The 142,933-nt window shown below is 35.7% G+C and overlaps 18 protein-coding genes and 1 long non-coding RNA gene across 26 annotated transcripts in view; 13 read left to right on the top strand and 6 right to left on the bottom strand.

Moving 5' to 3' along the window:
• The window catches only part of Duox (dual oxidase), a 12,464-nt gene extending 7,532 nt beyond the window's left edge, over positions 1-4,932 (top strand). The window contains exons 11-20 of the mRNA XM_018549277.1: positions 309-533; positions 1,127-1,345; positions 1,456-1,659; positions 1,762-2,074; positions 2,252-2,626; positions 2,710-2,927; positions 3,237-3,698; positions 4,149-4,304; positions 4,422-4,550; positions 4,743-4,932. Of these exons, the coding sequence (XP_018404779.1) occupies positions 309-533; positions 1,127-1,345; positions 1,456-1,659; positions 1,762-2,074; positions 2,252-2,626; positions 2,710-2,927; positions 3,237-3,698; positions 4,149-4,304; positions 4,422-4,550; positions 4,743-4,871 (2,430 nt within the window). The 3' untranslated portion in view covers positions 4,872-4,932. The remainder of the gene's footprint in view (positions 1-308; positions 534-1,126; positions 1,346-1,455; positions 1,660-1,761; positions 2,075-2,251; positions 2,627-2,709; positions 2,928-3,236; positions 3,699-4,148; positions 4,305-4,421; positions 4,551-4,742) is intronic.
• Positions 4,933-5,396: 464 nt separating this feature from the next.
• On the bottom strand, positions 5,397-8,761 carry mol (dual oxidase maturation factor 1 mol). Its single transcript, XM_018550197.1, has 7 exons — positions 8,559-8,761; positions 8,391-8,448; positions 7,758-7,892; positions 7,215-7,434; positions 6,411-6,622; positions 6,129-6,324; positions 5,397-5,593 (listed from the first exon to the last, which is right to left on the bottom strand). The coding sequence occupies exons 1-7, from the start codon at positions 8,721-8,723 to the stop codon at positions 5,413-5,415; spliced, it is 1,167 nt and encodes a 388-aa protein (XP_018405699.1). The 5' UTR covers positions 8,724-8,761; the 3' UTR covers positions 5,397-5,412.
• A 2,710-nt stretch (positions 8,762-11,471) lies between these two features.
• LOC108782290 (smoothelin-like protein 1) lies at positions 11,472-29,998 on the top strand. Of its 3 annotated transcripts, none has more exons than XM_018550517.1 (8): positions 11,472-11,605; positions 14,551-14,592; positions 15,827-16,144; positions 21,460-21,627; positions 28,819-28,894; positions 29,116-29,239; positions 29,387-29,538; positions 29,697-29,998. In XM_018550517.1, exons 2-8 carry the CDS (start codon positions 14,577-14,579, stop codon positions 29,818-29,820), a joined length of 978 nt encoding a protein of 325 aa, XP_018406019.1. In that variant the 5' UTR covers positions 11,472-11,605; positions 14,551-14,576; the 3' UTR covers positions 29,821-29,998. The 3 variants fall into 3 exon arrangements, with proteins under 3 accessions (XP_018406019.1, XP_018406021.1, XP_018406020.1); XM_018550519.1 differs by having other exon boundaries at positions 21,463-21,627; XM_018550518.1 differs by lacking the exon at positions 11,472-11,605 and adding an exon at positions 13,692-13,835.
• LOC108782289 (uncharacterized) lies at positions 21,634-26,719 on the top strand. Its single transcript, XM_018550516.1, has 2 exons — positions 21,634-22,952; positions 23,041-26,719. The coding sequence occupies exons 1-2, from the start codon at positions 21,792-21,794 to the stop codon at positions 25,825-25,827; spliced, it is 3,948 nt and encodes a 1,315-aa protein (XP_018406018.1). The 5' UTR covers positions 21,634-21,791; the 3' UTR covers positions 25,828-26,719.
• A 1,283-nt stretch (positions 29,999-31,281) lies between the features above and the next one.
• On the top strand, positions 31,282-32,798 carry spt4 (Transcription elongation factor subunit spt4). Its single transcript, XM_018550451.1, has 4 exons — positions 31,282-31,395; positions 31,523-31,629; positions 31,964-32,019; positions 32,609-32,798. Exons 1-4 carry the CDS (start codon positions 31,333-31,335, stop codon positions 32,725-32,727), a joined length of 345 nt encoding a protein of 114 aa, XP_018405953.1. The 5' UTR covers positions 31,282-31,332; the 3' UTR covers positions 32,728-32,798.
• Positions 32,799-33,044: 246 nt separating this feature from the next.
• Positions 33,045-36,282, bottom strand: LOC108781646 (synergin gamma). Its single transcript, XM_018549687.1, has 6 exons — positions 34,716-36,282; positions 34,236-34,614; positions 33,989-34,152; positions 33,761-33,902; positions 33,490-33,632; positions 33,045-33,328 (listed from the first exon to the last, which is right to left on the bottom strand). The coding sequence occupies exons 1-6, from the start codon at positions 35,853-35,855 to the stop codon at positions 33,110-33,112; spliced, it is 2,187 nt and encodes a 728-aa protein (XP_018405189.1). The 5' UTR covers positions 35,856-36,282; the 3' UTR covers positions 33,045-33,109.
• A 1,035-nt stretch (positions 36,283-37,317) lies between these two features.
• mago (mago, exon junction complex subunit) lies at positions 37,318-37,909 on the top strand. Its single transcript, XM_018550174.1, has one exon. It carries the CDS (start codon positions 37,430-37,432, stop codon positions 37,868-37,870), a length of 441 nt encoding a protein of 146 aa, XP_018405676.1. The 5' UTR covers positions 37,318-37,429; the 3' UTR covers positions 37,871-37,909.
• A 667-nt stretch (positions 37,910-38,576) lies between these two features.
• LOC108782199 (uncharacterized) lies at positions 38,577-39,919 on the top strand. The gene is made up of 3 exons (XR_001940979.1): positions 38,577-39,162; positions 39,298-39,467; positions 39,861-39,919. It is a non-coding gene; the product is annotated as an uncharacterized LOC108782199 (long non-coding RNA).
• A 13-nt stretch (positions 39,920-39,932) lies between these two features.
• LOC108782204 (uncharacterized) lies at positions 39,933-40,345 on the top strand. Its single transcript, XM_018550417.1, has one exon. It carries the CDS (start codon positions 39,943-39,945, stop codon positions 40,291-40,293), a length of 351 nt encoding a protein of 116 aa, XP_018405919.1. The 5' UTR covers positions 39,933-39,942; the 3' UTR covers positions 40,294-40,345.
• A 4,327-nt stretch (positions 40,346-44,672) lies between these two features.
• LOC108782119 (glycerophosphodiester phosphodiesterase domain-containing protein 1) lies at positions 44,673-47,221 on the bottom strand. The gene is made up of 7 exons (XM_018550293.1): positions 46,751-47,221; positions 46,610-46,652; positions 45,992-46,173; positions 45,699-45,919; positions 45,069-45,202; positions 44,872-44,986; positions 44,673-44,798 (listed from the first exon to the last, which is right to left on the bottom strand). Exons 1-7 carry the CDS (start codon positions 46,872-46,874, stop codon positions 44,673-44,675), a joined length of 945 nt encoding a protein of 314 aa, XP_018405795.1. The 5' UTR covers positions 46,875-47,221.
• Positions 47,222-48,179: 958 nt separating this feature from the next.
• On the top strand, positions 48,180-54,930 carry Etl1 (SWI/SNF-related, matrix-associated actin-dependent regulator of chromatin, subfamily a, containing DEAD/H box 1). Its single transcript, XM_018549315.1, has 12 exons — positions 48,180-48,441; positions 48,798-48,979; positions 51,295-51,485; positions 51,562-51,790; positions 51,961-52,294; positions 52,368-52,642; positions 53,252-53,389; positions 53,478-53,801; positions 53,871-54,172; positions 54,252-54,464; positions 54,564-54,670; positions 54,731-54,930. The coding sequence occupies exons 1-12, from the start codon at positions 48,345-48,347 to the stop codon at positions 54,868-54,870; spliced, it is 2,532 nt and encodes an 843-aa protein (XP_018404817.1). The 5' UTR covers positions 48,180-48,344; the 3' UTR covers positions 54,871-54,930.
• Positions 54,931-55,615: 685 nt separating this feature from the next.
• Positions 55,616-59,922, bottom strand: Nup54 (nuclear pore complex protein Nup54). Of its 2 annotated transcripts, none has more exons than XM_018549256.1 (5): positions 59,353-59,922; positions 57,352-57,861; positions 56,360-57,258; positions 55,810-56,037; positions 55,616-55,738 (listed from the first exon to the last, which is right to left on the bottom strand). In XM_018549256.1, exons 1-5 carry the CDS (start codon positions 59,450-59,452, stop codon positions 55,616-55,618), a joined length of 1,860 nt encoding a protein of 619 aa, XP_018404758.1. In that variant the 5' UTR covers positions 59,453-59,922. The 2 variants fall into 2 exon arrangements, with proteins under 2 accessions (XP_018404758.1, XP_018404749.1); XM_018549247.1 differs by having other exon boundaries at positions 57,352-57,864.
• Positions 58,103-59,435, top strand: LOC108781325 (uncharacterized). The gene is made up of 4 exons (XM_018549266.1): positions 58,103-58,119; positions 58,236-58,363; positions 58,500-58,604; positions 58,707-59,435. Exons 2-4 carry the CDS (start codon positions 58,331-58,333, stop codon positions 59,100-59,102), a joined length of 534 nt encoding a protein of 177 aa, XP_018404768.1. The 5' UTR covers positions 58,103-58,119; positions 58,236-58,330; the 3' UTR covers positions 59,103-59,435.
• Positions 59,923-60,581: 659 nt separating the features above from the next.
• Positions 60,582-71,262, bottom strand: GABA-B-R1 (gamma-aminobutyric acid type B receptor subunit 1). 5 transcript variants are annotated; one of them, XM_018550561.1, is made up of 13 exons: positions 71,174-71,262; positions 70,887-70,993; positions 67,826-67,924; positions 67,574-67,708; positions 67,276-67,446; positions 66,476-66,974; positions 66,258-66,385; positions 65,889-66,181; positions 65,500-65,743; positions 64,925-65,132; positions 64,415-64,809; positions 63,774-63,927; positions 60,582-61,469 (listed from the first exon to the last, which is right to left on the bottom strand). In XM_018550561.1, exons 1-13 carry the CDS (start codon positions 71,241-71,243, stop codon positions 61,426-61,428), a joined length of 2,547 nt encoding a protein of 848 aa, XP_018406063.1. In that variant the 5' UTR covers positions 71,244-71,262; the 3' UTR covers positions 60,582-61,425. The 5 variants fall into 5 exon arrangements, with proteins under 5 accessions (XP_018406063.1, XP_018406066.1, XP_018406062.1 ...); XM_018550564.1 differs by having other exon boundaries at positions 64,925-65,168; XM_018550560.1 differs by lacking the exon at positions 60,582-61,469 and having other exon boundaries at positions 63,255-63,927.
• Positions 71,263-71,412: 150 nt separating this feature from the next.
• Positions 71,413-73,670, top strand: LOC108782311 (uncharacterized). The gene is made up of 2 exons (XM_018550566.1): positions 71,413-71,928; positions 73,656-73,670. The coding sequence occupies exons 1-2, from the start codon at positions 71,436-71,438 to the stop codon at positions 73,658-73,660; spliced, it is 498 nt and encodes a 165-aa protein (XP_018406068.1). The 5' UTR covers positions 71,413-71,435; the 3' UTR covers positions 73,661-73,670.
• Positions 73,574-75,228, top strand: LOC108782310 (Mediator complex subunit 22). Its single transcript, XM_018550565.1, has 2 exons — positions 73,574-73,767; positions 74,842-75,228. The coding sequence occupies exons 1-2, from the start codon at positions 73,665-73,667 to the stop codon at positions 75,159-75,161; spliced, it is 423 nt and encodes a 140-aa protein (XP_018406067.1). The 5' UTR covers positions 73,574-73,664; the 3' UTR covers positions 75,162-75,228.
• A 480-nt stretch (positions 75,229-75,708) lies between these two features.
• On the bottom strand, positions 75,709-116,651 carry bif (protein phosphatase 1-binding protein bifocal). Its single transcript, XM_018548589.1, has 5 exons — positions 115,588-116,651; positions 113,445-115,437; positions 92,641-92,814; positions 77,917-78,106; positions 75,709-77,685 (listed from the first exon to the last, which is right to left on the bottom strand). The coding sequence occupies exons 1-5, from the start codon at positions 116,649-116,651 to the stop codon at positions 77,471-77,473; spliced, it is 3,636 nt and encodes a 1,211-aa protein (XP_018404091.1). The 3' UTR covers positions 75,709-77,470.
• Positions 116,652-123,500: 6,849 nt separating this feature from the next.
• LOC108780781 (uncharacterized) lies at positions 123,501-125,465 on the top strand. The gene is made up of 2 exons (XM_018548597.1): positions 123,501-123,563; positions 124,639-125,465. The coding sequence occupies exons 1-2, from the start codon at positions 123,527-123,529 to the stop codon at positions 125,463-125,465; spliced, it is 864 nt and encodes a 287-aa protein (XP_018404099.1). The 5' UTR covers positions 123,501-123,526.
• Positions 125,466-133,041: 7,576 nt separating this feature from the next.
• Positions 133,042-142,933, top strand: part of LOC108782320 (uncharacterized) — a 149,524-nt gene continuing 139,632 nt past the window's right edge. The window contains exon 1 of the mRNA XM_018550576.1: positions 133,042-133,790. Within this exon, the coding sequence (XP_018406078.1) occupies positions 133,765-133,790 (26 nt within the window). The 5' untranslated portion in view covers positions 133,042-133,764. The remainder of the gene's footprint in view (positions 133,791-142,933) is intronic.

Raw genomic sequence — 142,933 nt, forward strand, 5'->3', positions numbered from 1 at the left:
TTTTAATTATTAAGATTTATTATTTATTAGAGAAAAATTTTTTATTTCTTTCCTTTCCAAGAAACGCATATTATTGAAAAATGTGCGTAATAACAACTGCGCTCTATGTGAAACAATCCAAATTGCGTCTCCAAAATCCAAAATTATATTACAACTAAAATTCAAGAAATTATAGTAATTGCATTTTCCGATAACTACATTTTATTAAATACTCGAAATTACGTCGCAAATTAATTCTACACTTTATTAAGTAATAGCTGACTCTTTAACGTCACGTCGCGTTCGATAAGTATTAATCGCTGTTTCAGGAGAGCGAAACCGGACATCGTAAGGCCCTTGTGCTGTTACGTATACCGCGTGATTACGACCTTGTCCTTGAACTCGATTCGTTGGCTTCGCGTAGAAAGTTCATTGCGAAATTGGAGGCGTTTCTGGCGTCACAAAAAAAGCATTTCACACTCACGCCAGTCGCACGGGATATTATGCTGGCAAAAGCGGAAACCAAGGAGCGCCGGCAAAAGAAGCTTGAACAGGTTTGTCTTTCCTTCTCACGTATATATATTTATGAATGCATACTGAGCTCCCCGTTCACCATTAAAACGCGAATTGATACCTCATGAAGGAATAACTCTTTAATTGATAAAGAAAAAGGGAAACGTGAACGTATAATTATATATGAAAATATATATATGTAGTTCCTATATAATTTATTTTGCTCCCTTACTTTAAGACTGATACAAGAAACGTGATTTTTGTGGCTTATTCCATGAGCGAGATAAGCAAACATTACTCACATTTTATTAAAAATGAAAAAACTGACTTAACTTTATAATAAAATCACCAAAATTGTTACTCAAATGGAGTTTTTTTTTAAAGGTTTATTAAACAAAAATGACATACGTTTATATGTCGTGAATATATTATTTTTATCTATAATATTTGGTCAATAATTTTCTGTCAAGTTGAAAAATAGTCTTTCCCATTTTCTGGGAGACTTAATTTTTTGTGTTATTTTCAAAATAAGGGAGCGATTTTGTTTATTATTACACTACACGCAAACTTAGAGTATTAATTATACAAATGAAACAGTTATGTCATTCTCGATGACACTGTGAAATGTTTTTAGTTCTTTAGAGAAGCGTACGCGTTGACTTTCGGTTTACGGCCCGGTGAACGAAGACGACGATCTGAAGATAGTGACACCGGGGAGGTCGTCACAGTGATGCGCACATCGCTTTCCAAGAGCGAGTTCGCGAGTGCCCTCGGTATGCGGCCCGATGCAGTCTTCGTGAAGAAAATGTTCAACATTGTCGACAAAGATGGCGACGGCCGGATTTCTTTCCAGGTATAATTGTCGCTCGCTTCATCGAAGCTGCGCTTTTACCATTTCATTTGATCAATACAACTTTCTTCTCTTGCCTGACAATCATCACCGAAGAGCGATTCAAATTCCAGGAATTCTTGGACACGGTCTTGCTGTTTTCACGGGGCAAAACCGAGGACAAGTTGCGTATCATCTTCGATATGTGCGACAAAGATAGCAACGGCGTGATCGACAAGGAAGAGCTGTCGGAGATGCTAAGGTCATTAGTGGAAATAGCTCGTACCACAAGTCTCTCGGATGATCACGTCACCGAACTGATCGACGGCATGTTCCAGGTACGTTTTTATTATCTTCACTTCATCACGGTATCCTATAATATTTCTTTCAAAGTGCCTTTCGTCATTGTCACGATAACTGCTACGTTCCTTATTGATCAGGACGCTGGACTCGAGAGAAAGGACTACCTCACTTATAACGATTTCAAATTGATGATGAAAGAGTACAAGGGCGATTTTGTCGCGATCGGTCTCGATTGCAAAGGTGCCAAGCAGAATTTCCTCGACACATCGACGAATGTTGCTCGCATGACCAGCTTTCACATCGATCAACTACCCCCGGAAGATTCGAAGAGCTGGACGCGCAAGCAATGGGATGCCATATCGACCTTTCTCGAAGAGAACAGGCAGAATATATTCTACCTCTTTGTGTTTTACGTGGTCACCATAGCTCTCTTTGTCGAGAGATTTATTCGTGAGTATTTAATCGGTTTCAAGAACAAAAATTCAAAAGATGTGTAACTTTAATTTTTCAAGTTCTTTGAATGATTATATATATTTTATTTTATTATATAATATTGAATATATGATTTGTATTCGGAAAGCATTCTGTTCGCGTTTGCTTAAAAAATCTCTTACTTTTTTTTCGCAGATTACTCTTTCATGGCAGAACATACGGATCTCAGACATATAATGGGCGTAGGAATTGCTATAACCAGAGGATCGGCAGCCGCACTATCCTTCTGCTACAGTCTCCTGCTATTAACAATGTCGCGTAATCTGTTAACGAAGTTGAAAGAATTCTCGATTCAGCAGTACATCCCGCTAGACTCGCACATACAATTCCATAAGATCGCAGCATGTACGGCACTTTTTTTTTCTGTGCTGCATACGGTTGGTCACATAGTCAACTTTTATCACGTTTCTACGCAGCCAATAGCTCATCTTCGCTGCCTCACCAGTGAAATCAGCTTTCCCAGCGATGCGCGGCCTACTATCTCCTTTTGGCTGTTCAGGACAGTAACCGGTAGGTGTTCTTGTCAAAGACTTAGCAATTTCATTAGACATCTGGAACGTTGACATGATTCCCTTATTTCGCTCTTGTTGCAGGTTTAACCGGTATTCTTCTTTTTGTCATCATGACGATCATTTTCGTCTTCGCACATCCGACCATACGACAGAAGGCCTACAAATTCTTTTGGTCGACGCATAGTCTCTATGTAGTTCTATATGCATTATGCCTCATCCATGGTTTAGCTCGTTTGACAGGCGCACCGCGATTTTGGATATTCTTTGTCGGCCCGGCAATCATTTACGCGTTAGACAAAGTAATTTTATATCCGCTTTTTTCTGAAAGGAGAACAGTGACAAAGAAAGGGAATAATTTCTTTTTTTTTACACTTGCATGTATATCACCCTGGTAGTCACATATATAATTACAAAACTTTATTAATTATGTATGGATATCATGCATGATGTAATATATCTTGTATGTTACGTAGCGATTATCTCACATTCGTTTAATGCAAATTGCCTTTTGTCAGATCTTAAATGATCTGATTTGAATTATTAACGCAATATATAAAAACAAAGCCAAGTATCGAATATCAAGAGTGCTATTAGAGTACTGATTTCAGGTCGTCAGCCTGAGAACTAAATACATGGCCTTGGACATCATCGAGACCGAATTACTACCCTCCGATGTAATAAAGATCAAATTCTACAGACCTCCGAATTTGAAATACCTATCGGGTCAGTGGGTGCGTCTCGCTTGTACTGCCTTCAGGTCCAATGAATTTCATTCTTTCACGCTGACCTCGGCACCGCACGAGAATTTTCTGTCATGTCACATAAAAGCTCAAGGACCGTGGACGTGGAAGCTCCGTAATTACTTTGATCCTTGCAACTATAACCCAGAGGATGATCATCCGAAGATTCGTATAGAGGGACCATTCGGTGGAGGAAATCAGGATTGGTACAAATTCGAGGTCGCGGTGATGGTCGGAGGTGGCATCGGGGTGACTCCTTATGCTTCGATGCTTAATGACCTCGTATTTGGTACCTCCACCAATAGATATTCAGGCGTTGCTTGTAAGAAGGTAGATGCAAATCATAAAAATTAAGTGAAAAAAATAATTAAGTGAGAAATGTTTAAAAGATAATTCAAAATATAAATTATATTTTGAAAATTAGAAATAGAAAATTTTCTAATCAAAATAAGTAGATAAAAATTTAATTTTATTCTATAAAGGAATTTATAATTTAACTGTTTTAGATTGTTTGAGAAGTATTTCTAAAAATGTATATTCATATTAGAAATTAAAAATATATGTTCATAAAAATGTTGTTACAGTAAAATTGATGTAAAAGTGCATGGCGATTGCTTCATTACTAGAAAGTATGTTTTACTGTCGAAAGAGAAACGTGAATATGGAATATTATTGGGGTATATAATCCATTGCGTTGAATTTAACGGCTCATTAAAGTAAGAAAACGCTTCTATTTCTTTATTCGATAATATCATGTCACTTTCTTTTTATCTTGTGTAGGTCTATTTTTTATGGATCTGCCCATCGCACAAACATTTCGAATGGTTCATTGACGTTCTCAGAGACGTTGAGAGAAAAGACGTCACGGATGTGCTTGAAATCCACATATTTATTACGCAATTCTTTCACAAATTCGATTTGCGTACTACTATGCTGGTAGGTGAATTTATATTGGAATTTTTTGCAATAAAAAAGTATTCAAAGTTTCTCCTTATATCTAATTAATTCAATCGTATTTAATTATCAATAACATTTCGTTTCTCACATATGTAGTACATATGTGAGAATCACTTTCAGAGGCTATCGAAGAAGAGTATATTCACCGGACTGAAGGCCATCAATCACTTTGGTCGACCAGACATGACGTCGTTTTTGAAATTTGTTCAAAAGAAACACAGCTATGTGCGTTTCATAATATTAGTTTTTATTAAAATGCACTCGCTCGACGCTCAGAAGCTGAAAGGACGTTTGAAGAAGATAAAGAGTTAATAAACGTCTTTCATGCTTTTGCGCGGCTCGCTATAATATTGCGCATATTGAAATTATTTTTTTAAATATGCTTATCGCATGCTGAATGATATTATTCATCTACAGGTTAGCAAAATAGGAGTATTTAGCTGTGGACCGCGTCCTTTGACGAAAAGCGTTATGTCTGCTTGCGATGAAGTCAATAAAACGCGGCGGCTGCCGTACTTCATTCATCACTTCGAGAACTTCGGCTAGTCTAATATACCTACTGCTCCCTGTTTGCATGAGACAATGGACTGTCAATGTGTTTGACAATCTCCACAATTTACATATTTAGCAGAATGTACATATTTATGCGCTAAAGCGTTGCTTTTTATTATTTATTAATTATTATGAGTATTACATTTCTTATTTATGAATTTAAAAAAAATCTCTCTTTTTTCCCTATTTTTTTATCTTCCCATTCAAAAAAACTTAGTTGTAATTTTGTTGTAATTTATTATAAAATTTCATTATAATTTATTAATTATAAAATTATTTATTATAATGTGTTAAGTATAATAAATTATAATGAAGTTTTGTTATTATATATATATATTTATTTATTTTGACTTTATGTCGTTTACATTTGTAATTATAATACAAATGCTCTTAAAATGGAATTTCCATAAATAATTCAAGTCAAAGACTTCTTGGAGATTCTCTTTTTTTATTAAATAATATTAAATAGTATTTATAAAATAAAATATATGTCTATATAAATATTTTTAATAGCATTTGGGAAAATTGATGAATATTAGCCATTAATGGTTCTGCGTGAGGTTGGCGGGAATGGATACGACCAATTACTCTTACTGGAGTCATCACCAATTTCTTGCGGGAATTCGGACAACTCGTGCGACGTATAGCCTCGATTAATGACACCTTCGGTATCCTCTCTAACGGCATGTCTACTTTGAAGTTTAGATGACAGTTGACTGAAACAATTTTTAAAACTATTGAACGCAAGAATTGGTAAAATAATTAAATTATAAAGGAAAACAGAAGGTTTTAAATTTTGAAGAAAAATTTGCGACTTTATTTTAGAGAAAAAATAAAACAAACACATTTCTTTGTTAAGTGTTATTCAATCTACTATATTTGAGATGTAGAAAATCGATTTATAATACAAAACTTTGCTATTAAAAATATAATAGTTTTTTGTCAAATGATAATACTAAGACAAAAAAAATAAAAAAAATAGCAAATTGTTTTCTTAAAAACCACAGAATCGTAACAAAACTTGAAATTTTTAGGTCTGTCTTTGTGTGTGGTGACAAAAAATTTTTATAATTTTAATAAATTTTGTATTATAAACTGAATTTTTACGTCTTAAAAAATGTGTAATAAATACGCTTAAACGGCACTGTGGTAATTTATTCCTTTTTCTGAAATAAGTTTGCAAATTTTACCTCTAATTTAATTCTACAAATCTCCCGTTTTCTCTTAAATTCGACTAATTTTAATGCAAACCTCATTATTCGATCACCGAACGAATCTTCAATCTTAGGAACTTTCCGTCTAACGTTACGCGTATCGAAACTTTCCTCTATAATGACGTGTCTATCGTACGGCGTGTCGTAGTCAACTTCGAGTATGGTTGAAAATTGATGAGGGAAAATCATGTCTATAGCTGTTATTACGAGTCCCGCAAAGAGACACGCGGCACCTATGAAGAAAAGAAATCGCAATTACGTACGTATGTCTGCACATTGATCGATCTTAATAAAATCATTTCAACGCAAGGACACGAACCAGCTGATAACACCAACCAGTAATTCCAACCAAGGTTGAAAGAAAGGATCGAGCCCTCGATGTGAGCTATCAGAGGCTCACATGGTAAGAGTGCCGTGTAGATCACGTTTGTTAACAGCATACATAAACCCGTAAAGATCATACCATATGCTCCATATCGCGGTACCACCATAAGTAACAAATTCATCATTAGCCATGAGGCAAAAGAGGTCCTGCACGAAAAAGATTCCTTATTTAAAATACGCGTATTAAATGGAAAAAGTGTTTATAATCGCGAGTTTTATATTTAAAATCATTTTAAATAATATCTTGAAATTTTAATATGGCTCTTTGATTGATAATAATAGATTATACTTAGCACAATTTTAAATTAGAATCGACTATTGGTGCTTTTCAATAAAAGGCATAGATCATCATTTCATCTCGGTTTAACATTAGCGAACAACAAAGATGTACTGATTTCGCTTTGTTAAACTGTGTCTTTTGTTGGAAAGTACAATATAAATATCGATCACAAAGCTATAGATATTAGGTAATATATATCTTAAAAAAAAAGGTCATTATTTAAGATAGTCTTGAAATAAGAATGGATTATGGCCTGTATTTCTAATCAATTTTTATATTTAAAACCGTTTTAAATACAGTTTCGAAATATTATAAATCGCAGAGCCATATTAGCGTTTTAAGGCATTACTTAAAATAGTCTTGAAATAAAAATGGACTGTGAATATACTAGCTGGCTGTATGACTTTCAAAATGATTTCTATGAAAATATAATATTTCATGACAGAAATAATAATATACCACAACATTATCGAAGCATAATATCCAGCTTCACGATATCGCGAACCCCAGGAGAATCCCTCTTGATGTAGACTGAAGTACTCCGCCAACGAGACAATGGGAAACGGCGCGCCCTGATGAAGGGCCTGCTTGAAGGCGCTGGACATCTCGCCAGAACTCCGCCACCAAAACCGTTCATTATACTCGACGTCACCGCTCGTCTGCTCGCTACTTGGCAATACTGCAACGATAAAATCTATTTGACGTAAGTGGATGAATCGTTGCATAAACGTTTGTTCAAAAATTGCAAGTTGCGACGTGCAATCACAAGTAGCGACACAAGTCATCTTGATATTAAAATGGCTTTAAAATGATCATTAAAAGTAATTTTTTAATCACTATTTATCTGAACGTTATTTTGACTCGTTTTACTTGGAATATAGCTCAAAAATTTCAATTTTAATTTTCAAACTTATTTTATTACATTCGATCAGCCCCAGCTCGAAAGCTTCAATTGTTGAAGCGCGTGTAAAAAAATTTAGATATCTAGCTTTCTTTACTTACGCCTGTATGTTATATTGATGTGCATTAAACCGATGTAACCGCCTATGTCGGCCGTTGCCTTATGCTTGGAGAAAGCGCTGTAAGAGCTGACAATGGTAGCGGAGCTCGTATGCCAGGATGAGCCGTATTGCGCCACTACGTGCGCATATAGAGAGCATAGCAATTATTCTTCCGCACGTTCGCGGCGTTACATTTGTGATTATCTCGATTAATCATTCCACAAATGGATTTCGCAATATTCGCTTTATTTGTCAGACGAAAAAAAATGTCTTTAGAATTAAAACACGCGATTTACTGCGAATACTACAGGCGGACAGTGACGTAACTAATATATTATCTCTACATATTTTCTATTCCGACTTTTTATTTGTTCTTTACCTTGTCGAACTCTCGCATTTAAAACAATATGTTGAGGAAAATAAAATATAGATAACACAATTCAGTGCAGCAAAAGTACAGATGAATTTCACTCATTATTTTTTGTCTGCTTTCGATTAATCTTTTTCTTTTCAATTTTTTTTCTCGCCTCTTCTTGTTTATCGGTCTCTTCGAACTTCGCGAAGCCAATCAGTTAGTTACGCCACTGGCAGCCAAGGCCCCTTTTGACTTGGAAAGTAGATAAAGTGCACGAACCTTGAATCGTCGCACCCACGAAGAGGCTCAGGGTAACCGTGAGAAATGTGGTTAACCGCTGCGACGAGAGAAACACTAGGTTTACACGACCAGAACACGCCAGAACTTGTAATTAATTTAAATTGTCGGTCACGATCAGACACGACGGAGGAATGGAAAACTGCTCACCTCTTTCCTGACGCCCGGGAATATGACTAGAAATGCTGTGAACAGGGTGCCGAATACCACGAATACGATAACCAAGGGAACATCACCGGTGACGGGAGTGCGGTTGTTGTAACTGTAGAGCGTCGGACCGCCGTCGTTGCGAAAGGCGTCGAACCATCCCTTCATCTTTTCCTGGATCAGCTAAGTTCCGGCTAACTCCGGAATCTGGGCCACTCGAATGAAAAACTATACATTACCGTCTTCGCTTCCCGCAGAGTAAATTGTATGCTACGCTATCAATATTTTCTTCGCCAATATACTGTACATTACTTTCGTACGCTATTTTGAAACAATTTTTATTTGAAAAAAAAAAAAAAAAAAAACTGCATAGGGTTTAACGACGGGAAGCGCAGACAACGCAGACTTTGAGAAGATATCTTCTGTTGCTAGGCACTTTATTCAGACGTTCTCTTGACTTTTTGTCATTTGGAGAACACTGACGGATCTTTATTTACGGGTGACATCACCGCGGATAAAAATGAAGATTCAAATTGACAGCAGTTGTTGCGATACAATTTTACAGAAATGCAATCTCGCAGCCATTGGCGCGATTCAAAAAGGATGGATGTCTTTCCCGGCTGGCCTTGACACACGGATGAATCCCGAAGGATTTTCCATTCCTTTGGGGGGGGAATTTACCTACGACCAGGCTGATTTGTCTCAAGGTCGGAGTTGCCAAAACGCTTGAGAAATCCTCGGCATGCGTTGAAAGCGCACTCGCGCACTGTGCGACATGTGGGACCGAAGGCGGCGAGTGTACTGGGGCCCCGTGCCCCGAGTGGGTTAACAGGCTCCGCTTGGAAAGCGGCTTCCACCAACGGACAGACGACCTCGTGCATTACCTGGGAGAGAGAGGAAGAGGTAGGGATGAAGAGAGAAAGAGAAGGTAATACCGCGGGTGGGGCTATGTCACCACGATGGTCATCGGCAGGAGAGAACGAGAGAGAAAGGCAAGAGGAACGGAGAACGTTTCAACGAGAAAGGTCTACGTTGGATCAGCTGATCTAATTCCCCCGTTCGCTCCGAGTTGACTTCTGTTAATCTCCTTTTAAATTTGATACCTCTTATCAATGCCGCTCATTAAGGAACATAAAGGTACTGGATAATCCAATTTTTTATATCAACATATCGATGCTTAACAACAACTACTTTTCAGACCATTATTTTAACTTTTTTTGTTAAACAAAAAAAACATTGAAGAAGTTCTACGTCTATTGCTTTTCAACATCCTATGTACTGAGAGAAAAATTTTTGGTAATTGTGATTATAATTGCGTATAAAATAATTATGATTAGAAGCTCTATTTTTATAGTTTTTATTTTGTTAATAAAACTTCATTAGAATAAACAATATAAATTAATTAGACAATGACTTTGCGGATGTTTGTATTCTTGAAATTAAATTAAATGATATTCGCTTCTCTTTACTCGTATTTATGGTATAGCTGTGTGTATATTTTACAAATTAATGATTGATTTAAAATTAAACGAGATGTATGTCAATATCCTTGCTATAATATGCTCTTTAAGCTCTTCTTTTTTATTATTCAATGATTCAATAAATCAACAAAATTAATAGGTAGCGATGTCGATGACACTTAATGTCAACGTGCGCGAGCTCACGGATTGCACGGCACGCGGGATGGCATGCGAGTGACATCGATGCCGGCAAACGAGACCACTTTCGTGGCAAACGAACGAGAGCTTCCAAAGTTCCCGAAATATTCCCGAATAGCATCTAGGACGATTTGGACTGCCATTTAAATACTCCACGAGGTGATGACTCGGTTTACAACCATGAAAATAGAACTACGGGTCTACTTAAAAAATCTTAACCGATTTACGCAAAAGGTTATAATTATAAGAGAAAAAGTTGTCACTACAAACTTTACCTTAATACATAAATAAGCAAATGTTATTTTATTTTTATTTTGTTTAACAAAGTTGCTATGTAATTTAGAGAAATATATTCTAAAGAAGAAATGACTGAATTTACAACAAATGAAAAGAATTTTTTCATGATTGCGATCATAAAATTATTTAGTGGTTTATTTTCATCTTATTGGCTTATTTTTAATTTTAAATAATAATGTAGAAAATAAATTAATTAAAATAGTATTTGAGAAAATGATTTATACATATACATATATTAATATATATGTGTATATTAATTACACTATAATAATATATTCGGAAGATAATGTATTGCAATCTCGTCATAATAATTTTGAAAATAATCCAGAGTTTTATAATTTGTTATTGTATACAAAATAAAAAACTAAATAACTGAAGATTTCAGAAATTAAAACTTTGCTTTATAATCCTCTGTGAAATAAATATATAATTATATAATCTTCTATTTATTCAAAATCATGCACTATAACTACTTCTACTACAAAGAGTCCTGGTTCAATTTATTATAATTAATTCAGAATTTATTATGTCAATATACAATCAATCAACATTTAATACACAGCGAATCGCTCTTGCAACCAAAAGTAACAATTACGATTTCTTCATTCCGCCTAAAACGTTTCAATCTGGCACAAGGTCTTTTTTCTCTTAAATAACATCATATGTCACATCCACTTTCTTCGGTGCACAAGAGAACGTTTAACACATCACGATGTCCTTCGATTTGTCGATGTCAGATGAACGATCGAGTCGCACTGAGTCGCATTATTCCGGTAACGGAAACGTATCGGACCGTATTCCGCTTGTTCTCCGAGGTCGAGTACCGCGGTATGCCGTGTCCAAGCCGGCTATGTTATACCGCCGCCAATAATTCCGCTATTTCGGGCCGTCTAATTTCGGGCCCGGTGACGCTTTGCTTTTAACGGCGGCGTTGATAGCGGAGCATCATCCAGCGTCGACGGTCACCACCACCACCGACAGCAATAACCACCGGAACGGCGAGAGTTCGGTGGTAGCGAAACCGCTGCTCGCTGCAGTCTCCTGAAGGCTTGGGCCTCCAACTGCCACCCGACGCTGGTCCTCCGATTCGTAAAGGTAAAATCAGCCCTTTCCTCTTCTTTGAAAATTTCGACATTTTCCATCAATTCGTAACACTTTCAAAATAGTGACTATAAGTCTATTTTGGATTCATTCAAACAATTGGTCAGGTGCGACATTTGGGCTGTATTTTGTAGTTGTTAAGAGTTCTCATCGACCGGTAGTTAATTTTGAATTTCTTAATATAATTACCGATACATTTTTTCGGGATACGGTATTTGATGTCTTTATGACGATTGAAACAAAAAAATCTATTATCTTTGACCTTCTTTAAGATTAATGTTACATAAAATTAGAATGTTGATGCGTCTGTTATAATAAAGATAAAAATTATTATTGAATCTTTTTTTAGGATGTCGAACAAAAATATAACATTAGATTATGTGGTAGCAATATGTTTATAGAGAAACTTTTATTTGATTCAAGTACATATTTATATCTACGATGCAAATTAATTTTAATATATATTATATTATAATTAATAATTTTCGGTGTCAATCTTTCAGAAAAATTTAGTAGTACGGGTTTATATTCGTGGATCTTGAAAGAGTTAACTATGAAATCATGTGAGTTACGAAGAAGAAATGACTTGGTGAAATAGCTACTAAAATACTATCAATTGATAAGAACTAATTATGAGAAACAATCTTTTAGAGGTAATTTAATTTTTGTTCACAAGCAAACAGGATATTGTCCACAAAAGTTATTTTTGCAAATGCGTCATCGCTTCTGGCATACACACAAATATTTTTATACATTTTTTTCATAAAAAGATATATTTGTCATAAAATTTAGATTAGTTTAAATTATTGTTTTTTATTTTTAATATAAAAGAAAAAGAGAGCAATTAAAGATTCAATTTAATTAAAATGCACGCGCAATTAAAATGGATTTTGTTAATTGTGTTATTTTAAAACATTACGTTCTCTTATAAGGATTTCGATTTTTTTGCGGTTTTCACAAAGTGGCAATTTTACCAAAAGTCTGAAAACGGGAACGCGGCGGTCTACGGAAATTGCATTCTTGTATCCGAAAATACGTGACCGTCGACGAAGCGAAAATTCGACGAGGCCGTCATCGTGAGTCGGTGAGCTTTAAGTAACAGGATGGTAAAGTGATCGTTGGCATGCTGCCACAGAATCATTTACTAAAAGTCATGGCTGCGCGATCGAAACGTACAGTAACGACAAACAGGATCAGAAGGATGAAATTGGATTAAATACGCGTAATTCGTATATAATAAATAATTATATAAAAAAAGCTATAAGTTAAGGAATCAAATCGAATAACAAGTTACTTATTTGTCTATTAAAAAAATAATAGGCAAAGATAAGGAAACACATTGCTATTTAATTTGGTTTCCCAAGTAAGAAGAAAATTTAAAAGACATCTATAAATAAATACAACTTAATTTGTATAGTGTTTTTTGAATATTCGTGTATTCGTATTTCTATCAGTTTCGTGAAATCTTTGTTGCTATAAAACCAAGTGAATAAAAGTTTTGGTGCCATCAGTAATCTATTCCCACAACCTCTGTGTATTCCTTTTATCAAAAATTTAAGAAAATTAAACTAATGGAGAGAAAAAAAGAGTGTTTACTATTAAATTCATAATGTAAAATTACAATCAATTTGAATTACTTTTAATTATTACTATAGGTTGCCACTGTTCCTACTGAAAAATTGATAAAGTGAACCGCGATGTGAAGAGAATCAAATCGATGAATGAAATTCTTTTTGTCAAAATCGATCTATTCATTGGCGATCCCATTCATTCGTTGTTAAATGGAGAGTTCGCGCGAAATCGCTTGGTAATCTCGTTGAGGAATCTCTGTGACGAACGAAACGCAAGCACTTCCTCGCGGTAGCGATTCGAAGACGTCTTATACCTACACGCTGCAACTCGCCTATTTATAAAGTGCGACCTCGTGGCATACACCGCGTTCGCCACTACCGCCTACCTATCATGGTCGTCCCGCGTGCAAATCAGCGCGCTGTCTAGCCCGCTTCTTCCTAATTTCCGAACGTACGAAAAACAGGTCAGAGCTATTTTCGCGCGAAACGGCCCACAAAGCCTCGAAAGTGCGGACGACGACGTCTCGTTAGAACGAACGGTGTACTACATGCGTGCACTACCGTCTCTACTTCACTGTTCCTCCTCTGTTACCCTTGATAACCGAGCGAGCCTTTCGATCTAGAATAAATCTGGGAACGTCGCGAAGAAGAAGGTAGGAGTTTGATTCGCGTGCTACGCGAAACTATAGTTAATCCCCTTGCGATTCCTGTCGTATCGCGTATCTGACATGACATCGGATTAATTGTAACATGAATCAGATTTGTGAGTTAAATCTCATAAAATCACTTAATGCTTTTATCGTAAATTTATCAGTCGAAAAAAGAATACAAACGTATTTATCGAAATAATTTACACAAAGATGCGCCCAACTCAAAAATTTAAAAAATGATAAAACTTTGACGGTATAAACTATATAAGAACATTAAGAACGTATTCCTCCTGGTTAAGTTTACACATTCTTTTATAATTTTTTAAATAATAGATAAATTTTCTAATCGATAAATTTTAGAAAAAATATGTTTTTCCTCGTTCAATTTTGTTCTATTATTTCTTTCCTTGGTGAGTAATAAAGCAAACACGAAAAATAAGTCAAAAAATTTCAGGGATTTTATCTTTTTAAAGTAAATTTGTGGACAGTAAAAAAATATTATTATACATATATATTAAAACATCTTTCTGTGTACCAAAATTTTTTGGAAATCCTGAGCTCCTTTTGTTAGTTAAATTGAAAATTAGAAAGATCTTATTGCTGCAATGTGTTCTTAAATAAGAGCGACTTGTGATAATCTTTTCACTTTGATATTAGTAGGGAAAAATAAAATTGCAAATATATTATTGTTTCCTAATAGCTGTGTTTACTTTTCTAGGCGTCCAGTTGGTGCAGTGTGCTGAAATGTCGGAAATAGAAGGTGAGGGCCTCTTTACGAGCTCTGTCACGACCATGTTGCTTGAGTATCATCGTAGATAGATAAACAAGTGTCAGTGGAGGAAGTCACGGGAACGAGAGTAATTCAGCGTATGCGTGCAAAAATGTAATGTTCAATATGATCAACGTAATCTGTAACGGAATGCAGAGCGTATTAACCAAAAATTCTGGATTCCGCATTCGCTCGCACAATCAAAACGTACCTCTGTCTACTGCCTCTGGGGCGCAAACAGTTTACATCCTGTCGCATTTCCGTGATGTATAATGCCGCTGTGTTCGCCACTGCACTGATGTTTATTAACAAGAAGCGTTCACCGAGCTACGTCATCGATCTTTATAAAACTCTGCCTCTCTTATACAAAGCTGGCTAGAAATAATAAGAATCATATATTTATTCTTTTCTTGTCGAGATTAAAAAACATCTAAGTTCAGTATACTTTTCTGTCAAAGAAATTATTTTCAAACACGATGCTTTAAAGATTAAGTTAGAAGAATATTTATAAAAAAAAACTTAATGAGAGATCATTGCATTTTATTTTGTGTAACTTTCAGTAATGCACACAGAAATTGGATGCGAATTTTTCAAAGGTATGCTCTCTAAATTTGAATTACAATAAATAATTAGTAAAGTTCAACTAAAAAAGGAAAAAAGTTGGAGCATTATATACTCAAAGTACTCATATTTGTATGTTAATTTCAATCTAATTCTAATATTATATTCATGGAATTTGTGTACTAAACAAAGTCAAGTTAGATCACGTAATAAAGATTAACTAGATTAAGGGGATGCTGGAGTGACCAAATTATTGACATACATTCATATAAAAATCTCCTATAATTGATTAAACGGAATCAAAAATCCTTTTACAGAATTAAAGTAGACGCAAAATTAGAAGGTACTGCAGTGGATTTTATACTAAATCGAAAAAGTTAAGTAAACTTCTAACTTTTTTCGATCACTAATATCAGTGTGATACCACTGATTCAGATTTAGAGAGTGAACATATTGAGTTGAACATTGAAACATTCTTTGCCATGACATGTAAAATTTCATTAAAAATTTCGACTAACGCATCGAGAACTTTAATCTTTTAAGCCCCGTTGCATTTGCTCATCAAAAGAAACATCTATTCATTGCGGATGATCGCTTCTCTTTTCGATTAACGTACATGCGCTGGTATTGCTAGACGTTTATTATTTTTAATTCGCTTTTGCAGATTCGCAGGACGCTTCGGAGCAAGATGATACACAAGATGAGACCACGGAAGCAACAGAAATTAACCATGAGGTAGCAAGTACGACAGAAGAATCGGAAAACTCAGAATTGTCAGAAAAGTCGTTTACTAAGGAAACAGAGGAGGAACAAGGAGAAGTTGAGGACAAGAAACAAGAGGAAATTAAAGAGAAGGAACGAGAAGAAATCAAAGAAACGGAACGAGAAGAAATAAAGGAAAAAGAAGTAGAAAAAATCGAAGAAACAGAAACGAGGGAGACACCAAGTCACGAAGAGACGCAAAAAGAAACGTCGGCCTCAGGTTGGTAACGTTGGTGACTCGTACTTTGATCTACTTATCTAGTAACATTAGAAGTAATTTTATAGTCATCTTGAAATCGAGAAAATTTTACGCGAGGAAATTATTTAACGTCAAATGTTACGAGATGCAACATATTTTTATATCAAACTTAAATCTGATATAAAAATATTAAGTGATTAAATAGTAATTCAAGAATTATGCAAACAGCAATATCACTATAATGTTGATCTAAGAAGAGCTATTTATGTATTTAAAGTATGATATATGCATCATACACTTTTAATACACACATATGAAATTCATAAAACTAGAGAATCGCTCTAAATGTTTATAATTCATTTTTTACGAACGAGATACATTGTAGCAAAATGTATCGTTAAAAGAGTGCTAAAATTTGAAGCTTATTCTTTGGTTTCTGAGAATTCGAAAATTTGATCCCGTGCCATCTTGTTTTTGTTAGCTCCTTCCAACATTAAATATCTTGATATAGTTAAACTTGCAAGAGGGCCCGCGAGCTAAATCTAGATAAAAAGAATAATTTTAAACTTAGTTAATTTAGTTAAGGATGACAACTAGAAAATGAAAGCCTTAAACAGTCATACTAGTGTCATTAGTGTATTAAACAATTCGATATGAATTTACATATTCATATGTCCAGTCCAGCGCGTCGAATTTAAGAAAGAAAATTTGCGAACAAGATCGCGTTCATAAAATGATCTTAAATATAAAAATAAACTGTGAATACGATCCTAGTTTCTGCTGACTTCAGACTTCACTCTTCAGTTAAAAAAAATTTATTTAAACAATAAGAATCTTATTGGACCGTTCGCGTTCATGTGAATACACAATCAATAGGAAATAAAGCTCATAATCGAAACTGGATCTTTGATGTTTAAATAATTCGGTGTAAATTTATATTCTGTCGTATCAAATTCTGTCAAACTGCGCACCGATTTGATTTTTCGGTCTTAAAACTCATAGACCTACAGTAGTACTATCCTAAATTAAATTGCCTAGCAATTTAATAATTTAACGCTCATAGAGGCTTCTTAGAAAGATCTTAATAATACTGATAAATTAAAATCTGTAAACAATTTAATACGAAAATGTTACCTCAACCGGAGATCACTCTGACGAAAATACAAATCGGAGAATGAATAAAATATAAAGAGGGAGTAACAAAAATGTAAGCAAACGTTTTAAAGGAACATAGATTGGAACAATGAAGTGTAAATGGAGTATACAAAGCGTTTTAACGTTTTCCATTGTTCCGATCTATGCTCCTTAAAATGTTTGATTACGCTTCTGTCGCTCTCCCTTTACATTCAACTTGCATTCCTTCTTACCTTACGTCTTTTATTTTTGCAAGAGCAAACTCACAGCTCTTGCATTCCGTGCAAGCGTTCTAAGCCTCTAAACATCTAAACTACCGAAGCTTTGATGATTAATATTCTTTGCAATAATTAGTATATGTATAAAAACAAAAATTGATTTACATTTACTATTTAGGTAATGGTCATACAATTTTTTCTTAGGGCTTGAAAAACAAAATATGTCTTCATTACATTCGTTGATCATGACTTTTTACCTTTTCGCTTTAAGGGAAAAATTATATAATCGCTATATTACTGGATTCAAAGTTGGGAAATCTTTTATTTGAAATTAAATTGAGGGTTTCTAGGACATCTCATGCCGGTTAAAATAGAAATTCTATTAATTTTAAAGAAACTGCGCACAAACTCACGCACTGCGTACATGGCGTGTTTACATCGCGCTTGTCGGAACCAATCGGCGTTGCCCGCTAAGTCGTCGACGTGTTTGCGTTAGCACTGCCATTATTCGCATAGACGTTCAAGCGTTTATTTGAATAGCGACGTCAGCGGATAGTTCAGCACGGATATTCGGCGATCTGCGTTTCGCGGTATGTTTCAAGGAAATCTAAACTTTTCTTACGCGCGCGAACTATTTCGGTCGCGCTACAGGTTCCCGCGTTATTTACAAATCTTACGTTCTCGCAGCGATATACAAGTACACAGTTACCTGATACTACAATGGAAACGTCTGATATAAATTCTCAGAATATGAAATACCGTTACTACAAAGATTAAAATAGAATTATTGACGGCAACGACAGAGAGAGAGAGATCTATTTAGTGTTCTGGAACTATAAGGTCCCCTTAATCGTTGCGATCTTTTACAAAATAATTACAATGATATATAGAAAAATTTACTAGAATGCAATAAAGCAAAATGTATAAAGTGTAAGCAGAGAGGAAGAAAGAAAGAGGGCAGAGAGGGAGGGAGGGGGACACAAGGATATAGAAATAGCTAGACAATGCTCTTATACAATCGGAACAATGAACGGAACGAAAGAAGATCAAATAGCGTGTAAAGAAAGAGAGCAGAAAAATTGGCACAAAGACGATCCAGTGGAAGAGAAATACCACAAGCTAGACGTTAGCGTGCATAAAAGGGAAAATTTCTATTGTCTTTATAGTTTTCGAAGTTTTCGGTTTCGTCTGGTAAATTAGAATGTGTCTCGTTTTCGGACGGGTTTGCAATCCGTAAAAAAAAGAAAAGAAGACTGCGAAAGCTTGTCCGTCCGGAAAGAGAAACGAAATGGGCGGTGAAGTTAAAGTGGAACGCAACAACTGGGGTGCAACCAATGTTATGTATCTGTGCGTGCACATTCGTCTACTACCTTCTCTCATTCTTAAATAGAACAACGAGAGTTAAATAAGGAATACATTTCTGGATAACTTTTTTACAATCAATTTTTGATTGACAGCAGTAAACGTAAAAGGGGGTTGTTTTAGTAAAACGCAGTAAGCGAAAAGAAAGAAACGAGAACAGCTTTATTGTCATAGCTAGCGTCACTTTTGTCAAATCATACAACGTCAGGCAGCCTCAATTCCGACGTTATTTCGCAACCGTCGTCATTATTTACGCCTTGATTTCCAAAAATAAAAATATACGAAACTACATGCGGTTGCATTAATGGTACAATATAACAACGCAATAACATGATTAATGGGACAGGCGAGGCGCGGTAGTAAGCCGTTATTAGACGATCCCCACTGTGCAAAATCACGCGATAAAGAAAACGCGCGCGAGCGTTTTCAGCTTTGTGAAACGCGTCTTGGTACCACACGCGGGTAGTTTCGCGCGGCTTCACCATGGCTCGCCTCGTCTCGCGCCGCCCTCGTCCCGCTTCCGTTACGCTTCGCGCAGCAGCTGCACAGGCGTCGAACGAGCGACCGAAAATAAATCCCCGCGGAGAGAGAATCCCCGTACGTTGTTTTAAATAAAGCGAGCACGCGCGCGATAGCCGAAGAAGCCGGAGCCGGTCAGCGCGCGCGTTTCGTCGCGATCTCCACTCGCGTGCGCCGCGCTCGATCTCTTTCACTCTCTCTCTCTGTCACTCTTTCTTCCTTCTCTTCGCGAGGCGCGAAGAAATCGCGCGTCCGCGCGCAGCAACAGTAGCGGCAGCGCGGCAGACGATCGCAATCGGGTAAAAATACGGTGTTCCAATAGCGCGCGTTAAAACTCACTGTGCGTGTTGCTTTTCCTTCTCTCGCATTCTGTTTCTAGCGCGTATCATTCGCTATCGCGCGTCCCTTGAGAAAGGAAGATTTGACGGTGCGCGGCGTATATACGATCGAACGACGTCTCACTGAGATATATCGAAGCTCGCGCCCGCGAATCGCGACAGATGCGACGCGCGGGACGGATTGTCGCGCGCGAAAACCGGTTGTTTTACAATGCTTCTAACAAACTGCCCCGCGACCCGCTCTCAGCTCGCGCGATGCTCTTAAAACGCGCGACGCGTTGACGTGCCAAAGGGAGACTCGCCGAAGCTGTTGGACGTGCGAGGTCTTGACAACGCGTGTCTCTCTCGTGAAGCGATAAGAGTGCGAAGCGAGTTATGTTGGAAAGCGCGGCGATGACATGTGGAAATAACCCGGTTTCTTCTTTTCCTTCTGTTTCGATTTAGCCCGTTCGGTGGATACCATTTGTTAAAATTTACCGTCAGATTTCTCTCGTGAGCTGCAGATATCGTTTCGGTAGGAAAATAGTGTTTTCTTCAATTTATATGCGATATCTTGCCAATGGTTTATTTATTATTATCACAGTTGGAGAATTTGTGTTAAAATTAATCAATTTTATATGTTTCAAACGGTCCACTTAAGTTTTGTGTCAGTTTAATGTAAGATGAATGTCTTATAAAGTAACACAAATATATTATATTAAAAATGTTTGCACAGAAAACGTGTTACTGACATAATTTGTAAGCAATCATATTTTTTTATTAATATTTCTTATATAATATATTAAATTTACATTTTATTTCTTTACGCGTTCAAAGAAATATTATTTTTTCATTTATTTATACATTATGTTAATTTAAAAAAGGTTGAACATCTCAATTTCATACAAAATATTCAAATAATCATATTTTATTGTAAATTAACATTCGGATATATAAAAAATTCAACACAAAACTACAAAGATTTAAGTGGACCGTTCTTAAGAGAAATACAAAATATTTCTTACTAGATGGTAGGTCCGAATGTGATTGGCTATTGTTATTTATTATTATTAAAACGATTCACACTATATAGATTCGCGTTTTTTTTTAATCGCACGATGCATATACGCGAAATTGTAATCCGATTGTAAAGCGTGACATGGACGGTGCTTTTCGGAAACGAATGTCGAAAGCTCGGAGAACCTTGACGAGAGTTTCTGTTAAAATATTAAATCGTTATAAAGAGTATTTTCAGGAAGCACACACACACACACACACAAGACGCGTAAACCATCGACGCGAGTAATCGAATATACATAATTCAGTCTTCGAGAAGCACCACTTGTCAAGATTTATGCTCGGACTCTTCAATCGCGCGGATTAAAAATAGCGATCGTTCTGGCAGAAAAGCAGTGAGTTTTCTTTCGCTATTCAACTAGCAAAGCAGTAACTTGCCGCTGGCAACATTTTATCCACGTAATCTAAGAAACATAGGTATGAATCTTCACACTTGCGTGAAAGTGTAATTTTATTTTGCTACGTTATTGCAGAGTTTAGTTAATTTCTTATATAATACTTTGATATAATTTTCTATACAGCCTTACCGTTCTGCATAGAATTCAGTCATTAATTTTTTCCAATAATTTTTCAAATAATTTTAATTCAATATACATATAAGTTGTAACTATCTAGTAAAGCCAACATATAAATTACATCTTCCTACATAATCTAATTAAATAGACTCAATGCGATTATGCGAATAATTATTCGATTTATTCCTCTCCAGCAGAGCTGGCGACCGTCACGAGAAGCGCGTCGTCGGACGACGGCGTGCCGGTGTCGGGAGTAGTTGCGAGGCAGGTGGAACCAGGTATAGGAGCACCATTGGCAACCACCGTCGACGACGGAGACGGACAGCAGCGTCGCACCAGCAGCGGTACAAGCGCGGCAGTCGGTGAGTGGAATTCATTGCCGGTACTGGTAGAACGTCTACGCGAGGCGCTCGAGTTGTCCCTGGCAGCGGGTTGCCGGCGAGGCAGCGACGAGCCGACGGCGACGTCGCACGGTGTCCCCGGTGTCAACGTCGGCATCGGCGACCGATCCTGCGCGCGCCGTTCTATGGAACAGGTGCTACTTGGCAGCGACCACGACGTGCTGCCCGTGTCGAGGAAGGACGAGCTCAAGTTCCTGGAGGATTTGCTGCTGTCGGACATCCAGACCGCGCTCTCTCGTTTGCGCGAGACGCTCGAACGCACGGATATCGCGACGCTCACCAAGTACGGCGGAGTATCGGATCCCACGAGTAAGCTACATCTCTTGCGATTGGTATCGAGCCTGTTGTCGCGGCTACAGGTGCCGGCGGAAGAGAAGGAATCGAGTAGCAGCGAGAGCGACAGCAAGACGATCGTGAGACAGGGTGGCAACGGCGGTGCGCTACCCGGACGAAGACGACGACCTGCCAGACACACTATCGGCGTCTCCACCGAAGAGATCGCACACGCGAGGAGGCAGCTGGAGGAGAATAGTACGAACCTAGCAAGATTGAACGACCAGGTGTTTCAGATTGAACGACCTGAACCATTGTTGTCCGCGTCGCGTAACGTGACGAGCGGCGAAAGACCACACGTGGAAGAGATCCACGACAAATACACGAAGGACGTGATTAATCAGCGTCAATCGTTGCGTGACAGGAATAAGGATACGTGTGAATATCGACCATCGATCCCGCCACCGGGTGGTTACGTGGATCGGCCGGCAGTTGCGCTTAGAACGACGGATGAATCGAATACACGGCAGATTCAACATCGGGACAACGTCAACGATTACCAGGAGAAGGTGAGCGACAACGAGGAGACCGCGATCAAGAAGGCCCTCGAGGAGCAGAGTCAAGTGACGAAACTCGCGGCGGCGCTTCGGCAACGCGCAGAACTGATTAGCGCCAGCAAATGCAATAACAGCAGCAACAAGTTTGCAGCGAAAAAGTCGAAGATCAAGCGCGCCAATACCATCGACATCCCGAGCTATCTGAAGTTACAGGCCGACAGTCTCGGTTACGACAATCCCGGCTGCGTAGTGCTGCGACGTCCCATCAACGTTGGCGACAAAATTACTACGAACGCATCCAATCTTGGCGTGCCATCGTTCCACCCGAAAACGGAGAATGACAAGAAGTTCCTGGCGTTGATCAGCCGAAACAACGAGGCGCAGACAACGTACAACACTGCACCTGCCTTTGTCAAATCCTTCGGTTGTATCAAGGCGACAGACATGTCAGCGCAGGCGAAATCAGGCGCAGACAACGTACAACGCTGCACCTGCCTTTGTCAAATCCTTCGGTTGTATCAAGGCGACAGACATGTCAGCGCAGGCGAACAAGAACTGGAACAGCCGATTTTCGAACATCAAGACCGCTTTCGATAAGCCTTCGTCTACGAACGACGTCGACAAGTTATCACCAAGACTGCAAAACATCACAAAACGCTTCGCAAATACTCCTCAAACGTCTCCTCAGAATCCGATGAACAAAACGATGCCGAGCATTGGCGGCACGACAAATAACAGCTTGTCGTTCGCGAAAGTAAACGTGCCGCAGTCAGACGCGGGCTTCAGACACGCGCCTTCATCGCTGTTTCGGAAGATTGAGAAGCCGTGTGTACCAAAGTCTCCGCTCGGCCATCACTGGCAAAGAGACAACGCACTACCGCCCGGAAGCTCCTTGCGCGAGAAAGCCAAGATGTTCGACCGAAACGGTAATCAATTCCAACCGCCGCCGTTCAACGTGAACGAGAATACCCAGAAATCCGCTTTTCCTCGACCACCATGGATCGAACATGACAGAAACGAGAACAAATCGAATAAGATGGTCACCGAGAACGGACGGCTCGATTATCGATTGTTCTGCAAGCAGTTCGCGCCCTTTGTCGGCAAGAACACTGTCCCGGAAGCCAAATGCATCGAAGATTCTCGCAGACGCAACGAACACTCGAACGCCCATCGCAAGGACTTGGCGCTATTGAACGAGAAGTTTGGCGTGGTGGATGGGAAAATTTCCTTCAGGATGTTTCCAGAGAAAGGATCGCAACTCCAGTATCGCCCAAACCAGCCACATCATATGATTGAGGAATCGATTCGGGACAAATCTGATTCTCATAGTGAGAAGAATGTCTTTGAACCACTAGTCACAGTGCGCAATGATAAGAACTCAGCCGGAACCACATTCGCGGGCAACGCACCGATTGATGCGATGTTCAGAGGTAGCGCGTCTGTGGCCATACAGACCGGTCTTGACGATAACAGTCATCCTGAGGAGGCACGAGTGTTTCGAGTGACTCCTAAAGTCGCAAAGGGACCACCGTCTACATACAGTAACGTGTCTGTTCAAACTTACAACGAACCGGAAGTAGAAGCCAAACAACATTGGACGACTCCTCAATATAATGACGCTGTTCCGGCATCAGACTTGAGTTATCATTCTACCGGGGATTCGAGTCACTTTGTCTTGGATCACAATCGAAATTATGCCGTGACGACTAACATCGCTTCGAGCAACGAGACGCTACCTTCAACAAACAAGAATACTTGTGAACTTGTCAAGAAAGACACCGTTTGCGCGCCGTATTCGACGGAGAAGGTCCCCTTTTCAGCAACTTCCGATCATCAAGAACAGCAAGAATTAAACTTCCGAACGAGTCCGCGATGTGAAAATTATTTCTCGCCTAAATCAGCGATTGATAATCAATCGCCAATATATCCGACTTATATCCCGTACGTTAAATCTAATAAGGATCTGTTTGAGGATCAGATCCCAAACGTGTCGCATGAGATCGACAAGGAAAATTTCCTGTGTACGAGTGACAGCGCTTTGCCAGAGGAACAGAATATCCAAAATCAGGATATCAGTGCGGATACCGGCGTCGTTACACGGTACACTTGCGCGATCGCGACTGTTGCATCTAAGGACGTTCCAAAGACACGCGTCGACGAAACTAGACCGGAATCTGGAATGTCATCATCTGGAATATCCTTCTCCTCGTCACCTTCACAGCTCTGGCCGTATCCCAAATTAACCAATAGCGAGACCACCACTACCGAAGACGAAATACGTCGACACAACTTGCTACAACAGAGCCTGGTCCGACAGTTGCAAAACGAGCGAGTGATGTTGAACGATTATCATGCGCCTGTCATCAACCAATCTGGCAATTTTAATCAGTCTAGTTTTCAATCTAACAGTTTTAATCAGTCTCTAAGGTTCCAACCGGTCGAAGTACCGAAAAGCCCGGAACCGCCGAAGAGACCGGAACTGCCGAAAAAACCGGAACCACCGAAAAGGTCGGAACTGCCGAGGAGGTTGGAACCTTCGAGGAAATTGGAACCGTCAAGGAAGTTGGAACTGCCAAAGAAATTGGAGACACCAAGAAGGGTGGAATCGTCAAGAAAATTACAGCCTCCAGCGGTTGTCACTGGTTTACTGTCAGTAGCACCATCCTCCGGATTCAGCGCGAAGAATCGGATTACCGCTCTCAGAGAACAGTATGAACAACCAGACGGTCAATCAAGATCCATACAAAAGGAACACTCGCCAATCCCGAACGGCACGAGCAGCGCAATGGATTCCAGCGACAAGTATCTCGTGTCCTGCACCAACAGACCGTCTAGATCCATTGTCTTGTCGAAGTCTGAATCATGGCATCAACTGGCACTCTCGAAGAGTCATCAAGCTCCGTCACGTCCAGTACAGAATAACTTACCACCGCAATATCTCGCTAGCACCGGGTCATACCTTCCCAAACCACCCAAGCCAAAGTCACCATCGTCCTTTAAGATGAGAAAGCAATACGAGGCATCCTCGTCCTTGGATAGCGTGAAAAAGATGGAGGACAAAATACGCAGGTATTTCGATAATCCGGCAAACGACGGTGCCACGGAGACGAAGGATTCCAAGGGTAGACGTTTCTCGTCCCGCGACTCGGTAAAAAAAGGTCTTGTTGGTCTATCCAGAAGTCGCACTATGCCAGGAATATGCGAGGAGAATCTGCGTCTAACGATCCCTGTAGTGCCACAGATTTCCGTAGCGAGCCTCAATAGTGCCGACGTGGACAAAGTGTTCGATGACATCTTTGAAGAGGCCACCAGGACTGATGACCATTTCTGATCAACTGATTCTCATCGTCATAAGACGTCGGCGTGAAGTTCACTTGGGAGACTTGGTGACGGTAAAAGTGGTGTCCGTTCGGGATTTTTACGAGTAATTTTTCCAGAGCCGACGATATTTCGCGCTGTATTTGAACATCGTGATAAGAATAACGATTCTTATACGATCACCATTAATTTCATCACAAATATGCAACATAATTGATTGATAACATGGATCGTTAAACTGTGATCTTGTCTATTTTAATTCGCATAGCCTGCCGTTGACGGTTGTAATTATTCAGAACGCGTCGTTACATAGACGGTTAATTCTAATCAGATTATTTATGTTAGAAATTTGCAATTATTGTTGGTCACTTATTTCCACAACATTATTTCTGTAAACATTAACTAAGATTCGGGATTAACTGAGATTTAACGGTTCCTTTACTTCCCTGCAAGTTGACTACAGTGTTATGAGAATAGTCTACAGTATCTTCTTTTTAATAAAAAAATCTAGTATCATTTATCTAACTGCATTTTGTACAAAACGCTACGTGTTTCAATCTACAAATTATACGTTAATTATTACAAATTATTACGTTAATGAGTTTGAAATCTAATCTAATTTGCTGCGCCTAATTCCCGCGGTCGCTTAGATTGCTCTAGATTTGAAATTTGTATCGAGATCGAAGTTCTGTTCGTACTAGATAGCTTGCAATATTAGAATAGATCTAACAGATCTGATTAGAAACCACAACTTCGAGGGACGAAAGCATTTCACGATGTCCGTCTCGACACGAAGCTCTTTGCGAAAGCAGCACGTTTCTTGCAATCACGGCGGAATCGACGTCGATACCTGGTCCTCGTCCATTATGAGAGACGGTAGTGCAGATCGATTCAACGATTATCGCCATCGCCAGTATCCACACCTCATCTCACTCTTCGTTCTTCTCACTCAAGATCATCATGAGCGCGAAAAGCGGCTCAAGCAACCTGGAGCTACTAAATGCGAAATCTGCTGTAACCAGCAAGAAATAAAGAACATCGTGCAGCGCATCAGTTACATCGCCGTTATTTCGCTCGATGCACGTAATCTAACTGCAAGCCGTAAAATCTACGTATAAAACAGTCACACGCTTTACACGCGCGATGCTCGTGGCCCGCGTGCTCTTCCCCTTTCTCTCAACTTTTTCTCTCTCAATATTTTTTCTTCTCTCTTTTTTTTTTTTTTTTTTATTTAAACCCTCAAGTCGCGAGCGCACATTCTCGCGGACGGAGTCGCTAAGACGCTAAGAGGACCATGCCAATCCCCGAATAAAGCAGTGAGTCACAGCCCTTATTTTTGTTGAACCTTTTGTTACGCAGTGGCGTATAGAGCTTGCACTGCTGCGAGTGTGTCTAAGAGTGTAATCATAATGTACGCGCGCTGGTACAATTGCAGAGCATAGCGATGCTGTGGTGGCCTGACTCAGCTCAGATCTCTCAGAAACATCCCCCGAAAATACGGGCGCTGATAAAAATCCAAGGCGATATTTTTCCGCCACTTAAGATGTAACTCCACGACACGTAATTGTAACTGTATAATATTTTGCAGTATTCGCAAAATGTATTACATCCAAGTAACCAATTTTTCCGAAAATTTGAAAGAATTTTTTCATATTCGTGAAATGTATCGTAGTGCGCAATAATGAAAAATTAATAATTACAATTATATACGCATGTAATGTTTTTTAAATAATATATATTACATTTATTATCTTTTTTCTTTATACAAAGAAAATGTGAAAATTAAGCAGCTTTTTGCCGGAGGACTTATATGATAATTGAGCTGGCATGGAAACAATCTTACATAAACATTGTAAACAAAATCAACAATTTTGACGCGTAATTTTGCTTTGAAACAGTCATTCTGCAAAATGTGAAAAACACAAATGATCCTCAAAAACAAACTAAAATAACAGACAGTAAAAGTTCTTTATCGACGACAAAAGATTTACATTGACTTGTACACCCAACAAATTAAAAAAATTTCTGAGATTGACATAAACATTTTTAATTCTTCTTTTTTCATTGTCTTTATAAATTACGGAAAGAGAACAGCAAATGAATTTGGATTCCTTTTACCCTCTGGAGCTGACAAACTCTGTAATACAGTTATAGTGACGCTGGATTTGTAAGACTCATATATTTAATTCGTCAATTCATGTTAATTAAAAGGCATTGATTAATTTTCAGAAATCAAAATAACGTAATTTGTACAAAAAAGAATGAATACTAACAATAAGTACATTTTAATAAGAATAATCCAAATTTGTAAATACAACATAAAGATAAATTTGAATTGTTTGCATTTTTTGATAAAGAGATTTATAATTGTGTGGGTCCAATAGACACCCTTCATCAGCTCTAGAGGACTAAACGCGTCGCCTGATTGACAAATATACCCTTATTTGCCGCCACATCCTCGTGGAAGTACAAGTGCGTGTGTAATATGTACACGCGTACGGACATACTTTTTCAATGCTCGTGCATGGCGATGATGTCGAGCGATGTCGATCGATCGACAAATTTAGCCTGTCCACTTTACAGTCAAACTCGATCCTTTTTTTTTACCAGGTTTGTCACTTCCTCGTTACTAGTAAAAAAAAACTAAAGAGATACTTGAACAATTAATATCTGTACAGACACATGTACGTTCTCCGTGATCGTCATATCCTGTTCTTTTTCATACTAAACTGTTATTGAATTTGTTTGTAAGACAACTAATGCATGTCACGGGCACGCGACGAGAGTGATAGATGAACGATTCTGCTAGATCCAGACTTTCTAATAATTCGCATCTCTCTGACGCCTTTGTGACCAAGATTCAGTTATAAACAATTAAAATAGATATAGAGAGAGACATTAACACTTCTCAGTTAGATTTAGTATGCATCTCGATACGAGTCTAACATATATATTGTGCTTTTTTAAACATTCGTAGCCTTACAACGATCTGTTCGTTTTTCAGCTCCAAAAAAGCCGCTGTCGCCGTTCGCCAAATTTCGTCAACTCGATAGACAAAATAGCGCCAATTTGTCGCCAAGGTGAGAATAGAAATTAAAACTACACAAACAATTTGTGTTTAATTCCAGTTATTAACTCAATTTTAACACATCTAAATAATTAATTTTAAAACACGTAACTTTCTATCCTCTTGAACAATTTCATATTTTTAACTCGTGTAACTTTTCTTCTGGGAGGGGAATGAAATATGCTAATTTACTTGTTGCATGTTCATTTTTTTGTTTCTAAATTGTTTATTTAGCCCTGTAAAATCGCCGGCAACGGAATTTCGATTCAAATTTACCGAACCAACTGTACGAGATAATGCTGCGCAAATTAAGGAGCGATTACTGGCATGGTGCCGATCGAAAACCAAAGAGTATGAGGTAAGTGCATCGCGTGTTGTGTAAAATAATATTGATCCGTTATTCGCGAATTCTTAAGACATCCTTGTTGTCAAGGGAAAGCGCGTTGCAGTTAATGATAGCTATTGAATTACATAATATAAAAACTTCATTCTTTCTGTTTCACAGAATATACAGCTTGACAACTTCTCGACAAGCTGGAACAATGGTTTAGCATTCTGCGCATTGATCCATCATTTTAAGCCGGATGCTTTCGACTACAATTCTTTACGTCCAGAGAATCGCAGGAAAAACTTCGAACTTGCTTTTACGAAGGCTGAGTAAGAATTCCAAATTTTTTTAATTTCACATTGTTTTTAATTTCATGGGATTATTAATTGATTACTTCTTTCTTTTCCGAATGTATAGCCTTTTGTGCTTAATTGTGTCGAACACTTTTTTGTTATTCATAAACTAAAAAAAATCCTCTTTCTTGCAGCGAAGTCGCTGGAATCGCGCCGTTACTTGATGTCGAGGACATGGTGATGATGCAACGACCAGACTGGAAGTGCGTCTTCACATACGTTCAGTCCATCTATCGTCGCTTCAAGGATGAAGACTAGTGGCTATAGTTTATAAATCGCAACAGCAGTAACATAATTCCATTTCATGCCAAGGCATAACAATGATTGCTACTCGTAGAACAAAGTCTTCTTTTTACTTCATATGTGGTGGTGAAGAACAATAGCTATTTCTTTTTTTTTATATGCGTACATTCAGATTGGTGTTTATGTAGCCACATATGAAACAAATCTGATAGTAAGCGTAGAATTTCGGATAATGTTATTATTTCAGACAATTTTATTACAACAATGATGATGATGGTGATGACGACAATAATGACAATTATGATAATAATTAAGTCATTGAAATCAGTCTCACAATCGTGTGAGAAGCTAATGCATTCGTACACATATATGTCTTATATTTTCATATCTCGTATATTTTCTTGGCACACAGCCTTACTAACTACTTTTTACCGATGATGATACAGCTAATAATTTCTATGAAAATACGTGAATAGTGTTCACGTGTAAGCGAAGCGCAAAGTGGCTACCAAGTGACATTAGCGTCGATGTTATAAAACTAATTAAGATAATCTTGAGAGTACCAAAGAGATTTCTCAAATAAATATGTGATATGAGAACATTTTTTCAGTTATTTTCCTAATACCTTATTAATTTTTAAGTTTGAATTTTTGCGATTCGGAATTATAAAAATTGCAACTTTTAACATTTTAATATATTATATTTTATATATAGTTATTAAAAATATGTAGAGGCCGGAACTCTGCTTATAAATGATATCATTGCATAGAACTCTGTGAGAACTAACGAGAACTGCCGTTGTAACTGATAGGAATAGTCAGCACGTCAATTTTTCTAGAAGTTTTATGCCATTTTCTATATATAGGATGTATAAAAATTGTTAAATGTTGTTATTTTATTTTGAAAATGCACAACTTAGTTGGTTTTTAATAGAACTATCGGGAACTGTTGCTAAAAGTGCAAATATTAATTTTTTTTCTCGTACTTTAGAGGAAATCTGACGTGCCAGATTCGCGTAGTTAGCACGCCATATTTTCAATTTTAGTTTTTTCATATTAAAACTGCCGAACTATTTTTTATTTCTAGGTAGAACTGTAGAACTATGAAAAGTGCTACTGGAACTGTTGTAATTTTTCTGATATCGACAGAATGTCGTGCCAGCTTCACAGATCCAGTGCCTTAAGGATTGCAGCGCAAAAATCGAAAATGCTTGGAAATAGTAGCGCATAAATCAGAAAATATTTTTGCATAGTTACAGTATTTAATTTCGCCATTTTTAACGACTTAGATAAATATATGGCCGATCGATACAAGAGGTGTTTCTCTGGGTATATATTCACATGTATATGCGCGTATATTTAAATATCCCCACTACTGATCACGTGACCCTTTTAATTCTATATTGCGGTGCCATGGACCCAGGCGGCGCCAAGGAGCCTGTCTCCCTTCTCTGCTTCTCTCCCTTCTTCCAAAATCCAAGATGGAAGTTTGTTTCCCCTGTGTGAGGTGAGGTATCATACAATATCAATGGAGACCGTGCCAAAAGATTTACGTGGCTTAAGAGCGTGTTTGGTATGCTCTTTAATCAAGGTGCGTATTTCATAAATATTATGTTGCACTATAATAAGATCAGCCCTTCAACCGGGCTATTATTGTAACATCTACAGAACTAATTTATATGTTAGAATGAACGCGCAATCATATTTTTACTCCACAGACCTTTGATCAATTCGAATTTGATGGTTGTGATAATTGTGATGATTTTCTTCGTATGAAGAACAATAAGGATAATGTTTTTGACTGCACGAGTTCCAACTTTGATGGGTAATACGCAGCAATACATATACAGACTTCTAAGAATGACTTATTATCGTGTATATTAGCAGCTTTCTAAATATTTAATGTTAGCTTTTTTTGTATCTACAAGCAAAAGTTATTGAAAATTTGTTTTACTGTGTAATAAGTTAATGATATCTTAGATACATTCTTTACTTATTCTTTTAATTTTAATTGCTAACAGTTTATTAAAACAATTTTTTTTTTAATAACAATGTCTCGTTTTAATAAGTAATTCTATTATAAAGAAATAAAACAGTATAATTTCTTGACATGTATTTATTTTCTCTACTTATGTTTTACTACTTTTTCTATATTTTAGAGTGATCGCATTAATGAGTCCAGAAGATAGTTGGGTGTCCAAGTGGCAAAGAATAAGTAAGTATTACAATAAATACACTAATATAACTCTAGTAATTAACATTCTTTTATAAATTCTTATTATAATTTTTATAATAAGACTTTATAATAAGATAATATAATTATCTTATTATAAATTCTTATATAATTGTAATTTTCTTATTTTATTTCAAGAATTTTTTAAAATAGTTTTATTTCAGAGTTATATATCTGTATATAGTAAATTGATAAAAAAAGAATACAATTTCTAAAAATTAAAATTAATTAATTAGATTAGTGTATAGAAGATTTTAAATCCTAAAATTATTTACAATATATATTTAGATATTTTAATAAATATATTTATTTCTGAGATTTTTTCATTTTAAACATATGATACATTTATACAGACATATTATTCTTACAAATGCCAATATGTATTCATCTAGGAACATACTTATGTGCGTATATATTATAAAGATTTAAGAATGCTATTTTTGCGCAAACACTTTCAGAATTAAAATTGTATCTCAGTCTATACACACACACACATATATATATATATATATATATGTATATAATTACGTCGAAATTGCCAACGTTAATGCTGAGATTCCATTTTCTTCAGATCGTTTTTGTAAGGGCGTCTACGCCATATCAGTATCAGGACGATTACCAGCTGGTGTCATCAGAGAGATGAAGAGCAGAGGAATAGTATATAGGCCGCGCGACACAAGTCAACGTTAATGATATAGAAATTTCTATTTAAGATGTAAATATTGAACTTTTTTTAATACTGCATTAGATCAATTGAAATATAATCATATTGTTCTTTTTGTTAAGCTAAATATATAAATATTTTTGCTAACTTAATACAATATCTTATGACTATGTTATATTAAAAATTTTTGTAAAGTACAAGTCCCTATAATAAATACGATTTTAACGAACATTGAATCTGCACTTTACTTTGTTTATATGGTACATATATGTATGATACATTAGATTAAATGCAAATTGTATCAGAACTCTATTTTTATAGATCATTTTTATGTCAAGTTCTCTTATTATAAAATCTCAATAGCATATTTTTATTTTGAGTTTGGAAACCTTTCAACTTGATTAGCATTTAAATGTGGCTTCCTGAACATATAGTTGATTGACAAAGTAAAGAAAATCGCATTACCGGTAACTGATTGCTTACACAATTAAGCCATAAATTTGCGCACGTTACATGATAATTATTATCGTTATACACGACTCGACCACTCGTGATAACTGTTAAACAAAGAGAACAAGATATACATTCTCCTTGATGTAATGGCCAAGCTGGTAGTTCAGTAACGATCTAAAATATAAATGTATTATAAAAGATTAAAGATAGATACACATTAGAGAAAAAAAGGGAATTTCTTTTATATTGTATCTTTACATTTGTACATGTAAAAACATTAACAAAATTAAGAAATATATGTAAAAATATTATAAATTCATTGAGGCATTACTTACTGGTATGTTTGCATAAAAAGGTTCCATTTCAGCCCAGATCCGATCAATGTCCATTAAAAGATCATCAAATCCAATAATATTTATATCCAATTCTTTGTATGAAAAATTAACACGTCTACAAACAGCTGCAACTTCAGCTAATTCTAATGACAAAATATATTATATATATTTTTATGATTTTATTATTCGCGCGCGCGTTTTGAATAAATAGTATAGATAATACATGCATGCCTAATATTGTGCAAAATGTATTACTAAAATAAACACTTACGGCAAAGAAAGTTATATCCTTGGGCTGAATTTAAAACTTCTTGCAGAACTAATTCTGATGTAATATTGGTAAATATATTAGTTGCAACTTGCAATAATAAAACACAGCTTTCCATATATTGCTTCCATTCCCAATACACGGTCTGCAACAGAGAAACACTTGATAGTAAATATCATACAATTATTCGCTCTATACCTCAACTTCCTGACAATTCAATTATGAGATTACCTGCTGTGGAGTTTCTATAACTTGTTCTTCCTCTACATTAGAAGGCAAAAATGATTTAAGATCTAAGCTAGGCACAGATCCAGAACGTGGCAGTGCTTCAGATGGACCACTAATCAATTCTATACTATTTATGGAAATAGCATCTTCTTTCTGAACATTCTTTCCTAAGAATAATATATACTACTAGATTCAAGCAAAATGACACATAAGCGAAAATAAAACTGTCGCAAGTAATGAGAGCACTAACCTGTCTCTACAAATTGTGCTTCAATTCCATCATCAAGTTTTAAATTATTGAACGACTCAGATACTTCAGATGCAAAGTTCAGATCTGCTAAATTATTGTTATCAGCATTAGCGTGCGTCTTAAACTCAAAATCCGCAAACGTACTAAAGCTTTCAATATCCAAAGCATCTGATATCGTGGGATTATTAGGTGGTTGATCTGCCGACATAAAGTCCCCGAATTCATCAACTGATTGATTATTAAAAGTTAAATCTAAGCTCGTATCATTTACAACGGACGTTTCTTGAACTAGTTCACGCAATGCACTGTATTTATCTTCGACTTGTTGTAAACTCATTAAATCTTGTTGAACAGAATTAGACATTTCTAATGTAACGGCCTACAGATAAATTTATATACATCAGCAAAAATCATATTGACATTATACTTGTACAGACATAAAAGCACACTTGCTACATAATTGACAAGCTTGTTATTTACCTTAGGTGCTAATTCCAATTTAGGTAATACCTCTTTATTGCTGCTGACAGACTCTGCCGTACTTGCCAGACTGTTAAAACTGTCGCTATAATCTTTAGGCATGTCGTTATTTCTAATAATAGTGTCCTTAAGTATTACTGTTTTGGACTGACTCTTTATTCCACATTTAGGAAACAGATCAGATGTGGATTCTACTATGGGCTGATCTTTACTTTGATATGATAAACTTGCAGGTGCAGGCGTACGAATTTGTGAATTAATATGTACAGCTTTTGTTCCAACAGTAGTTTTCTTGACTTTATCAACTGTTTTCTTTACTCCTAGATTGTGATTAGCGAGTCTGCTACCAATCGCAGAACCTTGCTTGCTATCCCAGATTGGCATAGTAGAAACACTGGGAATCGGGGCGCTTTGAAACTCTGTAAATTCATCACAGGACTCATCGTAGGACGATGTAGACGGAACATCAGCTTGAACACGCAGATTTTGTTTTACATCTTTGAACAGACTATTGACATTACTCCCAGTTATACCAGACACCTGAATCTTGCTATCCAAGTAAGACAATTTTCCAGACGTACTCCCAGAAGATATACTTGCATCAGGCACTGTGTTTACTTGAGTTCTAGCTTTAGTTTTTCCCTCAGTTTTTCCCTTAGTATCAGGAATGTATTTTCCTTCCGTACCCGTATTACTGGATTCCTTGTAGTGCTGAAGCTTTTGTGCATTCGTCTGTGAAGCAGGCTGCAATTTCATCAGGCATTCTATGTTTAAGTAGGGCGTTGGTGGAAAAGGGAGTAAATGCAGTATATCAAGACTGTTGAAGGTATAGGACGTCTGAGCAGCCGCCACGAGAGCCAGGACAATGTATAGCTCTTGCTCAGTCAACTGTCCAGCATACTTTTGGTTGGCCAGGCTCCATATGTGGCCGAGCACCTCCGTAGGCAGCTGGCTGGTAAGCAACAGCGGGAACACCTTGTTGGTGTCGACAAGCAGCTCGGTCTGCACGCCGTTCGACCTGACCCGATCCTCCCGCACTGCTTCCCAGACCATCTTGTAAACTGGTGGCAAAGTGGTCGAGTTGGTCCACAGCCAACTCGGCAGCTGGTTCAGCTTCTTATTCGCGTGATTCTTATTCATGTTCCCGTGCGACGAAGTTCGAACGGCGAATCTCACCCTGTTACGAACGTCGCCAGTGGATTACGTGAACTCGTCGAGCAACATGAGCCCATCGTTCAGACTGCTAGCTTGATACATACATCGACATTGGCATTACGAAGAGGAGGTCGAACGTCTTTTCAACATCGGTCGCACGAATGCCCGAGACTCGTCGTACGAACGTTACCCTTCTTCCACATGGTTGGTGCTTATCGTACGACAAACACGCGTTTATAACTCGCCCTTACGTCAACTGACGAGAGTGACGTCGATCTCGTTATCAGTCCCTTCACCCCTTCAGTCCCTTGACACCTGCCACTCCACACTCCAGTGTGACTCCGACATAATGTACTTTAACTTTTTCCCGTTCGTTTTACGTACACTTTCTGCACTTTAGATTGCTTTCTTTCTCCTCCAGCGCCTGAATATACATTCTCACTTTGTAAAATAGATAAGAAATATTAAAGAGGAAGAGAGGACAAAAAGTTCAGCTACAAATTTAAGGAACAAGCCTGCGGTAATCGGTTTATTTTACGGTGTTTTACTTTCTGTCTTTCCGAATAATCGAATATACTATACGTACTACATTTTGTGTCAGAAAATGTTATGAAACATAAATAAAATAAACAAATTTATTAAGACTTTCACTTATTATTTTTAGCATTTTTGCTAATTATGACCAAACTCCGAAATTTATCGCAATTAACTTGTCAGTACTATTTTTGTTAACGTGGATAGAATTCATAATTAATTTTTTATTGTTTGATACATTAAAATAATTAGATCAACAATTTTTAACTGAAAATTTGATTATGAGCAATTTTGTTTAATCTAGATTAGCAGAAATAAACAAAAGTCTTGAATTAATCGGCAATTAAAGATGTATCGGAGATCTCTGTAAAAAGAATCTGCAGGAATTCGAAATTTGTTTTCATATAAAATATATGCAATAATTTAATAAAGTTAATATATTTATATTTATATACATTTATATTTAGCAATACAATTTTAGTTTAAATAAATTAAAGTTCTCTCATGTTTTATATTTTAATTATTTTTAAAAATATGTTTACTTCTTACATTAAAATATTTTTCGATTCAAATTCTAAATCGTAAACTTTTTGTATTACTTTCACACACATAAATATATTTATAAAAAAATGTGTAACTATTTCATCTTATCATTTTGTTAAAAAATACTGGTGTAGTTCACCTTGAATTCCGAATTTTCAAACTTATATATGTAATAATTTTTATATAAATAAATATAATTTATATAACATATACAATTTTATATGACGTCATTATGTTAGTCCTATAATAACCAATGGCGAGTCAATCGATATATCGAAATTAATTCCAATAATATCGAATAGCTTAGACAGTTCGCCACATGAAAAGTCGGCTTAATGTTCGCTTAAGTTTGCCAATGGCGGATGTTGATTACTAGAGAAGCCATTGTTAAAACGTTGTAGACAGTTGTAGAACGTCTCGTGTCATATAAACAGTTGACCGTTACTGATTATAATTATACTGAACGATAACCAGCAGTGAGAATGTCGACCGACTTTTACATACGCTATTACGTCGGCCACAAGGGCAAGTTTGGGCACGAATTCCTGGAATTCGAGTTCCGGCCGGACGGCAAGTTGCGCTATGCCAACAATTCCAACTACAAGAACGACACGATGATTCGGAAGGAGGCATATGTGCACCAGTGCGTGATGGAGGAACTTAAACGCATTATCCAGGACTCGGAGATCATGCAGGAAGACGACTCGCTCTGGCCACAGCCCGACCGTGTAGGTCGCCAGGAACTGGAGATCGTCATCGGCGACGAGCACATATCGTTCACCACCTCCAAGACTGGCTCCCTCCTGGACGTGAATCAGTCGCGGGACCCGGAGGGTTTACGGTGTTTCTACTATCTCGTGCAGGATCTCAAATGCTTGGTGTTTTCTTTGATAGGACTACACTTCAAGATTAAGCCCATATAAATGACGCTCATGTTTTATCCAAAGACTTCTGTATAACCCCCTTGCTTCTCTATTTTAATAAAATATATGTAATTATTTGTGTACTTGTTTGTGCTTACTTCACTCATTCACAAAAGTTGATGAACAGGTGATCTTGGAAGAGAAATTAAATTACATTCATCTTTTTGTGAATTATAACCTTTAAAGAATATATCAGGTGTATGTACAAGGATTATTTGTGTATTGTAGAACGAAGTAAAAATTACAAAAGTGAATAAATTCACTAACTGTTGACCAATGAATAATATAAATGTTTTAGTGAATGTATTCTCTTTTGTAATTTTCAAAGTATTTGATCCAGGTCTAAAGTGCCTTTACTTTTTCCAATTTTTAAATATAGTTTTATTATAGAAATACAGAATTACACATACCGTTAAAAGCTTAAAATTAAAATTTTTTGTTATTTTGTCCAGTAATTTAATTATGTACATTCACTTAAGTACATTTACCTTACTAGGCATTATCTATTTGATAAATTGACAAAAGTGTTGTTCTATCTTTGTTACTCTCTGAATGTTAAGACAGATAGAATGATGTTTGTATCGATTTGTGTTAAATAAATGAAAAAAATTTCATAAACTCCAGAGACGTGTTCACATTTCCACCCGAATGTTATGTCATCCTTATTTAACATTCGGTAAACAGTAAGGATAGAATGATATCTGGGTTGGCACTCGGGTGGGAATCTGAATACAGCCGACGTAGCCCATATCGAGCTCGAGACCTAACCTGATGTGACAATTGAGGGAAAGCGACTGACATATAGGTGACGCTTTGAAATATTGTGGCGACCCTAATTAGGATATTAATTTTTTACTGTTCCATAACTTCTTACAAAGCTAATCACCTAATTACTTTCTGTAATAACCACTCCTCTAAATTTATCTTTCACTCCGAATGACATTTTTTCTCTCCTTAAAAAACAACCTCCCAAGCTTTGTCGTTTACTTCTTGCCTTGAGTCCAATGACTTAAGAATTTAAAACTTCCTTGACTGGACTCGTTTTTCGCGTGCCCACTGCCCTTCTTTATTGATCTACCTCTGGCTTTATCCCCCCCACTTTACTTTCGATACTCCAGACGTCATTTACGAGACTCGCCGACCGTCATTACACAGTGGCCATTTTCGATACTGGCCAATACTGGCCGTATCGATGATGTACGTATTTTTCTCCATAACCTGGGTCATTTTTTAATAAGAAGAAGAATAAGACGCTGTATGTACGTGTTTAAGGCCACTCACTTCAAGAATTGGTTCGTAGGGGGGGGGGGACAATTGTAGAATTAACAAAATTTGTCTATATTATATATGTATATATCTATATATGTATGTACACATATATAAAATAATTATGCAATATAATTAGAACAAAAGAATGACGGTTGCAGATATTGGAACGAAATACATCACATAAGAATACATCACTTGCTATTATTTGGATACAATCTGGCATGCGGTACCTAAGCTTAATGTAATAATTCGTCACGCTTCGAGTGAAAGTGGACAGAAGAAAGAAAATTTGAGACCCTTAGAATTGTATCTTTATCGAGGAAAACTGGTAATTAAAATTATTTATTTGTATTGAAAAAGCTTAAAAGTCTTGTGTCAACAGCTGAATCCTTAGTACACACAACTGAATCATTCGTGTTCTTGCATTTCTTTTCTTTGAAATCCAAGGAGCACTTAGATAAATAATGGATTCTATTCTTTCCTTTTTTTTAAATACACAACTATAAATATTTTTTGTGAAAAGAGTTTAAAGTAAATATAGAAATCACCTTATAATTTTATACTTGTAAAAGTGATGATTAATCCAATTGTATATACCAAAAAATTATTGTATGTACTAAGAGTTAAATTTAAAACAATTTTTGTTGGGAATATTTTTCTTGACAAAGTTTATTGTCCCAAATTTTTCATTGAGTAATGTAATAAATTTTGAACATTACAGATAGAATTCTTTTATACTAGACATTTTATTAACTGAATGATTTGGATCATTCAAGATATCAGTTAATGATCGTAAATACACGATGTCAGTTACTGATTTGGATCATAGATTCAAGATGTCAGTCAATATGCAAGATTTGAAAGAAGGTGAGGATCGTTTTGTCACGGACTCGGTTCATCAAAGATTTCAGCAAATGCATCTTCGTTGTGAAGAATGCAATCAAGATATCTTGGGAAACTGGAATGCCATAAGAAAGCACTATGACGATTCACATCCTCCCTCTGATAAACGATGCCGCTACTGCTTTGGCAACGTTTTTAAATATCGAACGATCCCAGCAGATAGTACAGAATTTTCAGAGAGTTTTTTATATCATAAGTGCAAATGTACAGAGGAGCAACCCAAAACAGGTGCACTTAAAGAATCCATGTAAATACCGATATATCTGTGATATTTCTAAACACAAGATCTGTAAATTTGATATTTTAAATAGAAGTGTACCCCTATTGTACACAGAAATCTATGACATCTACGTAAAGTGTAATTTCTCATTAATGAAAAATGAGTTAATTAAAAAAAAAACGAACAAACATTTTATTGGAATATGTTACAAAAATCTTGCCTAAAATCTAACAAATGCTTGCCTAATTGACTCATAAATATCAAGAGATTATTTTATACATACAATCAGTTCTTATCTATCAACTGATATTCAGTAATAAGAAGCGTTTAATCTTACATCACATACAATATTGCTCATCCCCATACAATATAGCACACCCTCAAATTTATTAATGTCTCTATAAACAATAAACGTGGGACATGTGTTTTGCATAGAAACGAGTCCACTCGCTGTTATAGATATAAGCACTTTCTATGGCAAATCGCTTTTCGACTGATAACTTTTTTTCTAGAATTTTATAAGGACACTTTACATATTTTCGTAAATTTCCACAGTATTACAATACAGGGCGAAGCATATTTTGCTTTTGAAAATAATCGAAAACTATAGTTTTCGAGGATTTTTATATAAATAATGTACAAATATGATGCATGGAAGTGCTGAAAGTGTTTACAACAGTAGACTCATTTCTATGCAAAATATGTGCATTATATATTCATTTTTACATAAATTGACAAATCTGGGAGTGTATTGAAATTAATAAGCAGTAATATACAAATGTTTCTTGCATTATATTAATAAATATCTTTAAGCAATTACGTCTCTCTACGACTTTAGAATAATGAGTTTTAGATATATTTTATAATTTATATGATATAAAAAAAATATTGACAAAAATAATTATATATATGTGAACGTAAATATATATATTGCATAAGTATATGTATTATATATATATATATATATGTATATACTATATTATAGTATTGTTGCGTCCACACTGTGTTCGCTTGAAGCATTGCCTTCGTGCCACAGAATTTTGTCGAGCTCGCGAACGAGAACATTGAGAAAAGAAGCGCGGTTGTTTTTTGTTTTTGATGTTTAGACTTCGAATTGAACATGAATTCTTTTCGTAGTGTTACTTTGTGTTACAATTATACTGTCAGTTCACTAATTAATAAATTTTTGTGTTCTAAACATCCTAAGACTCATGAGCAATTAGTTCGAACGTTACGTGCTCGTGCGTAACATATATATATATATATATTTATTTACATATAAAAATATCAAATATATATTATATGTATATTATTTGTATAATTATATACTTTCATTTATAAATAGTCAATATATAATGCATTTTATATAAATGTATCAAATAATATTTCATATATATATATAAAATAGATTCGAATATTTTTTTTATATTTTCTCATGTAGCATTTATTAGAGTTAATTAATTACAAGTACAAAAAGATACTGTAACATAAAATACAAATGTTGAAGATATTTTCATATATATTTTAGATCTGATTGTAATTTAACTGTTCATCTTTCGTTATAAAGGAACAAATTTTAGAAACTCGAAAAATGAAACAAATAAAAATTAGAAATGAATAGATATAATTAAGTTCCCTACCACACACGCGAGATTTGTAATTTATTTTTATGTGGGTAAAGGAACAATTATTTATTATAGAATGAAAACTTATATTATATAAACTTTGTGCTTTACAAATACACAAAAGTTAATTTCAAATACAAAGGTACATTGAATTTGTACATAGTTGCATTTATTTTTCTATACTTAATATTCATTGTAAAACATGTTCAATATTAATTATACATTATAAGACTTTGATTATTTAATATAGGAGCAGCAAGTAATCTTAACAAAACTTGGTATGTTATTTATTTAATCCTTCCTTCCTGAAGTACACTTATAGTCAAATAGACAATCTATTCAAACATACAGAACATAATTTTTCTTTTTAAAACATACATATGTGTATAAATTTTGTAAATTCAATAATCCTTAAAGTATATATTTAGTCTATATAAGTTACTTTATTTCTTATTCTTCTTCATCAGTAACATTTAAATGGAACAAGAAAAGTTTTATAATAAATAATTATGTTTCTTAATAATATATCTAAATAAAAGGATACTTATACTATTATAATATGTCAAAATGCTAAAATTCTTTGGTAAATTAAGATTATAATTATGTATCATTAAAAGTAGCTTTCATAAATTGAGATTATATAAACATGTTCAATAAAAACAATGTACATCACATAAATTCTATAACCGTCCCATAAGACAGCATATATAATCTTTCTTATTTTTTATAACCATAAATATTGATATTTTCCATGTTTCTTTGGTAATCTTACATTGTTATACTTTTATCTGAATATGTATATTGTATACATATACAATGGCACATATACACATAGATCTTTTATATATAAAACCACCTAAATATAAATTATATATAATATACGTATAATAAGTTAGAAAAGATTTTATATTGTTACATTTTTTATAAACGTGTGAGCTGCAGTTAAATATATCATTAACATAATATTTGTTTAGTTACTTGGTATATTGTTTCTACGTTCAAAAGATTAAAAAAGTACATATATTTAACATATAGATATTCATAGACAATTGAGTTATATTAATTGTAAAATACTCTGTATGCAAATACATGATGTAATTTAATATGTAGGATATGCTTCAGGGATGGATGTAATGTTGAAGAATGATGACTCCTGTGAAGTATGTCCCACATATATTAAGTTGTTATAAGATATTAATACTGGTTATCATGCCGTAACTATCTCGTAATACCGTATAAATATCATACGCCAAATACAATATTTGCACACAAATTTATTTCTTTATTCAATTCTAGAGTTTTCAGTCTAGCCCTGATAGTTTATCGATTTCACACTTTCTCAATATTATGAGACTGACACAGACTTTTATCACATTCATTTTTCACGATAAGGAAATTCCTTATATCACACCAATGTATACTAAGGACATATCACGATCTGCGTAGATCGAGTTTTCTCTTTTCACAATAATAAAATGTCTTCTCTCCACAAATCTATGAAGATTAAAACTTATTCAACAAATGCATCATATATAGATCAGACTATATGTATTATTCGAAGCGTTTGAATGTTGGACTAAGTTAACGCTGGCCCCAGAGAGATATAGTAATCAATAGATATTTTGTACCAAAAACTGGGATATGCATGCAGGCTTTATTAAAATGTGCAAATTTCTTACAATAAATCTACGTGTAGAAGAATATTATAAATAAAAAGTTGCAATAAGAGAAATGAATATTGTTGAAGAATATTCGTTTTTAGGTATTATATAAAGGTAAAGTATGCTTATCCCGTAATTAAAAATAATATATAAAATCTGAGACCGCGAATAGATTCTAACAGCAAATTAGAGAAATACACATTACAATTATATATTATATAAAAATTGCTATATTAGAATAAATCGCTAACTGCACAGATATTATTTATCAGCCCAGTTTCACGAAGAATCATCGAATACTGATGTGATAATTAGAATATTAGTGAATCAATAATTGATTCACGAATTTTGAAACACCATATATATCCGATAGGCTTTTTTACTTTTAATCTGATTGCAATTAAATTAAAAGCAAAAAAGCTTCTTGGATATATATGGTGTTCCAAAATTCGTGAATCAAAATATTACAGCAAGAAAATTTTTGAAAAAAGGAAACAATCATTTTTTTAAAAACATTTGTTCCAAATAGTAGTTTTTGAGATATAAATTAAAAAATGGCCAATTACAATCAAACTGTTTAACTATAATCTGTAATTGTTTCAAACCATTATATCTCAAAAACTATTAGAACGAAAAGTGATAAAATTTTTTTAATTTACTTTTTTCGAAATTTTTCTTACTATATTGTATTTTGATTCCTTAACTCGAGACATTCTATATTTTTCGATGAAGCAAAAAATGAAGATTAATAAATGGAAGATTTACGAGGCCAGAGCAATCTTATTCCGTGAATGGATACCCGCATTAATGTAATAATAATATAATAAACTATTGTATACAACACACACATATACAGTGCATACTGTATATGCAATTTCGCTAATGAATTAATTTGTACGAACTGTCAAAATTGTGGCAAAATTGGCATTTATACACAGAACGTAAGCAAATAGTTTTGCTTTGCTTATAAAAAATATACTACTTTGTTTATTCTTATATATCTTCTGGCTTATCATGGCAGATATCTCTTCTCAGACATAAATAACTCCGCGAATTTTTTCAATAATTTGTTACCTGATGTGAATCTCTTTAAAAATGATCTCTTTAGAAATCTACCTAGTATTTCATTCTATTGTACGTTTCTTTAAAAATAATTTTAATCTTGTTGGATAATCTGTCATTACACCAGTTGCTCCCAAATTAAATGCTTTTTCGAATTCTTCATCTTTATTCAAGACCCAAAAATAGACCTACAAAAAGATATAAGCCAACGATAGTAAAAATCAATCAGATAATCAAATGTAATATATTATATATACTTACATGTATACCTCGTGCTCTTAAATGATTAAATAAACACGGCCTCACTAACAGCACATTAATTGTACGTACTACCAACTTTTCCAGTGGTAAAAATGTCGGACTCGGACCTCCTTTTCTTCTAAAATCAAATGAACATTTTTACAAGAAATGTTTTTTTTCGTAAATCCATTGTAATTACAAAGACATAATTATATTACCGTAAATAAATTGAAGGCAAGAAAATTTCAAGGTGCGTTTCCTTTAGTGGTACGAATGGTAACAAGCCAGTATACATGAGAAGTATCAACATTGCTACACGTTGCATTGAAAATAGTAAATTTACATTTGGATTCTGCAATAAAAATCAAAATTATTAAAATTAACAATACTAATATATATTATAAAAGAGGCCACATAATTCTCTTCTTCACACAAATTCAAGACGAGAATTTCGTAAAATTCATATAATCTTACATCTGAAATGGCGTAATTTCAAAAAATCAGGATGTCAAAGTTGAAGAAAAATTTCATTTTTTCTTTCAAAATTATTTTAATTATTTAAGGCATTTTGATAAAATTTTCAACATGTACAAAATTTCATCAAAATAACTCGAGTAATTTTCGAAATTTTTGGACATATGGTCATATAAATGTGAGGAATCATGCTTTATAATCTTTTAGAATACTTAGTATCCATTCTATATATAGCCATTTAAATAATATTAACATTCAATAGAACAAAAATTTTAACAATTCAATTTCAAAATTACTACCATTTTTACGAAGTTCCAGTTCTTTCAAAATGTATTAATTTGATTCTTATAGAAACTTAATACATATTAACGTACCATTCTATAACATTTCTGTGTGACTTCATCACTGAAATTCCCCCAAACTGTATATTCTTCTCTATTAAATTCTTTTATAAGATCAGAAACTTTCGATATAAGCCGATCATTATTGATCTTAATATCAATATTAATGGGGATATTGGGGAATGCTTCAAAGACTTCTCGTAACAATGCAAATCGTCGATCCTCTTCTTTCGCCGAACCGACATATTCCACATCTGTTCAACTATAGTTCTTAAATAATTTTGTTCGTAAGTGGTGTCATTTCTTAAAATAATAAATAGCGATACCTGGATCAAAATCAATTGGTAAACGTTGTTTTAAGAGTGGTAAATCCTTATAATCCAATTCGGAGATATTTTTATCTATACCAGTACTGCGTAAAAGATTCTGATCATGAGAGACTACTACTTCGTCATCTCTTGTAAGATGACAATCTAATTCCAACATTTGTGTTCCAATAGCCACCGCTCTGCAATTGTAAAGATATTAATGTCACTTAAGTACACAATTGATAAAACATGATAATGGTAATATAATTTTAGCTAACTCTACTTGCAATCATAAATATTAATCAGCAGATATAATAGTCAAATAAATATCAAGATAGTCAAAAAAATATTTTACTTCAATGAATGATTCATAATGTATATATTAACATACTTAAATTCAAATATATCAAATATTATATTTGATGTTATTAGACACATTTGTTCTGTTTTTCTATGAGTTATATATAAATTAATATGAACATTTTAATGTTCGTTTCTTACTTCAAATAAATAAAATAATATTAACTTAAAATAAATAAATAAATTGCATAACATTAGAAATTAATAATTTATATATTTTCTGAATTATTCTGAATTATTATTAGACAAAGGGGAGTAAACAATATTTGCACTAACCGTTTGAACGCGCACATTGTATTTTCGTAACTCTCGCCGGCACCTAAAACGAGATTCACACGTCGAAGTAAATTAATTAAGATTTGCGCCCGCGAATCCGCGGATGGTAAACAAAGGGAGAAAAGCGCAAGGGTAACTCACCGCCCCGATGGCTGATGTGCTGACACAAAAACTTCACCTTCTTCTTTTTGTGCAGCAGGGTGGGGTACTTGAACAGTATCACCGAAGTCAGCATGTAGCCACCGATCAACGTGTACAGCAACATCCTTGCTTCCCTTGATACCCGTGCTACGCGATACACTTTATCCGTCGTTCAACATAACGGTGCCCCTCGGCGTCTCGTGTGATAAAACGACTGTTCACGGTAAATAGATGAGATTGATGCAAATAAACGGTGGAAGCGAAAACAGACGATGACGGCGCAGGTGTGTGATCGCCCGGCCCTGAATCACGCGCACTCGAGAGCGGCGTGCCACGGAAGCCGCGAGTGCACCGTTTCATTTTCCCGCGTCTGCCAATCAGCTGACGTTGCTATCAATCGCCGCGAGAGATTGCGAGAAACGTCACCGATGACAGGAACGGCTTCTTTCCAGGCGATTTCGATTAATTAAGGGACCCTACGCACGAGAGAAGGATAAAACCGAGCAAAGTAATTAAAAAGAGAAAGAGATTAATACATACTATATATAAATAAATGTGTCTTATCTATCTTTGTGTGCTCTCCTTTTAAAGAACACTCGACACAAACATCGTTCCGTATATCTTTGTCATTCGTTAAATGTCAACAAGAACGGCGTTAGTGTCGAGGTGTGTTCTCTAAAAGGAAAGCATACTTCGTCTACATTGTATATTATATTTCTTCCAGGGCTTAAAACTCCGATTAACTTAAGAGCGACTTCGACGAAACTGATTAATCAGCGATTAGTTCAACCGGAAGAATTGCTTAAAATAGAATTATTATCTATAATCTATTTATGTTCAGTTTTAAGTGTTAACAACAAATTAAGCATTTTGGTTAACAATCAAATATTATTTTATAAATAATTAATTAATTACTAAAGTTGCGTCTAAAAATACTATACCCGAGAGTACCTAGGTACTCGAAGCTTCGAATATCATTTTATCTTTGTTTAATATGCAAAATAAAGAAAAAATGATATTCGGAGACACTCGAATAGTGCTTTCAAATGCAGCTTAAATAATTCGAAACGCCTTTCTATTTTATACTGCGTGCTATTATATCTCACATCGAGAAGTTATTTGCACAGCTGTTTAAAATATTATTATTGTATTATCTACAATTTATCTCTATACTTTGTATATGTATGATGTTAATTTATATCTGAATAATTTTCTTTGTATGCGCCAATTACGAATTGTAAATTAAATTAAAACACAAATCTTTTTAGCTATAATTTTCAATCCTGCTTTTCTGTCGTACAATAACATGAACTTCTCCTATTTGTCATTTTAAGCGCATGACTATTTCTCCTCTTATTAGATTTTCAGTACCGTTATAATTCCTCAGATCAGGAACATTACGGTTTAAAGTATCTCGCGTGGAAATCAGGCATAATTTTATTCGCGTTGCCTGCCGGCACCGCACTCTACAGTCCGATTTCTACGTTCTACCCCGTCGCGCTCGGCGAGCCGCACCGAATGCACCTGGCAGACGATTCTGAAAGTTATTCTGGAAAAATGCATTCCTGTCAGCGTCCTTTGCACGGTTGACGCGATGTCCGAATCGAACTCGCCCAAAACAGACACGAGTTGCTCCAGCATCTTACGACAATTCCGCTTTCAAAAAAAACAAACGAAGGCCATGAACTTGTGTAAGAACTCTCGCATCTTTTTACTATTGTCTCGTCAATCGATGCACGCGCGTAATTGGCGTGCATATCCTTGACAGTTGTATTCGCTTTTTTTGTTTTCGCGAACAGTACTTGGGTAGCGTTTATGCGAATGTGTTCGTTTAGTTATTAGCGATTTGACGTATCAATTGATACAAATTTTGATTTTGAAACAATTCCATTTGCGAATTTGCATTCTATTGATACAAATTTTTTAATTCATTATGCATAAATTCTTAATATCGTAAGGGATATATAATTTGTGATTATTCTAATCTTATTTAAGTATTGTCTCAAATGAAAGAGAATTATGTATCTTATTTTATTTTTAATTTTAGCGGACGAGGACAGTAATTTGGTCGCTCCTGATACACATATGCGTCGTAAACCTGTAAATCGCATTGAAGATAGTGATAGCGATGTTGGTAGTTCAGTTAAGCTAAGTTCAGACTGTAATGCCAAAGGTAAAGAGAATAAGTTAAAGTACCTGACAACTTTGTATCCACATAACGATGCAATAGTAAGTATCCTCAGATTTTCTAAGTATTTTTTTCTTATAGACCTCTAACATTTTAATTAATATAATTACTACCTGAATTTTTATATCTCTTTTACTAAATATGGATGTAATCTTTGCAAAACTTCAATTTAATACTGAAAATTATTTGATTTAAGTGTTAAAAATACTGAAAAACAGTATTTTAATACTCACAAAATAAATAATTAATTTTTAAATATTATGTATTCTTACAAGAATGTTTTTTATTGTCTTACTAATACTCAAGATAAAGTTTCCAAAGTAACAAGCTGACATTATGGGTCTGTTTTTTGTTCCTCCACTGTCTAAACTAGTGCACACGGTGCAGGAACAAAAAACAGACCCTATATTAAGTCTATAACTTGAAACACGCTTTTTAAAAAATTAAGTTTTTATTTTAAAAACAAATGAAAAATTATTAATCAAAGTATTGGCCATCGTTAGATATGACTTTTTCCTATCTTTCTGGTTATAAGCGGATCCCACGGTGAAAGAACGACTCATCTTTAGAGACTATCCAGTTAGAGACCCATTTTTCAACGTTTTCATAAGAGTTGAAGTGTTCCTCTGCAAGTGCGTTTGCCATCGACTGAAACAAGTGGTAGTCGGAAAAAAGGCACAGTCTGGTGAATAATCCGCATGGGGTAGCACTTCCTAGCGAAGTGCTCCTAACGTTTCCTTAACGATCGTTTTGTGATGTAAGGTCGAGCGTTGTCATGAAGCAAGATCACTTTATGCTGTCTCGTTTCATATTCTGGTCGTTTTTCGTGCAATGCTCGGCTCAAACGGATAATTTGTTCTCGGTAAAGATCTCCTGTGACTGTTTGACCAGATTTCAACAATCCATGGTACACTACACTCTTTTGATCTCACCAAATACAGAGCATGGCCTTCTCATAAATATTGCGTCTTGGCGTCGATGTCGATGGTTGGCCTGGATCGCAAATGGTTTTTCGGCGTTTGGGATTATCAAAATAAATCCACTTTTCACTGCAAGTCACAATTCGATGTAAAAACTTCTTTCTTTTTCGCCTGACAAGCAACATTTCAAAGATGGTTTTTCGACTTTCGATGTTCTCTTTCTCTCTCTTTCAATTCATATGGTATCCATCTTCTTTCCTTGTATACCTTTCCTATGGCTTTTATAAACGCTTGGAAATGACTGTTTGAGTAACATTCAATGTTTCTGCAAATTGATTTTGTGTTTGACATGGATCTTCATCCATCAATGCTTGCAGTTCTGTATCTTCGAATTTTTTTTGCTGGCCTGGACGTTCTTAATCATTCATGTCAAAATTACCAAGTTTAAATCGTCGAAACCATTCCTTGCAAGTTGTTTCCGATAAAGCGAGTTCCCCATAAACTTCAATAAGTATTCGATGAGATTCAGCAGCAGTTTTTTTCAAATTAAAACTTATTTGGTTGAAAGATATTTTCTTCGTAGTAAACAACTATATTGTCACAAACACAAATGGCTCCTGCAAACAAAATACGGAAACGTTTGCCGTGCGGCGGAAGTTGCCGCGATAGCCAATCAACGTCTCGCCGGTAAGATGTTGATTGGTTATCGTGCCAACTTCCATCGCGCGTCAAACGTTGCCGCGTTCTGTCTGCAGGAGCCAAACTTGTACATACTGAATATTATCGACAGAGGCCAAAACTATATATATTGTATATATATATATATATATATATAGTTTTGAGATATATATATATAGATATGTATAGATCTCAGAACACACGCTTAGCCCGATATTTCATGTGTCGTACGACAAGGCTTTTCAAGCACGTTGATTGGCTATAGGACAGAGAGATCGGAGAATCTCTCTGTTTTACAGCCAATAAACAGGCTTGAAAAGCCTTGTCGTACGACACATGAAATATCAGCCTCACAATGGGCGCGTTCAGCAGATTCGACTGTTGAGTCCGCTGAACGCACCCAATGATGTTAGTGTTCTAATATGCTATAGTTTACGTATACTATAGAATTTCAGAAATAAAAGCGCGCTTTTATCAGTAAAAATGCATTCTGAATACAGACCGATGCGATGCTTTATTCAGCCGTTACGGGTGTCAAAGCTGCAACTATTTATCGCTAGAGTGTATAAATTTAATATATCCTTATTTTCGTTATAAATCTAATATGTCGTTATTTTATCGTCATTTTTTTCATAAAAATATTTAATATTATCAAAATATAATGTCCACTTGTTACTTGAATGTTCGACTCGGTTCGACTAAACATATTGTGATTATGTATTTAATAAAATTAAAAAAATGATGTAACCATTTTTTAGCATATACAGGAAGTACTTAAAAGTACCAATTGGAATGTCGAGGAGGCAGAGGAGACACTAAAAAAAAATAGGAAAAGAGGTTTAAAGGCATCTGCAAAAACTATTAAAATGAAAAGAAGAAAATTAAATGAAGAAGAGGATATAGATATTGATTCAGATGAGGAAGATTATAAACACAAAGTATTTAACAGGTATGTTATTTTGCAACGATTTGTTCTTACAATTAAATATATAATCGCCATATAAACATGTGTAATTATTTTATAGTGATGATGATTCGGATGTAGAGATATCTAATGAGCTCACAAGTGATAAAAAAGCAGTTTTAGAATTTATGCAGAATGCTCTACTTATGGAACTACTTCTAATGTCCCAATGTTCTCTAAAGAGAGCCCAAGCTATTATAGATGCAAGGCCATTTAAAGATTGGAGAGACATAGTGAATAAATTTCAAAATACAAAATATTTAGATACAGAATTATTGAATGCAGCTCAGGTAAATTTGAAAAAATTAACGTATGTAATTAATAATATTTATATCTTCTATAAAATTATTAGAATTTGAGGGAAAGGATTAGTTTTCATTAAATTTAAAATATATTTCATAATTTTTATAACAAGGTATATATACATATATATAATTATTAATCCTATTTTAATAAAAAGGTATTACTATCTACACGTCATACGGTAGAACTTCTTATGAAAAAATGCCTTCGTTTGTCAACTAACATGGAAAAAGCTGTAGCTGCTGGTGCATCATCCATAACACAACAGCCAAAAACATTATCACCGAATCTAACATTAGCTCCGTATCAAATAGTTGGTCTAAATTGGCTTGCTGTTTTACATGCACAGAATGTAAATGGTATATTAGCTGACGAAATGGGTTTAGGGAAAACGGTACAAGTGATAGCATTTTTGACATATCTGAAAGAAGTTGATCTTCTCAATGAAAAGGACGGGCCTCATTTAATTGTCGTTCCCAGTTCAACTATGGGTAAATATATTGTGTTATTAGATGTTTGCTTCACAGAGTTTTTATAATATGCAAACATTTTTACCTGGTATAGAAAATTGGATGGATGAGCTAGAAAGATGGTCACCTAACTTAAAAGTAGTACAGTATTACGGTTCTCAAGATGAAAGGAAAGAAATGCGAATTGGTTGGCGAAATGGTGATCTTGATGACGTTGATATTTTATTAACTACATACAATTTAATATGTAGTACTCCAGAAGAGCGTAGATTGTTTCGCGTTATGCCGTTGAACTATGTAGTCTTTGATGAGGCACATATGCTCAAGAATATGAGTAGTGTTAGATACGAAAATCTTGTTAGAATTAATGTATGTATTAATAATCATGTATTTATATACATTATATGAGGTCTGCCCTAAGTCTTTGACTTCTACGTATATCTTTGTCCTTGCGTGATGTAGAAAATAGGCATTCAGTATTTAAGGAATAGCGTGAGGAATATCCTCACCAAGCACAATCTAATACTAGCTGTTTGTTTAGTAAACAATGGTATGCAGTTGTACAAGTATCGAGAACTCCGAGCATCGCATTTCAACTTAGGAAATAATCAGAAGTCGCATATGGGGCTATATCTGGACAGTACGGGAGTTGGCGAAGTTAAACAATGCCATGTTTAGTCAAAAAATCCTGAATAAGGTGAGATGAATGAGCAGATGCGTTATCATGAAATGCGAAGCTTGGAGTTTTTAATGTTCACACAACTGCGTATCATTGCCGACTGAATAATTATCGGATCGTGTCGCTTGATGAGAGTACTTCTCAAAGTCCTTTTTAAATATTGAATGCTTATTTAATAGAGAGGATGCCAAGGACAAAATATACACAGTGATCGGATACTTTTAAGACAGACCTAGTTTGTATAAAAATGTAAGAAATTTTCTTGTAATAAATTCTCGAAATCTGTTTTTTTTTTTTAGGCTAATCGTCGAATTCTATTGACTGGTACACCTCTACAAAATAATTTATTGGAATTAATGTCTTTATTAATATTTGTAATGCCTTCATTGTTTGCTGGGAAACAAGCCGATTTAAAAAGCTTATTCTCTAAAAATCCTGTAAGTCATTAAAATATTGTTATTAAGAATGTATTAATCATTTTATATATATAAGTAATTTATTCATAATTCTGAATAAATTTTGCAGAAAGCACTGAGTGATAAGAAGAATGGAGAACAACCGTTTTTTGAAAGAGAACAAGTTAAAAATGCAAAGGAAATTATGCGGCCGTTTGTTCTTCGACGACTTAAAGTTGAAGTTTTATGCGATTTACCCCAGAAGACAAACGAAATAATACGATGTACATTAATTGAAAAACAGCAAAGTATGTATAACAAGTTACTCGCTCAATTCTCAGCAGAGGCCAGTGAAATTACAGATTTAAATGGTGTTGGCATGATGATGCAGTTGAGGAAACTCGCTAATCATCCCCTTCTTGTACGTGATCATTACGATGAAGATAAACTAAAGGTATGCAATCTATGAAATGTCTTTCTATTGGTATTTTCTTTAATCGGTATTCAATTTATCAATCATTAGGTTATAGCAAGTAGATTGGCGAAAGAACCAAGTTACAAACAAAAGAATCCAGAATACGTTTTTGAAGACCTGATTTGGACATCTGATTATCAAATAAATCAATTAACCCGTATATACAAAAGTGTAGCCGGATTCGGTTTGCCCCAGGAACTTATTCCTGAAGCTGGTAAATTAAAGGAATTGGACAAGTTACTACCACAATTAAAAATTGATGGTCACAGGGTGCTTATATTTAGCCAATTTACTATGGTATTAGATATACTCGCAGAATATTTAGCTATTAGGGGACATACATTTTTAAGGTTTGCTATAATCAATTATTGTTACGGTTGTATGCTACCTCAGGTTAATTTTAACTAATGAATTTAATATTGAAATTAGACTAGATGGCAGTACACCTGTGACTGAGAGACAGACTCTTATAAATAAATACACAGAAGATCCAAGTATATTCATATTTTTATTATCAACAAAAGCCGGAGGTTTAGGGATCAATTTAACTGCTGCCGATACAGTTATATTACACGATATAGATTTTAATCCATACAATGACAAACAAGCAGAAGACCGATGCCATCGTGTGGGACAAACAAGGTATGCATAAACATTAAGCGTATTTTTAAATCGAGATAAAACTTTACTTAAACTCATTCATTAAAATGAATATATTCAAGATATGGAATTCTCTTGCAGATCTGTTTCTATCATAAGATTATTAAGCGAAGGCACAATAGAGGAAGGCATGTATGAGATAACGCAAGAAAAATTGCATCTTGAACAACAAATTACTGGGGGTGAAGGTAAATATACGACATTTTATCTTATAATTGTACAAAAATTCAAATGCATTTCGCTTACAGAAAATGAAAATGCGGATAAAAAGTCCATTCTAAAATTATTAAAGATGACCATTGGCCAGGATGGTTACAATAAATCTCTATCATCGATTAAAAATACTAATAAAGGAACTGACGCTATGGAAAATGATGAAATAGTATGAATAAGGGAAATTTAATTCCCATTTGTAATAATTATAATTTTGATATATACTCCAATTTAATTCACGATAATTATATCAAATCATTATGAATAACATATTTTGTAAAGGATCACATTTTTCGACGAACAATATTCGATCAGAAATATATCACTTTGTAGATTCTATATTTATAATGTGCGCTGTGGAATTTCCTTTTTGTTATTTTATACGTCTATTAAATCATTCCTTTATTTATCTATGCAATATGCATTTTGTTTTATTTTATATAGCACACTTTTAAATATATTTTCAAGATATTAAAATATACCTCAAAATACAACGTCAAATAAGCGAAAAAAATAATGCATACTTAAAAAATATTTTTTACAATAAAAATCATTGATTGCATTTTTAAATTTTAATATAAAATTGAAAATAATGTATATAATAACCATCTTTAACACTTAAGGCTGTCTGTAGTAAGTAGTAAGTTGTAACAAATTGATTAATCAATTAAATGGAAGAACAGACTATGATTGATTTCTTACAGCTTATACATTTCATTATGGACAGCCTTTTAATCATTAATTGACACGTCAATGTTAAATCACAAAAAAAGTAGAAATTGTGTAAATAAAATAAATATGGCTCAGCTCTTTGTGAAAAATAGAAATAAATTTACACAATCACGATCATTTACATAAACATTAATAAACATGTTACCATTTAGAAGACATATGAAAAAATTTTATTTATATTACAATTTTCATGATATACTTTGACTCATCAAGAGATCTGACATTCCATCTTTAATGACTTTTAAACTTTCTAAATCAGCATTTATTGTCGAAATAAGCTGCGCCATGCCTTGCTGTTCCATACTTAGGTACTAAAATAAGAAAATATTACACATACTATTCGATAATAATTTTTAACTAAAGTAAATAAACATTTTCTCACCGCTTTAATATCATCCTGTGCTATGGGATCCATTGTATACCTCTCTTGGTTTTGAATATCGATGTGTCGCCTCATTCTGAGCTGAGAAAGCATTTCACTAATTCTTCCTTTATATTGCGTTGGAGCACTGATTTGCGAATGCATTGCTTCAAATCTGCGTGTTAAAACTTCTTCTTCTGGTTGTAAGGATAATCCCACTTTTCGTGTAATCTCCTGCCGTACTAGAACCTTTAAAGGGAATTTATATTGTTAACAGAAAAAATATCACGACTAAAATCAATATGGTCCGTGGACTAGCAATGGATCCAGATTCGATCCCATTCGTGCACAGGATTTTTCCTGCATTAAATTACATAAAGCCCTGATCATGGTGGAAGAAACCCAGGTGTGCTCGGGTTTTCTTCCACCATGCCTCTGATTAAAAACAAATTTGGTCAAATATATGTAAGGCTTAAAAGTTGACGACTTGTTACTGGCTAATATAATTCTACTTACGAAACTAAAGATCAATTAAAGAACAAAAAAAAAAAAGAATCGATTGCTGTAATACCTGTAGAACTCTGTGTTGAAGTTCCAACAATGTACGCCGATGTTCCTTAAGTCGGGCCTGTGTAGCCGTATGCTGCCTTTGCAAGCCTTGTATTTTTTCAGCCGCCATGTCCAAAAACGCTCTATGTCTAGCAGTTTCCTCTTCTTGACATTTCAGTCTGTGTTTAACTTGCTGAAAGCCAATCATAGGAACTGGAATATACAGCTCTGGGTTAGGATTGTCCAATTGCGCTTGCTTCCATAATCTAGCATCAATCGCGCAAGGTGGATTATCCAAGTATTCTTTTAGCTGCGATGGATCAAGTTTTACTAGCGGGAATATATCTTCCACTCCATTCTGTACCAACTGTTGTTTTTGCATGACTTGTGACAAATATGCTACCAATTCATTGGCAGGAATTTTTCTGTAAGAACCAGTGATTCCTTTTTCCGATACATATACTGTCACTTGACTTTTGTTCTCTCCCGTTGATTTAATATTATCAACGGTTATTGTCAGATTGGGCTTATTTCCCAACAAACCATTGAGAAATGCTATTAATTGCTGTTTTCCATCCTGTACATCTTTCTCTTTCTTATTAAAGCATAATACTACTAAACCATCATTGTTGTCAGCGTCAGGTATGCGACTGTATCCAATGGCTTTAAATCTGCATAACGAATTTTCTTGAGTAAGATCTACAGGTGGAGCATTTACGGAGTAATAAGCTTTTCCTGTACCCCACAATGCTTGAATAAGATTCCACCTAGCAATGGTATTATCTCGCTCGTCATTATATAACTGACAATTGAACACAGCATTGTAGAGAGCTTCTGATGCAGTATTTGTAGGTTGCTGCTGTTGTTGCTGTTGTTGCTGAGGCTGTGTCAATCCAGTACCAAATCCAGTAAATCCTGTTCCTATAGATATATATGTAATATGTTAATAAAAAGTAAAGAAAAAAATATTATAATATCAGAAGCCTTAATCTATGTAAAAAGATTTTGCATTACCTGTTCCAAATCCACCAAATGTAGTACCAATGGTAGTAGCTGGTTTGCTCCCAAATGCACCAAAACCTGATGTGCCGAAACCTGTTGAAGCAGTGTTTGCAGTGCCAAATCCGCTAAACAAGCTAGGGGCAGATGTAGTGGTCGTAGTTCCAAATCCACCAAAGCCTCCAAAACTTAAGGTCGATGTTGTCGCTGTCCCAAAACCACCGAAACCGGTGGTGGAAGCAGGAGTGCTACCAAATGTCGAAGTTGTACCAAATCCAGTGGTTGTGGAGGAAACGGGAGTACTACCGAAAGTTAATGCCGAACCAAAGGCACTGGTTGACGGGGTACCAAACGTAGGTGCGGATCCAAAACCTGTGCTCGGTGCGCTACCAAAACCAGTGGCTGCTGGGGTACCAAATCCGGTGCCAGTACCAAATCCGGTAGTCTGCGTCGACGGCGAGCCAAACAAGCTTGGCGTTGAAGTAGTCGGTGTACTAAACCCGAACGAAGGTGTCCCAAATCCTGCTACTTTAAAATTTGTAACTAGTTAGCACTTTCAGCAAAAACTACTATAAATACTTTGTTTTGATATATATATATCTCTCTCAAAGAAATATATATATACATATACACGCTCTACCACACAACCAGTACTGAAAATCTGTAATATACATAACATGTGTGCTACAGATTTTCAGTACTGTGTGGTATATATCAAACACTGCTTATATCAAATCATCTTTCTTTTGTTTAACGTGAAGTTAGATAAATATCAATTAAAAGGTATGTGCTATTATTTTTGTTGCTTGTTTTACAAAAATAATTTTAATTGTAACATTTATATTTTTGATTGTGATATTGAAAGATACTGCATGAATACTATATTTAACTATTTGCAGAGATTACTGTTTAGATTTCCATATTTAAAAATTCAAAAGTCAATTATAAATAAATATAAATTTATAATATATGGTTATATAAAATATATAAAATAATGACACTCCTGAGTGAACAAAATAATCTCCAGGTAATAACAACATAAATAAAAATAGACTATTTTAATGTTAGACAAACTTAGAACTGATAAGTATTTTTTGGTGTTATTAAAACATAGCAATTTAATAAAAAATTAGAACACATATTAAAAATGTTTTCTTTAACAGGCCAACTTCTACACACAATTGATACATAATTCACTGCAGACAGCCACTACATCTGATACAGATCTTCATCATGTTAAGTCAGTACACGATCTTTCCACTCAAATTGTAAGTGAACTTGGTACTACAAGTATAACAATTGGGTTAATAATTGTTATAACAATTCATTTCCTAACAGACAATAATTTTGATATAATTATTTTTACACAGGATGCAACCGCGGAAATCATGATAACGACGCTTGGTAAAATTCCAAATGAAATGTATTACTTGGAAGATACAACTGCCGGTAAAAAAATTGCAGCTTACAGTACCGAATCGCGCACAATACTGGACCACAGTCATACCACCTTGGCTTCGATCGAAACCGCCAAATCTGACGAATACTCTGAACGTTCGACGTTGCTAATCATTTTGCTGACCACACTCCTAATTATATTATTCATGTGTTGCGTCACAGCGTGTATTATTGCAAGATCCAGGAGCAGACACGCTTTCCTCGCGAAGAGCGACGTCGAGTGCAGCCCGGATTGTGGGGGTATAAACCAGCCTCTGCTAGACAAGGCTTCCGATACAACCAGCAAAACTAACTCGATGCGAAACTGAAGAGGGGCCCGTTTCGTGGAGCGTCTCGACCATGATATTATTCCTCAACTTCACTGAGGAACGCGACAAAAAATATCTCCCTGGAGTAAGCGTTCTTAACCTCAAAATTGTCACACACAAATTGTCGCGAGATACCTACGCACGAAAGCGAGGTGAGTCCGATAGACAGATGGAATCAGAAGGAAGGTGAACAGGAAGGAGAGGAGACACGAATGAGAAACAAACGATCTTGTGACGAGGAGTAGCTTACCAGGTTTAACTGGCGTTGCTGTGGACGCCGGTGTGGTGCCGAATGCGAACGTGGGTGCGGGCGTCGACGCGGACGCGCCGAAGCCGCTGCCGAACGACATAACGACTCCTTGTACCGCAACTCTGGTCGAATACACTACTAACAGCTGATCGTACTGACGTCGCGACTCCGACGCGTACGATCACCCGCGACGACAGGAGCGAACTCCAATATGGCAGTTCGCACGTGCGATAAAAGCTTGGCACTTTGCAACTGTACTTTGTAAACTTTTCAGATTCTTTCTTTCTCCCTTCAATGTATGTACAATACGCCCATCCTATTTTAGGTGCAGATAGGTGCAACGCAATGCAACAATGGAGAACAGTTCTGCGCACGAGCGGGAGATGTGGTGCGCAGAAAATCTGCGTGACATACTTAACGCGCGAAATTTCATCAGTGATCTTTTGAAACAGAAGCACGCGTCATGCGCATCGTTTGTTATCGCATTGTTGAATGTAGAGATCACATTTGTACGTAACTTTTTGGGCGACTTCAATCAAATTTCGATTAACTCAGTTAATCATTATAATTATCGACGATTAATTCAATCTGTAGAAAATAGCTGAAAATAAAATTTTCAAATATATAATTTATCTCTAATCTAATTTTTCCATTCTTATCTTAAGAAATTAGAAAATTTTATTTAAGTTAATAAAATATTAGGTAATGTTATAGTAGATAGTACGCATTAATATAGATATAAATATGGTATATAATATTGTAGCAATTTTCAATCATATAATTTATTATATATCTCTAATCTAAATTTTTTGGAGATTAAATAAAAAAACAAAAAGTTAATTAAGCAAAATATATTACTTAATAAACAACTTGCTCCGATTTGATCCAATTGCATACAAAATTTTTAACTGTATAAACTCATCGTTATAATAATTTTTAATTTCTTTTTCCGCGTGTTTTTCCACAACGAGAAATTTTATTTGACAGATCATTCGCCAATTGATTTAATTGGCATTTAATCAGAATCATTCTTACTTAATTACATAAATACTAATACCAAATGTTGTAAAACGCATATCTGCAATAATTAAATACATACAACATATTGAATAAAAGCATGTATCTTCTTTAAACACCATCGATTTTCATTCTCTATCACAATCCATTTATATTTAAATAAATACGCGCGGAAGAGAAGAAGCATTGACGTAAACTCTAATGATTGCGTTTAAATTTTCTTTATTAAAATCTCAACTCTAGAAACAACGTAGAGATATTATACGAACACTCGCGATCACGCTGATCGTGTTGCGTGAGCCACGCGAGCTTCAGATCGAGTAAACAATATATCCCAAGGGTTCAATAATAATAGGTAGAGCCTTCGATTTTTAACGGATTTTTATATAATTCAAAAACTTAAAAATAAATATCTTCATAATCTAACGTACATATATGTGATACTTTCGTCAACAGTTCGATAGGACTATCGTATAATGTATAATACTAGACTTACAAGCGCCGTTTGCGCGGCAGTTGATCAAAAAACGAGTACAGTAAAAAATACTGCGTAGGTGAACGCGTGTGGTATAAGTATATATACCGTAAAATGAGAAATTACATTTCGTTTTAAATATTTCCTATACACGGGGGATTTACGACGACAAATTTTACATATCTTCGAATTGTGTGTCTGAGAGAGAGCACACGCGACACATAGACAGCCGTAAGATACACATGTCTCAATACTGTACTGTTTTTCTCTTTTTTTTTTTCCCTCTTTTTAAGGCGCAGTCAAATCGTATCGAAACATATAAAACAATTCCACACGCTATAAACTAACTTACGCTTTAAGTATAACACCAGGTAACACGCGACAAACGGAAAGACCGCCGTCACGAAATCATGTTTCACAGACATTACAGAGAGTCATTCTCACGTTTGGCGTGTTCCAAGACTCGCATATATTTATTATTCGCATATTGACCGTGTGCACGTTTTATAGATTTAATACTAGTTTTAGAAGAGAGTTTTGTCGCAAGCGTAGCGCTCGTTTGTGTGTGCATTGCTTTGGCATCATAGTCGGTGCAGTTCATACATTTCGGCGATGTGCTGCGTGCCTAAAAAAAACAAAAGGTCAAATACCATAAATTTCGCGACCTCGCAGATGAATAATTGCTGATACCAAATCCGTTCGTAAATGATTTGGAAGTCGGTGTAACGTAACATATCCTCCGTAAAATATCGAGAAAACGATCCTGCGCGCGTCCGGTGCGTGTTCTGTCAAAACACATTCATCAAAAATTAACACTCGTGCGCCCCGGCTTATGTACTAAACGGAACGGCAATGATAATACTTCACCTCATCAAGACTCCCAAATTATAAACGAACGGCGTGAAAATTCGTAAGCATTTAAATCTCGTTAGCACATTTTGAGTTTATTTTGACAACTGCGTTAATCATCCGGATTGGACCAAATTGTATATATATAATTTGGTTTCTCTGTCTCAGACGAATTTGGGAGTACACTTCATGAGGTTTACAACAATATTTTGATGCTGTACACAATTAATTAACACGATACTTTTCTAACGAGATTTAACTGCAATAACTGAATCGTATATGACCGTAAAGATTATTTTAGGCCTAAACGTAAAACATTGTAAATTGCTTCGTGTAACAAGTACGTGCTCTGTAACAAACGATAAGCATGTTATAAATATCGTCCTGAGTCAAATCCAATTTGCAATTTATAGCCGCAATATTCTATATACCGATTAAATAATTAAACATTTTTCTTTAAGTACAACGTATTTATTATATTTATTATATACTTGTTTTAACGCGCCGAGACACTACCGTGTTTCCTGATATATTGTGCGTTTTAAAATATATTTATATTCTCTCTCTTTCTTATTTGAAAAGATAAATATTTTCACAAGAAAATTACGTACCCCGGTATAAGAATTTAATTTTTAGTTCCTTCATTCTCTTATTAGAAACAATGAAGGAACCACAATATTGCTGTTAACTGTACTGTTCAGCGAACACGCTTTGTTTACAACTGTTATAATTTTTTATTTTGCTCTTGAAATTCATTATATTTTTACGAAAAATATCAAGGTACATATATATTTGACTAAAAACAGTGATAACATTAACGGCTTAAAATACTTCGTTATATATTTTTTTTTTCGAGTATATAGATCTTCGTAAAAGAGTTAAAAGTCAAGATATAAAACACTCAAAAGCTCCATCCCTGAAAATGTTATTCCGTGGAAGGGGGGTAAGTTGGTCCATAGGATAAGATTGTATTACGCTAAGGAAATCCGGTTGAGTACTTTCTCACAGGTGCTGAAAAATACACCTGATAAAATTTCACAAACATCCAATCTCGGGTGTCTATACAACAGCTGCTAATGGGAATCGGGCTACATATAAAAATACACATATGTCGTTCTGCCAATAAATAATTAATCGATAATAGTAGATAATTATAGAAAGAAGAACACATTGTCATTAGAAAGATAGAATTAATTTCCACAAAACTTTCACGAAACATAGGCCAGACTTCATTAGATCGTGTATTTCCTGTTTATCTGAATTCACAGGAAGAGAGTCATTAGCTCACTATAAGATAAAAATTACTATACTTCACGTATACTTACTAATCACGATACTATTTGTATATTTAAATATATTTAGCGATATACACTAAAACTATGAAATTGGTGTTTTTACTAAAGCGATAAGCGCTATATAAATTATATTATTAATTAAAAAAAATTCTTTAAACAATTTGATGAAGAGCTAAACATTCACATTTACATGACATTAACATTCTATTCGTTAATTTTATTATTGCATTAATAGATTATTTTTTATATTTGTTGATTGAGTCTGTAGTCTGTAATGAATGAAGATAACATAATAATTTATCGTGCACAAGTTGCGTGAGAAAAATGCATGTGTTATTGTTTTTTAATAATTTAAAATCGCGATTCAGTTTCCGGCATCCTATGGGTTCTTTTAAATTGTGCAGATACAGTCACTTAACATTTCATTGTCTGTGTTATCACCATGTGGTGTAGCTATCGTGGATAATCGTGTACTTCGGTCACTTCAACGAAACATTATTTGAGGGTGCATCGTGAAGAAACACGCAAGTACGTACCCATCGATACTTACGACAAATAATACCGGAAATATGATTTGATTTAAAAGCGAAGTGTTACGATAATCATCGAGATCGATTGAAAAGAACTTTAGGTCCCAAATGTATCGCGCGAATGCATAAGGACGTCCCATAGCGGTGTCCTCTGATTTTATACTCGTGTGTGGAGAGATTATAAGTACGTCTCTGAAAACTCAACATCAGAAGCGGAAGCGCGGGAGGATTTTGTACAAATGGAAATACCCCCACCGATAGCACTGTCCGATGTCCCCTCGCCGGTCGGATAGTCAGCAATGATGAAGGACTGTTTGGGCTGTCCTTGTCTGCAACGACTTGTGCCGGTTCCTTTTACGGCATCACGTTCAGCCAGCTTCTGCTTGATAGCTTGAATTTTTTCTTCTTTCTGAAATATGTAGGTTTGAATAAGCGAGAGAATAATGAAACAGTACGTATAACGATAGTACAGATATTAATTGATAAAACATCCATTTTAGAGTAAATTTAATAAAATAAAGTATTTTTTAAGAAATAATTCTAATTTTAGAACGTATGATATCGTTACAATGGCTGCGTGTAACAGAAAAAAAAAACAGCTTTACAACTGTTGTTGCTTTAATATGATTTAAAATTCTTTATATGACTGATTTACATTTGGATACAATAAGAAACTAAAGACAGAAACCAATCAATGTCAGTGAATTGAATATCGGATTTAAAAGGCAGTTTTGCAATTATTGTAAGATTTTTTAATATAATTCTTGCCCCTAATTCTTCATTGAATCTAAATATGTAAACCAATTGCGTATTAAAGAATTTTGCAACAGTTGCAAAGCTGCTTCTAGTTATTATTAAAAATAGGTTTTATTTTCGTATCAATAAGGAATTCTTACCGCAGCGATGAGTTTCTGAAGCTCGTCGTTTTCAATGAGCAGTTTCTGATACTTCTCTTCCTCTTCCTTGGATACTGCACTGTCCGGATTGTATCTCGACTCGGACTTATCTCTGGGATGCCTGATCACTTCGATGACCTTCGGCACGAAGATGAGAGCCATGCTGAGGAAGCAACAAAAAATGGTGGCTAGCGCCGAAAAGGCGTAACCTGCATCCTGTTGACTAGAGATGACCATCACCACAGGTACCGTTATGAAACACAGAACTACGATGTTATATATCGACATTCCCACATATCTCGAATCATTGATCAGTTTGATTTTGATGCTTCTCGTTTCGTAAGATAGAAAGAGCCCGAAAGCAAGAACAATGCCTTTATAGCCATAGAGTAAGCCTAGAACAAAATATTCACAATTTCTGTACACGATTTTGCATCGTAATAAAATTGTATCGGTTCGCACACTGCATTTATTTCCTGGCGTGCACCCTGACTCATGAATCGCACTCACCGAGCCACAAGCTATTGTGCTCGCTCTCACAATGTTCCAATTCGGGTCTGATCATTGCGTCTTCGTCTCCATAAGGAGGTAGTTCCAGGGCGAAGGTCTCGATTCTTCGGTGCAACGGATCGATCACTTGCCAAGTGACGAGGAGGATGATATCGATCGACAGCAACCCGCCCAGCATACAGTACAGCTTCCACGGCTCAATCTTCTTCTGTATAGACGAAACTTTTTGTTTAGCCGTCAATGACTAAAAGGAATCGAGAATAGGTTAAAGATGCGGGACATACGAGCGGGAACAGCAAACCATGCAGGATGGTTCCATGGCTTCATGAACAACTAAAAATCAGTCTCGTTACTACTGAGGAACTCAAGCGGAAAAGCGGTACGACTGTCTTCACAGAAGATCGAATCGTCTGATGGAAGAGAAGTAATAAAAAGTACACAGAATTGCGAATAACATTCGCAATTATTATTTAATGATAAAGTTCTCCAATATTGTACACACATATATTATTGAAGATCATTCGTATCGCTTTACCAGCGGAGACCCGATTATCCGTATTAAGTATACGACTTACTTTTCCTTGATCGGCTTTTGCCTTCGTAGAGAGTCGATGGACCCTCCACACTTTACTAAACATGGCACCGAACGCCAAGGTGAAACCGACCGACATCGTCCACGCCCTAGCCTGGCAGACTATCAAAAACTGCCACGGTGTTACAAACCTACCGTCAACTCCTATACACAACACGGCCAAGAAGCAGACTATTATTCCCACCAGCATTATCGAGTTGGCACTGGGATGAGACGAATATATAACTCTGAAAAGTAGACATCGGTTGTATATATTGCAGCTATCGATTGTAGATTGTAGCCTGGCCCGCGATATATGTTATGATAACGTATTAACGAATGCAGCACGATATAGTATACATATGGTATATATAGTACGACAGTATAGTATACCTTCGGTGCCTATTATAGACATTAAATACGATCAATCCGATGGCTATTATGATACCGATCACCGACAAGGCCGCCATACTTATGAATAAGGGCAGTGACACTGTTCTCAAAACATTTCTTATTATCGTTCTGTCCTGCGGCACTTTGCCACCGAACCATCGCTCCACGTTTCGCCATGTCAGATTGTCACTTTGTGTATCATAGTACCCTAATTTAACGTACTTCCCGTCAATCACCTGCTCTATTTGCGTCAGAGCGATTCTATCACCCTGCGAGCTGAACGCGACATGACCCTGGGGGGAAAAAGATTTTAACATTTAGGATTTGTGAACGAACGAGCAACTTTCAAGCTAAGGCTTGACTACATACGGAAACTCCGAGAAACTGGGTCGAGTTTACCGCCGCGTATATCTCGTCGGCAATCTCTTTGTTTTCGTAAGTGAAGTTCTTCAAACTGTTCCCCAACTTGCTTAGCCTTTCCATGGTTCTGTTGAACGCTGCGATAGTAGAGACAAAGAGGAAAGGATCGATAAGACCGATTATTGGTCTCCAACTTTTTCTTTCACGCGTATGTGTTCGAAACTCACCAAGAGCGACGGACCAGACGGCGTCGTAGGCGAGAGGTGCCTCCTGATATCCTTCCGGATAACGATCGTTATCAATGTCGTAACCGTCATCCTTCAGCAGTTTGTTCAATCTCTTTCGGAAGTCCTCGGCGGTCATGCCGCTGATTGTCGTGTCGTTATTCTGATTCCACATAAGTGCTTCGGTGGTCAAGTGTCCCTCCGCTGCCATTCGCATTTGCTCCTTCGTGCAGGTGATACCCTCCTTTTCCAGATTGATCTCAAACCAATCGTCCTCGTACCAGCCGATGAAGAACCACACGTAGGACTGGCCGTACAGCTTCTGGTGATAGAGCTCGCAGAGCACCCGTCTCGCGGCTACGACGTAGAACAAGCCGACGATTATTCGAGCGTCCTGACGGCGTAGATTCTTCACCGCATCCGTGGGATCCGATAGGAAGCTTTGACGGGTGACTATCTCTATCCCAGCTTCCTTACATCGTGCTTCTAGATCTTCGACGGTCTAAGGCAATTTGACGAGTCAAATATACATATATTCGTATGAGGGACGAATTAATTCTGATAATTTGGCCAGTTCTGTTTTCAAAGATACATTATATATTATAAAAGGTATATATAAAGATACTTTCTTATATTTGTTCGCGTCATACAAAAGTCGAGTCACTTTAGTTCCATGAACTTTACAAGAAAGTAATAATCTAGACGTATTATCTTAGCAGCTCTAGCTAAAACTTTCTTATGATGTCTGTTAGACGTGTATGTTTATATCTGGTCAAGTGTATAACAGTTTTTGACATTCTTACCGATATAAATACTTCTTCAGCTTGCTGCAATATCGCTACCCGAGACCAGCCGAACTTTTGCAACAATTTGATTCTCGTGGGGTTGTGCACAGTGGCGGAAGGATGCGTTCTGAACAAGGTCGGGAATCGATTTCGGTCGGACAGCGCCGGCGACGATGCACCGTAGCAGAGCTAAGGGATATCATAGACGTTCGTATTTCTGTTATACCACCGGAATATACGATCGCGATGAAATACGAGATTTACATGCATAAACGCGACCGAGGGAAGGGGAAAAAAGAAGCGAGTGGGTACTCACCACCACCAAGTTCCACATCTTCGCCGCCTCAGCGACCGTAGTGCATACCGTACTGCACCCAGCCAACAGCATTAATTTATAGGGTGGAAAGTATAGTAAGTTGTACATTACGGACGCGCCGAGGCCGGGCTCGCACTGTAATGTAATAAATTACAGAGGTAATTTTATATCGCGCAAGATAGCAGTGACAGTGGCGGGCGGTGACCATCGCCCATCATTATAATACCATTAAAAGCATCTTCGTGAGTTTACCTCGCTATCGTTGGAATGGAGGTGCAGTCTATATCCGCGTAACAAGTTCTTTTCGCGATTAACATCCTCTAAGGCCAGGCGCGCAGCTGGCATGCAAGCCTGTTGAATAAATGACAATGCAATTTAGCTTGATTAATCCCCTAATTTGATGAACCGGCTTTGCATGCAGGATTACAAGCAGTGCCACGTCATTCGTGGCTAAAATATGCTTTCAGGAGGTATGCGATTGCGACGCAAATATTCGTGGTGAACATAAAAATTGGAACTTAAATCGAATGTACAGGAAGAGTGACAGGGGCGTAAAAGGCAAGCAAAGAAACACAATCGACTCTTTTCCTCTGATTTGAATACACTTTGAATATATGAAAATATAGACAAAAATAAGAGAAGTGATTTTTTTTTTTATGAATGCTTTGAAAAAAAATCGGTTTTTTTCTTTCAGAGGAAGTATCATCTAAACCGTGAAAGATATAGAAGAATATTTTAAATAAAAGTTGAATAATTTTAAAAAAGTACTTTATAATAATTTAAAATTTTAATTTTTTATAAATAAAGTTTTTAAAAAAAATTTTTTTATCATTATAGAGAGAGTACTCTTAAAACTAATCAACTTTCATTTAATTTTTTTAGAGGGAAGATTGCATTCTCTTAACGTGTAACTCAAAGTATTTATAAAAAATCATATGTCTTATTTTTTTTATATTTTTAACATAAGTATCCAAAGTTTATTAAAATTAGAGATAGAGACAGTTGATTGTGTCCTAGAAAGCATAAATTGGAACAGCAATTAACGTAAAAGACGTCTTTTAAAAGGTATACGTTCCTTTTGTCGCTGTTTCAATTTTTATGCTTCCTAGAAGTTCCATTTAGAACTTCTATTACTCTGCCTTTATATTCGACTTACGCTCCAATTTTTATCAGGAAAATTTAGCAACGGGCATCAAAACGATACTGGAAGAATATTTGTGAAAAACTGAAAATATATTCAAGCTGTGTCGTGTGTTTTATCCAAATAAACAGTGCTCATTTATGCAGACAGTTTAAAGCTTCCTCGTACTCGTTGAAAAATGTGTATTATAAAAATAACAAAATTATAAAACGTTTGTCAGAAATTGGATAGTTTTTCGATAAAACGGTTCATTACGTATGCAGATTTATTTTGCGTGATTGTATCAACTTTGAACACCGCGTATAAAAAGAATAAATTACCATCGCGTTTAATCGTAAAGTGAATTAAATACTACGACGTTTATTTAAAAAAAAGTGATCAAAATATAAGTTATGTGCTCTATTATTTTTTTTAAATGCATGAATCATATTTGCGTTTAATTCTTAAGTAAGACACGAATTAAATATACGCTGGTAGAACGAAATGGTACCCTAGTTCGCCTGGGTTAAATTTTGTTATTTTTAACTTCCGTGTGTGTGTCAAAGTGTAAATTATTTCTGTGGTTAGTTTCAAAGTAAACAACATCTATATTAACGTATGCATTCAGTAAATATAATAAACTAAATTTGGGTCAAATTTAATATAATTTCTTGTTAAATTGTTTAGCCTCATATTGTTTTAGTTAAATTAACGACATGTTGAATAAGAGCGTAATAGCGATCTATAGAAATGATTAAAAATAATTCAAATTGAGTATAATTCGGCAACATATGAATTTAACAGCACAACTGCGTCAGAAAGACGCAACGTTGTAAAATGAACATTTGCAATTTAAACGCTAATTGACGAAAAATAATGAATATCTCGTGTAGAATTTTCTCTGTAAATTACCGCGAGTATCAAATAACAACGCGAAAGAAAATACAATCCCCAACAAGAGATAATTATGACGCAGAAATAGAGAAGTGAGTTACTAAACCGCGATTTCTAGACTCTTATTATTATTTTTGTTGTTCTTTCGCTGCAAATCCAAGAAAGTTCTTAAATCTAACCATTCGTGAGAAATTCGTGTTTCACTAAATTTGCTAAAGATTTTACTCGGTTCTTCGAGATTTACCAGCTTTAAGAACGCTTCGACGCGCATGACTTTTGAACACGAGGCAAAGAAAGATGTCCCTTCATGCGAGTAAACTTGCTCGCCGTTATGAGAGAACTTCTGGAATTCGATCTCTAAAGTTTCGAAACGGCCCGTGAAGTTTCTCGGAAATTTTGCTCCCGCTATCGATGTCACAAGGTCGTTTATCGAACAATTCGCGAGAGCGAGGAAGCGAAAGACTATATAAGACGGGAGGATGAAAGGGAACAAGGGAGGCTGCAAGCAATCATGATATCGCGTAACAATTCATCCTCCTTCGCAAATACATGTAAAACTGAGCAGGAATATGTATTCAACATATCTCTTACCGAATTTATAAGGATATCACTGCAAAAGATGAATGCAAAAAGAGAGGATAACTGGAGCCTCTTAGAAGTCAAATTGATTGATTCCTCGTGAGTTCTTTAATTTTAGTATCAAATAACACTATTTAGCTTGTGACTCTTTTTTAATTTTCTATATATTTCTTTCCATGGAATTGATCGATTTGCCTTCTGAGAAAATTAATTAAAACTCCCTCAAATATAAAATATGAATTTTTAGGCAAAGAAAGTATCGGATCAATCATCACAACCTTATCAATGTCGATACATTGATTATAACGATCGAAGGTTAATTTTGATAAATAAATCGTTGGAAACGGAGCGTTGATTCCGTTTTCATTTACCAGTTGCTCAACATTCTACTTCAAAGGCAAACGGTCCACCTGATACCTACAAATGCTTTAAAGTATTCTGTGATTGGTCATATAGTTAGTAAAATTCTTTCTTCCGATTTATTAATCAAACGCTTCGTATAAGCGTTCAGCGAATTATCTAAAGAAAAAAAAAACAGATACGTAGCCTAATTGTAACGTCTTCATCTTCTCGGTTTACGTATTTACAATAAATAAAAAGACGTTAAATATCTTATGTGACGTCATGAACAATTAAATAAATCGCCGTTTGTTTACTTCCTTCGTTCGGATATATTTTGGTAAAACGAGAAAGGAGAATCACGTCGAGCATTTCTCTTACCTGGCCGCCTTGCCAGCCACCCTCTCCACCCACAGGGAAGATGCCGCCGATGTGCAGGACGTTCTCCTCCTCGTCTTCGGGTGATAGCAACGTCTCGGTCCAGAGCGCTGCCATTAAAATCACAATTAAGCTCAGCAACATTGCGCATTGCCGAGGAAGGCCGCTCGCCATTCCGCCAGCAGCGTCTTTTGCTCTCACGCGCGCGCTCGCTAAAACCGTACGTTTCTCTCTTTCTCTCTCTCTCTCTCTCTCCCTCTCTCGCTCTTTAGCTCTCTTCTACGACATACCGGGTGTAGTGGGACACGTAGTGGCAAAATCGGTGGTGTGCAATGTCGACGAGAAAGCGCTCACTGCCATCGTCCTCGCCCGATCGACCTCGTCGCCAGACTAATCGAACACTTCTCTCTCTCTCTCTCTATCTCTCTTTCTCTTTTTCTCTCTCTTTTTCCCTTTCTTTCTCTTTCACCCTCTTCACGACGTACGCGGTCGATCGCCCGTGAATCTCCTCGCGCGAACGTCACTCTTCTCTTCGTCCTTCGTCCACCCCCGATGCCTTTCGCCTCTTTCTCACCACGATCGACCGAAATCAATTCCGACGTACAGCAGTTCCTTCTCCCGAAGCTTCGGTGTTTCTTACTCAACTCCTCACGAGTGTCCAACGCTCGCGTTCCTGCGGGGGATAATTTTTTTTTTTTTTTCCCCACGACTCTCTGCACGTCTCCGAAGTTGGGAACTGATCAACTTCTTCAATTGGAATATACTCGTCAACGCTCCGCTCTCCGCTCGGATTACTCGTCGCGCGCGAGTTTCGCGTGCGAATGGCAGGCGAGGGTGGCCACCCTCTGGAGCGATATATCGGGACCGAGCCCGATTCGATACCCGTCCCCGTCGGACAGGCGCGTGAGGGACAGCGATTCGCGGTCACCCCGCGGCTGGAGGAACGGAGGGGACGGTGCTCGTACTTCGCGCGCCGGTCTCGCGCAAGGGCATGCTCTGCCTTCGCATGGCCGGGAATTTTGCGCGCTCGCGGAGAGATTCAGCGGTAAGCGCGCTCTTCGCGGCCGTATTCATATCGATTCTCAACCCTCTAGAGGGTCAACAGGGAGTCGAGTGGGGTAGGATATGATGAAACAGCAAGCAAGAGGGTGCGAGAGGGCTCGAGAGGGTTGGAAAGATGGCTCCGTGAAAACGGCGCTCGCCTTCGTGCGAAAATCAATATGGCGCGGGTGATTCGAGTCGCGATCGCTTCGATTGTCCTTATTTCTGTATACCAATACAGATTAGCTTCAATTTTGGTTTAACTTGCTCCTTATCTTTTTCTAGTTTTAAGAGTCAAAAGATGAGGAGTAATTTAAATTGAGATTAAAATTTATTTATGTTAGAAAGGAATATATATGTAAAACTTTGTTTTATCTTTTTCTCCTCTCTCCTTTTGATCCTCTCGAAGATTCACTTCAATCTCATCACCGTCAGTACTGAAAATCTGTACTTTTTACGTCATATAGATTTTTAGTAAATTTTGGAACACAGTCTACTTCGCAGTTGTGACAATTTCCTAATTTAAATAGTCGTCAATTTTAACACTTAATATAATATCTCGGTCAGAGCGACACTTTTTTGGTCAGATTTGTTTACTTAGTACAAGAACAAGTCTCTGAAAAAAAAATCACGTCACATAGTTACATGCAAAAGATAAGTAAATTACAAATTGTTCCAAATCAGTATATGTAATTTTTTTTTAGAATTACGTATTATATAAATAAGTGACATGATGGTATGTTTTTCTTCTATTTCTATCATTTAATTCGTCTCTCTCAAAATTCGATAAAAATTGAAAATTACATAATGAAGAGAGAGATGGAGAGATGAAATCTTTAATATCACGTGATTTTTTTAATTACGTAATTTTAAGAAAACCACGTACTAATTTGGAACATAATTCGTTACGCGATTTACTTATCATAATTACATAATTTTATTATGCGATTCTGTGACATAATTTTTTTTTAGTAGAGATGAGCCTATATTTCATGAAAATCATGAAGAGTGTATTATTATTATTATATTTCTAACAACTTTGTAATTAACAATGAAATTAATAGTACATTATTATAATTTCTATAACAATAAATAAATACATACTTACTTGAAATATAACAACGTACGTACGTGCATGGTAATTGCATCGTCTACAATACTCGGCGTAAGAATAAGTAAGAATAAGACCAAGATTACATGCATCTGTTTTTTACAGAGAGGGTCTCGGACCTCTCTGTCCTACAGCCAATCAACGGGCTTGAAAAATTTGTTGTAAGATAAAAAACAGGATTTTATCTGGGAGCCTAAGAAATTAACCAATCACAGTCGATTATTCTTTTCATATTCAACTATGATTGGTCAATTTCTTACTCTTACATTTTACTTTATGTATTGTATAATGTGTATTGAATAACGCATGAGTATCATTTTATCCTTCTTTATTTTTCGATTTACAATAAGGACAAATGCGTTTTAAGAGTAATTTAATTCGAAACGCAATAAACGCATCGGTAGACAACACATATGTATCGTTTGTACTACGCATGCGCAAGATTTGTCCCCTTCCTTTCTAGTTTCCCGCAACTCCGTTGATTGGTTTACTCCGTTTACTCGGCTCACTTCGTAGCGAGACGTTCGTTAATCGCTTGTCATTTTTTTTTTTGTATCTTTCGTGGTCTTCTTTGTCGTCGTTGACAGTTAGATAGTGTTGCACGTGTTATTCTGTTTTAGTGTGACACAATGGCCACGCAACGTGCTCTTCCTCAGAGTAAAGAGGCGTTATTGAAATCATACACGACGAGGTTAAAGGACGACGTGAAGTCCATGCTAGAAAATTTCGAAGGTACTTTTCTAACCTCTGTCTAGACATCCTAACCTATTTTCGTAGGTCTCTACAATTACATCAAATCGTTAATTTGAAAATATCATAACAAGAATTGTAAATATCTAAGTGTCATGTAACTCATATAAGTGTCATATAACTTCAAGAAGAGACTGAAGGCAGAAAATGCCACTAACGGATGGGAGTAACTCCAAAACTTTCCCGGCATTTTCGCACCTAATAATTAAGCTTGTTTTTTGTAATTGAACTTTCTGAGTTTTGTAGTCAAACCTTTTTCTCCTCTTTCCAGTTTTTTCCTTTCTCTGATTATACATACTTCAACTGTAGAAAGTATAATATAGTACAGCTACAAAAAAACTTCTCTTTGATATGATTTTGATGCTCTAATTATTTGAATTTTTGGCTTCCGAAAGACATCAAGTACCAAAATTTATTTAATCCACTGTCTTGGGATTTGCCTCTGTTTCTTTATAGTACATTTTCTTAGAATATATATCCATTCAATATTGCTTGTGTTGAATAGTAAGAATGAATCAAGATTTTTTTTTAGATAAACAACTGATGAAGCTAATTCTATAATTTTAGGCATAATTGCTCATAATGTATTTAGAAATTTAAATATAAATTTAAAACTCTTTTCATTCTTGTGCCATTTTCAATTGATACGTTATAAACATTGTGATAGAATAGAAATATTGAAATGCAAAAAATATAACATAATATAAAAACATAAAACAAAAACGATATTAGTATTAAAGGTGTAATATAAAAAAATAAATTATTTGTGAAAGCAAATTATTTGTAATTATTCTTAATACTGTAAATTAAATCACATAATATAAAATTAAAAGGAATAAAAGTTCTTTCTCAGTAATATTAAAATATTAGCATAAGTGTTTAATAACATTTAATTTTCATATAATAAGTACAATATTGATCTCTCTTTATATATACGTATGAGATTTAGGAAGAGAAAGATTTATATTAGATATTGAATTTAATGATTTGTATTACCTTTGTTTTTATTATTTTTTAATATCTATTTTAATTCTGATTTATTTCTACTGTTTTCAGAGATAATTAAACTCGCAAAAGGAGAAAATGACTCTCAACTATCTCGAATGACACAATGTGAGCAAGATACATATGAAATGCATGTCAGAGCAGCTAATATTGTGCGTGCTGGCGAGTCATTAATGAAACTAGTCTCTGACATAAAGCAATATTTAATTTTGAATGATTTTCCCTCTGTAAACGAGGCTATAATACAAAACGGTAAATTATTTAGGACTAAGCAAGTAGAATGTGATCAAAAACTGGCTTCCTTGAGGGACGACATGGCTGCAGATTTATACGATCTGGAAGAAGAATATTATACTTCCATATATAAATAACACTAGTTTAAGTTTAAGCTTAATTTAATACTAGTCCTGTAATATATTTGAGACTGTTTTCTCTAACCCGAATCACAAAAATATGACTCATTCATTCAACTTGTACATTGTCCATTTATTTAAATAAATAGAATTAATTTTTTTATAACGTTTTACTACTTTCTTTTAATCTTGTGGAGATTTATAGATGAGAGTCCTGAATAAAAAATAAGGAGTAATTGTCTCTTTTATTACTTCGATATTTTGTAACACATAGACGATACATCACACAATACTTTTACATATTTAAGAAGGTAATAATATAGATCCAAGCTTCAGTTATTAATAGTCACCTCACAATCGTTTCCCCTTATTATTGTTTACTTGAAACGTAGTATTTCGTGATTCTGTACAATGGTAATTTACAAAACTGTTACACAGCTCTTCTGTATTGGAGCAAGGAGATTACAATTCTGATTAATTAATTGAATAAAAAAATAAAAAAAAAGATCTATACGTATACAATTTCAATTTGGAATGTTACACAAAGGTAATCTGATTTGCTTTTTATAATGCTCGTGTATTATAGCAACAAGATACAAAGAGTATCAATAACTTGGGTCTGACGAATAATTGGAAATTATGTTTTATACTAGAAAAGATTAACAAAAATATCACAGTGTAAGACACAACGCTGTGACACAAAACAAGTCTTTCAAACAATGGTACATCGTAAACTATTCGGTGAACTGGTACAGCATCTAAATAAAGTAAATACATTTGAAATTCTAACAAAACGCAGCAGCAGTTTACTTTTAATTCACCTTCGTAATAAATTATCTTTTTATCGCGTTTTCTTGCTTGAATCAGTCCACTGTCCAAGTCATAAAATCATATTAACTACATATCGTTACAATCATACATTATTATTAAATACCTACACCTACACGATTCAAAACAATATTTTCGATTATCCATGGTACGCATCCGAGATGTGCTTCATAGATAGAAGAAATTAACACAAAAGAAAAAAGGACAAAATTAATACAAAAAAGTAATGTAATTTTTTTCTCAAACTCTTTCGTGACTCGATTAACTTATCTTGGATGGCTCTTATAGACCCACAATAATTTAGTATTTACAAAATTCAATTTCCTTAAAATTAATAATTAACGTTAAACCGCCGTTTTCATCTATGCAACTTCTATGCGGAAAAGCTAATTTTATGATTCTTGAAAAATAAATGCAAACTCAATATGAAAAGACATGTCTTACAGCATGTGTAATGGCTTATCTTCGCATTTGCAAGGCGTAGTATGATCTGCCATACATTCGGTATAAATGACGATGTGCTTTGAAATTTACAATTCTTACAGTTTTGTTGAACTGGAACACTTATTGTACATATACATTATTAAATATACTAAGTAAACTTACGTTCTACTTTGGCAAAAACGTTTACAAATCTAAACTCGAGTTGTTTTTTTTTCCCGAACATTTTCCCCCTCCAATTAAATCTCAAAGACATCCAACCGTTTGCCTTTTTTTTTTTTTTACAAAAAAAACTCGCATAAAAGTCTGGCCTTTTACTGGCAGCTTGAACACTCACAGCTTAGCATTAAAGTAATCTCAAAAAGGTTACAAAACTTGATTCTCTCGTCGATTTATTATGTTCTATCTTATAAAGTATGCCAGAAAGATGATATGCTCTTTTTATTTTTTTTCTCTTAAGCAACAGAATATCAGTCGCCGAGCTCTTTCTTTCAAGTGCTATTATAAAAAAAGCAGCACTATATAGCGTATCTTGGCAGTTTCGATGATTCATTGTGTAAGTTCGCTGATTTGACATAGTGTAACGATACAAAGTAAATGCATATACTTGGAATGATACTGTTAGTTTTTACTTAATCATCTAAATAAACTTCGCTTTTAATACTCGGCGCGTTCATGAGCGGAGATTGCGCTTTTGATTTCTTTTATAATTAAAAAAATTCTTAATTTAATGTGCATTTGACGATAACTTAACTGTGATCCAACATATCGTCCGGTCATGAACGCGAACATCTAAACCTGTCTTCTATGAAAAATTCGCTTTATATACTTACGTGAGCATTTGTCGTAAATCTTTTTTTTTTTTTATTAAAGTTTATTATAATATATTGATTCTTTTGCATTTGTATAGTTTTTTTTTTGCGATCTTCTCGCCGCTAGGAAAAAAGGAATACTTAATATTAGCCTTATAAGTTTCATTCTCATTTCGTTCGTTCGTTCATTCTATCGCGGAGGGACGTTGAGCTTGTAAATGATAAAACACCATTCTGCAGTTCTTTTCAATAAAGAAGATCGCCGGTAGTCTCAGAGCCCCAAGCGCCTGCGTCCTGAGCCGGTCTCAAGTATTCCATTTCGCTTGCATTCTCGGTTTGCTCGGTTGTTGTTGTTGCAGCTGGGGTCGGAACCATCAGTATAGCCCTGGTGATACCAAGCTCGAAGCCTTCCGACGTCAGATCCACTTTGCTAGGAGTGTAACTGGCTAGTCCACCTCCACCTGCAGATAACAAGTGTCAAGTAGCACGGATGTATTTACTTTACTTCTAACTGTTTAACATATGTTTATTAATTAATTAACAAGATTATAAGATGAAACATTTTCTAAGATTATTAATGATATCTTTGAAGTGTTCTGTGATATAATATTGCCATTAATTATTTGATTACATTATCGTGTTATAATAGCAAAAATATTTTGTCAAGCTACAAACGGGTAGTTTAATCTTACCGAGAAGAGACGGCATATTCGTTGTCGAGCTTGGTGCTGAAGAGATTTTGTTGTTACTCGGCGTAGAATGTTGCTCGATTACGGAACTGGAAGTTTCGCCGTCCACGCTGCTGGTCTCGCCTTCGAGGATCGACGCTTCGCTCGGGTATTCGAAGGTACGTGTGGCGGTGTCGTCGAACTGTATTCGATGCTGAAATCACATAGGTTTAATTAATCCAACCGCTGCATAAACGAGGATAATACGAAACGATCTGTATGGAAATATCGTGCGCGTTAGCGGCGATAAATTAATTTATGTGTACGCGCTCAGGGGCATGAAGGATCGCTGTCGGGTGTGTGCAGAGGGTATTCGCATATGTAAACACGTGTTACGCAACCAACGCGGCGATTTATGTTCGCCTTTTGCGCCTTCAGCAGAACAGTTATACGTGGAAAAATTTTGCGAGGCGCGCTTCGTGTAATAAGCATTGCCGCGCGCGCGGGTACAAATGAGATACCGGGAGAACAAACAACGGCAACCGCATATAATGTAGCCTCGAATAACAGTAACTGGTCACACTCGATGCTTTTTCGACCTGCGAGCGGCAAGTGGGGACGATCGCCCATCCACCCGTTCGTCGTCATCGTCGTCGTCGACGTCGTCTTTGTTCGTCGTAACGCAAATCGTTAAGGGCGAAAGCACTATTGTCTCTTCTGTTTATGATTAAACGACAGTCGTTACATTAGGTCTGTTCTTTTTTGCACGATTTATTGTTCCTCTTTTTCTTTTCACTGTTGAAGACAGAAAGCGTAATGGTAAACTGTGCGAGAAATTTAGCAAAAAAGATATATTACGTAAGAGTTCAGAAGATGTAATTATTTATTTTTAGTTCAACTAAATAGAAGTATCTTTATTTTTATAAATATACGAATTTCCATTTCTTTTACGGCAAATTATGTTTTTTTAGAAAACTTGGAATTATTACACACAACAAACTTAATGCATCTCCATCGAAAGTTTCTTTTGTTACAAAATAATGTAATAAAATAATTTTTTGTTATTATTTAACATGTTCTACTACAATTTTAAGTGTTATCGGTGGTTCACGAAATGGCAAATAAAATGTGGATTACCATCACAGAAAGTGTTAAACAATAAATTATACAATTATACCTTTCTAAGACTTTTATATTCTATATAAAAACATTTTTAGAAATCATCTTTTAACTCTTTAAGTATACTGATAAAAATACAATATTTTTTTATTTGTGACATAAATATTAAACGAATATTATTTCCGACGATTATTTGATGTGAAGCCAAGATTTACATCAATCCGCGACTGGCTATGACTTAGCCTGACGGTCTGACGATAACAGTACCGGTGATTATTTCAACTAGGGATTGACTGCTCGCTTCGTGTAATTATATATATGCATCATTCTTTTTCTTCCCGAGGCGTCGTGAAACGTAAGACAAAAAAACCAAATCGACAGATCGATCTCGGACGTCTACAGTAATACGTTTCTTCGGGGTACGAGATTGTGAATTGTGCTCTCGTGATTAAAATCATCATTCACGCGTCGTCTTCTCTCTTCACCTTTTTTATGTTGCTGACAAGAATTCTCAAAGTGAACGAGCACCTAAGAGACGCGAAAAGTCACTTCAAGTCACGATACTGCGCTTTCTAGAGCGACGCTCCACTTTTTCGGGGTATTTCTAGTACTCCTCGTCACAAATTGTAATTAGCATTTTCTCACCGAGCGACAATCATGGACCGTTCCGGCTAGCTGGCTAAGTGGCATTAACAGCAAAACTTGAGGAACGAACGCGGGACTTTCCACAGTCATCTTCAGAGATATCCCCTTCCCTGCGACGAGTAAATTTAAATACTACGCTCCAATGCCTCGATTAGATTCAACTTGTCAGATTCAGATCTTTTATCGATCGTAGGAATTAATGTCGGTATTATTAAAATGATGATTGATTTTCTTGTACGATAAAATTGATAATAAAAGAGAGAAAGAATCGATAAATATTCGTGATAATCAAATCGCGTACAGAACAAACACGCTGATTCTCTTTTATGTATGCAACTGTCTAATCTAAGATAAGATATTTGAATTGTCGCTTTCGACCTTAAGATAAAATCGGATGTTGATTTCAATACACAGCGAATACGTGATTTGTATGTTCCATGATTACCCATGGTTCATTGTTGTGTGCTTTGTAATTACAATTTATTGTCTTGTATTTTTACGAATAAACCAAACAGATGTTAAATAAAATTCTTGAGGCTAAGAGTCTGAATATTTTAAATTAAATATAAAGTTAATTGTCATATCGCCTTTTGTACAACAATCACGAATATTGATAGAGATATATATATGTATCTGTTAAATTATCTGAAAATGATTAAAACAACAAAGAAGAATATTAAAGAGCTACAAAGATAAATATAGCGATTGATTTATAACTCTGATATTAAATTATCTTAATACTTTTTAATTAAAAAAAATATTCCATATCCTTATTATACAAGATATAATTAATTTTGGAATAAGTTAATTTTATAAAATTTTTACACAATATGTATTAATAAAATTAAGAGTATTAATAAAATTAACGAAAATCTATAATATTAAAAAATTTTGAAAAATATATTTATACAGAATATTTTGATCATTTCTCTGTAAGGCATAGAATTAGATATTTATTCATTTTTTTAGATACGTAACTTAAGACGCGTAGAAATAATAAATTTAGTCATTAATATATGTAAAATCGATTGACGTTTGCAATTATTCCAAAGACAGCTTGATGAATAGCATGAAAATCTCTATCTCTGACTTTATACACCAAGGATATTTCTCTTTTAGTAATATCCGCAGTAAAAAGTGTTATGCTTTTCTAACAGTGTTGCAAGAAAAGCTCGAAGCGTTCTACGACTGTTTTCTCTTCAAATTTGCGATCGTAGATCGTAGTGTCTTTTCAATCGCGAAAAGATGTTCAGGAAAAACGGAAATGGAAACGGTAAGAAGACTTTCTTTTCGCCAAGGAAATATTGTCGATAAACGTAGCGTGACGATTGACAAGGAGCAAATATCAAAATAGAAAGTCCCTGCACGACGCATATTAATAGGAACTCATATACACATAAAAAATCGGTGCTAAACTATTTTGAAAGATGCGTGTAAATTATTGCACAAAGTCATGTGCGTTCATTGGCGTAATCACTACATATTGCTTCTTTTACAAAGGATGCAGCAGATTATCTCAATGAAGCACGTTGCAATATTACGTGCTGCAATTGCCATCGTAAAATCTTAATGTATTTTGAAATTTCTTTAAGAAATATTTCAAAAAATAATAATGACTCTATAATATGAATAATAAATCTTTTGTTTCGCTATCTGTGGTGCGAGCTTTTAGATAAAAGATAAAAAAAGATAAAAGAAAGTGTTTCTAAATTTTTTTCAAAGTCATCCAGTACGCCTCTGATATATTAACTTCGTTTTAATGGTCCCGTTCCTCACAGATCCTGATATTTGTTCTATTTTCCTCCTTTCTAGCTATTTTCTTCTGCTGAAACTAATCTTTATTTTTCAAGATGTATCGGGCTATTTGTTATGATTATTTAGAGATCGGTTCTTACTAGCGAAGATTTATTTTGAGCTGTGTTTTTTGGTTCTCATTAGTAACTAATAAAGAATGCGCCTTCCACTTAACACACTATCGTACTGTAATCTTGTGTTCACCTGAAGTTTGGTCAAGAAAACATTTCTCTATATGCATTTCAAATATTATATCGTGTCAGAAATATTCGGTTACAGAAAGTATTTCTTGTGAAGAATGAACATATTTTACTATTCCATTTTACTCCCACGTCAAATTTCATTTTATACTCTTTATTATAAGTTTAACAGGTTTTGCTTCTTATGTATTATATAATATTATTTCTCATAATATTTTTTGTCTCATTATTGTTACGGATAATTAAGTAGAATTTTTCTGGAGAATATTTCACTCCCTTTCGAAATTGCATGACAAATGTTAAGAAATTCAGAAAAAAAATGCTACGCCATCAATGATCTAATATTTCAAAATTAATTTAGAAGATTCATTTGTACTCGATTCATCTGCATCAAATGATCTAATAATAAAATGATTAAGATATATAACGTGAGATAAAATTTTATATGAACATTCGTTATGTTTCATAGCACGTATCTTTCATACAGGTTTTGGAAAGTGAATGCTTGTGCGAAGTAAGCGGATAACTGTACGGAATCTACGCATAAACTCCGTGCAAGGAGAATATCAGCGTGACCTTTGAGACAGAAGGATACACGGCTTTTGCAGCAACCACGCTGCGAAATCACTCTTCCTGAAATACGAAGGCCGTTGCAGATAACGAAGGCACCAGGGAGAGAGAATTTATAGCCTCTAAGCGGCATATCCTGCCAGGATCCTCGTGCTCAAACCCACGTATCTCTCCGTAGGTTTTCCACGACAGTGTTAAATGGACGTGCATATAAGGGTCACGCCGCGCGGCAAAAACTGGATGCAGACGCATCCGTTATGTCCTAATAAAACGCGGGTAAACCGCGCGCGAGTTCTATTACGCACATCGTGTGTACGCGCTTCTGGTGCAATTTAAACGCGGCACCGCGCGATTACTCGATCGAGCGAGTTGAGCAACCTCGAAAGACTGTTATTGAAATGTGAAATTCGCCCAGTGAGACGGACGCAATCAATGAACCGATCACCGAATTTATAGATGCACTTCTGTATCTACAAGAATTATACGTTATCCTAAAAATGAGGATATGACACCTTTACTTTTCGATTATCGTATAATCATAAATTATTAGTAACTAGTACCGTTATAGAGTATAGTGATCGTAAATTAATGCCGTCACTTTGTTCATTAAAAAAAGAAGACAAATCATAAGAGTTCTCATTTACTATCTTGTTCATATTATCTTAGATTTAGATCTCTTTTTATACCCTGATGTATTTATCTTATAGCAATAGATCTTCTATTCATTACGCTGTCAGTAATGGACCTAACAACTTATCATTATCACATATTCAGACAATAATATTCAATAGATTATATTGTAATTGTAAATCGTGCTGCTCACATATCAAATATTGAGTGTAAGATAACGATTCCCACAGGGCGTTGCAGTTTCCTTTCAATATAATCACTTGATTGACGAACGGGGTTATTGAAATTTATAACTCGTCTATAAACAACGATTAATAAACGTTCAAATAATTTTGTGAAGTAATTTTACATAAAGCAAGTATGAAAGTTCATTATATATTTTTTTAAATCAAATTTACATTAATCATAAAATCACAGTAGAGATAATTACTTGATTGGCGGGCAAGGTTATTGAACTTCATAATTCGTCTACAGACAACAGTTAGTAAATACTCAAATAATTTTTTGTGAAGCAATTGCGAGATTTGAAAATGCATATTATTTTTTTTTAAATCAAATTCAAATCGCGATAGCAACGTATGCTGTGAAAACAGTCTGGAAAGATTAAGGTCAGCTATTTAAATAATTAAATGTAATCAAAAGAATTCCCTGTCACGCTTTATGGACATATTACTCAGAGACGATGAAAAATTTTAGAAGCAACTTTGCGAATCGTTAAATCGTGATTTACGAAATACAACCATAAAACCGTTTTGTCGATCGTTTTTGCGTGACACGAATTCAATTCGATCGTACCGGAGCGCGCGGATGGATCGCTATGTTAATCGCTGCCAATTTAAATACTTGACCGAGGAGCGATTAGAATGTCTGCTGCGGACAAGATGAATTACTATAGATCCCGTTATTGACTGGCAGCGCTGCTGGGGAGATTACACATCCTACGCGCCGTCTACGCGTCGCTTAATTTGAATGCGTGCGAAACGACCTAGCCGATGGCAATGCATAAACGCGTCATAAATGAAGGACAAACATAAAGGCTCTCTAAACGTAAGTCGATTCAGGAATCATTTCATATTGAGAAAAGCAAAAACAGCAGAATTTATTTCGACTAGATAATCCTAATTTTATGCTCGTTTGCGATACGCGAAACTTTTATGACACACATTTAGCATAAAAATAAGATTGCAACCTTTTATTCAAATTTAAAAGCCACGTATGCGAAATTAAATCCGCTGCGTTTAGAAAATCGTATCTTTTTTTTATACTGCTTTTATGCAATAATTGCGAGAACGTGTTAATTTCGCAAATCAGTAAGCCATCTAATGCAACGGGATATGTTTTGCTCTTTGCAAAGCAGTCAATATGATCAGCAACACGTCGATAAAAATTGTTTAAACACGTAAGCTTAAGTTCTCTTCAAGGATACAAAACTAGACCGCCAGTGTTTCAAAACAACTTACGACCAATTACAATCAGTTTGTAAATATATGTTCAACGAGCTTGAATTTCGTTGATTCAGTAAAAATTCACGCGGCATTACAATCGTGAATGTCATTACCGAAATAAAAAAGAAACAAATTGAGCTAAAGTCTGTAGAAAACCTAATAATCATATATAAATTATTATTGTAAATAATGTGAATTTTTTAAAGTAAAGGGGGGGAGAGAAGAATCAACAATTTCACGATTCTGAAATTGTAAAGGCTATATATAACCTCTATCTTTCATTTTAGTACTTTGCTCTATATAGAACAATCAATAGAACTCTCATTACATACATTATAATTTTGTATTAATTGTGTCCTTTTAATAACACTAGTTTATATAACTTTTTTAACTACAGTTCTCGGTTAAAGCTTAATTAGTTGTTTGATAAATGGTTAGAGCAATAAAATCGAGATCAAAGCAACAGGTTAATACGTAAGAGCACTAGATCTTCCGTACATTGAGACCTGATTCTGTTCATGTTGGCGTACTATCTTAATAGACGTAGTAGATGTCCATTAAGGTAGCATGCCAACATGAGCAGATTCAATCCGGACCTATTTAATTTTTTAGTACTCATTTTGTACTCAATTTGTTCCAGTTCATTATTGAGTAAAAAGAAGAAAAATGTATACATATATTTGAAAATACGAGAAAAAAATCATCCATATGTATTTTTGAAAATAAAAGTTACATTTTTGACAGCAAAACGTTTCTATGTATAAAAAAATCCGTATTTTTTCCGAACAATTTTCTTTTTATTTTGGATGGCATATTTCTTAAAAAGTTTATATATCTTTATAAAAAGATTTCAATATGTTAAATAAAATACAGAAAACATTCTTCTCTAAAGAAGTCTTCTCAGTTATCAATACATACAATTCATCTTCTTATTATTCATGATGTCAAATTATTTAAGTTAATTTTAATTATTTCTGTATGTATATAGCACCGTTCAATTTTTCATTAATTTAATTAAAATAATGAAGTTAAACAATTTAACTGAAGAGAATATATCAAATTTGACTCACAAATTTAATTTATTATTTATTAAATACATTTGTTAATCTCGACATTTATAATCACAGAAATGGATTGATTTGGCATAAGGAAATTAAAAATACTTAATAAAATATCATTTAATTCAAGGAATTACAGGTTGTCATTATTTCTCTGATATATGTATCAGAGATGAAGATGCAGGTATCACGTGACAAACGAATACATTGAGAAAATTTTGAAAATGTACGAACCAGATAATTTTGATCATATCAATCAGAATTTTAGTTATTACAATTAGAATTCTAATAGATTTATTAGAAAAAAATTCTGATTCGTCCATTCCCAATTAGAATTTTAATTAATCCATCCAGATATTTTTCTCAGTGTACGGTAAGCTTAAACTTTTAAATCTTACATCGTTTAATATTATCTAATAAGCGGATAATATATGTGCAACCGAGACACGCGGTGCAATCGCATTCATCGAATGCGCACGTAATACATTGCATAATGCCCGCATACCCACATACCGTTCTATCTTCCGTAATTAGCAGACACGAGCGTGCTTGTTGCGTGTGTCGCGTCACGCGGTTTGTCGCGCGCGGGCGTGAAGTCGCGCGTAAATTACGCGACGCGAACCTTTTATTATCTACTGCGAGCCCAACTACTATTGTCTAGCGTATGTCTGAGGCCTCGGATGTGGGTATGTAGGTGTGCCCGGGTGGCACGTTTACATGAGGAAAGAAAACGGTGCGGTCGTTGACGGTGCGTGAGACGGAAGAGAATAATCGTTTGCGTGTTCCTTAAGTGAACGAGAGATACTTTGTTGACATTGTGTCGAGTTAAGTAATTTTCAATTTAGTTTTACCGTTCACTCACGACGAATGTAATTCTATGTTTTTCCAAGCGCTAAAACAGCCATAAATACGCGAAATGTATGTGCAACGAACGTAAGTACATGGCGTTTTGACAGCAAGAAATAACAGAGTGCCGAGATAAATCATAATAGGATAACAATTTTTCTGTGAGCAATTTTCTTCCTATTTCTTGATTGCGTGAGAATTAGGACAAGCAAAAAAAAGAGATTTCGCTCTCTTTATGTAGTATAATTTTTTTTCTACTGTTTGCCACCTGCAGCTTTTAATGGCAGAAACCATCAACTGTCAATTCCCCACGATGCATAATGCGAAATAGTGAAGTATTCCACTCGCTCATTTGCATTTTCGCGAAACGTAAAACTCGTGAAACGACGTTGACTCACACCCCGGTTATGTCGATACAATAATTTACAAATCCATTATGCAGACAGTATAGTCGCCTTAGCAACCTATTATTATCAGTTTCGCAGGAGAGACACCGAAGCGGGTCTGGCGTCTCTCTCTCGAGATGCTTCGTAAAGTACTTAAGAACGTGGATAATAATCGAACGTTTTTTTTTCACGGGTCGCGATAGCGTGAGAGAAAAGCCAAGCGACGACACCGAGCTGTGCATTAGCCTTGCATTACCTTAGCATAACATCTTGCATAACGAATTTAACATAAAATTCAGGATTGCTCGTTGGCGTGTCTCATTACGAGTCCTTGTTTTCGAAAGTTTCTCACGTACAATCAATGGCACAAGAGTGCCAGTATTATGCGAAAGGGAAATGTCTGAAGAATGAATCAGTAATTCGTAATTGTTTAATTTACCGGTTTATGTATTTATTATACTGTTGCACCATCTCTGACTGAAACAAACCAATATGTTGATTTGTCGATACAAACTGAGTCGCGTATATTTTTACTGTAAATACGTGCTAACATAAAAGGCAAAAGCACTTTTAGTTTTTATCTATAACAATTGACTAATAGTTGTATGTGTTTGTTAATGAGACTATGCTGTTACGCAATGGCACGTCGTCAGCGGACTGCAAAGGGTTAAAAGAAATGACTGTAAGATATTGTACATTGTATGTTATATTTTAGTATTATGTGTTTCATAATACTCACTATTGTTTCGTAGTCATCACTTTCGACAAAAAATGAGTATACATTGTAACGCTAGTTATTACAATGTAGCTAGACTGCGTTTTTGTGTACACACTTAAGAGAATTAAGAAGACGTTCTCAGCGACTGTATGTTGCACGAAAAAATCTAAAGACTTTATAAGGAAAGTGGGTAAACAGATATAAAGAGATGCAATCCAAATGAGTTTCCTGAGAGGGATAAGAAGCGTTTCACTGCAAAAAAAAAAAAGAGGACAACTGAATTATTAATGTCCATTTGTACAAATGTAGATTAAGTTTATAATCCCGATTAATTTACTCTTTATCATTTTCTAATTCTTAAGAATTAGAAAAAGATAAAAAGTAAGTTAAACCAAGATTAAAGTTAATCTATACACTGGTAAAAACAGACATAAATTGATGTCTTATAAGTTAGCGGAACAAAGTGAGCTGAATCGATTTTAACTAACATTTTTATTTGTTGCTGCTGAAATATGCAAGTTACGAATTTGTTGCTTGCAAAACAAGTCTAAATAACAATAAAAAAGATCCAACGGTCCAATAAAAATTGATATTGTTTTATAATTTTGTTTCTTCTCCATTTTGACAAAATAAAATCGTAATAATTACATTTTCCATTTTCTCTCATTTTCCATTTTCTCCGGAAGTTATAACAGTTATATAAATAAGATGAAACTATTGACATACATATAGTAAGTATCGATAAATATAAGAAAGTGTCATCACTTTGTGAATTTAAGATTGTGAAAATATCTGCATATAAAATAGTAGCTATATTTGCCGAATACATTCTTCAATACTGTTACGAGTTTCTGTGTTAGACTTGGAGATGCAAAATATATAACGCTAATCTCGAAAGCATCGACGGCATTAAATCGTAATGTAACTGAAGTACAATAAAATTAAGACGTAATGCAGAAGAGAAACGAGTTTCCTGCTGCGAGAGTGCAAGATATGCGAAGATGATAACACATATGTGCAAGTAATTCCTCAGATATGCTAAGAAAAATGCGTCGAAACTACATATATTTCAATTGTATCTTAAATGTACATTTTTAATCAAAAACGTTTCATTTTGGGAGTATTTAACTATTTATATACATTTTTTAAATTTTCTCGAAAGGTTATTCTTAAAATTCATGAATCAACAACATAGATGATTTCATCTATCAAATATTCCTATTGCAATATACTTACTTTACCTCATATTCAATTTTTTTGTTAAAAAAATATTTCACAAACGTTTCTAGTAATATTTGAGAATAAAAAAAAGCAATATAAATTCCACGATGTTATTTGAAATTCCTTCGGCAGATCAAATGAATGCTAACATAAAGATTTTTGAAAGTAGAATTCTAATTATGCGTTTGAAGTCAAACAAAGCTTCCCTACTTAATCTCAATCTTTCCCGCGTAACTCAAATTTTTCGCCTTCTTTGATGCACGACGAACGCGCGACTAAATTCTTGTCTGGATCGTTGATCCAGGAGCAATGCCCGTGGATTTTCCAACTGGGACTCATTCCGCCGATAACTCACGGAAAGGAATTCCGCGTCGCGCATAACGCGCGATCGGTTATTTCAGCGTTTCCATCAATTCGACACGGTGTACGAACACTGAAATAAATCCAGAGAGAACATGACGCAGCGTCCGTCGTGCGATCCAGGAAATATCAACTCTCCCGAGACGAATAGCGAGATCGGTAAGAAAGCACAATGGGCAATATAAAACAGAGTGCTCCAGAGCTGTCGGTGTTGCCTTTATGTATGAATTCTTTGGTCAATGTCGTAGATTTCTCCTTAAATACGAATGCTATAACACGCATCAGCACTTATGTACAATAGATTAAAAATTGAAGAGAGTGAAATTGAAGAGTTAAATTTTAGAAACATGAATAGCGAGATCCATTCTTATACATATATGATATATATACGAATAATTTCTTAAAAAACCTGAAATTTGGGTTGCCATTTGACATTTAATGTAAAAAAATTAAAAGATTCACGAAAAAAAATTGTACAATCAAACGTTATTGAGAAAATCACAATTACAAATTGGTTATATTATATATAAGCAAAAACGCCGTCAAAAAAGAGAAAAGTATTTTTCTCTTAAAAGAAAAATACTATTTGGCAGGAAATAATACCGATTACATCAGTTAAGTGTGGATGATTCCTGTCGATATTCATTTTCTTTTTATGAGATACTTATGATGGGTCTTTTACGATTTAGTTTTTGTGTTTGCTATATCCAGGAGTTGTATCCGGCGGAATTGTTTACCGACGTTTTTCCCATGATACACGGTAGATTAACTTGGTCGACGAGGCGCTCGAAAACCATTGCTGAAGCCCGCGGACACGATACTTTTACTTACAAATTGGTATTTTATCGGTGTTAGTAACAAAATGCCTCCCATCGCGACGTCAACGCGCAATCGCGTGAGAAAGCCGCGAATGAAGTTAAAAATCTGATGGCTATAGATGAAAATGATTGCGTTTTTCATGATTTAATGCAAACTATTGAAAATTTCGCAAGAAATCTAGACCTAATTAAGGATGATTATTATAGAGATTTAGATTAGGTGCCCGCGAAATGTATTCATTGAGAACGTGATTACGTTTCTTGGTAATATATGTTATGAAAGTTGCATTGTGGTATTTAAATTAATGTCAAAATAATAGAATGGCAGACAATTGTCTTAGACTTAGATCGTCTAGATTAAGATACATTAATTGTTACAAGTAATCGTGAGTGTGAGTGTGTGTGTGAATTCTTTTAAAACTAAAACAAAAAAAGATGTGAAAATAAAATAATAATTTATTAATAGATTAATATTTATAATAAAAAGTATGTGAAAGCTGTATAATCGCATTTCTTGGAAAAAAAAAAATGATCGCAGTTTTATACGTTAGCGAAAAAAGCAATATCAACAAAATTGAAATACTGCAACACGATATGAATTATCGTGGACATTTGAATATAACTGTGAAAAATATTGTTGTATAATATTACAATTAAGATATCTTGTTACCAATCAATTATACGTGTATGCCGAAAAGTAATTTGATTTTTTTTCTAGTTAATTTTAGCCAGCTAATTGACATCAACATGCGAGTCCGTTTTAGTTCCGTGAATTGTTTTACAAATTCGTCGTTTCACGCTAATATTTCCGCTTAAAATCGTATCGTGTACATTACCTTGTCCGGAGTGATATATAGTAGCCGCATGAAATATACATATCGCTGCACTCTCGGTATCAATATCAATATTTATACATTTGAGTTCTGCGGAACATGATGCTAAATCCAGCGATATGCTATCGGTACAAGGGTCTATATTACATGTATGCATCGTGCATTATTGCGGTTCAACCATTTCCCGTACATTACGTATAGGTATCTTATATCTTTTATAAACGACGCTTTGTTCGCTTATCTATCTGCCGTCGATCGGTAATAGATTACATCAAAATTGCGCTGCGCGAAAAGATCTTAATTTCCTATTACGATGTGTACAGTTCGACACGATGCACATGTTCGATATTTTAGCACTGATATAATAAATTATACGCCGCGCATAATTTTAAGATATAGATATCCAGAGACTTTAATACCTAAGAAGAAAAAGAAGAACACCAAGCAAAAAGCTCATGTCTTATTACCATTTCAAATGATATATAAACTCCGTTGGTTGACATAACCGGAACTAACAGATGTCAAATTACGCAAAGAATGTGCAATGTTTTATAATTAAATGTATGTAGGCATACTAAGATTGGATGATATTTCGAAAACAAGACAATCCTGAGAATGCCAGACGTGTAGGAACGGTGTCGAGAGTTTTTCATGTTAATAGGGCCATACAAAGCACGTGACATAACTTTCATTTTTACGTACAAGAGAGAATAATCTTTAAATATAAAAATATACATGTATGCATAAGTGTGTGCGCGTAAATAAAGAGATACCTATTATAGATTCATATAAAATACAATATAATACAAATACTAGTGTATTACACCGCTGACTTCTAACAATCCCTTTTCGATTATTGCTTATTTTAAATAATCAGGAGTCTTTATTAATTTTATCAACATATAAATATAAAATAACACCAATAAATTTTTCCACGAGATACACGATCTGTTCTCTTATTATCCGCGGTCGAAGAACGTTTCCGTCAGTAGGCCGCATGTAAGCGGAACAGAGCCAGTGTTTCTGGCGCCGAGAGGCGTGAAACCGACGTTTGTCATCACGCCAAAAATATATTACGTGATGGCATGGATTAGAGCCTCTCTCTTTCCTCCTACTTAAGGGGAAAAAATTTCCTCGGGCCACGTGGGAGTTGGACGCGGGCACAATGTGCGTCCGATCTCACGAATGGTTCACGATTCAGATTTTCTCACGCCACGCGAAGCGATCTTGAAAGTAATATTACACTATGCGCTTTTTGATTTAGTAAGGTAGCCGGGTCGCGATTCTATGAATAATGGCGGTGCAGCTGATTAGATTAGACAGACATAACACCGTGCCTAATCGGTAATCAAAATAAATACCCTGATAAGACTTTTTGTATCGACACGATGATTTAAATAGATAACTGGGTTTTTAATGAGCTTCAAGTTATTTACGATTATGACATGATGCGATTTCTTATTTACTATTCTGCTAATCTCTAATGATGTCTTACTCTTAACTTTCTCATTGAAATTAAGGTAAAAAATTTCAAAACTAGAAATTATCATTGGATTACTATTTGCATATATATATATATATATGTATGATAAAGATGTCACAATTGAACGTTCTCATAATTTACTCAAACTTTCATTTCCGATATTTCTTAAAAATGCATGTCTGACTTTTAAATTTCAAGTGAATTATTTATCTTTCAAATTTCATAAGATAAACTTGTTGTAGAATGTTATTTGTGTGGGTATGTTTTTCATTAAACTACTATAAATTTCTTAAATGATATTTTTTTTAAGAGATATGTTAATTATTGGAATTATTTGTTATAAAAATTAATTCGATAAAAAATGAAGAATTATGTAAGAAAGTATAGTGCTTAAATATTTACTAAAATTATAACGTAATTTTTTCTTTCTATTTCAAGACCATCTTAAATAATGTCTTAAGATATTAAAATACTTTCCTTTTTGATTAGTTCGTGACACCTCAAGACCGAATTTAAGATGGTCTTGAATATAAGAACTGACTATGAATACCGGTCTAGGAAACCTATTTTAAACAAAGCATCGCCTAAAAAAACTACATAATCAAGGCACAGATTTACTCACCTTATGATTTCGTGGCGTCCTCGAGAGATTGCTGCGGCCATTAATGAGAATATTGTCGTTGAGAAACGACACATCACAGGGCGACGGTGGACCCCCAGAGATTTCCCACTCAGCATCATCGGTCGTAGATGCATCTAAAGTAGCATCAAGCACTATAATGCCACCATCACCAACCTGTAACAAAAAACAATAATGATAGTAGAACATGATGAGTTTTGAAAAGAACATTATTATATAAAAAAACGTCACATAATTTAAAAAAGGCTCAACATGCACATGTCTCAAATATATTTTATGACATACATATTCTTTACATCTATTTAATTGACATTTAATCTCTATATTTAAATTAAAATTAGCCTAAATACATATGTACAATTTATTAAAAAATTCACTTGCAATTAATATTATCACCATACGCGATTTTAAGTTATTACTCCGACGAAAGAAAATTTGCATACATGAGATACGATACTATAATATTATCTGTAAAATAATTTTTTCTTGTTCGTTTAATTCTCAATTTAACGAGAGTTTAATGAAATGATAAATGCCTCGTTATTTTGATTTTTTCGATGCCACTATAAATAGAATTTTTGATGTTTGAAATTGACGTTTTCATCATGGGTCACATGTACAAATTTCTCTCTCTCTCTCTCTCTCTCTCTCTCCCGTTTACAAATGCAAAATCCTAAGATTTCAGTAGAGTAGGACGTGCGTTCACGTTGGACTCGAACGCAAATAAGCGCATATGCAAATACGCAATCCTCTATGACTCGAGAAACTCCCGCGGCGATTCAGCAGGAAAGTCGTTCCCGCATGAAAATATGCAGGATTTGAAAAAACGCACCTTTTCCTAACCCACATTTAAACGTATACGAGATTAACAGTAACTAATTTATAGTTCGCGTGTATTTATCAAACAGCTTCGTCAAGCTTTCGCTCATGGAAATTAAACGGTGATATCCGTTATTATAGATTTTATTTCACTTTTTGGAAAATTATTATTTACAATTTTATATAAAAGTTTTATATAAAAGTCGACATTATTCATTATTTCGTGCCTAAGTCGAATGTGTTCTATATTAACAATTTCTCTGCAAAATCAAAATAATGTAACCACTAATCTTTTCTTTTGAAAAATGTATCTTTGATAAATATATAGCTAGATTTCTTTTAAGTCAATATGAGATAGAAGAAAAAATCTCTGTACGAGATAATTTTAGACGAACAAATTTATTTGATTAGACAATGAATCGGTCATGATATCATACGTACAAAAAGATATTTGCAATTTTTTTTTAAGCTTACTTATAGCAAGTTAAATAATGTAAATAAATTTATGTATAGATAAGTATACTGAGAATACTTTTCCTTCGCTTCTTAAAAGCGAAGACAGTGAAGGAAAACGTCTGAACATACGATATGCATTTCCCCTGCACACACATTTTACAACTCGTTTGCCAACGGAGGATAAAATGTGTTATCACAGTCCGAAAAAAAATTATTCGAAAAAATATGTATATTTTCGTTGCGTGTACAAATTACAGTCCGCGACTCTCGTGACGTTTTCTCCGTGTACAATTGCAAATTATCCCCAAAGTGATCTTGTGAGAGAGGAGAGGGAGGAGGGGGGGGGGGACCTGTCCTGCAGCGTTATTTTCCTCCTTTTGTTAACAATGGAGATGTTAACTGCAGACGATTCGATCGTGCTTTCGAACGTGCCGTGACGACCGCGACGGTTACATTCACGCGAGACGTCAGTCGGTCATTACGATTACCGCCTTTCATGACTCTCGTGAATGGAACATCCTGCCGAGTCGAAGAAAAGAGGGAAACGTGAGTGATACAAGGTAATATGGATAAACACCCGGTTCGCATCGAGCTGTCCTTCGAGGGAGGGCTGCTTCTCTTCGGTCGAGTGAATTCCTTCGCGAAACAGGATATGCGAAAGAAACACCATAACTCTGTCGCGGACTTTAGAATTATCTGACATCTGTCGTTCGCGGACATGTGTTTCGTTCCTTCGAGAAACGTCACGTTTATTCTCGTTTACGCGAAGTGTTGTTTTCAAAATACTAAAATTGTAAAATAGTACTGTTAAATTGTAGAGATAATTAAAAGAACACAAGTATATTTAATAAAAAGTATATTATTAGAGAACATCATTAAAATCTTCTAGAAAATATACTTTTTAAATGCAGAGATATTCGATTTTTAAATAAAATATTATTTGTGGGTAATCGTTTTCGGGATAGTATGTCAACTCTCTAAATTCTTTGGAATGAAATCTGATTCTAAAGAGTGAAAATTGAGCGAGTCTCGAAAAAGAGTAGCTTAATTTATATTTTAATCTTTAAGAGTAAGATTTCACTCTTTAGAATGAGATTTATTCTATAAATTTTACAGAGAAAATATCATGTCTGCATTATGTTGTTATGTACTATATATTACGTTAACATTAATAGGTATAATATTAAAATATTTTTACATTATAAATATCTTAATCACTTTCAGTATTTTATTTTATGTGTTTTTTTGTGAACAATATATAACAATATTCTTCCGCGAAACTTTCGGTAAATTCCACGTTCACACGGCGGAGATCCGCGTGTGAAATCGAATGGCCTTACATCGGCAGGACGGTCGATTTCCGGTCTACTTCCGGCGATTGCCGCAGAAGGATCGCGCGGCAATTTTCGAAAGTGATTTTTTTTGTGGTAATCTGCCTTTCCTTCGTGTCGCACGACAATTTGGGTTGAACGTTCGTTAATCCAGAGAAAAATGCGGTCACGGATCATAAGTCCGCATTACGGACGAGCAACGATCGAGGCCGAGCAACATAATATCTGTATTTGAATATAAAACATGGCGTGCCGATGCTATATGTCGGTGAAACGAGATAAGCGAACAAATATGTAGCGATTCCGCGTCGGAAGTCTGTTATTTCCTTACCTGATACGTACTTTGACAAAATCTCTAATTTGCGGAAGTTCTAAATAATATTCACATAAAATGTCTGAGAAGTCACTTTCTCTGGAATACAGAAATCTCCGATCAAATGACAGATTTTGATCAAGAAGACATCGAAAAATTTTTAATATAAAAAAATTTTTAATTGTGTATAATTTACTAAATTCATGTGAGTAGATAACACAATTTTATCCAAAGCTGTCAATTGGATTTTAAAGAATTCTGTTTTATTTTGGTTATCCGTATATTTCATTGATCATCTCTAAGAGACTAATTGTAAGAATAATTTGATGAACTTTCGAATGCTCATCAAAGGATATATCGAGAGAAAGTACACAACACTTCAGATGAGATATCTTTTTATTCTGTTTGATACTTACAGTTCATCTTATTAAGTCACTATTGATAAATTTGCAATATTGAATTGCATAGTAAATTAAATAAGAATTTTTGATAAATTCTCTTTTGATAAAAAAAAAAAAATAAGGCATGGAAGAATCACGAATGCAAATTAATGGACAGAAATGATATATTAAATGTAGAATTTACGAAAATAAAATTACATGTTTCGGCTAAATTTTAAACCATATACTCAGATCGTAACAGCAGAAGACCGCGCTACAAAAACCGTCTTATTTTTCTTTGGAATCCAGTCTTTTGCTGTTTCTGCGATCCGAAGATGACTCAAAATTGAGCCGAAACATGTAATTTCAATTTCGTAAACTCTCTATATTATTTAATATGTAGGTTAGGGACAAACGTATAATATAACCAGATAAAGGGAGAATAATTTCTTGTACAAAAATAAGTCGAAAATACAGAATTTTTTCGTTAGAGGCCTTATTTCCAAGAAAATTAAGTTTAAATAATTAAATAAAGAAAAATTGCTATAGAAATGTTGTCTTTGCTGCCACAAGCAAATTCATGAACTTTGACTAATGTCTTCCAATCTTTTACTTCGTCAAAAATAATTTTTTGTTTTTACATCTTTTCGATCAATCCTAAATTTATCAAAAACAAGGCTTCAGAAGACAAAAGCTTATTCACTTTCGATTTATTTTCGTACAAGGAATTACTTTCCATCCGGTCGTATTATAAATTCCTATGTTATTTCTTCATCATTAATTTCCATGCTTGATTCTTTTACACGACCTTTTTATTTTGCTATTTATAGTAAATTAAATTATTAATAATTATATATACATATACAGGGTGAATTTTTTAACCTGAAACTTTCAAATATCTCGAAAACTAAATCCAGTAGACAAAAATGTTTCAAAGAAAAATGGAACTGTGTCGAGGAGGACACGTTTTAATCACGTTGTTTTTTTCCTAAGTGGAGGCGCTAAAAAGATATGAAGGTCACCTCCACTTTTTTAAATGGAATTATGTAATTTTTTTTAGATAACGTAATTCCTCTAATTATTTTGCATATAAAAATATTAAGGTAGAGATACCAAAAAACCAATAGTTTTCGAGATATTTTACACTTTATTTTGGTACATATTGACACAAAATGTTAAATAACTCGTAAACTGTTGACTTTTTGATTATCGTACCTTAATACTTTTGTGAACAGAATAATGAGATAAATCAAATGGTGTAAAGAAAACACATAGTTGCTTTAAAAAAAATATGTATACAAAATGGATAATTTTTTAAATACGCATAATTCCATTTAAAAAAGTGGGGGTGACCTTCGTATCTTTTTAGCGCCTCCACTTAGGAAAAAAACAACGTGACTAAAACGTGTCCCCCTCGACACCGTTCCATTTTTATTTGAAACATTTTTGTCTACTGGATTTAGTTTTCGAGATATTCGAAAGTTTCAGGTTAAAGTTCACCCTGTATATGTATATAATTAATAATTATATATATTAACACATATATTATATCTGTTGTACTCATTCAGTAATTGTGCGACTTGAATACAAGGAAAAAGATTCATTGACTGAAGCGTAAACTTTCTATCTGCACGTAGAATCAGTAGATTTTAGATTAGTAATTGTTCGTGATTGATTGCAAGGCAAGAAAAATGCAACGTGCTATATTTCCGCCAGACTGCTAACTGCAGATTAATGCGTCGGATTCATTACGCACGTAATTCCTGCGGATAAAGTATCGTGCGAAAAACTGCGAACTCAATGTCTAGCGTATAATCTCGTATTATCAAGCAAATGAGCGGATTAAATCTGACAAGTTGATATTAACGTTAATGCGAAACGACTTATAAGTAAGCTGTCGATCGCGCGTGGTAATAATTAGTCTCGGTGGCAACAATAATGCTCTTCGTCTCGACACAATTGAAACATATTATCCGCTTACGAAATCGAAACATCGAGCGGTGACGTCACGTTACTCTCATATATATTTACCGTAATTATACATAAATGCACGATAACGTATCGCAGAGAAAAACCGAGTTTTATAAAAAAAAAAAGTTACATTTAATTTAAACGAAAAAATACTTGATTTACGTTAAGGTCAATGAGAGTTATCTATGTACTAAAAGTACAGATACATCGGCCCGGAAGTAGTTCCGGAAATATAAAAGGGATACAGATATACACACATCCTGTATTTTGACATACACGTATTACTAGTTTATACTATGTATTCTGAGATACAATACAATTTTTATCCGTCCATCTACTAAAAATGATCGGATATTGCGTGGAATAACGCAATTAACTATTTATTTTTCAATATATTAAATCTTTTTTTTAATTTCACATAGTTGACTTAAATTCTCTGAAATCGCTCGCGAATCAAATTATTTATTCAATTGTTAAGTAAATAATTTTAACTATTTTTTCAATATTTTAAAGTTTTAGTGAGCAAAAAAATGCATAATATATACGTAACCAACCAAATACGAACTTCTCGTGAGATCGGGACCAGTTCTGTAAGCAAAAAGAACGCGCAGTTGCTAAAGTGACCGCAAGAGAACGAGATGCCGGTTTAAAGAGACATCGGAAGAATGCATTAATAAAGGAGGGAAGTTGCGGCAATGAACCTGGGGACGCGGTCCCTGACTCCATGAGAAACTCCCAGGACGGTTCTTTCCATTATTCCGGCCGCAGTGAAGTATCACTCCCGCAGGTGGACCTTGAACCTACGAGGATAGACCATCGGTTGTCGCCTGACGGTCGCATGTGAACGCACTCTACGCATAGGAGCACGCCTTTTATACGCACGCGTTACGCTTGCACGTGCAGCGAGTGGATCGACGCGTAAACATCCTATCATCTTCCTGAGACACGAAATAATATTTGCAATATAACCGTAAAAAGCACGGGAAGTATGAATTCATTGGCATTAAAACGCGTTAACTAACATAAATGTATCTTAATTCATTGTGAAGATACTCGTGTACTGCAGCAAGATTTCCGAGAATTTCAAGATTTCCACTATAGTCATTGTTTTTAACTAGACACTGCGGAAGATTAAAAAGGAAACACTGATCGCAATCAAGGCAATAATTTGAAATACAATAGAATGTTACGGAAGTTTTATAAAAAAATTATATATATATATATAATCAATACATATTTTGTTTTAGAACGAATTTTATGAAGTTGTGTGTGCAGAAAGATTAGTTTAACGGGTTTTAACAGTTAACTGCAAAATTAATCTTTCACATATATAAATAAATATATTTATGAAAGACACACATAATATATAGACCTTAAACAGATTCATAACTGTACAATATATAATAGACTTGGTATTAAAATGTCAAAAATAATAAAAATACAATTGAGGATAAGAATGACGTATACATTTTCAATGTTCATATATCTACCTTAAATTTTTCTATTTATAGACAGCTTAACTACAATACTTATAGAAGTATGGTATGCTGAAATTCCGGTTCTCAGGACGCTATTCTGATCTCCCAACATAATCGTACATTCAAGAGATCCAAAAAATATTACTTGCTCACAATCACGCTCTATCGATCTAAATTGTTGCGATCATGTTTTAACTGCAAAAAATATTCTCAACAAAAGAAGGTTACCATACTGTAAAGCTTGTTAAATGAACTCTCCCAGATTACCCGATTACTTCAAGTCGCAATCATACGAAGTCGGGGTGTGTCTAATTGAAAATTATCAGAAACTTACTGCATAGTGTAATCGTTCTCATGCGCGTACTTCCTTTCGATTTTACTGCTCACCCTAACGCTCAACGAGCTCATTTCCTCCCTCGACCTCTGATCCGGTTCATGGTCGGTCATACTCTAGTCTCTTAAAGCGTTTAACTTTTAATCTTCAATAATCATTTAAAAATCGTCCTTTCCATCACAAATACCGCTCCTTTGCAAAAATTAGTTTAATTAAATTTAATTTGATACAAAAGATGTTAAATCAAATCGAAAAATCAATAATATGAAGAGATATAAAGTCTTCTATATTTTCCAAAAAAAATTATCTTTTTTTAATACAGATGTTGACATCGATTTGAATAATTAACAAATGTAAACTGTTGTAAACCCAACAGATAATATGATAATAAAATATGTCTTTTCAGGAAAGAATAATAAAAAAATTATTTCTATAAAAAAAATTATTATAATCAATCTTAAAAAATGTAACGTAATAAATTGTATATTTTATACCATAATGGCTACATATTATATTAAAAAAAAATTCTGGTTAAAATAAACGAAGAGAAGATTCTGATCACATTAATCAGAATTTTGGTTATGTCAATTAGAATTATAATGGATCAACCAGAAAATTCTGATTTGTCCATTTTTTATCAGAATTTCAATTAGTGCAACCAAACTCTTTCCAGTGCATATTCTATATTTAGTTGCAGTCATCACCGGAACTACTTCCCGCCCACCCATGAACTTTATTAGTGCCTGTAACGTCAGCGAGGGATCAATTTACATGAATCATCCTAAATACGCTTGGTCAAACCGATCAAAGTTTATTGCGGAGTCGCAGCTGACTTTCTCGTCTTTCATTTTATTGCTGTCGTCTGCAAAAAAATTATGCTTTTTCATACGTCGCCACTATAGAGGCCGTGTTTCATTGCGCACACATAAGCGCTGCTGCGCGCATCTTCGATTAACTTCTCGATAAATCATTCGGATGTCGCGCATTAATTAAATAGATAATCGACATTACCGCAAGTAGCAAGCGATGCTGTTTTATCGCCTATTGTTTGCCACATATATCTTCGTCTATCGTAAGTCCATCTGTTATGTTACGAGCTTCTTGAAGTCGCTAAGTGCGTTTATTGTTTCCATTATCAATATATGTAATCAACACAAATAATTCAAACTATGTGAAGCAGATATATCGTGAATCGATATAAAATACCAATTACACTACAATTACTCGTTACATCTATGAGAATAAAAACAAAAATTTTCTAAAATAAATAAAAATAATAGTTTGTAAAAACGTACTGTCTATATTAACAACTATAGTTTTTCAATAATACTTTTTTGCATCTCTTAATTAATTTGCTTATTCTGAAGTATTTGTATTGTAATTTTATTATATGTAAAAAATCCTTGATATTTAAACAGTAATTATTCAATTGATATGTTTAAATGCTTATGTTCATTTTTATGTTCATATGTGAAGATTTTTAATATGTAAATTATGCGCGCGTATATTTTATTTAAAAAAAAAAAAAACAAATTTTCTATAGAACAATTATGTGAAGCTTTATGCAGTTTTCTTTTATTGTACCATAGGTGACATAAATTTAATTTCGAAAGTACGTCGTAAATTTTAAGAAGATGCAGCAGTAAATCCGAATTTTAGCAAGATTTTCGAATCTTTATTCAAACTTTCAAAACAGATGACTCATAAACACAACATAAATTCGCGAATTCGAAAGTATTACCGATCGTAAGAGATAATACAGGACACTGATAGCTGTCACTTTGCAGGAATGGAGCTCGGTCAAGGTCAAACGAGGTCAGGCATCTTGAATTTCACCGAGAAAACCCTTTCACGCCCGTTTATGATGGAGATTTCACCGTTGCAATCGAAGTCATCGAGTGAAGTCTTGTCTCGGGTACAAGAAGGTTTATTCACACGGGAATTAATTAGTCTAATTTGTGGGAAAAGAAGTAGCTACAGGTGCCGAAAGGTGTGGACCATTCTGGGATCCGTCATTTCAAAGTAAACTAATGTGGCTCCAGATATAAAACAGCGTTTTGAGTATTCTAACTTTTTAAATCGTGTAACAAGTATATAAAAATATTCTATATTTTAATGAGATAACCATAGATCAAAGATCAAACTGTCTCCATTATTATGTTACATTTGATTAATGTGTTGACAGCTAAACCGTTATGTAAAGCCGATTTTCTGATAAATAAATTGAACCCGTATATTAGGTATATTAAGTTAGCACCCCAACTATAGTACTCAGGAGTTCTGATTAGAGTTCCCACTTTCTTTTGACGAGACGAGGAGTTCCCTATAGTTAATAACAAGAGTTCCGCTCAATAAACATTTCTTTTACATTTTTTAAAAATGGGGTGCTAACTTTTTATCGAATTTCGAGGTGGAATAGTTCTGAGCGGCTTAATAACTTCAATTTGCGATTGCCTAGAGTTCCTGATATGTAAAAAAAATTTTCGAATAATAAAAAAAAAATTAAAAATTTTTTAAAAATTAATTTTTAGATACAATAGTTCTGATGATAATTTCTGTTTCTTTTTGACGATACGAAGAGTTCTCTATGATTTTTAATGACCTATGCGCTTAATAATCATTTTTTAATAATTTTGTAAAAATGAGGTGCTAACTTTTTAACGAAATTCAAGGTTGCATAGTTCTGATCAGCTTAACAGAACTATTTTGTGAATACCTAGAGTTCTTGATACATAAAAAACATTTTTGAAATATAATAAAGTTTAAAAAAAATAGTGGAAATCTTTGAAAATTTTTTTGAGAGTACCGAGTAGTTCTGAGTAGCGTTCTTATAGTACTCGACGAGTTCTATCGAAAACTATAAGGTGAAAAAGCGATTCGACCAACGGTTTGCAAGATACAGCGACATTTGTCAGAAGATCAACAATTTTTAAATAAGTATATCTCGGAAACCGTTGGTCCAATCGCTTTGAGCCCAGATACTTTTCGACAGAACTCGCCGAGAACTGTCCAGAACTCCGATCAGAACTACTCGGTACTCCCAACAAATTTTGACTTTAAATTTTTTTCTAAATTCCACGTCAGAAAATTTTTTGAGAGTTTTTTTAGAATCTCGATTTAATAACTAAAACAGACGTCTAAGGTAGGCTTCCACTACAATGCCTTACTGATGAGTCCAATAGTGGAAGTTGGGACGAAACGCCATAATTACGTGATATTCTTCGCAATATATTAGATTGATTTAAAGATTTTAACGAAAATTGGCTCATTGCCCTTATTTCATTATATTAAAATTTTTTAATTTTTTTTTATTATTCGAAAATTTTTTTTACATATCAGGAACTCTAGGCAATCGCAAATTGAAGCTATTAAGCCGCTCAGAACTATTCCACCTCGAAATTCGATAAAAAGTTAGCACCCCATTCTTAAAAAATGTAAAAAAAATGTTTATTGAGCGGAACTCTTGTTATTAACTATAGGGAACTCTTCGTATCGTCAAAAGGAAGTGGGAACTCTAATCAGAACTCCTGAGTACTATAGTTGGGGTGCTAACTTAACATACCCCCGTATATTTTCAAATTGTCATTATAAAATATTTGGTAATATTCTAACATGCTTCACTTTTCATATTTTATATGGATGCTTGTAAATCTTAAAGTATTTGGAAGGAAGAAAATTTTACCAAATTATACACGATGAATCATATAAATAAAATATTAAGATTATCGCGAATTACCGGGATAATTAAACATTCGAACAATTTATGTAGACGAATATGTTGCATTTAATAACTAATTTGTAAATTATAGATACGATCTATCAAAAATATCCTTACGAAACAAAGTTAGTTAATAAGTCAACGGCTTAGTTTAATGAATATCGTCCGAATGCGCAATAATGTTATACACGAATTCAATTATTATAGATCACTGCTTTTATAAGCAAGGTAATGTGGCTAATATCTCAAAGACTGGTGCGTGCGGCAGTTAATTACATCGCAAGTGGAATAACCGGTTTTAAGCAAAAAGAAATATTCGTTTGGATCTTTTGTCACGATGAAAATCATAACAATAGAACATTTTCTTAACTTAATAAAACATTGAAGCTCTCTAATACAGATATATAAAAATGTTATAAGTAGTTTTATCCATTTAATTGTTTGTCGATTTTAAATGCATATATGTATACATTAAATTATGGCAATCCACACAGAGAGCAAAGAGAATAAAATTCAAAATAATATCATCAAAGTTGCATCACAAAATAAATGTAATACATTTTTATAAGTAATTAATATTTAAAAGAAGTGAATTAAAATTTTTAGCTTCAAATATTACGGCCAACGAATTAATTTAAATCTTTAAATATACATAATATTTGATCGTGATACCAACAAAATTCTATCTCAACAGATATGATCCTTTTAATTTAAATTAAATAAAAAAGAAATTAGGGAATATATAAATATTTAATGAATATAAAAACAAAGTCGTGTCCGCTGTAATGTACGTTGCGTGATAGCGGCTGCAAACGCGATTGCAAAACGTTCGCTCAAGCGTAATGTGATGTTCCTTACAAGGCCAAGCGAAGAAGTGTACCTGAAGGATGCTAACGGACTTTGTGTGCTCTTCTACTGGGTGTCCCGGTTGCTACTCTAGGACGGCCATATACGAGAAGAGATCCGCGTATTATGTCGTGGAATGTTACTGATCTACGAGTTTCTCCCTCTCTTTTCTAGCTCGTCCGATTTCTACTGCGCTGATCATCGGCTAGACTTTTCGAAGCCAGAGATTTGTCATTCAGCAGTAAATTCGACCATTATTATTTCTTTCGAAACGATAACGGTAAACGAAAATCGAATATCGATTTAATTTCTACGAATAGAATGATAAACGGACCGATTTCAGTAATAAATAATAACGACGTAACTGCGCTTTAATTGGAGAACAATGTTGAAAGGAGATAATCAATACGTGGACGAAAATAGCAATATAACCAGAATTCGTCGATAGGTGTGACAAATTATCAATTGGATGATAAGATTAAAGCTGGTAACCCTATTTTTAGCGGCTGAAATTATTAGACACACCGTAATACATTTCATCCTTACACGTTTCTTCCTTTCGCACGAACGTGCGCTTTAAACGAGCTTAAAAATAGAGAAAACAGACGTTGAATTATAAGATACCGTAATAATTACCGAATAAGAGGATGTCAAGGATATCCTCTCTCCGAACTCAATTGCCGTACAATTACAGTACATACAGGAGTACATAAGATAGTAGTCAATGAAAACCTGCAGCAACACATATCGTCGTTAAAACTTCAGTATGTTAGAGATCGTACGACCAATTATCAGGTGTAATTTAAAACTGTAATCTATACGTATACTTGACTTTAATATTTAGCTATAAGTTTTTTATTTCTTATTAAGATATTTTTACTCTCTTCGTTATTTACACGTGTAATTCAGGATTATACAATATATAAAAAAATTTTAAAAGAAATTTTGTAAAAATGCCGCCGTAAAAGAAGGAACGCGTATGATTAGCGCCAAAGTTGCCGATATTTAATAACAGTATCGGTTTTCTCGGTGAGTTCTTAAATTTCCCCATTCGATAAATTAACACATGACTCATAAAAGTGTGGCCTCGCGTGTGACCTGTGTTTATATAATGATAAAACTTATGACACCAAATGCAAGTGCAACAACACGTATAGTTACTTTATGATAGATGAGACTTGCTTGCATTTTTTTTTGTCACGAAATGCATAGATCTAAGAAAACGTAAATTGATCGCCAGAAATTCAATCTAGAATGCTCGTTTTCGTTACTCGACTGAATTCGCTATGATTCGTACAAATTATGCGTCATTAAACGTTCCCATGAATGACTCGATAAAATCAATGACTTACGAAAGAAGAAAAGTGATTATTTCCTTTCTGTAAGTTCTATTAATACGCGAATAATGCGTAAGAAAGTAAATTGTAGTAGAAAAACTAAAAACTTTATTTAATTTCTCTTAATAAATTAATAACTTTATGCCTGTCATTTTCAATATGTCTTAATTATCTTTCTGCACTTTTTCAATAATTTGTATATTTTATTTTTAAACGCAAGTTCTTATGATTGTAGATCAAACTTTAAAAACTAAAATTATCTATTCGTTTATTAACTATTAATATTTGAAATCTTTCTTATTTCAGCTCTCTTTTTTATTTAACTTTTATCTTGAATATAATAAAATTACAATTAGCACAAATAATTAAACAATATTACATACTTTTAAACTTGATTAATTTATGATGTGCGAATAGATTTTGGATTATATTTTTGAATTTTAAAATATTACCTTTTCATTGATTGTGATTATTAATTGCTTCGCAACATTTCAATGATCGCTTTACAAAATTTTTAATTTATGTGTTTATAAATCTAGTCATTTTACAACATTCTAGTCAATTATTCTAATATTTTCTTCTTTGACTCTTTCATCAACACAATTAAAAGATATGAGTGGCTCAGATAAAAAGCACTTTCACTGTTAAATTTAATGAGCATCGCGTATAAAAATATCTCTTTCTTCATAGCTTCTCACTCAGCTTAATTAACAGACAAGAAACAACAATGGCATGTACTTTCGCTTTGAAGAATTTCAAGGATATTATGAAAAATGCTAATAATATTAAACAAAAACAACTTGTAAACGTTTCCATTTCGCGATATCAAGCAACTTCTTATTCGTGCTTAATTAGATGCAACGTAAAAACATGGCGATATTGCGTATCGCTTCCCAGTTTCCTTCCAAAAGAAGAACGAGAAATTATATCTGTATAATGAAAAAGGAGGAAAGCCAACGAAAGGACGCCGACGGAAGGAGGATATGGCGTTATCACGGCGGTTTTAAACAGGACGTTGCACTAACGTTCGACCGGATGATAGTCAGCTGACGTATGTATGTATATACGCGCTGATCGGTGTTGTTGGCTTTGTTTAAATTCCTTTGGATGTCCCAGTTAATAATTATGCATACCATACGGATGATATACACACTGTATGCGCGCTTGCCATAACAGTGTTGCGATGACGCACGATTGGCTAATTACGTTAGTTAATTACTCTTTGTGTATCATACGTCTTATTCATAAACTTGCTCTACGACGTTCTAGTCCAGGAAAATAAAAAAGAAAAAGGAAAAAAAGCACAAGTAAATTACCTCCTGCATTTCGTTCCTTAATCAGGGACGAGTTTAAATAAACATAGCGTATAGTGAATGTATGTGAGAACATTTTCTAAGTTAAATAAAAAAATTGAGAAATTTTTAGCATTATATTAATACTTATAATTTTCACAAGTAATATTATTTGAATAACAGAATAATAGATGCAAAACTTCGAATTTACGACAATTGCAAATTGCTAAGTTTGTACTTTCTACGGTTAGATACAATAAAGTTTAAAAACAGTTCATATACCTATTAGATAATAATGACTTTCAGTAAAAAGATATGAAATGACTAATTAATTATTATCCTATTTGCCACCCTGAAACTCGTAATATTTCCATGTGAGAAACACATTACGCATCACATTTTACTTGTACGTATACATCATCATAATTTACGCGGATGTAATAATCGAGATTACGCAATTTATCGTAGAATCGTAAAGGTTAATTAGCACGCTGAACGACTGGAAATGATATAACCCAATTAATTGCGTTAAGTAATCGCAACAGAATCCAATCTGTTTAGTAATAATTTTTGCTGACGCACAAATTTATGCATAAATGTAATAAATAATTTTCTCACGTTTATATTCATGTTAAATTTACAACTTTTCATTGTATATGTAGGTTTCTCTTTATATTCTTCCTAAGTAAAATTACCTTATTCCACTTAATTTATAATAGCTGTATTATTTATACATTCTACGATAAAACAAGTCAAGCATCGTAAAGAATTATGGAAATCTATACGTTAAATATAGATTATCAAAGTATATTTTTACCGAGGTAACATTAATAAAGAGGTATACAAAGAGAGTTATTCATTCATAATACTCTTGACAATTTTTAAATTGACGATTTTAGATAAGTATTTTTGCAAATTGATTATTATTTATTGTACGCTCATCACGCATAGCTCTTGTACCTATTTCCCGACATTATGCCGTTACAATGTGCAATTTAATCGCGGGGCTCCAGTTTAATCCGTACTTAATTATTGCATGGGTTTAGTTATCAAGTAGGCTTAAGCTCTGGAAGATGCTGACGTGTAAACGTATAATTTGTTCGTATATAACTATAAGTAAACTTTGTGATATCCGCTACCAGTTACCACGCTCTCTTGTCAACGAGCCGCAAATCGAGTTAGCTTGTCGCGAAAATATCGCCATGTGCTGCTTATGAACGGCGCTTCTATACATCAAGACATCTTACGATCCGCAAAACCGGATTCGTTACGATGTACGAAGTCGATGAAGCTATATAATTATACCCTTTCGGATATATGGACGGTCCAACCTAATCACATTTCATGACACGTCTCTATTTATATGAAGAAATTTGTAACGGTGTTTACGTGAAGGAAAGAACGGTGTAATGTTAAAATGAAATACCTCACCTCTGCATTCTTATAAAAGTAGTTACGTATTGTATCTAAATAAATACATTAAATCAATCAATGTGTTAAAAAATATGTATTCAAAAATAAGCTTTTCCTTTTTATCCATTGTGTAATTTATAACAAGATCTCTTTATAACAAGAATGTGTTAAAAGCTTAAAGCTTGCTTCGTACTCGTGCAATTTTTAAAGTCGATCAAGCGACTTCCTTCTTACTCATCAAACTTTAGACGCAGACACGACTATAAATTTTCTCTACAAGTGGTAAGCTTATCTATTACATAATCTATTACATTATGAAAATGATAAAACTGTAGTCTTTAAAGGTGTCATTTAATAAAAAGCGATAACATTATCAGTCAATTTTAATATGCGTCGTATTTTATGTATCATGCATCGGTTTTATCAGCCGTTGACAATAAAAGCTTAAAACATTTTTTTACGCGCTTGACACCGAACGCCGTACAAACAACGCGCATTCTTCGCGATCCTCCACAGGAAACTTCGTTGGAACTTGATGAAAGAGATTACGCCACCTTGACGTGTGCGTTCCAGTTTCCAGTTCGTTAAGCGATAGCTTTTTATTCACCGTCCGATTCGTGGGTGGCGATACTTGTTCTTTTCCAACATTTGCAAATGCACCGTTAGATCGATTAGATAGAGCAGAAGCAATTTCGTGAATAAAATATGAAAATTATGCGCAATTCACGGCACGAGGAAGCACCCGTGGCTTCTGGCTAAGCCGGCGACCGCACTTTGTGTACATTTTCCTTTGTCCGCAATATTGTTCACAAGGATATCATTGCACGCCTATTAGATAAGGCAGAGATATCATTTCATAAATGAATACTAAATAATGCGAATCCGTATCCGGCAGAATATAGCCATGGTTTTAACTTGCCACAATCACGTTTAGCATTGTTAAAATAATAAAGCCTGTGCTTCTGCTATAACTATATTTTTATGTAATCCTATCACTCAAAATTTATATATGTATTGTAAGCTGAATGTAAAAAAAAAAAGCAGAGTATAATGTTTCCAAATAAATAACAAATTTACTATGAGTTACAGGTCGTATTGTGTCTTGTTTTACACACAATGTCCGTTTGTTTACTACCACGAGTTATGTTATTGTATGCGTATTTATTGATGTTAACCGTAAGTTTTTCAATAAGATAGAATTTCGCTCGCAAGTATATACAAGTGTACTCGATTGGTTTTTCACAAAGTCGTCTTTTTAAATACAAACTCATAGAAAAGCAATTTATATTAAAGAAAATATATTTATTATTATTTCGATTTATTTTGAAGAATGGAATTACTTCCATCTTTATTGTACCATATATTTCGGCTTTTCTTTGCAAATTTTTAACAGCTCTTAATTGGTCAAAACTTTTCAATTTCCACTTAATAATCTAAAACGAAAATAAATAATTTTTAATTTAATCTCTATACTGAAAGAACTTTTGCTGAAGTATCTAAAACTAGATACAAATCTCAAGATAATTTTGTTGGAAACAACAAAACTAAGCCATTTGTCAGAATATCAAAACTTTTTGTAGCATTGATCATATATTTGAATTTCCCTCGGAGGAGTTTCCTACGTAATTATTTTAATGATCCAATAAAATTATTTTTAGATCTAGAGCTAAATTTTTAGATACTTCAGAAAAATTCTTTCCACGTAGTATCAGTAATTAAGAGAAAGTGCCGTCAGATTTCCTGTATAACTATATCATGCACATCTTGCTATCTATATTTGATTAAACAAGTTATCTAGAATACTTTATCAAATATAAATTAAAATACAAATAGACAATACTGCAGTACTTATTTCATTATCGATAAACGGAATAGATCTAAATTTTAAATAAAATTCAAGAGAGAGTTACCTTCCAGTTAAATGAAAAGAATAAAATAACAAATATATTTCAAAGAAAAAATTAGGACTAGCTTTGCTACACACGATTCAAGCGAAAATTAAAATGCTAATGTGTATAATGTATCAATAAAAAGATATATTTTTATAATTAAAGACAAAGCAAAGAATCAACAAGTGACAAGCAAAATTACAGCTTTATTGAAAAATTATTTTCGACAAATGTATTCGACAACGTGTTCATCTGTAAAAAAAGAAAGATTTAATTTTGTTATCGTATTACTGAACGCGACATTTCACACTGAAATGTTTGGTACATACATAACCATTTATTTTGCTGAGATGTCATCTAACAAGAGCTTCCTTATTTTTTTCATTTAAAAATTGTGTTCTAATCAAAATTTGATTAGAACGACACAATTGTTAAATGAAGGGGTAAACAAGTTTTTATTAGAGTTCCTATTAAAAAAATAACGTTATACGTATCAAAATATTCCTGTCAGCGTGTAAACTTCCCGGTATGGCGGAAAACAATACATTCTGATTAATCGCTATTAATCGGTATATAATGAAATATATCGTATCGCGGATGTATTAGGTTTGCGTGAGACACAATGGTTGAGCACGTAACAATCTCGTTCCAGACACGTATTAAAAACGGCAAATTAAACATTGGAATCCACGATTATCGTCAGGAATAATCGCCATTCTGCCCGACGCTGATTCCCACTTCCGGATTATCTAATACGAGAAAGTAAGTATCGTCCCTCGGACGAATCGCGCGAATCGTGTGCCTAATTTCTCCCATTTTCTGCTGAATGTCGGACGTCTTCGGTTTCACTTCGCTTCACCGCGAGGACGCGCGATGATGCGTTTTACGAGAAGCCTGGAAATGAGTATGTGGCGCTCGAGCGAGGCAAACTCTACCGTCGAACGCTTTAGAAAGCGGTTTCGGAACGTTTTACTTTGTGCAACCTGCACAATAATAAATACACCTCCTAATTCCGCACTTAGCACTGCGGTTATTCAAGGCGAGAATAATCCAATCATCCGATCTTACGCATTCGAGTTTGTGTCTCCTATTTGAAGAATGACATAAAGTTGATTGTCGTCGTGTACATTAAGATCAATATATTAATTTCATAATAATTCTGTATAAATAAAATCAAAAACTTTTATTTATCTCTTCGTATATCATCTTGTAAAAACATAGAAAATTAAAAAAACACGATAATCATAAAATTATGTAAAAAAAATAATGTAGAATATATAATTTCCAAAATTTTATCTTTCAATCTAATTTATCTTGAAATCTTAAAAAAAATATAATAGTATAGTATGAATAATAAATTGGTAAATGTAGATAATTTTCACGTGACATGAATAAATATTGAATTATTGTAATCTGCGTGTAATGATGTTGCTTTCCCAATCATTGCCGAGTGATACAGCGAAATGTAAATAAACAGATTCCGTTTCGTAAACTGCTGCTCATGTTTCATCGGCTTACGAGTAAGCAGCATATAAAATAAGAAGATTGTTTATCTCGCTTCGGACACAACTACCGTGACAGATCGAATAATATCGTCCGCTAGCGGATTGACTTGATTGACAAGTGTGTTTCAACGGCAACAATTAAATCAGTCCGAGCGCGGCGGCCAATGTTCGGTTTAGGACACGCGACAACCGTTACACGTGTCGATACAACGGTTTAACGAGGATCCTCGTAAGTTCATCAGCGGTATGCGTGGCGTGAGTGAGTGCAAGCGAGACGCAAAATCGAGGACAAATAAGTCACGGAGTACACAGGATGTCACGCGATTTTCCCGCGTTTCCTTTCAGTCACGTATTTCTTGATTAATTCGAAGACGATTATTTCACGACTAACACTCAATCACGAGCATCTTCGTGACTCGAGTTATTAAGATGCTTTGTCAATTTATTCGAAAGTTAACGAATAGTGTAGTACCGTGAACCGTTTGCGTTCTTTTCAAGTTTAATTCGTGGAGAACTTCTGATTTTATCATATCTATAAATCAAAATTTTATATTGATAATAAAACTTACATTGGCTTTGACAATCGTGTTGAAGAAAAACAGAATTCCAGAATTCAGAATCGTCATAAAATCAATGATTGGTAAAAGTGCAAGACACTTAGTATGCGCGAAGTGAAACGTGTTTGAAATATTTCGAGTTAATTGAAATTCCACAGATATAAATGTTATAGGTGTAAACGTCGTCTCTGTCGAACGACACTTCTATCTGGCGCAGGGAATTAAAAGAAAGTAAAATAATCGAATTATTTTACGCACGCGAGAAGAAAGTTGCCGGTACCAGGTTTCCATTGAACTATATCGATCGTTGCATCTTTCCTCGTAGCGCGACGTGATATTTAATGAAAAATTGGTTTAATGAATACCCACTCTCACGTAGAGGCAAGAAGTTAATGAGAACAAAAAATCTACAAGTATCTCTTTACGCTGAATTATTATGTTTACGCCCATGTTTTATTAGCTCATAGTGCTTATATACTAACTTTACGGGGAACACCTGTTTCATTTGAGGTGTTTTTCTAACGAAGTTGGAATTATCGTTTCTAGTAACAAAAAGATAAAATGCTATATCGCGACTGTAATATTTTTCAGCTTTATGATTTAATATTGTGATGTATAAATTAAGACAAATTTTATTATTAAATTGATCAGTAAATATCACGTAATAATGACGTATAGTATATAATTTTAACATGCCAAAAAATAAATATCTAATTGCAAGATGAATATTGTTTATAAAGGTCGCATTTATAAATATTGTAGTTATTATTTTTTCACACGACAATCTTGTTCCTTAACGAGATATTTATGTTTACAGATATTTTCACAAATATCAATTCGACAAAATTTATTAATTTATTAAATAAAAAAAATAAATGTAGCTCTACCGATATTACATTATATTTTAAACAAAAAGATATAAAACTTTATATAAATAACTTTTAGATTTTTTTTTTACTCAATATTTATATTTTAAATACTTCTCTATTTTCAACAAATATCGCAAGCGTTTTACCGCAAAGAAAGCCCAAGTCTTTTAGCAGTAAACGTGGTGTCAATTACTGTCATAATTGCGACGTCGTCATTTGAATGAGTCCCTGGTACTTTTTGCGTTTCTATTGTAAAACGAGCGCGATTGCAGACTCACCTTCGGCTTATCCCGCTTTCTCCTAATGATGAGGCCGTCGTTCTCTATGTAATCCGGCACGTCCTTTCGATTACTGAAGTTAAATACCATCGTGTTGTTCTGCTGATTCCACGGTTTCGTGTCCCAGAGACCGCCGCCACCGCCACCGCCGCCGCCGCCGCCACCACCTCCAGGGCTCGTCTTCTTCGCAGGTTGTATCTCGTCGGCGCTCTTCAGGCTCACCACCACTTTGGTCGGCTGTTCGATACTCTTGACTCGATTGATCAGATTCTTCTCGAGCTCGCGATTGCTCAGATTCTGCTGCGGATGCTGTGCCTTCGTCGAGACGAGCGGCCGTATGATGCCGATCTGCTTCTGCGGCGGCGAGAACTCGCTTTTCTGCTGACACCGTATTATCGTCTTCGCCTCGTTGTTGCTCTGTGAATACGTCGCCGAGGGTGGTGATGTCGTCGTCGTCGTCGTTATGGTTGTCATCACGGTTTTGATCAAACCCAAGCTGCAAATGGCGCCGATGGGTTTATTCTCCGGTACGATCAGCTTCTCCTCGACGTCGTCGCCGTCCTCCTCAGGCTCGAGCCTCTCCTGCAATCTCGGCGATGCTTTGCAGGTCACAACGCTGGCAGGTGCACCACCTATCACCTTGCCCTTACATTCCGTCTTGATGCACTGATCCTCCTCTGGCAATGGCTCGTCGTCCGTCGACTTTTGACCGTTCTGCTTCGCGCCCGGTAAGTGACTCTTGTCGTTCGTGGACTTGTCGCCGAAGTCGAACTGCATCGTCGTGCCGGCTTTGCCGATATTGTCCAGGGCGATCTTGGAGATGGTTCTCGGCCCGTCGACGATCTCCTCGTCGACGTTCTTCTCGCCGTCGTTGAACGCGACGCGGCTCGACTTCGCGTCTTCTTCCTTCCATTCCGCCACATTGCCGGATGACGATTCCGCAAGCAGACGTGCTTGTCTGCTGGGACTTTCGACGTTCGTTCTGGGAGTCTCGATTTGCGGACGAACGACTTTGGATTCCGCCTCCGTCTTCGCGGATTCCCCTTTGACGGGACTCGGCGGTAGCGGCGGTTTGTGAAGCGGACTCGGGATCTGAATGCGGATCGAGTCCTTGACGGGAGAGGAGGGACTCAGCTGGGTGGCCTGTCTGATATCTTTGACCGGCGACGGCGAGCTTGGAAGTCGGGGCGACAGGATCCTCGGCGAGAGCACTGGCGTGACAGGCGGTGACTTGACGGTGATCTCGAGAGTAGCGAGCTTGGATCTGCTGGAGGTCTGCGACGGCGGCGGCGGTTCCGGGCTGTTCGCCGGCGAGAACTTGAGCTTGTAGCCCGAGGGCTCCGGCGACGGGGAGGGCGAGTGTGACTTCTCGATCTGCTGGAACTTGCTCACTACCGAGGACACCGATTGCGCGATCGGTTCCGTGACGACGCCGTCTATATGGTATTCCTCCTTGCCGTCCTGCGTCTCGATGAGTTCCGCGGTCGGTTTGTGCGGCAGCACGATCTTCTTCGTCGGGGAACCGACGACGACGACGACGCCCGCGGCACGAGCACCGCCGTTGACGAAAGGTTTCGGCTGCAACGGTGGCTTCTGCGCCAGCTTCTTCTGCGTCTGCGTTTGTGCCTTGAACGTGTCATTGATGGTCTTGAAGGTAGCGACCTTCGCGGCGACCTCACCCTTGGGCTTCAGCTTCCTCGCGGAGCTCTCGAAGATCCTCATCGTGGTCTTGACTAGATCCGGCGGCGGCCGTTCCGTTTCCGCCAGCACCGGTTTGATCCTCTTCGGCTTGTTGATGGGTTTCGGTCGATCGAGCTCACCGAGCCGGCTCTCGATCTTCACGGACGTACGGTCCACGAGAATGATGTGGTCGTTGACCGGTTCCTGGCGCACGCCGTTCGTCACCGGTCGAGCGACCAGAACCGGACGGGCGGCAACAGTCGCCGCCGTCTCGTCAACCGTCACGCTGTTGTACCTCATCAAGGTCTCGACGCTGCGCGCCCGCTTCATCGAGTCGTTGCCCCGAGAGGCGTTCCGATACCTGTCGGTCTTGGAAGCAGCGGTGGTAGCGGCGGCGGCGGCGGCGGCGACGACGGCGGCGGCGACGCCGCCACCACCACCACCGCCGATTCGCTTCGCGTACTTCCTGCCGACGGTGGTCTTCTCGTGACTGGACTCTTCGTCGTCTCGGTCCAACAGATCCTCGAGGCTGGCCGCGCGCCGGAACCGCTGCACCGACCCGCGGCTCTTGTTCGTCTCGCGTAGAGTGAGGTTAAGGTACTTGCACTTGAGCTTGTTGACGATCCCCGGCCCGTACTGCAGCTCCTCGGAGCTGTCGCTCTCCGCTTCCTCGCTGGAGGTGCGACTCGGTGGTGCGACGCGCGAGCTTCTCAGCACTCGGAAGTTACCACCGTGGAACATCTCCATGCCGCGTCTTCCGGTCAAGACGGCGCGAATCTCGTCGCGTTGTCGCGACAGCTCGTTGCTCTCGTTGCTCTCGCTCGTTCTCGCGGCCGCTCTCAGCACCGGTTTGCCGTCCGCCGTTGTCCTCGCGGCCGCGTCCTCGCTCTCCTCGCCGTGTACGTAATCCGGCAATTTCCGTTCCGACGACGTGACGTCCGCGAATTTAGCCGGCGTGCTGCCGTTCACGACGCCGCCGCCGCCGCCATCCTCCGCGTCCGAGCAGAGCGACAAATCCGCCTCGAGACGCATGTTGTACGCGACTGGTAGCGGTGACGCAAAGTCCGCCGCCGCCGCGGCCGTTGCCGCCACCGCTGTTGTTGGTGCTCCGCCGGCGGTGGTGGCGCCACCGGACGGCGGCCTTCTCGCGGGATAGGAGGAGGGAGAGGAGAGCAACGCACCACTGTTACCACCAGCGGTCGCCCCGCTGCACCCCGTGCTGTCCTCGCTGGTGACCGACGTCGGCGTTAAGCGCGCCGCACGAACCGCATGATGCTCCGTCGTCGCTGCACTCTGCTCGATGGCGACGACGCCGCCGCTGCCGTCGGGCGTTACCGACGACGACGACGTGCCGATCACCGCGCTGCACAACTTGACACTCGCGCCGTTGTTCGCGAGGACCTTGCTCTGCTGACGGCGACGTTGTATCAAGTCGCGCTTCCACTGCGGCACGTTGCCGCTGCCGCCGCCACCGCCGCTCGCCTCGTTGCCGGCGCTCGCCGTCGCGTTGCTGCCGGCGGTAGCCATGTTGAACGCGCGCCGTCACTCAACTCTCTCTCTCTCTCTCTCTCGCTGTCTCGCGATCCCTCTTTCTCCACCGCCGCGCGCTTTCTCTCTCTCTCTCTCTCTCTCGTTCTGGTGGCACACACACACCGCGACGTGCGCGCGTACGCACCGTACGTCGTTCCTACGCGGTTTTGTCGAGCGCGCGATCGCTCCACCTCTTCATACTGTCGTATACTTGGCGATTCTTACCGGCGACGAGTCGTACCGGCCGTACACACACGATCGCCGGGAAAATCGATGACCGCCGCGACATACGGTCATCGAGCACGCGCGCGACACTCTCGCGCTGCGAGGAAAAGAGTGGAGGAGACGAAAGTAGAGGTATAACGTTCGTTGCTCCGTCGTCGTCGCGTTGCTCGAGCGGATGTTTACATGCGCTTTACGTCGATTCTCGTATACTGTACCGATCCAGGGTGTTTCAATTTCGATCGCGCCCCGTGGTGGAGAAACGGGGATATTCCGTTGACGAGCACTCTACGCGAAAATCGATCGCCTTTTCTCTTTCTCTCTCTCTCTCTCTCTCTCTCTCCCGCGGTCACCGAAAGAGCGGCACTCTTCTACTTTTCGCGAAGGCGTATACTTTTAACGCGCGCGCGAGTCCACCTGCTCCGCGCCGCGCGTTGCCGCGAGCGATTGACAGGGAGACACGGGTGGATGGAAGGAAAAACCGCACCTGTGCCGCAGAGAGGGCAAATCGGGCACGATCCGCGTCGCACACGCGCACGGCACTGCGACACGGGAGACGCGTAGTCGAAGCCGCGCGCGCTCGCCAAGTGTCACGAGAACGCGATAAAATACGCGCGCCGTCGCTCTAACGCGCGATGACTGGCATCGCGCAGCCGATGTCCGCCTCCTGGAGTGCGGTGGGCCACGGCGGCACCGCGAGAGCCGGCCCACTCGACGAAATCGAAAGTATTCTGCGGCTGTGGAAGCCTGCCGTTCTCGCGTGCGCTAGCGCGCGCGCGCGCGCGTGTGCGTGTGTATACGCGTGTATGTATACCGAAAAGCCCTCGGCCGAGTCGAAAGGCGAAACGCGCCTGTCTCGCGCTCCCATCTGCTCTGTCCCCCTCCCGCCCCCCTTCCCTGCTGCCCCGCGAGTCTCTCTCTCTCTCTCTCTCTTTCACTTCTCTGCGTTTGTGTTGGGTGTAGGAACGCTCGCGCCAAATCACCCCTCCTTTCTTGCACGTATATATACTGCCTTTTCCCTCTTTCCTCACTTTCTCTCTATCTCTCTCTCTCTCTCGCGCGCCCGCTTGTTTGCTTCCTCGTTGACGCTCTCCCGCCGCGTTCGACTCCGCTCCGTAATGTCACTCCGATAAGCGACGAAGACGCTTGTATCGAGCACATGACGCGCGAACGCAAAAAATCGAAGCTTAGGGTTGCACCGGCGCGGCTAGGGGACACGACGTGGTTTTAAGGGTTGATCCGTTACACCACATCGTGGGTGTTACGCGAAACGGATCTCGATAATCCGCAAACATACCACGTTTTCATTGAATGAGAGGCGGTCGAGGTATTAGCGAATGATCGATTGATAAAACCGTTAGAGATACGATTTATCTTATTTTATTAAACGGGAGTACTATCCTCGTCACGTTACATAATCTCTCAATTATCGATTGACGTTTAAATTAGCGCGTCATTATATGACTTTATTAATTGTTATTAAATTGTTAGTGATTAAGAGTCACCATGCGCGAATATTATTATTATTATTATTATTATTATTAACTTTATTGAGTGTACTGTTAACAAAATACATTCGATATATTACAATATTGTTTGAGATAACGTATCAGTTACACTACAATAGACTGGGCGACAGCTAGGCAGCTGATTTGAAGCCGTACCTGGTATACTAGACATAAGTGAATTATACACATTGAATTGAAAAATAATTTGTATAACAATTACACAAATACGCAAATTAAAAACAAGTGGGAAGAAACACATTGTAACAATTATATATTTGGATATAAAATATACCATACGTGCAAATTTCTGTATTAAAACACTTTTGTGACTTATGTGCGACGTCCTGGAAATCCGCGAAATGCGGAACAGTCTTCTAACGAGCGAGTCTCTTTGTAGTTTGAACCTGTACTCTAAAAAGTATTAGTATGAATTTAACACTGTGGGTGTTAAGGATTCGGTGTACAGTCTCTGCACAAAATAACTTTAGGAATAACGAGTTAGAAATTCATACATTCCGTATAAAACTAAATGTCATAGTATACATAACAAGATCAATATTTACATTTAACAACGCAATTTTATAATTTAAACTTTAAATGGAATTTTTATCATTTTATCTTTGTTTCTGAAAATCTGTTTACTTCTTATTGAAATAATTTTTTATTCAGATTCTAAGTTTTTACTATCAAACTTTATGTATTATTGTGCTTTCAAATGTAACGTAGAAAAATCTGTATTTTTTTTTTCATAATTTTTTTCATTTTGTTAAAAAATACGTGTAGTACATATCTAATTCTTACAATATCAGTGTTAATAAACAATGTCAGTATAAACACACTAACGCAATAAAAATTAAATAAACACCGCACCCATACTTTTTCAGAGCGTATAGTTATTTATGTAAAGTGCATAACTCTTAACATTTAAGTGTCGACTGGCTCGTTATATGAAAACCTCTCGAATCACAGCGTGTCTTATCTCTTATCTCTCAAAGTTGTCTCATTACAGCGGAATAAATATACGCGTGTATTATCTGCTTTCCCTGATTTGCCCTCTGCGTTTGTCGCGAACTAGACGTTACACTCCCGCGTGGGTGTTATTATGTCGACCCTTCCGTAATTTACATGCGCTCTGTTCTAGACGACTCGCGAAATGGTCCGCTTCCTGCGCTCTCCGGCACTCGCAATCACGACAAAGTCTATCCGCAGTAATGCACATGCTGGAACGTCCACCCTGTATTACACTCCGCGGAAACACATGCGAGATACAGATCGCGATATATTGTTCTTCTCGATAAATTTCATAGACATGCAAATGGTATATATAGATTCTACTACATTTGGGATCATTGATACCTTATATAAGCTAATATTATATAAATATGTATAATATTATAGCAAATAACCAATAATCGCAACGCGCGATTATTTTAAAACTCGCGCCCCAAATATGCCCCGATACACTAAAAAAAATATATTACATTTTAATAAATATTTGAATAATTCTAACATATAAGTAAATCTTTACCTATACAGTAAAGAAATATTTACTTAATGATAAAATGAAATTAATGGTTCTTGTAGTACACATAAATGTATATATTTAAATTTAGTATTATATTACAGAAATATATATTAAGATTTAGTTCTAATCTTTTTCAGTTTATGTGTGTAATTTCATGTTTACTTCAAAACACTTACGTGTATATAAATTTGTACAACTTATTGGGTGTACTTTCCATTTGGTGACATAAGTTAATACAAGAAAGATAGAACGATGTTTGTCCCGACTTGTGTCATTTAATGGAAAGTAGCCATTATCTTTCTCTCGTATGCAGATCAAGCAGATCAAGTATGTGTGTTATAAAATTTTAATTAATTTAATATTGGACAAGTAAACGCCAGTAAACCTTTCCCATACAATTTCTGTCCTTGATTTCTGCGTTCATTCTGACGTGCGTGACGCGAACGGGAATTTAAAATTATATCGTGGAACGTTCGACGTTCGAATGTTTGAAGCTCGAAAGGTATTCGATATCCCGAAGGGAAAGTAAATCAGCGTGTAGACTCTGTGTATCGGGATCGATGCCTTTCCATATAGTCGCGTAACAACGATAATGTCGTCGACTTGAACGCTAAACCTGCCAAACCTGCTATATTACACTTCATTATATATAATATTATCGCATTATTCTTAATCACTGTATAATTATTGATTGAAAGTATTTTATATCAACTTTAAAAAAAATTCCGATCTTTACGCAAATCTTTGTCACGTACGTTTCTTTTACGTAGAATAAAACATAACATAGGAAGTATATTACAAAAATTTCAAATTTAATTTTCATATAAAATAAAATCTTCTATTTTAAAGTCTATCCCCCTTCTTTAGAAAATTTTAGAAAGATCATCCTTGGTGATTGCGTCCTGTTATTATTATCAGATATATCTGCAGTGATAGGACTTCCATTACTTAACTACGTAACTTTCATATAAAGCCATATTAGTTACTATTAAATAAGCACTTTCGGCTTTTGTGGATTACAATATGACGTTACGCTTCGTGCCTCTCGGTAGCTATAAAGTGGCTTTACTGTCGAAGTTAACGTCACGTCGCTGCCTTCCGTATTCAGTTCGGCAATGTCCGAGGGATGTTGAAGGAGCGCATAATTATCGGTAAGAACGGTGAAAGGTTCGTCTTGATGGCAACGTGATTATCTACGGCCGGTCGTTACATCGGCCTCACGATTATCCCCCTTGCGTGATGCGACCGTCCGCGTTACACTGTCGAAAGGCTTTCGCATGATCCTTATTCTCAGTCTCGTTATACGATTGCGTAGGAGAACGTAACGGGCGCCACAATTACACGAATAAGAATACGATTACGCGTACTAAATCACGTCGCGCCAGAGGCGTTGAGCGGACGTGATTATGGCAAGCGTTGCGTGTCATTTAGAAAATTTCACCAGACGTTATAGTTTGTTCACTTTAAATGATTTATAATTCGCGTTGGAAAATTCAAGGGATGGAATTCTGTTTATGATATTACGTGAAAAATATTTCTCACATATTAGAATACTCATATTTAACTCAACCCCTTGAGTCAAATAACATTTTGTTATTTTTAATTTTCATGTATAATTTGAGTTGAATTTAATATATTTTTTCGAGTTTCGACAAATTGTCTAACTGCACTGTTTTTTAATCAAATACGTCGAATAGAAGTAACGGTGGCCTGTATATAGAAATGATAAAAAGTATATATGAAAAATACAACATACTCCACATCGAGATACACGGCATATATTAACTTATGAAATCAGTCGAGAAATCTAACGTGAGTCATAAATCGTCTAGAGCAAACCAGACCGATCGATGTTACATACGTATGTATAATGCACATCAAAATTGGAAAAACATCCAGTAGAAATTATTCGATAGAGTTATATCGAATGGCAGATGCATGCTCGATGTTTATCTTCGCTACTCTCCGACGACTGCATCGGTGCATCGGAATCCCGCTAGCTCCGTTCCACGACATGACATAAAAGTTGTCATAAACCGCGAACGGTACGTGCGTTCCTACGCATCCGTATGTACGTCTTCGTAAATCGCTTATACCGCAACTATGTGTTTCCCGAACGTGTTGTGGTAAAATCGTTTTGCGACCATAAAGAACTTATTAGCGGCGCATTCCGCGCGGGCAGTCTGGTTCAGCCAGAACGAAAGTATCGATACACGGAGTGATTTTGCAATGAGGCGAAAAATATGACATTCTCGTTTAATTAACTATAGTATGTAGAGGAATTTCCATTCATTGTGTCTCTACTTACAATTAGCGTAAGTAATGATTCTCATCTGTTTGCGTCATCAGGCATGAGTGTGTTACGAAGATATTATATAATAAGAAAATATATAACAAAGAAAATTTGTAATAAAGTTTGAAATATAAATTAGCGTTGAGAATGCGAGAAGGTGAAAGGTTTCTAATTATGTTTATATTAACAATAATATTAATTTTTTCGTAGAATTTGTCTTTGCAATAATTAACGTAATATACACTGAAAAAATACTAAATTTTACTAAATATTTAAATAATTTATTTAAATAATTCTAAGAAAATATTTACTTGTATTACGTACATTTGTTTGACATAAAAATTAATTTTTAAAATCAATTTTTTATTAAGTATTTATTTACCGTAAAAAATATGTATCTAGTACTATTAAAAAAATAATGTATTACAAATTAGTAGACTTTTTCAGTATATGATAGGTATATACTATATATATTGAATTGAAATGAAGATAATATCTAATTTTTATTTATGTAAAGGAAAGGGAACAGAATTAACTATGTAAGTTATAAGATAAATTGTATGGAAAATTTATTAGTTAACAAAAATTAAAAGTTGTTTCTAATTCGGTAACAATCTTGCATATCCGCGTTAACTTTCTTCCTACATTTACTCAGGAAGTCCAATCTAGATTTTAACAAGTATACGATATCTAAAGTTCAGAGTCCAATCCGACGTTTAAAAATAAAAGCCTAATCATATATTTATCAATAGCACAGCCGGTCCGTTAAATAAGTACAATTCAAACATTAAAAGAACTGTACGTTTGTCGAGTCGCGTCTTTTCACGAGACGTCTGATTCCTATTAGAAAGTGCTCCAGCTGAAGAGGTTCGGCTCAAAAACTAGTTAACCTGGCGACAAGTTTCCATTTGGAGTGAAACGGTTTCGACGTGCGGTTTGCGTAAACCGATACGCATTCTTCCGCACGACATGTCGATCCGCTGCGTTCCCTTGTTTTGTCCATCGGACTTTGCAGACGGAGTGCGTGCGTCGCGTCGCATCCGATTCTGGTTCGGAATGCGTTCGAAACTCGTGCGAGACAATGAACGACATCTTTGTGCGAACCGGCGAAGTTGCGCATTCATGTGGAATCTGACAAGAGGGCGAACATGATCGTGGATAGTTCGCAACGCGTACGGAACCAGTTCCAGCTCGAAACCGGTTTGGAACTAGTTTCCTTCGGTTTTTCGGCCCCCCACGAGAACTTCGCGTAGTCGACGTCAACGAATAACACTCCAACAGGATTACTTGGTGCGATCGCAACGTCGTCGACGCTGATTTACACATGGACGACATCGTAGCTAATAATGAACAGTTGAAAGGTAAGAAAATCGCTCTGGTACAGGTTTGTTCGAATCTGTCAAAAAATTTGCGTGTGCTTGTAATCACCATCGGCGATTTGCTCTTTCAAAAATGTCACAGGCAATAAATTGCATCATTTAATTGTCGCGGGGAATTTAGATCGTATGAAACATGCTTTAGTTGTATGCGCAAAGATTTTTTGGTACACAAAAGGAATAAAGATGCTATCAAATATTATAACATAATAAAATAATTAAAATATCATATGTTTAACCGCTTGAATTTCAAATTAATCGTTTGCAAATAATCTTTTTTTTTAAAATGAATTATCAAGAAAAGCACTACCTACGATCAGAGAAATGTTGGAATGATATATTTATGTATATTTAAATAAATTTTATTTCAGATATGTGACTTTACGCTGATTACTTTTTGGACTTGCAACACAATCGCATTGAAACAATCTAATAATCCCGCTAAATTTAATACGCATTTTAATCATTCTTATTCTTATATTTTACTAATTATTTGATTATCAATATTGTGAAACGTATTATCTTATCTTGATTATTTCCGCAACATCGCAATTCTTTACTATTTTATATGTTCTCATATAGTTTCAGAAAAATTCAAAAGATTTTTAAAATCAAACAAATAACTGCAGTAAGAAAAAATTACGTAAGTCTTAAAAAGTTTATATTCCGAACGTTCGTATTATATTACAGAAATTTAATGTAATGCTTAACATTTAAATTTGTTATCATTTTGTTGTTATACTGAAAATGACCTAATTATTATATTGTATATATAATTTTTTAAATTATTCATTTTTGCCAATATTATTAAATTGCTTGTTAATTTAATTTGTAATATTACTATTCTAGTTCTGTTAGGATTGTTTTTCAAATCTGAATATTAAATCGGCGAGAGTTATTGCAGGCTTGGATAATTAATGTATAAATTCATACCGAATTGTTTTAGACATTATTAATTAAAGATCACAAATTAATTTTTAGTCTTTATGTCCTATTTATTTTGTATTCACACATTACAGTATTAAAAGATACTTTGTTTAATGTTATATATTTTTGATAGAGAACAAAATCGACAGTCATATGGAAGTCAAAGTGGAACCGACTCTTCGGTGTTACGTCGAGGAAGAACACGAGAACAGCTTCTCAAATTTGGAGAATGCCAGCACGATACCGTCGAGTGTCGATGTGGGCGCGTTGAACCAGTGGACCAGCAAAGCTACTACCTGCCTAATCAGCCAGTATAAGAAGTATCGATCATTGGTCGGGCAATCGACGCAGATCAGGAATCTGCGAGAGATGTTCGAGATGATATCACTGGAGATGCAGAATTACGGATTCTACTTTAGTCCGCAGAAATGCGAGAATAAATGGCGAGTTCTCGAGCGCAAGTATAAAAACCTCGTGTACCGTGAACGACTGAAGAAACCAGGCAGGATGCGACACTATGGACAGTGGGAGCACAAACGCGCCTTGGACGAGATCTTCAACGAGAAGAAGAGGCATGTGTATCTGGAGACGAACGAGTCGCAACCGCCAAGCGGATCAACTAATCTCTCGATTCAACCAAAACCAGGTTGCGATCGAAGCTCGCCTGACGATCGGCAACGAGAAGATCCTTTAGCCCCCATGACCAACGAGAAAGACAGTGAAACGTTGGAACGCAAGGAAATCTTGACGACGTTATTCGAAAAATTTGTACAGGAAATAGAAAAGAATTTCGCATTGGCCGAAAAGAACAAAGAGAGGCGGCACAAAGAGAAAATGGCCGTGAGACGTAAAAAATTGGAACTGAAGAAGCAGCTTCTCAAATTAAAGGAACAGAAGATGGAATTGCAAAGATGCCAAATGATTGCTGCCGCACAGAACCTGCGTTTGAATATAAAGTAATGTGCGTCACTCGATTTGCAAATAATAATTTATACCTACATTGTTTTAATAAAGGCAATAAATTTTATGTAATATAATGGAAGCAAATTTCAAGCAAGCACATTGAAAATATTTAATGTTGTAAAGTGAAAATGAAGTTACGAGTAACTTAGATTTAATATTTACATGCATTAAATTCTATGTGTATGTAGACAAATATACTTTTCGGTTACAGATACATTAAGTCATTAAATTTAATTAAATTTCTATAATGTAAAACTTTATTACATTAAATTTCGTGATATTCTAAGATAATATATATGTTTCCACACACACATATTATTTTAATGTAATAAATATTAATACATTAATATGTTTTAATAAATTAATAATGATAAAATATAAGGCTCTTTTACATGTCTATATGTTACAATTACATAAAAATTGACACTTTCTTTAATTCTACGACTACATATAATTAGTAACACATTAAAATTGAAGCTATATTATAAATTTCTCGTTTCATTTTTGATACAGTGCACACGCTTTCTTTATCACAGTATGTACTATTCAAACGCGTACTTTATGTCTACATCTTCAGATGGCAGTACACATAGCTATCTGTTCCGAGTGAATGTTGTAATTCAAAATGTGTTGGATAGCGCAAGCTAAGGCTCGTTTATATATTTTTACACTAAAGTAAAAAAAAATTTTTTTCATGCAGTCATTCATGGAATATTGTTAAAAATTAGTAATTCTGATAATAAGTAGAATTCATGATTATTTATCAAGTTGCCTTATTGGCCGATTGTCGGTAATAATAATAATAATAATGACCGTGCACAAGTAGATTTAGAATTAGTTGCAATGGTATTTTTAAAGTTTATCTAAAATCACAGATTTATTCGTGTTAATTGTATTTATAAACATTACATTCTCTTTTTCCAACGCTTGACATATTAATTTATATATCTCTTTTTATAAGTGTAAATATTTTTTATTGTTAATACAATACAAAAATCTATAATGGTTTTTAAAGAAATAGAGCTGGGGTTGCTGCTATGATAAAATTTTCAAATAGAAAATATATTTTCTTTGTTATCATCTAAAATTTGCTCGTTGTGTCTTAGTCTGTAATACTGGGATGGCGTTAGTGTACGGGAAATTATTCAAATTACAGAAGAAAAACGGTTTTCAATTCTACATCTTTATCGCAGCGATGGAATGGTTGCAGATTATTCCTAGAGCGGTTTTATTAATTTTTATATACTAATAATAAAAATATATTCTTTCACTTATTTTATTTTTTTCTGACAATTTACTACATTATCAGCTATTGGTTAAGAGACAAATCGTGTTAATTTTATTAAGTTAAAAAAATTGCAACAAAGCATATTAGCGTTAATTAGCAAAAGTGAATCAGCAGAATAAAATATTTTCCGATATAAATTATAAGTTGTTTGTAAAATTATTGTGATTGTTTACGAGTTTTATTGATTACAGTCCCAAATAGAATTTTTTGGAATAAAGAGTTTTATAATATACAACAGCGCTTACTTTTTGCAATTTTGGTTTTGGACTTATCGATAACGATCTAAAAATTAACGTGAGAGAAACGTGAGGAATATAAGCATGAGCGTCGTTTCAAAGGTTGCTTTACCGTGTCCGGTTGCGAGCATCACTATGGCTTATTTCTGTTCTGCATCCTGCTCGAAACTTTAACGACTCAATTTATTAAATGCGGGATCAAAGGAGAGCGTGCCGGTATTGCGGACGTTATGTCTGCGCACATACATTTGTATTTATGACTGCTTTGTCCAACAACGCCTGACTATGTGCCGACAAAAATGGGAACGAGCCTATATAGAATTATAAACTTATACTTATTTGAGTAAAATTATATTGTACTTTAGTTCTATACAAAAAATATGTAAATAAAAGTCAGAAAAATTACTTATTATTTATTCATACTTTTGGTATAAAATACATATAATTATTTTATCTTCTTCGTCTAAATTATTAAAAAACATGATACATTAAAGTATTTAAATTATTTTATTCCAATTTTTTTGTTTTCTTTAAATTAAAACGTTCGAATGGAGAAAATTACTTTCTACTGTAGATATTTATAAATTATTAGTTAACAATACCATATTGAAAATATTATTAGAAAACCATCAATTTTATTAAATACATTGCACCACACTATATATTACAGCTTTTATTTTTTTTTTATCACGATTTTAAAACTATGAAACTAGTATATCTATAAAAAAATTAATAAAAATTTCCAGTGCAGTTATTTAAAAAAAGTCAAGAAAATATAGCTTCTTGTACGTGGCATTCGTGATGACTGAATTTTTTATCGATTATTCGTCAAATCTCTGTTATTGGTTTGGGGTTCTATGGAGCGTGCAAGTCTTTTATCAAACTGAAAACAAAAAAGTCAAACCGAGAACAGTTGGTTGGCACTACAGTAACCGATATTCGACAAGAAAGTTTGTAGTAGAAATCGTTATGTGTAATTATACAGCAACAAGAATGATCATTTAATTTATAATTGATTTATATAACTGCATTAAATAACCGTATATTTTATTGAAAGTTTATTTAACTTTTAACAAATTTTTATATTATAATAACGTCGCTATAGTGCATCGTTCGTTCATTATATTAATAAATAATTACTTCTTTGAATTTATAATTCTGATACATTTTTTGTTAAAATGCATAATAATTTTGTCATGTTTTCTTAACATTTTTATTTTACATAATAATTATGAAAAATTATTATGTAAACGACGCTCCATAATTGATTTTATTATTTATTATTTTATTCAATTGTGAAATTAAACTACAATACAAGTAATTCAAAAGTTATTTCAAAAGGTTTATATACAAAATAATAAAATAATTATTATCGACTACGAATATCGCGTCATCTTTTTTTTCGCATATAATGCATATTTATTACATTATTTCTGAAAAGAAAAATGCGCGATAATACAGTTAACGAATAATTATCACTAAATTAATTTTTTCAATTAATAATAACATTGCTAGAATTTATCATTATTCATAATTATTATTTTATTATTTCGAATTAATTATTTAAATAAAATTTCCAATTGAAAATTCTGTATAAATGCTAGTCGCAGTGTCAACAAAATGTTACACATACGTGTATTTATACATATAACGCGGCACTGAAAAGCCGAACTGTAACAATTTCATATACAAAACATTTATAATCATGAAACCAATTTTTCTTAAACAAAAACTTTTTTTTCCCGTTCAGTTAGAAAATAAACTTCGCGCAGGTGAAACATTTACGAGGCAATTCGTTCTTTGTCGCCCAGAAGCTAAAACGGAAACGCCGCGGTCTTCTGGGGAGATCACCGCGAGCGCCGTTTATCACTCTGAAATAACGCGAATACGAGCATTCGGGATCTTCGAACGAGCGTCGAAACGTCGCGCTTGTTCGGGACATTTGAGCGTCCCGATGTACACCACACGCCGTACACGTGACGTCCAACGACGACGACACGACGACGACAAAGGGATATTTTATAAAGCGTCGCGGACGTGCTTTTCGTGAAAAAAATCGGTGGAACCGGTTACACCCGCTCACCTCACGCTCTCGCGCACACGCGTACACACAGCCTACTTTACTGTTTACGCGAGGGAACACGCGCAGGTGCGTATATGTACGCGCGCACCTTCCACCCGATAACGAACAACGGATCTTTGATAGCCAAGTGTCTGAAATTACGCGAAGTGAAACGTACTTTAGACGCTATCCTTATTCGTATATCAGATTTCAGAGCGGCGCGCGGTGTCCCGTTTACGGCCTTGTAATTTGGACACTACGCGCACGCATTTTTAGTAATATTTCATCCGTTTATGACTGATTGTATTTTACGTTTTACGTGACACACATAAAGTTATCAGGAAACTAAAGTTTATCTAGATCTTGAATATTGATGTAAATTGTAGACTATTCTTTTTAATTTTAAGCTACTGACGATTTTTAAGACTTTTGTTTGAAATGCGGAAGAAATGATTTTAGAGAAGTACATAAGTCTACTTTTCGAAATGTTTAGTGTTACCAGATATATTAACGATATAACCAGTCGTCTAGTAATAATTGCTAAATATTTAGAAAAGTAAACTTATTTTTGTAGTTTATATTAGTCGCTATTTGATTGGAACTGTTTCATTCATTATTTAGTATAAGCTACTACTAGACTATTTTTTTAGTATGATACGTAACAGGTAAATAGCTTTTTCTACAGAATCTATTCCAGACGTAAATCAATCGAGAAATTTATCGGCCTTCCAAGGCAATTTCACGATAATTAATTTGAAGAATGCTTTTGTTATGTCCGATTTTAATCGCGGTTTAAAGAATTCTTTGTCTTCTTCTAAAAATTTGATAAAAATAAAAAACAAGTTACACTGAAATTAAAATTGTATTAACATTAGAAGTAGAAACAGGCATTGAGAATCATATGGCACACAAAAAACTGAAACAGTAAACAATGAGTGAATTCATCAATATCAGTAGATCGTAAGGTCATAATAGTATAAATGTTGATTTCTTCATATAAGTTTTAATAGTACATTTTTCTTTGCAGGAGCACGAAGTCCTCTGCGCACAATAATAAAATGAACCATAATCAAGAAATCCCTCTATTTCTTTTCTTTCCACGAGATAAAGGGCTCTGAATGATCAAGCCCGTTCAATTACGCACAATAAGCGTAATAGTAAGCAGTCGTGAGAATTGGCCGATCATATAGTCGAGTGTCCTCCTCGAACTCGACGATCGGTCAGTTCTCACGGTTACGAACACAGTTACAACCGTACGCTTACGTAATTGATATACGTAAACGGAACGTGGGCCTAAATACGTGGATACATTATGCAAAAGTCTAGGCTTTCGGCCTTTATAACTCGTATAGCGCAAATTGCGGGGCGCCGGCGCGCACGCTACGAGCGTGAGCGCGCGACCAGCGGCAAAGGTGCTGCGGAGGTGGTCGGCCCGGCCCGCCGTCCAGTCGAGCCGCGACAGTCGAACGGTGTGTACGTTTTAAGTTGCGTAGCGCGGCGCGTCGCCGCGACAATCGCCGCAAGTCGATCGACGAAAGAGGGAGAACAAGAGAGGATTTTTGACCAGGCACGCGCGGAATCGTCGGTGCTGAGAAACGAGCGAGCGCAAGTTCGCGAAGAGAAAAGTAGGTGGTGCCGGGTTGAATTTGTCCATCCACCCCGCACGTGTTTTGCGTAAAGTGTTTTTGTAAATCGGCTGGCGTACCGCGCAACATATCCTGTGTCTTTCCCCCTTTTTAGTGCGCGCGAACGTACGTAAAATCGCATATCGCGGAATATAACACGCGACGCGGAGCACGTGAGAACGTCCAGCCCGTTTGTGGCGGTTACTCCAAACATTCGTCGCCGCGCGAGACGTTGTTTGTTTACGGGGCGCAGTGGCGCCGCGTCCACCTCTCTCTCTCTCTTCCCCTCCCCCTTCCCTCGCTTTCTCTACTCGGGCGGGAAATTGCGTTCGAGACGAGAGAGGGTACGATGCGTCGCGCTATTACACGGTGAGAATTTCGCCCGGATGACTGCGGGCCCCCTGAAAGAGTGCTTCGTGTTTCGACCGCACGGTACGGCTGTCTGATTTTTTTCTCCAAGAAAGAAGAAGGACTTATCGAGAATCGCGAGAAGTGAGCCGCGAAAGCGAGAGACTCGAAAATCGACCGTCGAGTGCTCCTCGATCTTGTCCTCTGGCGCATCCTTCATCCGGTAGGTCTCGTTTACGCGATTCTCGCCGCGGAAGGGCCTCTGCCGTAATTTCAAAAATTCAAGCGGACTCACGAGAGAGCTTCGGTATCAAGACGGAAGAAGAGGAGACGGAGCGAGTCAGCGTTCGAGAGGAAAACGACTCGGTGCTACTACTCCCGTGAAGTACGCGCGGCGCGTCGCGTCGCGTCGCGTCGGCCCCCCGAGTCGTCTAACGAGTAACAGTACTTCCTCGCGCTCAGTGGAATAAAGCCTCTTTCCGTGGAACGGGACCCACCGCGCGCGCTCTCCACCGTGCCGTGTGCTGCGCCGGCTCCGCTCTCCTCGCGCGCCGCCAACGCCGTGCCGGCCGTCTCACTCGCGCCCGTGCGCCCGGCGTCCCGTGCTATCCTCCACCGCGAAGTAGTCTGGCCGGTCGGGCACGAGGGAGCCCTCTCGCGCGAAACCAGTCCTCCGCGGTGTACGCGCGTATATACCGGAGCCAGAAGAAGCTGCGCCGCGGTTTGCCTTACGGCGCGCGCTAAGTGCTCCGCAAGCGCGCCTTCCGCCACCTGCTCCGCGACGTACGGAGGATTTTCGGCAGGAGGAGGAGCAGCGGCGAGAAACGAGATCGGTTGGAGGAGCGAGAGAGAGAGAGAGACGGATCTCTGGCGTTGTGTCGAACAATTTCCCCCGGCCGTCTCTCTCGCGATCGTTCAGGTGGATTTTGACAAATCGATCGCACGGGGGGAGGAGGAAGGAAGAAAGAGGAATCGCATCGTTTGCACCTGCCGCCATATTTGGAAACCGCTTTTTGAAACGCCCGCGGAAAATCGAGGGTAGGCGACAGGTGTCCGTTTCGTCGGTGCACCGACTGCAACACTTTTCGAGGCGTTTCTTCGTCACTCCTGTCGACCACACGGAGTTGTCTATCTTACCCTTGTGGAGGACTTTCACCGGAAAGGATTTTTCTTTGGAAAAGATTCACGCGGTACTATGACCTGCGTGTGTGTGACGTCGTCTTTGTGGAAATCCACCGAGGGCACACAGAGAGAAGAAGACCACGAGGAGCACGCTGATTTTGTCCCATAGGGATCCATAACCTTACTCCGATTTTCAAGTAAGAAACATTCGACAATCATTTGTCCAAAGACTATCATTAGCATCTCGTTATCACGAAAAGTGGGCTGTATTGTCTTCGTCTGGAGGAAGATTAATTTATCTTGAAACAACAAATATCCGACGATCGTTTATCCAAAGACCGTCATTAGCGTCTCATTATCAGCCGGCTTCTTGTCTTCATTTCGCGGAAGGAGGCACAATTGTTATAGAAGAAGATTAATTCGCGCCGATTTGAATACACAGCGAATATTCGACAATCGTTTATCCGAGAACTGTCATTAGCGACTAATTATTGTCACGAGGAGATCGTATTATCCTCGCCGGGAGGCACGATTTAAAAAAAGATCACGAGGAGCAAGACGAGGTTTACAAAGTTCGGCGACGAGCAGCGTGAATTTGAGAGATCGGTATTTCGAGAACGAGTAATCGAACATCGGCGGGCGGATCGAGGGCGCCCGACGTTTCATCGTCGAAACGCATCGAAAAGCAGGTTAGCGATCCCATCTCGTTTGCGCGCGCGATGCTCGCGTCGGCCAGCCGCGCCACCGCGTGCGCGATCCCGCGGTCACCGTGCCGATTTGCGGCGGACAGAGCGAGCGAGGAAGCCGATACGGGGAGACCAGCGGCCGTCCCGACAGGGAACCTGGACTCCTGAAAAGGATCCCCTCCCCCCTGAGAAGCGAGAGTTACGTGGCGTTTAAGGCATTACCTGGGGAGAAAGATGTCTTCGGAGAAGTGATCCAATGAATTTTTCGTCGTAAGAAAGTAATACTGAATCGTAATAGAGGGTCTGAGAATATCGACCGGTGGAGAAACGCTATATACGGTTAGCTGTTAAACTCAGAGCCTACGCGACGAGGAGAACGAGAAGCGCGAACGGAATCAGAGGTTAACCTGGGGAGAAAGAGAGGAAAAGGTAAGAGGCCTTTCGCCGCTCGCGACCTAAGTTTCTCGGTCGCCCCGCGCGAGTCCCACTGATCTAATTCGCGGCGCGCTCTTTTACACCTCGCGATGCTCCGCTGAAGGTGTCGGGCCAACTATTTCCGGTTCGAAAGGAGAAGCTTCTCGAAACACAGAGACGCGATAAGTTACATAATTTTACTTAAATGCTGAACATCGGAAACGTCGAAGAGTCGACAGACAGAGCAACGTGCCGCGAAAGTGCGACCTCCCGTGGTGTTTTTTTTTTTCTGCGATCGTGATTTTCGCGAGACGTCAGGGTGATTCAAGTGCGTGAGGATATTTTGCCGATTCTTCGCCAGTGATATCTTTTCGAGTCTCGATTTTGATCCCGCGGCCGATCACCGAGTGCGACGAATCGGAGAGGAACAGCTGCGAGCGGAGCGGAGAGGAAGGAAGCGGACAAATCGCGCGGAAAGGAGACGCTCCATTTGGAGCGGAAGACAGGGACGCGAGATGAAGACCACACAACGGGCTCTAAGGTGAGTCTCTCTGCACGAAAGTCTTACCGTATTCGCGCTGCATGCTTTAACGATAACAGGAACGTATACCGCCACGTCGCGGCGTCGTCGCCGCGGCTGCTCGTAACGAAGGCCGTTGTTCTGGCCGCCATAATGAGCCGCACGTGCCGTTGTAAAATACGGGAGAACCGACACGCGGCTGGATTCCGGCCTCTCACGCGTGCCGATCTTTCATTTAGCGAGCCGTTTCGAGCGATACGTTTTCCTCATTGCTTGAAATCTCTTGAAAGTCTCTCTCGAAAACTGCGATTAAAGTGACCAGATTTCTAAAACTGAAACGTGAAAAGCCTCGCTTAATAAGCGAACGAGAAATATTTTTGCAAAACTGAAATTATATCACATTTGCGTATATCAATTTCGACTTGTGAAGGAAAATCAATTCAGATTTTATACAGTACATATACATACATAGAATTGAATACTATTTATCTTCTAGTTACGTTTGCTTCAGTTGAAGAATATTAAAATATGTATATTTTCTTGACGATGAACACGAATAATTTATCGGGAGGCACACGCCTCTCTCGTGTTACGCTCTATCAACTGCAGAAATCGCTTTCGATTCTTATCACCCTGACTTGAAGTCTAAATGGAGAAGACAGCGTTAATAATTAACAAATCCGAGATGATTTACCAATGTTGCATGCCTGCCAATCTTATGCGCATGCGATAAGGATAATAACGTACGGCGCGTCAAGAGGTCCATTTTGATAATTATTTATTTTCGTTAAAATAAACTAGCCACGCCATAGTAATTGGCCGCCAATCAAAGTAATTACGTGCTGCTATATAGCTATAACGTTCGCGAAACGACTCGACGCCTATGGGGCTTACACGTTACTTTTTGTTACCATATGTAGGACTCGGGACGCTTCTCTCTCTCCCCCTCCCTCCCTCTCTCTCTCTCTCTCTCTTTCTTTCTTTCTCATTGCGCAAGTTAATTTAAGCACGTTTAAAACGACCGGTCGATCGCTTCGCGACTACCTTCGGCCACTTTTATATCCTGAACGTTTATTTCGCCGTATATCTCGCCGTCGATCATTTCGCTTTTCCACGGCGACGATACCATCGTAGAGAGATATAAATGTCGATCGTTCATAAAGCAAACGCCAGTGACGATAAAGCGTAGTTTAATACCTTAGATGTGCCAATGATAATAATCTTGTATCCCTGTGAGAATTATAATTTTATTATGAAAAATAGGGGAAAAAGATACAGTTAGAGTACATATTTTTAAATTAATGGAAAGAGAGAAATATATATTATTATACACGGTATTATCTGTGTATTTATATGATTAATGAGTTAATCAGTGCACACAGATTCTCAAATATTCGCATAAATGGAATATACACATATCGAGGTATAGAAAGCAATGCCATACGTTTCCAAGTAATTATATCCGATGAAATATTTTTATTTTCAAAAATATTGAATATTGACTTATTGTATATGTATTATTCGCACATTATCTTCGTTGAATAGATAAGCACTTTTTTTTTTCTCGATGTAAAGCTCTTCTGGGAAATAGCAACTTACACTTGGAAAATTTAATACTGACGTTACTAGCGAAGGGATTTGTAAATCAGCAAAGCCGAATATTTAACTTTTATACATGAATTTGACATTTTGCTCTTAAAATTTTTTAATTTTGATGTATAATTCGTAGAATTTTCTAGTTCCATCAGGCATTTTAAAAAGTTAAACAAAATTGGGTGGTTAAGTGTGAAAAATAATCTAAATAATAATAAAATTGATATAAATTGATATTCACGTGCGCGCGTTTTTAAATAAAAAATTATTACCAATTTACGTTTAGATTAAATTTGGCGATAATCTTTTCAATAAGAATCTGTATAAATTACAGTAATTTTGATAGAAGTTTTAAAATGTTATTTAGAATTCAAAAGAAAATGACGCAATTTTGGGGAAATTTTATTTTTAATCTGTAGAAACTTGGGCAGTTTTTTTTGATGGACAAAAATTATTAAAAAATGTTTTTTATTTTGGATAATGCTGATCAAAGAAACTTTTTTGAAATATTTTAATAAAATTAGATTTCATTCTTAATGTGAATTAAAATTTTTCCAGTTAAATATCAATATATTAAAAAATAATGGATAGACTCTTGGATTATTTATGTAGCTATGAAACAGATTGATCTCTTGTTACGAAATATTCAATATTTATTTAATTATGTGTCATATTGAAATTACATACAAATGCACTGTTTGATATACTGACATACAATATTGTTATTAATAAACATAATACCGTGCCAAATATAACCTTGCAGTACCAAGGCTATTATTGAACGCTACGTCGACAAAATTCAATACGGATCAGAAGGATCAAGTAATTTTGGTGAGCGTAAATTTGGTGAGCTTAGCTTTCAGTGCTGTAAATACTAAATAAATAATCATTTCTCTATGTACTCATTAAAACAAATTTACAATTGTAAGATACATTTTCTGTACGTAGAAACATCAAAAATTGAACTAATGAAGAATTAAATGTTAGAATATTAATAACAACTAACGATAGAATTATTGAATTATTATTGCAATATTTTTCAAATTGATATTAATATAGATATCTTTGTTGACTGAATATTCGTTTGTCTAATACAACATAAGTACGCGTGAAATTTTTATTATTTCTTACAGTAACAATTATATAATAATAAATATAATTTTATTAATAATAAAATGTACAAAATAATTATATATAATAATATTTATTATAATAGAAATATGTATTATAAATTAAAAAAATAGCATTAAAATTCCATTATGCGGGGGTCACATTTGATATGCATCATTATTAAGAATTGTACATACATTACACAAAAAAAACTTATAGTACAATCAGAGTATTCTACAATTATTTTAATGATCCAACAAAATTATCTTCAGATCTGTATTTAGTTAAATTTGTAGATTGTACTTCAGTAAAATAATTCTTTCCGCGTACTACATATTTGTTTTTATTCTGCATTTACGTATAATAATATTTAGATAATATTATATAATTTTTAAGCAGTGATTTACCTTTCCGTGCAAATTCTCACATTTCTCTCCGTCGCCACTTTGATTCCGATTCTCGATGAGATTCGTCGGATACAATTCGGCCAAAAAGTAGCGATCGAGAATTGCCAGAGCGTGAAGCGCACGGATACGATACGACAAATGCCGCTGCGGGCTAGAAGTATGTATGTATGTGTATACGGGTATATATGTAAATGTTACGCTTCCCCGCTCCGCTGTCGGTGGCTTTGCATCGAAAATGTCAGGTGGCGGATGACGACTCCGGCTTCAGCACCGCTCGGCTCGATCGTTCCCGTTTGACTCGCGGCTGCAACACATGGGACATATGCGCGGCAAATTGAAATGCTAATTTGAAAGGCGCACCCCTGGCTTCCTCACTTCGTCGAGTGAATTCTGTCTGTATTTTTTGTAAATATTTTCCAGCGCGAGAAACGAGACAGACTTTCCCCAGCAGCGCGGCCCGATAGGCTATCGATATTACGTGATCAATACCGTAAAAGCCGTATGGTTCGTATCGGATCGAAAATCTTTGTTTGGATGAATTCGTTGTTATTATTATTTTCTTCGTAGTGTTCGTATAACGCTCCATTTTCTCGCAATTAATGCTTTGAACTATACTTTTACACAAATGATTATTTAAAAACGGTTATTTGAAAAAATTTCAATGCCCATCATGGTTTTATGGAGATTTGGTTTTTATTTTTTTAACGTATTGTTTTAGGCAGAAATCCTGTATACAATATATACAGTACATATATATTGTAACGTTAAATTTTCAGAGTATAAAAAAATAAATACGGAAAGATAGTGTTCTTTTATTGGGTCGAATATAGTTTTGGTTGTATATTGTATATAATATTATACGTCTAATGAAAATTATTCCATTGGACGTATAGTATTACAGTTTACATAATTTGATTGTGATGTAAAATATAATACATCCGATAGCACGTTATTTATATAACATTTTCATATATGAAATATAGTTGCTTATTTAACTTTACGTATAAATATATATCGCTTTTAAAACTAATATATACACGTGAGTTTCCATATCATTATTACAATCATATTATTTAAATACAGAGTGGTTGCATTTCTCTTTGTGGATCTTCCTCTTTCTAAAAAATTAATTTTTTTCATATTTTTTTATTTTAATAAATATATCATAAAGTGAAAGAATAACGCAACAATTAGCGGACAATAATAATGATTTTGTATGTAAATTGGAAAGCGATGTTTTATAACGATTGATTTGAAGGCGAGATCGATTCATCAGCGAGAATTAGAAAGTGAGAAAAATATTGAGTAAGAATGACAGGAGTTGTAACGATTAATGAGCAAAGCTGAAAAGGCGTTCTCGAAAAAAAACGACGAATCTTCTTAATCTTCGCATCACGAAGAAGCTCCTGCGGTTTCTATTTCCACTCGTGCACGATGGAATCTGAATCTCTTTTCACGGAACTTTCCATCGCAATTGTATTGTAGTTCGTTCGTTTCCCGAGATAATAAAGTTAACATCGTGAAACGTGTCATCACTTCCGTACTCAACGTTTTTCGTGAATGGTGTTTATTTCAACGAAGCACACATTATTGATATTGTTAATATTGAATCCTATTTAACGTGTTATTACACTGAGAGAAAATTAAACTGTAATAAATACTTGTTTGAATAGCACTTACTGAATATTTACTACTAAATATACAAACGTATATTTATTTAATTGGTACAAGAATTAAAGAAATTAATTCTATTTACCTACAATTTTTTTATTTAATAAATATTTATTTATCGTAAGTGAATGTTAAGTTCTGTTCAAACAAATATTTGTGAACGTTTTAATAGATTTTTGTCAACATATTGACGCGCGGTACAAAGCAGAAATTTTGAGCGATCTTTCTGAGATATTCATACCCAGGATATATATACCTAGCAACCCTCTTTTAAAAACAGAAAGTTTAAATAACCTTGATTTACTGTTGATTATGTTAATAGTTGTTTTTTATACAAACCCAGCATTCTTTGACATTATTATATACAGACCAATGCGTTTATACTTTATGATATATATAGGGGAAAATTCTATACCCTTTACATTTCATAGACGTTTTCTCGAATAATCGTAAGATGAGAGAGATATATATCATTGTTTGTTATATAAATTAATACCAATATATTTGTGTGCTACTTTATAATGTAAAGTAATATACAATATTGTATTATTTATTAATGTAAGATGTCCGAATTGAGCAATATATGTTACTACGTTACAACAATTAATCAAATAAATTTACCAATTTACTTATTAACAACAATATAATTTCATGTGCAATATGGATCAGGTTTATTGAGCTGAAACATATAATACTGATCGGTATTAAATTATTATTGATTTTGTCCATTATAATTATCGGAAAAGGATACGCCCGATGAGATACGTGTATACGAAAATGCAGAATGTATGTACATACATCATAATGTTGATTAATATTAGAATTGATACTTATCTAATTGTAAGTAACCTACTTTTCCAAACGCAACATTCCGCATTATCCTTCTCTACATAAGGTTACATAAAAGTATTTGTACTTATTTTTATAAATTTGTTTTTGTATGATAACAGGTCTCTTTTGAAGGTAAAAGTTGACTTTGGAAAGTAATTTTAGTTTAAATTGTCATAGAGTTTAGTATTTGATTTTTACTAAAAAAACAGAAAGAGAAAGAGAAGAGGAGGATAATTAAGATAATGAATAAATCAAGTTCATATTGTAATCTAAATATTTTATTTAAGATAATTTCTCTTCATCTTTCTCTCTCTTTCTCTGTATATATATATATATATATATATATATATATTAGAATTGAAATTGAAATGATAATCTAAATAGCTCACGTTATCTGGATAAGAATTAATTTACGATCGGACATGTTACATATTTCACGGCTGCATAGAGTTTTTATTTCTCGCGTTTCGTATGGGAATGTGTTAGTTTTCTCTTGACACGGTGTACCTACTACATAATGAAGAGGAGCCGGTAACACCTAATTAAGTAGTCGTCCTTAATTAACGCGGGAATTGGTAGACTATTGTGGGATCGATTGCAAGATTATAATCGCTATGGCAACTTTCTTTTCTCATTTCGAGAAAATGTAACCTCCTAGAAGTCGCGACAACAGCTTCTTTGCTTCTGTCTTTCGCGCTCGCGTGCACACCGATGAAAGATATAATTAAGGCGTTTCAATTAGGATCAGTCGGCCATTGTACCTTCATGGAGATCGAGAAAGATTTTTCCATCAAGTTTCAGGACCTGAGAAAACGCTCTGTAATTAATCACAAAAAAACTGATACTAATCACTGATACATTCACTAGCGAGATTAGGTACACGAGAGAGATCGCGTCCCATTTTCTCTTTGCCACGTTTAATTTTTGAGCTTTTACCATTTTCTGTTTGTTTTAGTTAAGAAAAAATCTGCATATGTGCGGATGGTAAAATGTAGCTACAACAATGAAAATTAATTTGGGATTCTTGTAATAATCAATATTGATACGAATAGTTTATTTATTTGTATATCAATTCGATTTACTTTTTTAAAGTTTACACAATAATTTAACAATAAATTAAAAATCACTTTAAAGTTAGTAAACAATTTTTTGATAATTTAATTAATTCAAATTTGCGATTACTATGGTCGTGAGAATTCTATATGTATAACAGTGATATCGTCATTAGATCAGGTCAATTAGTAGTATGTATACGTACAATGCAGAAATCCATGAAGCGAAACTTTGTTAAATTAGCGAATAGTAAATGGTGTGTATATATATATACATATACGTACAAACTGAAGCTATCTATTTGAGTTTCTATAAATTGATCACAGATTGTGTTTTCGGATGTCTAGATTAATATCTGTTTATAGTTACGTAACTTCACAGACAATCCATACAAAATTAATTTACAGGTATACATACATAATATATTGTAGAACTACCTGTCATTTATTTTTGATAAATTTTGGTTAAAAAAAATTTATCAAAATTTTTAAAAAATATCTTGTAATATAAAATGGTATACAATTAAAAATCTCAGTTTGTGTTTTTCGAAAAAATGTACTTTGAAATTTATTTTGAATTAAATTTAAATAATTAATGTGATTCTTTATCTTTTAATTGCGCCCGTGAAAAGCTTTTTTTTAAAATTATTTACAATCAGGATGTACTGTGGAAAATCCTGGAATTTTTATATTTAAAAATTACGGACTTTTACGGACTTTTATCGGTATTCAAGAAAATTTTTCAAGGGGATTTTACTTTTAAATTTAAATTTTGTTTCTTTCTGAAAACATTTTTCTTTGATTATTTTTTCTTGATAATACAAGATGTTAATCAGTTGGCAATAAGTACAACATTCACGTACATTCTCGTATGTTTCGCCTTCCTTGCATTGTCTTATAGGTTTCAATTTAAATCACGGCCTTAATTGTAGAGAGGAAAATGGTGGTTATAGTTTCGAGGAAGGAATCAATGTCTTCTATTAATTTTTAATACAATACAGTTTGTTTGCTTGCACATCAATTCATTTCAAAGTTACATTAAAGAATTCTTTAATCCTATCTAGAATGCATTAAAGAATTCTTTAATCTTATCTACAAAACAAAATATCTAGAAATTCTCAGGAATTTTTTAATTAAATTTCAGTAAACACTCCGACAATTTAGGAGGTATTTATAATAAAAAGAATTTAACTTTTTTAAATCAAAAGAAAACAGAAACAGAGAGAGAGAGAGAGAGAGACTCCATTATATGTTATTAAAAAAAAAGAATTTTAGAATTGTACTCATGTCGTGACAATAAATATTTGCCTATAATAACACTTTTGTTAATTTATGAAATTGTTACTGATAATAATAGCAATGATATTAACAAAAATGTAACAACTTATTGGTACCCTCGCTCTTATAGGCTCGTAATCTGTTTCTTACGCGCATAAACAAACCTTATCTTACGTAGCAGCCCAGCAGCAAATGGTATCGACTGTACGTATGAAGCCGTATAAAAAAAAGTAATGCCTTTGTTTATCGAACCGGACTTCGTATCGAGCGGAGCTTATATCAGCAGGATGCAGGATAAGTGCGCTAAAACACGTGTGCGCGCACGCGCGATAACATTGTTTTCCCATCACATTTAAAACCGCACGGTTTTTTTACGGTTCCGTCCACGGACGAATTAATATCTGAGTCACGGATGACTCACGTATCTTCCGAGTGGATACCTTTTGGCAAAGGAATCACGTACGGTGATATTCGTGTTTGCATTTGCAGAAAATCTACGACGATACGGCGAACCGTTTAACACGATCGCGTCGCTATACATAAGCTTCTTCGCCTCTGTTTATCTTCCTCGTGCACGTCGCACCAACGGTGATGCGAGTTTCATTGCTACACGATGAATTTCGTCTAGGATAGGATAAATGGAGGAACAAAAGGAGCTTGTTTATTTATTGAAGTTCAGACGTTGCTGCGATCCTTTTCCTTTCTTATCTTTTGTGCACACGGAACTTTTGTTAGGTCGACGACACGAGTTCCTTTCTCGAGTTGAGAAAAGATTTCTATATTTTATTATATTTGAAGAAAATTTATTCTTTTTATACAATTCAATATTGAATATAAACTGTATAAAGTTAACTGGTTAAGGTTTTATTCAAAATTCATCCATGGAGATCTATGGAGATAGTTTTTCATTTTTTCAATGAGCGATAATGAATAATGAATGGTACAACGAGATTCGATGTTGTAACGAATAGAAAACTTGAGAAAAGTGTAAGGAAAAGTGATAGCGCACGAATAAAACAGTAACGAAGAGTCGAGAATGGTATTGAAAAATTTAAAGAATTCGCTTCATGAAATATTTTCAGCTCGCATTATTCTGAGTAAGAATGAATATGTTTAACACACATTTATATATACAATTTAATCTAACTTTAAAGCCTGCTTTTTGATGTTAAAGAATTGATTGGATAGTAGAGAGCCAAAGAAAACATTATTAAATATCGAT

Source organism: Cyphomyrmex costatus, unplaced genomic scaffold (genome assembly GCF_001594065.2).
Source record: "Cyphomyrmex costatus isolate MS0001 unplaced genomic scaffold, Ccosl1.0 scaffold123, whole genome shotgun sequence".
In the NCBI taxonomy this organism is placed as follows: Eukaryota; Metazoa; Arthropoda; class Insecta; order Hymenoptera; family Formicidae; genus Cyphomyrmex; species Cyphomyrmex costatus.

Coding starts and splice junctions, on each gene's coding strand:
- LOC108782204 (XM_018550417.1), top strand. CDS start 39,943: ATGTCAGTTACTGATTTGGATCATAGATTCAAGATGTCAGTCAATATG.
- LOC108781325 (XM_018549266.1), top strand. CDS start 58,331: ATGACACTCCTGAGTGAACAAAATAATCTCCAG. Junction 58,364..58,499: donor GTGAACAAAATAATCTCCAG/GTAATAACAACA, acceptor TTTCTTTAACAG/GCCAACTTCTACACACAATT. Junction 58,605..58,706: donor ACGATCTTTCCACTCAAATT/GTAAGTGAACTT, acceptor ATTTTTACACAG/GATGCAACCGCGGAAATCAT.
- spt4 (XM_018550451.1), top strand. CDS start 31,333: ATGGAGACCGTGCCAAAAGATTTACGTGGCTTAAGAGCGTGTTTGGTA. Junction 31,630..31,963: donor ACGAGTTCCAACTTTGATGG/GTAATACGCAGC, acceptor TCTATATTTTAG/AGTGATCGCATTAATGAGTC. Junction 32,020..32,608: donor GTCCAAGTGGCAAAGAATAA/GTAAGTATTACA, acceptor CATTTTCTTCAG/ATCGTTTTTGTAAGGGCGTC.
- LOC108782310 (XM_018550565.1), top strand. CDS start 73,665: ATGGCCACGCAACGTGCTCTTCCTCAGAGTAAAGAGGCGTTATTGAAA. Junction 73,768..74,841: donor CATGCTAGAAAATTTCGAAG/GTACTTTTCTAA, acceptor TACTGTTTTCAG/AGATAATTAAACTCGCAAAA.
- Etl1 (XM_018549315.1), top strand. CDS start 48,345: ATGTCCGAATCGAACTCGCCCAAAACAGACACGAGTTGCTCCAGCATC. Junction 51,791..51,960: donor AATTATTGAATGCAGCTCAG/GTAAATTTGAAA, acceptor TTTAATAAAAAG/GTATTACTATCTACACGTCA. Junction 54,465..54,563: donor CATCGTGTGGGACAAACAAG/GTATGCATAAAC, acceptor ATTCTCTTGCAG/ATCTGTTTCTATCATAAGAT.
- LOC108781646 (XM_018549687.1), bottom strand. CDS start 35,855: ATGAATAAGAATCACGCGAATAAGAAGCTGAACCAGCTGCCGAGTTGG. Junction 34,153..34,235: donor AGCACAATTTGTAGAGACAG/GTTAGTGCTCTC, acceptor TATTATTCTTAG/GAAAGAATGTTCAGAAAGAA. Junction 33,633..33,760: donor AGGATATAACTTTCTTTGCC/GTAAGTGTTTAT, acceptor TTTTGTCATTAG/AATTAGCTGAAGTTGCAGCT.
- Nup54 (XM_018549247.1), bottom strand. CDS start 59,452: ATGTCGTTCGGCAGCGGCTTCGGCGCGTCCGCGTCGACGCCCGCACCC. Junction 57,259..57,351: donor ATTTGGTGGATTTGGAACAG/GTAATGCAAAAT, acceptor ATATATCTATAG/GAACAGGATTTACTGGATTT. Junction 56,038..56,359: donor TTCAACACAGAGTTCTACAG/GTATTACAGCAA, acceptor TTCCCTTTAAAG/GTTCTAGTACGGCAGGAGAT.
- GABA-B-R1 (XM_018550563.1), bottom strand. CDS start 71,057: ATGGCGAGCGGCCTTCCTCGGCAATGCGCAATGTTGCTGAGCTTAATT. Junction 67,447..67,573: donor AGATGTGGAACTTGGTGGTG/GTGAGTACCCAC, acceptor GATATCCCTTAG/CTCTGCTACGGTGCATCGTC. Junction 65,744..65,888: donor GTCTATAATAGGCACCGAAG/GTATACTATACT, acceptor TCTACTTTTCAG/AGTTATATATTCGTCTCATC.
- mol (XM_018550197.1), bottom strand. CDS start 8,723: ATGAAGGGATGGTTCGACGCCTTTCGCAACGACGGCGGTCCGACGCTC. Junction 8,449..8,558: donor TCCCGGGCGTCAGGAAAGAG/GTGAGCAGTTTT, acceptor CTCTCGTCGCAG/CGGTTAACCACATTTCTCAC. Junction 7,435..7,757: donor CATCAATATAACATACAGGC/GTAAGTAAAGAA, acceptor TTATCGTTGCAG/TATTGCCAAGTAGCGAGCAG.
- bif (XM_018548589.1), bottom strand. CDS start 116,651: ATGGCTACCGCCGGCAGCAACGCGACGGCGAGCGCCGGCAACGAGGCG. Junction 115,438..115,587: donor AAGACCACCGTCGGCAGGAA/GTACGCGAAGCG, acceptor GCGGGCGCGCAG/CGTCGAGACCTTGATGAGGT. Junction 78,107..92,640: donor GGACGCCACGAAATCATAAG/GTGAGTAAATCT, acceptor ATGTGATTTCAG/CATCGAATACAGTTCGACGA.
- LOC108782289 (XM_018550516.1), top strand. CDS start 21,792: ATGGAACAGGTGCTACTTGGCAGCGACCACGACGTGCTGCCCGTGTCG. Junction 22,953..23,040: donor CGACAGACATGTCAGCGCAG/GCGAAATCAGGC, acceptor ATGTCAGCGCAG/GCGAACAAGAACTGGAACAG.
- LOC108782311 (XM_018550566.1), top strand. CDS start 71,436: ATGCCTTTCGCCTCTTTCTCACCACGATCGACCGAAATCAATTCCGAC.
- LOC108782119 (XM_018550293.1), bottom strand. CDS start 46,874: ATGTTGCTGTACACGTTGATCGGTGGCTACATGCTGACTTCGGTGATA. Junction 46,174..46,609: donor ACAATGTGCGCGTTCAAACG/GTTAGTGCAAAT, acceptor TTACAATTGCAG/AGCGGTGGCTATTGGAACAC. Junction 44,987..45,068: donor TTGCCTTCAATTTATTTACG/GTAATATAATTA, acceptor TGATTTTAGAAG/AAAAGGAGGTCCGAGTCCGA.
- mago (XM_018550174.1), top strand. CDS start 37,430: ATGTCGACCGACTTTTACATACGCTATTACGTCGGCCACAAGGGCAAG.
- LOC108780781 (XM_018548597.1), top strand. CDS start 123,527: ATGGACGACATCGTAGCTAATAATGAACAGTTGAAAG. Junction 123,564..124,638: donor TAATAATGAACAGTTGAAAG/GTAAGAAAATCG, acceptor TATTTTTGATAG/AGAACAAAATCGACAGTCAT.
- LOC108782290 (XM_018550517.1), top strand. Junction 16,145..21,459: donor AAAAGAAACGTCGGCCTCAG/GTTGGTAACGTT, acceptor ATTCCTCTCCAG/CAGAGCTGGCGACCGTCACG. Junction 29,539..29,696: donor CTTGCTTTTACGAAGGCTGA/GTAAGAATTCCA, acceptor TCTTTCTTGCAG/CGAAGTCGCTGGAATCGCGC.